At 37.8% G+C, this 120621-nt stretch overlaps 3 protein-coding genes across 6 annotated transcripts; 2 read left to right on the top strand and 1 right to left on the bottom strand.

The window, feature by feature from the left end:
- Positions 1-5705: 5705 nt before the first annotated feature.
- Positions 5706-43175, top strand: ACSBG1 (acyl-CoA synthetase bubblegum family member 1). 2 transcript variants are annotated; one of them, XM_075160367.1, is made up of 14 exons: positions 5706-5815; positions 15123-15205; positions 24294-24511; positions 25218-25306; positions 26098-26218; positions 27303-27383; positions 30226-30375; positions 32746-32922; positions 33440-33621; positions 34687-34920; positions 36023-36240; positions 38836-38975; positions 40029-40275; positions 40955-43175. In XM_075160367.1, exons 1-14 carry the CDS (start codon positions 5736-5738, stop codon positions 41029-41031), a joined length of 2097 nt encoding a protein of 698 aa, XP_075016468.1. In that variant the 5' UTR covers positions 5706-5735; the 3' UTR covers positions 41032-43175. The 2 variants fall into 2 exon arrangements, with proteins under 2 accessions (XP_075016468.1, XP_075016469.1); XM_075160368.1 differs by having other exon boundaries at positions 34690-34920; positions 40955-42018.
- On the bottom strand, positions 42191-54820 carry IDH3A (isocitrate dehydrogenase (NAD(+)) 3 catalytic subunit alpha). Of its 2 annotated transcripts, none has more exons than XM_075160373.1 (11): positions 54517-54820; positions 52183-52245; positions 50270-50353; positions 48783-48897; positions 48024-48211; positions 47632-47765; positions 46853-46955; positions 46710-46774; positions 46419-46503; positions 45768-45920; positions 42191-43844 (listed from the first exon to the last, which is right to left on the bottom strand). In XM_075160373.1, the coding sequence occupies exons 1-11, from the start codon at positions 54541-54543 to the stop codon at positions 43761-43763; spliced, it is 1101 nt and encodes a 366-aa protein (XP_075016474.1). In that variant the 5' UTR covers positions 54544-54820; the 3' UTR covers positions 42191-43760. The 2 variants fall into 2 exon arrangements, with proteins under 2 accessions (XP_075016474.1, XP_075016475.1); XM_075160374.1 differs by having other exon boundaries at positions 52207-52245; positions 54517-54598.
- Positions 54821-59672: 4852 nt separating this feature from the next.
- CIB2 (calcium and integrin binding family member 2) lies at positions 59673-107676 on the top strand. Of its 2 annotated transcripts, XM_075160379.1 has the most exons (7): positions 59673-59799; positions 60440-60570; positions 72338-72372; positions 88133-88244; positions 99595-99742; positions 99839-100034; positions 106557-107676. In XM_075160379.1, the coding sequence occupies exons 1-7, from the start codon at positions 59751-59753 to the stop codon at positions 106576-106578; spliced, it is 693 nt and encodes a 230-aa protein (XP_075016480.1). In that variant the 5' UTR covers positions 59673-59750; the 3' UTR covers positions 106579-107676. The 2 variants fall into 2 exon arrangements, with proteins under 2 accessions (XP_075016480.1, XP_075016481.1); XM_075160380.1 differs by lacking the exons at positions 59673-59799; positions 60440-60570 and adding an exon at positions 71403-71721 and having other exon boundaries at positions 106557-107674.
- Positions 107677-120621: the final 12945 nt, after the last annotated feature.

Genomic DNA, 120621 nt, shown 5'->3' with positions numbered 1-120621 from the left:
ATTTATTCAAAGAATTAGTGGGAAAAGTGGTAAGGGCTGGTGTTTTGGATTAGAAATCCAAAGATACCAGTCCATCCATATTTTTCGCATCATCATCTGCACCTCCTGTATCGCTCTAGTCTGAGAATTGCAGTCATCCCGATACCTGAGGGGAATGCAGTACTTCTCTAGCTGTCAGAAGCAGAACATTTCCTATTTATCAATACAGTATTTATGGAACAGAGTTGGAATCCTCAGCAGCTGATTTTACTCATCTAATTTGTCATAATTAGTCATAAATGTAATACAGCCTTTAGCTGTGCAGACATATTTCTCAGCAATTACAGTGGTGATCCCTTTACTCAACCAACTTGGTGATCGAGTGCGTATATGCTCAGTTCTGTTTCTTTTGCTATGCACCTTACCTCCTTAAGTCTGTGGTTGTTCCTAACCTGCAGTTGCTAACCCGTTTCCCAGATGAACAGCTGATCTCTTTAACTATTCTTTCCCTCCTGCCGCACGTAATATTATGAATCACCTTGTCACTTTTTACTTGCACAGCATCAAATTTGCATGTAGGTGTAAACAGGAAAACAAGCGAAGAATTTCCCTTCTCTGCAAGTAGGCAGGACTGGACTGGGAGTGGGGAATAATTAGATCCTACTGCCCATTCCATTTAACCACCAGAGGACTCTGCCTTCGGTTCTGAAATAGGTATTCCCACTGTTAGCAGAAAACAAGAGTCAAAACACTGCCTCCCGCCTGGCCTTGGGAGCATACAGCATCCTTATATGCTACAAGAATTATACATTTATCTTTTAATCTCTGCTATAGATCACAGAATCTCCTTGTTTGTATTTCCATCTTTTATCTGGCCATATTACCATTTCTCATTAATCATGCCTTCTAAACTGTGAAGCTGTTGTTGGAAGCGGCATCCGGGAGACACAGGTAAGAGTACAATCTGCTGAATTGCAGCTGCAGTTTCTTGCAGCACCCTTGATTTTTGTAAAGAAGTTCCAAGAATAACTTTCATTACAAACACCTGCAAAAAAATCAGGAATCCAAGTGCTTGAAACTTCTATCTGTTTTCAATCACACTAAATTTGCGTAAAGAGCTTCAGTAGTCCCTCCGGAAGGTGAAATCAGAATCACAACAGGCTTTCCTTGGTGTTGAGCTGGATTCTTTCAGCATCCAATCCAGGTATCTCAATTTCTACAAAGCTGTTAGGAAAATACCTTTAAATAAGACTTTTAACCTATGATTTTTAGTCTTATTTAAAATATACTTCAATGTATAACAGTTTCATGTAATGGACCTTTAATGGTACTGGAACTTTTTCCCCATAATTAGTATCTGAAAAGGATGTTTTGTACAGAAGCAAGCTCTTAGGAAAATCTTTTTGTCTGTGATGGAAAAAGTATCTGCAAGAAAATTTAAATGATGGCATTTGTTTTGAGCTATTTTAGGGCAGTATATAGTGAGTGACTAGCATCTTTAGAGGATTTTTCTGAAGCAAGTTTTAATTAAAATGTGCAACAATCTGTAGTAATTAATTTTAATTGCTAGTAATACAGAAGGAGTAAGACCTGTTTTCATAGTACAGTTTTGATTGGTTAAAGGCTGGGCATCTCTAAGTGATTTGGACTTGTAAAAAAGTTGAATGCAATTATGATGGAATAAATGAACACCTATAGGTAAATGTGAAAATGCAAGCTACTTTGAGTCTAAAACAATCTGTTCCTTAGAAAGAAGCGGCAAAATTGTTTCTAGATGTGCCTGTCCTCAGACCAACTGTTGTTTTGTCCTGACAGGATGTTCTGCCTCTCTCCGGTTGCTCAGAAACAGCTGCCTCTTTCTCCAGATGTGCATTCGCAGCTACTATTTTTTTTCCCCTTATGGTTCTCTTCCTTAGTTAGTACAAACTGGTAGTTACAGGAAAATCTAAGATGCTTTTGTTATTGGCACTCAGACTCCAGAAGCTTTGCAGAATCTAATCTGTGTTTTTCTATTGTTGTGGAACAATTCCCTAGAAAGCAGAATGGATTGTTCAGAGAAGCGAAATGAAGTTCCTGTTGCTGTGGCATGGGCAATGAGAGAAAACATTTTTACAGAGATATTGCTACTGGAAATTTCATGAAAAATTAGTACATGCAGCTGGTTATGCTTGTGGATAGCAAAGTGTTTTGTGGGATAAACTGCTTCACCTGACGAATATACATGAGGTAGTCTTGTTGTTTTGGCCTAGAGATGCTCATTTGAGTATGGATAAATTCTCTTCAATTCTGTAAGTATGGGGAGACACAGCTGGGGGTAAAAGTTGTCCTTTTTCTAATCTGAATTCCTTCATTAGAAGTGAATTAGTATAAAAAGTGTATGCGAGTTTAAAAGGATGTTGCTTGCCTGGGGCTTTTCATTATGGAATCTGCCCTCAGCATCTTCTCCTAGCATAAATTTGTTGATCTTTAAGGTATGTGTTGAGACTCATTTGTTTACTAAGACTTAATGGAGGCTTAGCCACAGTAATGTTCGAAGACATGTTTGGATTTAGAATTTTGCTTAAACCCTGAAACTTACTCTCGTTTAAGAGTAACTGTGGAGTTGATTATGTTTTGATTTTAGCTAAAATGTTTTAGAGGCCAAAATTAAATCTTTAATTTTATGAGAAACTGGAAAAAAAAAAAGATGTATGAATGTATTGTGTGTGAAAGCTGTATATAATCAGTAAATGCAGTTAACGACCATTCAGGAACATAGCAGACAGAGGGCTGCAATTAGTAGCAAGTTGAAAAACTGTCAGGCTTTAAGAGGACTGATTTGAAATAATGAAAAAAAGATTAGAAGTGGTGCGATTTTTGTAAATAAATGTAACAAAGCCTTTGAAATAGAAACTGTAAGGGTTATTAGATGTTTTGCTTGTGGTTGTTGTGGGGTGTGCGGTTTTTTTTGTTTTAGACTCGGTGCTGGAAGTCTGGAATAACAATAGGACTACCAGTTTAACATCATGCTTGTACCAAAAAGCATTGCTTTACACCAAGATGTTTGTTACCAGTTACATGATTTAAAAAAAAAAAAAAACCAATCACACAGAGTTGTTTTCTTACATGAGTCAACAACCTGCTTAAACTAGTTGGGATGAACAGCAAGGACCATCCAGAATTGGTATATGCCTCTATTCGTTTTAAATAAATACAAGTTTTACAGTGAAACATAAACATTCTTGCCTTACAAGTAAAGAAATGGGGGAGTACACAGCTATGGGCAGTGTCATGTTGCCGTAGTGGCATTGTGAATTAAACCTGAAACATCCTGTCCCAAACACGAAGGGCTGCCATACACTCCTCCCACGCTGAGGCTGATCTGCGCATTGCGGTTCTGTTGGTTACTGGCCTTAGTAACAACGACGCTTTGTTTTGGCCTCTGTAATATTTCTGTTTGGGATCTTGTGACAGTGCAAGTTTGTAGTGACAGTGTCTTCAACTCTGTCATTCACTAATTCCTGAAAGATACCAATCATAATTGTAGAGCAAAGGACATGAACAGTATGTGAGCTTTATTTGCCTCTTAATTTCCTTCACAGCTTTGTGAGCCTGTCAACGCCCAGAAATCTTAACCTGTAGCTGGAAAAAGCAGCCCATCCCACTGCAAAAATTCAGTCTGAGTCTAGTGCAGTCTTACGCAAGTTGCGTGCAGGTGGCTATAGGCATAAAAGAAAAGGACCATAGCATCATGTAAACTGCAGCATGTAAAAATCATTTGAAGATGAATATCATTCCTCACTGAACTCTACATAAGTTGCTAGCCTCATTTGTTAGGAGTTATTACTTGAAACTTGAAGAATACCTAGAAATGTTGTAACAAAACTACAAAGGCAAATTCTGTGTAGAACTATTTCTTACAACACGATGTTCGTAAGCCTATTGTTAAAATGATAGGACTCTTTGTAGCTGACAATTGCAGGAAACTTACAGTTTAGCACAATCATGTGAGTTTTCTATTACAGTCAAACAATACACAGTCCAAAAGCAACTCTTCTCCACCAGTTCACCCAGATAAATTCCCCTTGCTTTACAGCCTGGCTGCCCTGCAGCTACTTTTGTTACTAAGGGGGTGATTTAGCATCAGAGAATCCTTGATTGCATCAAAATAATTTTCTAACCATCAGTTAGTTTAATGTGAAAAACAAACAAAAAAATCCTTTCTAAACACTATGTATAGAAGAGACGTATATTTGAGATTTTCTGTTTATTTGCTGAAAGTACAAGTTTCAGAGAATTAACAGCCACTTTCTTTCCATGAGACAAGCCTGTCACCTAGCCACTCAACATGCAAGATGCAACCCAAGCAAGGTAATTAGTGGTTGTCTAATTGGATTCCTTCATATAACATAGCATGTAAAACATTTTAGATGACCAGAGGAAGAAAAAACCAACGAGATTTCTTGCAACAGAGTTTAATCCTGTTTTTTCTTTATGATATTTCTGGAAAGCTAGTTGCAAGCCCATGGAAGATACCTAGTGGCTTTCTGCAAGGAATCTTTGGAACAAAGTGGGAATTTGGAGAATTATCCCAAAATGAAGGAACTAAATCAATCCTGACACAAATTAATTTTCGCTACATAAGATGACACATTTTTACCATTGAAATATCCCCTGTTCTGTGTTCAAATATTTTCAAAGCAAGTTTCTGGTGTGAGAATAGACCCCTTAGAATTTCTGCGAAGTTTTCTTTCTTTCCCTTTCATTTCAAATTGCGTTATCTACAATTAGGCATTTGGATATGGTCCGAGATACTCTGGAATAAAAGTCACATCTTTCTATTAAGTTAGATGTTTACTAGCCTTACATTTTCCTAATCGCTATAGCTGTCTTTGTACCACTAAATAAAACATTCTAGATCATGTTCTCTGGCTCTGAAGGCAAATGGCATGGCACAGCTTGCATTCCTCTCTTCCTCCACCGGACAGGGTAGTCATTAACATCGTCTCCCAGTAACAGCCCCTGGCCTGGGTTATCCCCTGGTGTAGGGAAATGCCAGTTTACACAGAACAAAACCATCCCAGGGAAGGTGCTCACAGTGGGTGGCTTGAGCCCTTCCCTGGATCTTTTTTGTTTACTAGTATAGAAGTAGCCCAAGTAGCTAAACTAGACTTTCTTACATCCTGGGAAGTAATTTGTTTAGTCACGTGTAGAAACTTCTACAGTATATGGTAGGCCTGGTTTGGTGAAGTCGATGAAGTGCTGGTGTAGTTGTGATGCTAGAGGAGGTGCTTGGCTGTTGCAGTACTGGGTTTCATAGGTACAATTGACTTGAAGGCATTTCCTAATGTAATTAATCTGCGTTTTCTTTAAGCAAATAACTTCATTGAATGTTCTTTTTTGAAACTGGAGTTAATAAAATTAGAATTGCTTCAACTTCTGTGAACGAATTTGTTGGAAATCTTGGCAAAAGAAAAGATTTGCATCTTAAAGCATTGTAGACTCATTAAAATTCTTCTCATGGATAATTAAAGAAAACTGAATTAAAAGGAAAGTTTAACAGTAAGCAGCTCACAGGCACTGCGACATTTCAAGCATGTTAAAATCAGAAAGAAATAGCTTTTGTAGCTCTAGTCTCCTCCTCTTGTATTACGTGTTGTTTTTTTTAACAAATAACCAGTTACTGTTGGTTTCTTCAGTTGTCCAAGAAGCTTATTTATGCCTGACCCGCACAGTTCTTTAGCATATTTGTGACCAGCTTTAGAGGGTTTGTCAGCATGCCTAACAATGAAGAGACTCTTACGAAAAAATTACCAGATGAAAATGCAATGAATATTTCAGAAAGCTATGAAAATGGGTAAAGTAGCTTGAGTATTTATTTTAACAAACTGATTTACCAATTTTTCACAACTTAAGTTTGTCTTCTGCTACTGCGCAGATCCACAAGAACCTTGTCTGCCTAATGGTGTCTCTGCTATCTAATGCAGAATAAGGTATATCTTCTGAGGCTAGAATGAGAGAAAATTGTAATGAAAATTCTAAATGGATTTATTCTCCTATGCTAACTTCTAGTTTGGCGTTAAACTTAATAGCATCATTCAGTATGGACTATGTTGCTTATATCCTGTTTGCATATATCTAGTTGTATAGTGTTCATTTTACAGCACAGAGGCTCTTAGCCCCAGAAGTGGGCTCAGCAGAAGTTTGTGCATAGCAGTTCCAGCAAGAGGTATGCTTAGCTCCCATCGCTCAGCTGCTCACAGCTTAGCAAAAACATGGAATGCTAGCGAAAATACTGGTAGACTGCTAGACTCTTATGCTTCAGTAAATGAAACGATTAATGGCTTTTCAACCATGTGGTGAGATTATAGGCAAAATAGCAAATTTCAAATAGTCAAGAAAAAAAACACTCAGTGCTCCTGTACCATCCCTTCACGTGTCTCTGATGGTAAGAGCAGCACTGAAGACTGTAGAAGTTCAATACCAGTTGCTCTGTACATATTATAATGCGTATAATCTACTTTGAATGGACTCTCAAAAATACCCTAACTGCAGGTATGGAAGTAGGTCTCTCTTCCCTCCTGAATTTGGGGGAATAATCCTCGGATGATAATTTGCCTTTGTGGTTGAGCATCTTCTTCCCATCAAAGGCAACAGAGCTTAACCAGGTAACCCATATCTTAGAGCACGGACTGGGAAACTTCATTTTACAAGAGTTTGCTTTAGGGTCTATATTACCTTTTTATGTGTATGAGAACCCTGCTGTCTTTCTGTCCTAGGCAGCACAAAAGGGAAAAAATACTTGCTTTTTCCTGTTACTCTGTCACTGGAATAGTATCTTCTGTTAGAGAAAGCTCCCCATCTCTAGAGTTTGTGGAAATACCTATTTTAAGAATAGAACAACACATCTCACAGGAAATATTTTATCTTCTGATTATTGTAAGTTTGTCAGTATTGCTGAGTACTAATTATCCATTCCCAGAGACTGAACTGTTCTGTCAGGTAGATACTTACTTTTCTGTTAAGTTAAATCTAACTTCACATTTGTTTAGGTAACAACTTGCATGTTATGTCTCTTGGAAGATTTGCTTGACCCTTTCAGGTAAATGGTTGGTTGGGATCATTTTTATCATAATGGTTTCTTCTGTTCTGGGCTTTGTAATCCTGGATAAGCATCATTAAGAGCAGACTGTAGACTTAATGTTTTTAGAAAGGAAAAAAGTTTTTAAGAAATCTTGGAAGGCTTTTGAATGTTTTGTGGTGGCTTCTGGAGTCCTAATGCAGTTAATACTAGAATTGTCATTTTTTTGTTTAATCTGTCCAAAGATCATAAAACAGTATTTGACTTGTGATCAGTATAGGTGTATGTACGCACTGACTCATGAAAGTTAGGATTTTGCTAAATTAGTAATAGTGCCTCTGTTTTAGTCCATGCATGCTGCTATTTGTGACATGGTTAAGCAAAAAAAAGTATTCACATTTTCTTTATTTAAAAAAAAAAAAAGCTAAAAGAGAATTTAAAAATACAGAGTGGTTTGCACCCACTGCAAACAGGAAATTTAAGCTTCCTGCATTAGAAATATGTTTAGCATTTGGTTTGTTTCTGAATTTCTATTGAAAGAATATCACAGAGACTAAAACTCCAAATACTTTTGATGCATTCAAAGTCCTTGGCATAAATACTTCTTTGTTAGTTTTTTGAAGAAGTTAGTGCATGTTGTCCTGTTAAATAGTGTTGTTTACCTGGTGTGGTTTGAAGTTAGGTGGCAAACTTTATACCTTTTTTGCATGCTGGAAATAGGATTCCACGTAGAAAGGACTAGACAAAGAAAATAAAATTCTAGCAAAATGGAAAGAGGAAAAAAAAGACCTTTTATAAGGCTGAAATTGAATCAGTGTGACCTAAAAAATGAGGAAGAGATGAAATAATGAGTTCTGTGTGACCTAACTTTGCTGCACTCCCTGCAAATAGCCATACAGAGGCAGCTACTGGAAGATTTCAGCTTCAGGTCTGGGTTTTTGCTGTGCAGGAAAGAACAGAGCCAGAAAATCTGTACCAAGGTCAGTGAAGGGTTGTAGTACACTCCCAACTGCTGAATAGAGCCTTTTTTGGGGCAGAATAAAAAAAGGCTGGATACATTGTTCATTCCTTCCTATTCACCCACATAGTTCTCAGCTATTTCTAAAACTGGTCTGCTCGCCAAAATAAATGGCCTGATTTTTGAGGATGTTTAGTCCTAACAAAAGAAAAAAAATACTTTGACTGGAAGGTGTGTGCCAGTTGTGTTATATGACAAAATAGCTCTCAGCTGTTAACTTTATCTTTAGTACTTTGTTCTTTATTAAGTGTTTGTGTTGCTTTTAAATATACCTTTGTGTGGGAAGAAGTTATATGAGTAAATTGAGAAAGACTGATTTCTTGTGCACTATGAAAAGCAAACTGATTGTTGAATCAGCTGACCCTTTTTGCAAGAGTAGGAACATATCTGGGCTGATTTGTGGCCCCCTTTTTAAGTCTCGTGAGGGCATGAAAACCAATTAAAACCAAAATCTAACCTGTTCTTCGAGGACAAAGGGAAATTTTAAATAGAATGAATAAGGAATGTGTTACAATATTGCCCTAATTTGAATAGAGGAGTAATTAGTAAATAAGACGACCAGTCATAATAGACAGCAATGTCCCTGTAAAGGACCACAAGGACTTCTTGTGACTCTTTACTTTGCTCCTTAATACAGGAAGAATTTTACATGTAATACAAAATTAGGGTTTAAAGAACTAATGTTGTGTGTCATTACTGTGGTTTTTTTTCCTTATGCTGTAGAAAATGAGAAGACATCTTTAAAATGTCTTAGGTAACAATTCACAGCTCTTCAGAGTCTGGAGATGTAGTATTTGCTACTTGGCTATGTATGTGCTGGTCACAGATTTCTATTTAGCTGCTGAGCTATCAAAGCTTTGGTACTATGTTGATTTAAGTCGGAGAGACTTTATTGTCTTTGTCTGGCACTCTAGGACAGATCTGTGACTCTGAATTTATTGTCTTGTGCTGCCTCCTACAACCTCCCCTCAGAGCTCTGTTTTAAAATATTGGATTCAGCACTTGCAGGATGCATGGGGAATCAGGAAAGGATTACTCATGAATGGGATCCAGATGAAGATATTTAGTTTCTGAAGTTTCTAGGCAAAGTGCCAGAATCATTGAAGTTTTCAGAGGTACCTACAGGTAATTTAAGCCATCGCTTTTTGCTGCCAGAAGAATTGTCAGATGATTACTTAATGATTCCATCTTGAATTCAAATGCCCCAGTGAGCTCTTGAAAATGCCTAACACCCAATGAAAAGTACTTTGGAATGTGCAGATGTAGACCCAAGACATAATACCAAAAGCAGCTCTAATGTAGATTAAGACTGGTGGGATGTATATAGCTGGGTTGTCCTGGAGAACATGTAACAAAAGCTTAGGAAAAAAAAAATGATTTCCCATTGTTAGAACAGAGATAAATATTTAGGGCACTTGTCAGAAAGAATGAAGCAGCAAAAGATGCACACTGATTTGGAAGAAGGATTTTTTTCATCTGCTTTACTATGGATTGCTTAAATAATCAAACCACCAAGCTGTAGGAGTTTAGAGATGAAATTCACCAAGTCATCCTCAGGAGAAGAAAGCAGGGAAAAATTAAAACAAAATTTATGAAGAAGTTCTGCCTTGGCAAAAATGTGTCTTTTCCAGTTCAGCCTATTTTTTGTGTATGAAGTAAGATTTATATTTAATAGTTAGGAAAGCCAATTGAACAAAAGTGGTTGATAAAGAAGTACTTGTACAAATGGGGATTTGCACACCTTGCTCCCTAAGATAAACACCTGCATATTACAAAATATTTCTTTGGGCAAGGCAAGCAGAGAAAGGAGTTTAATTACAAGATGGAGACTGTGTTGTAAGAAATATGTAGTAACATGCTTACTGCCACTTGAAAGTAGCCTGGTGGGTGAGCTTGTAAATGATATGCTCAGAGGAACAGCGAAGCAGATGAGGGAGCTGCACTGGTTTGGATCATCACAGTGCGGGCAAAACACAACTGAGCCTTCCTGAGAACCATTGAGTCTGGAAACAGTGCTATGAGAGCGTTCCCAGGAGAAGCTAAACGGATTGCTTTTTGGAAAAAGCATGTAAGTGGCAGAAATTGTATGCACTCAGCAGACACTGTAACTGAGCATTCCCTCATTATTGGCTATGTTCTTTGTTGTAGACAATCCGCAGGCTAATTTATTTTTAAGGATTGGAAGAACAAAATCATGCAGTAGTTTATAATAAAGTTTTGGAAGTTAAGCAGACAGGAACTGCAGTAACATGGTTGACCATAGCCATAGTTTTGCACCTTGAACATATTGTTCTTCTAAAATTAGGCATCACATTAATCTCAACTTACTTGGTAATATATGAATGGAGTATCTTGAACAGTGAACACTTCCCATATATTGAACCAGAAAAAAAATTAATTAATAAAAATATGTTCACCATATGGTGAGCCCACACATATGGTACAACCTTATCCAGGAACAAGGTGAGAGTGGAGAAGCTGTGTAATGGGAGAAGTCTCTGAGTTAGAAATACCAGGAAAGGGAGGAGGAGATGGTAGCTTCATCGTGAATCCAGACAGCATGGTCTGGAAGCTAAGGTAGGGTACTCTGGATGAGTGCATAGCCTGAACCACTGACTGCTTTCTTTAAGTCTTTTTTGTGAGCAGTTGTGAATGTGATTTCCAGACTTTAAGTACTTTGACTTGCTATACATATATAAAGGGTTATGAGTAAATATCCTGAAGTCTAAAGGAATACCTTGGACTGAATAATGTATTAACAATATACATATGTAGTTATTTGATAAACTGCTTATTTTTGCAAGTTTATAGAAAGCTGGTTTATTTTTAAAACTCTAATAACCCTTGTAGAGAGCCAACTGGTAAAAATTTAACATTGACAAGGCTACAGGAGTTGAATGATAGTGATAAGGAATAGGAATACAAAAAGAATGAGAGATGTCTTTTTATTTGCCACTATACATAATCTGTTTAACGAATAGCTTCCCCTTAAATCTCATGATAATATGACTGCTGCGTAACAGTGTTCATATTCCATTGGTGCAGTTTGTGATCTTAGCAATCACTCTGCAGAATTAAGGCCAAAGTATGTTGAACCCTACAACATAAAATTCATAGTTTTTAAATTTGAGAGAAAAGATTCTAACCTAGTTATACAGGACAATCAGTGTATTCTGTGAGGCTTATTAAAGTGAGAATTTCTGTAAAACGTTTTCTCCATAGAAATCATTGGTTCATTATCATATTAAAGACTGACTTTGTAGATTCTTTTCAGTTTTATTCTTAGTACTTTCACAAGATTTTACTATGAGGAGAGAATTTGGAGGACAGCAAATATCTGATTGTGTTTGACCTAGAATATGAGATGTAAGCAGAAATTCCAATTACCAGAGAACGAAACATAAAACCTGTGGAAAGAAAAGGCCAATTCCAAAGTCCCTTGAAACTAAAAAATTATGGAAATTAGTATCACAGTAAGTAGTGCCATTAATCAGACACTCGGTATCATTATGGTACAGAAAAAACAGTTTTTCTAATGTGTAACTTCATCAAAAGAGCACTGCCATTTCATAGTGATAAAAGTGGAGAGACTTAGCTGTTACATTTAGTTTCTGTAGTTACGATAAGAAATGCTACTGTATTCATTGGTTTCCATCAAATACTCTTAGTTAAAAAAAGTAATTGCTGTGCCAGCAAATTCAAATTGGATGCTTTGCTTCTGGTGAATCATCAGCAGCGGTAAGGACTGTCAGTTACAACAGTCATTATTGTACCATGTTAATATCAGTCACACATGCATTACTTCCACTGGTTTGCAAAGATAAATCTCACTAGAGCTGTTACAATCTTGGAAACAAAGAAGGAAAGGAAACTTCCCCTTTGTTAATCCAATATAGAGAATGTTCAAATTCTTGCTTTTTAGGTTGGCCTGATGTGTGAGAACAGCTTCAGTATGACATAACGTCCAACGGGCACAGAGCAGTGGTGGTAGCTGCGAGCGAGCTGTGCTGTGTTAGGATTTGCCCCAAACCTCTGGATGAGCCAGTCAGCCTGAGCACGCTGTGCCTCCGTCTCGGGTGAAGGGGGTGTGTGCGCGCATTGAATTCGGGCAGCAGATGAGGTCGTGTTTGGTAGAATGGTACCTTGAAATTAAATCCCAAATTACATCAGGAAATACTGTCATTCAAAAACCACTCCTGCTAATGGAGTTATAGTGAAGTATGCTTTGTTTAGTTCTAGCTGGTCAGCGTTGTGTAACATTAACTCAATTTGTTCTAATTGACTTGCTAAAGTGGCCTCTACTGTTAAATACTGTGTGTGTGCTTTGTAAAGGTTTTTGCGTATTACCTTTGGAATCATAAATGTTTTTATTTAACGAAAAAATCAGATGTAGAAAATCCCCTTTTAAACTGGTAGTTGGATTTTGGAACATGCTGTCCCTGCACTAATAACGCTAAATAATTTATGCAGAACCTCAGCTTTAATAACAAATTTAGCAGCCAAAGTCCAGATTTCCAAAGCATTTTGGTTTTGCTGGAGCACCTCACCACCAAACCGTAATTCTGCAGTGCATTTTCTCCTTGCTGCAGTATGCCCAGTAAGCTCTTGATCAAGCAGTCCCACCGAATTCTGCTCGATTCAGTCTTACTTGAACAATTCCAGATAACATAACCATTCGTGGATCTTTACTTAATTTTTAAAGGAATAACTCCTAACAAAAGCTAAAAGTAACAACATGAAAAACATATTCTTTCACTCAGAAGGATGGTTCTGAGTATAGACATAAATTGTAGATGGAAGAGAAAATTTCTTACTTGTACTTTCAGGGCAAAAACCACCCAACTCTCAGTTGACTGCTTAGTCCGTGGAGGCAGGTAACAACGACTTTGCACGCAGCTTTTACTAACTTTAACACTCCTGAAGGTATTAGTGCATAGAGCTCCTCATATGACATTTGCATGTTGAAGCATTACCAGAGCAAATCCAGAAGTTCAGGCTTGTTAGTTGATTATTTTTCTAGTAAGGGAACATAATATAAACTGAACCGGTATCTTATAACAGTCAGATGAGAATAAAGTAAACTAAAGAGATTTTCATTGGGGAAAGTCATTAATGATGACTATTAAAAGTTTTGAGTAGCCTCACAGGAGACTCTTCTGATATATTACTAATCAGATCTGTTTTCTTTTGAGGGCTTTTTTGCTGTTCATTTTCGGCAAGAGTAATGTTCAGTTATCTTTTGACTAAGACTTTGTTTTATTTGTTTTGTAAAATAATAAAAAATTGAAAAGCTGTAGTATTCAAAAGATATTTAAAGGAAAAGATTACACTAGGTTTCTAAACATCAAATGCCGTTTTTCTTTAAAATAGGAAGAATTTAAAGAACTATTAAGTGTTTTGATATGGCAGACAAACACATGTTTTTAAATTATTTCAGATGTTTTGTTTTGGTTTTATTCCCAAATATGTCTTCCTGGTCTGTCATTCTGTCCTTGCAATCCCACTTCGTTAAGTCACCATTTTCCCATCTATCAAACGACAGACTTACCTTTCAAAATGCAGTATAATCCCCCTCTATATTTAAATTACTCAGTTTCTCATCAACATCTGCCTTCACCAAGCCAGTGACTATTTTCAGAGCCTAACTCTCTGCTTATCAGACAAGCCCTTTCATGTTTTGTCCCACTATGCCATTAACAAGAGAAGAAATATCCTCGCAGGCAAGGTTAGTGATGACTCCTCACTTTCTTCAGCTGCTTTTGCGACCTGTACCTCTGCTCTGGGACACGGAGATCTGCAGCATAGTAGTAGCAAGGGAGGAAATGAACTGCGATTGTCACTTCTAATGGGTGAAGAATTATGAAATCTGCTACATTCTTGTAAAAGGGATCCAGCTTAAGGCTTTCTTTAAAGTATGGTTTCATTGTGAATAACAGCAATAAATTCTAGGAGTGTCCCACATATAGGTATTCTACAAAATGTAGTTGTTAATATGAGATAGGAAGTAATGTCTGACGTAGTGTTTGGTCCTACTGTTTGCTACTTGATACTGCTGTGTAAAAAACATCTTTTGAATTTGTTATTTATTTGAAAGCTGGGGAGGGCATTGTTTGGACTTTCTTTTTCTACTTTTTGAGTTAGTTTATTACACTGTGGAGGGGAAGGACTTCCTGAGCTTCACTCAGGACTCTTCTGTTGTACCTGGTGAGAGGGAATGAAGGTAGTCCAAACTTGTTCTTGGCCTCTGAAGGCTGCTGATTCCCACCGCTTGTTCTATTAAATGAAGTCAGTTAAATTAAAAAATCTGCATGCTTCTATTCATGAATAATCCGCAGTGCATTGCTTTATGCAGCCAATCATTTCTAAATGCTTAGTTATTGTTTAGATTTTTTTTCTCATATAATCCTTTGTGGTCTGTTACCTTACAGACTTTCTGGTTTTGAGTTTGTATTATCTGTGCTTTAAACTTCATCTCGTTAATTTAAGCCAAGAAAGATTAATTTTATCCATGAGATAATGATAGTTTGTTGCTTTGGTGAAGTTTTTGAGAAACTTTATTATTATTATTTGGAACTAAACCTCCTTCTTTTCCTAGCCTTAAAAAAACCAAACCACCACCAACAAAAAAAAACCCTAACCTCAGAGCTTCAGCAGATATCAACAGTGACAATTTACAAGGTACTGTGATATTAGTACAGCAGCAGTATGATCAAGGTTAAGGTTGATAATTCGTTCTTTATACTTGCACGGTTCATGGCCTCTGTCGAGATTCAAAATTAGTGTCTCCGTCTGGTATATATCATGATGCTGAAACCAAAAGTCCACTGTATGAAATAAGAATGTCATCCTTAGAGTGAAGGCATTTCCCTGTTTACCCTGATTGTAGTGGAGTTTGCAACAGAGACAAAATGTTCTTTGTTCCTCTGAGCTTTCTATTTTCTCCTGTTTGTATTTCTAAGTGCTTGCAAGCTGTGTTTTTGTTTTCCCTTAGATATATTGTATGTTGATTGTAGTGGCTCCTACTAGCACTCCTGAATAACTCTTTAATAGGTGTATTTCTTTTAGAACCTTCACAGATGCACAGACTGTCTGCAGAGATTCGCTGCCTTGTTTGGAGGAGACCCAAGATGAAGGCATAGAGCCAACGGGTAAGCGTGTAAAAGATGATCCTTGGAAATTTGAGCTCTTCTTAGAATTTTTTTAATGTGATTTTTGTGTCTTTTCTAGCAAGTTATGACTGACAATTTTTCAGGGCTGGGATAACGAGAGGCAGGCAAAAATAAAATTAAACTTGAAGTGAATCAGGGCAACTGAAAAATTTTCAGGAGCTTTCTGTAAACTTGCATGAATATAGTAGTTTCTCCCAGTTTTCGTCTGTATTTGAGACGATTACTAGATAAAAGTAAAAAATAGCCTAATCCCATGGAAAATCATACCAACTCTTGTATTACCTTTGGCATCACAGTCTGCTTACCAGCTGTCAACTATTGAGTATTTGGCATATTGTGTAATAACTGGAGGCTCTAAAGGAATATCTATACTCTGGTCAGTTCTGTATTGCATTATAGCATATACATACTACTGTATTTTTAAACCGATTGCAGTGGTAAATAAACCTAGTTGTGCTACCATGTGGCTTAAAGGAGGTTTACTAGCAGAACTTTCCGAGATTCTCTGGAAGATTTACAGCCCTGAGGGAGCTCCCTATTGCCTTGGTGAGGCTGCTACTGATATCTAAATTTGCTCATTTAAACAGGGAATATTTGTTCTATGAGATAATTGAGGCAATGACTGTAAGTGGATTTTGAAGAAATAACAGATCTATGTAGGAATCTCACATGCAGACTTTATACATATATATAAAAATATATACCTGTGTGCATATATACTTATTTTTAAAAAGGTAATTCTTTGATATGCAATAGGTTTCTTTCCAAGAATTGAACTGCTAGCCATTTTCTTTTTGTTTTTCAGTAAGCAGGAAATAAATTTGGATGGATAAAGGTGATAACTAACTTCTGTTTTCAAATTCAGGGTATTTTATTGAACTATTTGAGATGCACATTGTATACGTAGATTATTACTGAGGCTGTGATTCTGCAGAGTACTTGCTTGTGTACTCGTGAAGGCTCTGACCTATTTTTCTAAGAATTTATCTGGGACGCTGGTTACTGCTGTCAGCTATCTACCCTGCTTCTCTCCCAGAGGTTGCCGCTGGCTGCAGCTTAGAGTAATATGTTGGGCTGTAAACCACAGTGCTTGGGAAGGAATGCACATGCCATTCAGCCACTCCTGCAGAGGTGACCACAGCCTCTGGAAGAAAGGTGAGGTGAACAACTGAGGATAGAAGCCGTTCCAGCTGTTCCATCGTAATTTTCCTGCAAACACAAGTCACACCCCATCCATTTAATTAAGCAGTTCCTTTATTTGAGTTTAGGTATGTTTCTAAGTTGATGAATCAGGAGCTTACAATTTAAGTTAGCCCTCGTCTTTTATTTGACTTTGGGAATCTGTGGCACTACTTGTTATCCATTTAAATGAGAAGCAGTGTTTGACTTGGACACATCACACAGCTATGCAGATGCTGAGTGGTAAAGTAAGGCCTGAATGTCAAAAACTTCTCCCAAAAATCTTTCGGGAGAAGGAAGCTCAGTGTCTAGTTGCAGTGGGTCTGTTTTGTATATCAAGAGAAAAGAAGATTCTGGTGTTTTCTAGTTGTGCAGAACTGTCTTTCTCATTTTATAATTGATATGTTCTGCAACCTCAGGAGTAAATTTGCCTAATGAGGACCCCGGGTTGTTCTGGAATTTTTTTCCCCATTCTTTTCCACCAATATATAGAAGCTCATTCCTGTGGAATCAGGCCAAATTTTGGTTTTTCTAATGCATACGTAAATCCAAAGTAACCTTACTGTTGGCAGCAAGCATTATATTGGCTTAAAACCGGTGTAAAGTTAAGAGAGAACTCATTCATGCTGGTTTTATACTGATGGAATCGCAAAATAATTTTTGTTGGAAAAGACCACTGGAGAACAACTAGTCCAGCTTTCCCCTCCCAGGAGGGCTCGTGGCTTTGTTCAGCTGAGTTTTGAAAACCTCCAAGGATGGAGATTCCGCAGCTTCTCAGTCTCTCTTCTGATGCTGAGTCACCTGCATTGTGAAATTTATTTTTCTTTATCTAGCAAAAATTTTCCTTGCTGCAGCTCATGTCCATTGCCTCTTGTTCTTTTGCCGTGTGCTGCTGAGAAGAATGTCTTCTTTATAGCACCCCCCTTCCAGTTTGTGGCAGACTGCATTTAGATTCATTCTTTGTCTTCTCTTCTCCAGATTGAAGAAACCCAGCTCCTTTAAAGGCTTCTCATACACAGAAGCTCCAGGTGTGCTTCTCATCCATGGTGTGCTCCAGGCCCCTGACCATCTGGGAGTCCCTATTCTGGGCTTGCTTCAATTTGTTAGGACCTCTCTCTTGCACTGGGACTTCCAAAGCTGCACGCTGCTTCAGGTGCACCCTCATTAGTCCTGAGTAGGGGGAAATAATCAGTTTCCTTGGTCTTCTGGCTATCATCTTGCTAATGCAGCCCAGGATGTAGTTAGCCTTTATCTCTACTGCGACGTAATACTGACTCACATTCAACTTGTCCACCAGGAACCACAGGGGTTTTTCTGCTGAGCCAGCCGGCATTTAGTCTGTGCTGTTGCATGGGGTTATCCTACCCCAAGTGCAAGACTTACGTTCATTCTTGTCAAAGTTTATGTCAGCCCATTCCTCCAGCTTGCTGAGGTCCATCTGAATGGTAGCCCTGCCTTTTGGCATGTTGGCCAATTCCCCAAGTTTGGTGTCATCTTCGAAGCTGGTGACGGTGCATTTTATTGTCCAAGACAATAATAGAGTCATTAAACAGTATCATTCTCAGGACTAACCCCTGAAGAATGTCACTTGTAATTGACTGCTAGCTAGACTTAGAAATGTTGACCACTGTTCTCAAAGACTAATTATCCTGCCAATTTTTTATCCACCTGTTACTCCAACTCCATCCGGTCCGAACCTTCCAAGGATGCTGGGGGAGACCTTGTTAAAAACATTGTTAAAGGAAAGGAAACAACATGCCACTGCTCTCTCCATCTCAGAGCCAGTCATCCCATCATGGAAGACAGTTGGGTTGGATTTACCAAGGCCAAATCAAGTCTGCCCATTCTGGCTGGTCTCAGTCACCATTTTATAGCTCAAAATGATTTCTAGGAAAGTTTGTTCTATAGCATTTCCATGGACAGAGGTGAGTCTGATTGGCCTTTAGTTATTTGAATCCTATTTCTTTCCCTTTCTCCTTGTCAAACCAAGACAGGTTTGACATTTGCCTTTTTCCTGTCATGGGGACCTCACCAGATTGCCATGCTTTTTCAAAGATGACGGGGAGCAGCCTTGCGATGACTTTGGCCTGGTCTGTCAGTGTATACTCTGAAGCATCCTGTCTGGGCCCGTTGACATTTTTGTATGTGTCCAGTTTGCGTAAGTGGTCCCCTCTTTGATCTTCCTCTGCTGTTGTAGGTAAAACTTCTCACCTGACACGAGGCACTGAAACCCAGGAAGCCTGGTCTTGCCAGTAAAGGTCAAGGTGAAGAAGGCACCGAGTACATCAGCCCTTTTCATGTCCTATGTCAGTAAGTTGCCCATAATATCCTTGGTTCTCCTTTTGGCTGCCAGTGTACCTGTAGAAGCCCTTTTTGTGGCTCTTCACGTCACTCACCAATTTCAATTCCAACTGAGTTTTGACTTTCCATTTGTGCATGCCTGGGCAATGTTTCTGTAGTGATGTTTCCTCCTGATTACACCCTCCACACGCTTCCATTTTGGTGCATCGTAATCAGTTTTAGAAGCGTCAGTATTGTTATGAAGCTTATTTTGTACTCATCCTGATGCACCACTCCCACCACGTCAGTTTGTAGAAGCATTCTTTGGAAGATATCTCATTTCTCTGATCCACATTGGTAGTAGTTTACTGATGTGAAGAAGAGTATATTTTATTGCAATTCATAAATGTTCTCTTTTCCTCCGATGGAAAAGGTACAAGTTTCCATGAACTGAAACATTTATGTGTGTTTTGGCTAATTTAAAAAGACTTCTGCTATTTATTCAGTCTTTTCTGTTCGAGATTTTAAAGTTACATATTTATTGTGGAAAATTGACAACATAGCAGAAAACCCTCCTCCTCCCCCAGCTGTGGCAAGGCAAGCAACAAGAAGCTGGTTTCTGTATTTTTTTTTTTTTAAAAGAATCACTATGGCTGATACATTGAGGTTCACTTGAAATTCAGAAGTTCTGTGCTTCTGTTTAAACTGTTCATTGGCATAAGGGAAAGTTTGACACCGTTGCCAAGCTCTCAGACTCCAACGTGTGTACTCAGCTCCAGCTTTTATTAAAAAGAAGTTAAGCTTTCAGGGCCACAGGCATCTTGAAGAAAACTAAAAATAATGGGCGAGAACAGGAATGATGTATTTGTGTTGTCAGCAGAATGTGATGGCATCATAGCTGTGGAATCTGGGATGATGACTGTCCGTCAGAAACGCCTCCAGCAAAGAGCTGAATACCTTCTCTCGTCATTAGAGCAGGGTAATGTTTTGCAGGAACTGGCATATAATCAAGACTGTTTTGTGAGTTAAATCTGAATCAGTTTCAAGCAGAAGTTAAATTGCTGGTTTAGTTCTTGCTTGCCAGGGCACATCTATGGAATATCACTTGGAGTTACTCAGGTCATGCAGCAGGGCCATTCCACAATCCACCTGTCTGTTTGTTTACCTGTCTGAAAGGTAAACTTGGTTCTTTTGCATTTTATATGGCTCTCAGAGTTGTTCTTCCATAAACATCAGAATTCATTTACATTCCCAAATCCATTCTGGCAGTCACCAGGATACTTGCAGTTCAGGTAGTGAACAAAGAGAAGGTTTCATTCATATATTAGCTTTAAACTGTAGGATTAGTGCATTTCTTTTTTTTTCTTTTTTTATTTTTTTAACTAGTACACAGTTTCCTTCATACATCCCAGAGGACCAGCAGTTTCAGCCAGACTGATTTTTCATGCAAAAAAAATATACAGACTTGCTATTTGTTTGTCTGTTTAAAATATTTTTTGGTATCTGGGCTGGTAGAGACAGCTTGTACCATGTCACAACTGTTCAGTCATACATGGTGGGAAGGAATAACAATTTGCTGATAAAAATACAAAAATTGTAATGTGTTTATGTTGTGTATTATTTCAGACTTGGTAGAAAATATTTGAATAACAAGTGTACTTTTATAAATCAGTATTCACATGTAAATTTTTTTTTACATGTGTTTACATGGGTTTACAAGTCTAGGATTGTATTGTAAAAGATCAGCTGAAAACTTTCAAAATGTTTTTTAAGTGGTAAACAAAATTTTGAACTATTTTTTTTCCTCCTGTAAAGTTTCTTGTTGAAAATTTACACTTTAGTGGAAAAACTGCACACCTAAAATCCAAAATATTTAGAACAGCTGTCCTTAGAGTAATTCCTAAGAGAAACTGCAGTACAGTCATCCTGTTATACACTGTATGTATGAGACTACTCTGAGCCATCTCTTCCTTCAGCATCAAAGAGATGAATCGTGGAAAATTTAGTCTGGTCATGGAATTTGGCCTTGGAGGAGCATGACTTGGGGGGAAAAACACTTGTCAAAGAGTGACAGTCAAGAATAGCTATCTGAATAAAATCTCTGCCGTTTTTTGTTTTATCTCACAAAATAGTCGTCTTTAGGAGTAAATCTTTTCTCACCATCTCTGACCTTCAGTGAATTCATATGAAGGACATAAGCCAAGGTGACATATTGGTGAATGAAAAAGCATTTTGGGTACAATGTATAAAGTAGGTAGCAGGAGTTATTGGCAGAAAGAGGAAAGGAACAAATATTCCTCTTTGCTTGCATATAGGGAACTTTCAGTGACATTTAGTACTTTGAGCTGGAATGCTGTTTTATTTTTTCTTATGCTCTCTGTAAACCTAAGGGTGTATAATGTACCAACGCTAGTAGTGTATTTAAAGGATCTTTATTCTGATTTCCACTTTGGTTTCAGGTGGTACTGAGTTCATTTCCAGCCTGGACATCGCAGTTTAACTTTCAGATGCTAGTGAGGCAGAGCACCTATTTTGCTTTTCCCAAAGCTTATAATCAATTCATTCAGTATTTAGCCAGGCATTCCTTCCCAGGCTCTTAGAAGAACGAGCCTTCTGCTCAAAATCCCTCTGCAAACTGACAGCAGAAGATACTGTTCATGTTTTGCTGTTTTTACAAATTCTGTGGTTCAGAATAGTTAGATCTTTAGAATTATTTGGCTTATTATCTAGATTCAGGAGCTGTTTTTAGATTTAAGTTCTATCTGCAAATACATGCAAGAACAGACACTGAATTGGCGTTCAAGTTTATATTCCTTTGCGATATATATTTTGTATTATTAGGTGATTTGCTGAGTCTCTGTGAACTGATTCTGTTCTTAGTCTTTGGTATGAATCAGATGCCTTTTTGACACCAGGAAAAACTGCGTAAGGAAAAGCAAAAGGAGACCCAGTTTCAAAGTACACTTTTGGTTTCTGTGTATAGATATTGCAATGATTTGATTGATTTTCACTCTTCTCTGTGAAAACTGTTCTGTTATCTACTGTACTTCTGCAGTGAAATTTTGGTTTCTGTGTATAGATATTGCAATGATTTGATTGATTTTCACTCTTCTCTGTGAAAACTGTTCTGTTATCTACTGTACTTCTGCAGTGAAAAGGTAGTAGTTGCGCAACTTTTGTAATGTTACGGTAGGAATGTTGTTAATATTTCCAGTTCCTTTGAAGAGAGATACTCTTTGTTCAAGAGTGTTTTAGAATGTTGTATTTTAGCTCTATATGGTATGATTTTGTTTTCAACAGAGCAGTCAGCCACCTGTGCCCAACCACGCCTGCCATCCCTGCCATCTTTGTTGGTTTAGAAGCTAGAACATCGTATAGAGTTTTTCGGCTTTGGTCTGTCACTGCAGAAAATAAGCATTTGGATTAACACTAGCTTCTGTCTCTGACAGGTCTTATCGCTCATCCCTTTCACACCAGGATTGGGGTTAAGTGCAGAAACACCTTCTTTGCCTTCACTACTCATAAAATATTTGTGGGGTACCACTGTTTATACTTTAATAAAGTCCGTCTATTACCTAGAATCCTTCATGGCTACTTGTTTTCTAAACTGTCTGGATTTATGATGCCCTTCCTCCACTGACCTAAGCAAAGCTCCACACCTATGTTTTGAAAATCATTATATGCAATTTACACATGAGAAAATGAAGGCACATGGAGATTAAGCAGCTTTATTTGTATTTATTGCTGGCATTATTACTTTCTGTTTATCAAGAGAAAAAATGCAAGACTGTGAGTCAGGAACATGAATGGAACATAATGTGAGTCAGGAACATTAATCCTGGATTGAAACACATCACAGCTTTGACTGCTCAGTTCACTTTCTGCACCAGGATGTTTATCTCCTTACCTGAGAGGCGGTAGAAAGATGAATTTTAAAAATTTTTTTCAAAAAGCTCTGCACATGCTAAGATATAGCATGGGGCAGTGAAATCTTCAGAAATAGTTTCGCAGAATACTGACAGCAAACTAGACTGGTTTTGGTATTTCTCAGTTTAGTAGTTGTACTTTATCAGCTGATTATGAATGAGCTTTTCTACACAGCTAAGTAATGAAACTTTTTTTGCTGCAAGAGCAAGTTGGTTTTGTTTTTTTGTTTTTATGTACATTTGTGAGCTTACAATAGATTGCAAGCCTGACTAGAGGGAGGCTGCAAGTGTGTTCTAAAGCACTCATGTGGATCCAGCTATGGTTGTTGTATTCATATATTGCCAGAAATGCTCAGAGAGGTAGTTTCCAGGCCCTCTGTGAAGCAACTAGGGGAATAGCATTTGAGGGATGTGGAGCACGTTGTAGTTTTGAACACTCCAGAACTACTTTTTTCAGCCACTGAGGTACCAGGAAACAGTATAGATACTAGCTGAGTGTTCTTTACAGTTTTTGTTTTCCGTAAGTGTAGTAAAAGACAATCGTGCTTCTTAACTTGTATCAGAAACTTCAAAAAGTCATATTTTCTGTTACTTTTAATTCTGACAAACCTAAGCGCTTTGGTCTGAAATTTTCCACCAGCTCTCTGTAGAATATATTTTTTTTTATGTTTATGCTAAAAATATTTCTTCATTTATGAAAGTAAATCTAAGGGAATAAAAGTTGTTCTTCAAAAGTTCTTGTACTATTTTGTTCAGAAGTATGGGAACTAACTGTTTGATAGGGGAGTCGTGAGTGGTTTTTTCTTCCTTGTGAGAATTCATCTAAATTTTGCCAACTTACTAACCCCTAGATTCTCTAAGGAGTGTATTTATACTCAGCCGCCTTCTTGCTGGGTTTGCAAGAGCCAAGCAGAATCTTTGAGACAGTCATTGCTTGTGAATGCCAGGGACTGCCCCCAGTCCTTGGCACCAGTGGTGAGAGCCAAGTGACATTAGCTGGTGCTCTGTGTCCTGTCCAGGAAGGGGGGGAAAAATACAGGGGGGGAAAAAGTGGATGGTAGAAAGACAGGGTGAGGAAGGCAAGAGCAGAAGAAGGTGAAAGATGACGTGGAAATAGGGCAAGACAGGACTGAGCGGACTGGATATACATACTAGAACACAGGGCAGATGACCAAGGGAAAAAACTGTGGGAAGTGGTGGGGAACAGGGGCAGGATGAAGAAGAGTAGCTGGAGGGGAAGGAGGGAGGAAAGAGCTATGACAAACAAAAGGAGCTTGGGTGCTGAACAGGGACAGAGGTTTCAGATCTTTCAGATCTTTGTAGCTTTCTGATTCACCAGTTACTCCATTAGCTCAAGGGATAGTGGGTTGTGCAGGGCTGAGCATGGGCAAACAGATTCTTCTGGAACTGGTGGTGTGCCTGTAACGCACAGATCATCAACATAATTCTATATGGTGGCACTTTTTTCGAGACGCAGAACAAAGTGTAAGAAATAAAGATTTCTCCTTCTACATGGCATATTTGATAGCTATAAAATTGGAAAGCCCTTCTCTCAAAAGGTGGGAAGGGCCAGAGTTGTGCTTAGTCCTGCAGTCTTTATTCAATCCTCTTGTCTTTTGGTACACAGTCACATCGCATTTTTCAATGATAGAATACCTTGATGATAATACTTTACTTTCCAGAGTCTCTGTGGACTTCCTTTGCTGATGGCAGAGTCAGACTGAGAATAGATAACTCATGTCCGCAGACTCCCATAACAGTTCATCAGATGTTCAAGGAGAGCCTAGAAAAATATGGATCCCTTAATGCTTTGGCCAGCAAAAAGAATGGAAAGTGGGAGAAGATAACTTTTTCAGAGTATTATTGCCTCTCCAGGAAAGCGGCCAAGAGCTTCTTGAAGGTGGGTACAAGAAACAAAACCAATTCCTTTTTCTCCTTTTGTTTCCTTAAAAAACAAACAAACAAACAAAAACCCAAAAAACAAAACAAAAAACCCCACACCAAACAGAACCGCCCCCCTCCCCAAAACACAATATAAGAGGCTTTTCCCATTAATTGAAGATGAGCAGTCATATTCTTAATTGAAATAATAATGATGAAAATTGGTTTTGGTCAAAGAGAGAACACTGCTGTCAAGGGAACTTGACTGCAAGTGAAGAGCTGCTGTGTTACACTGTCTCACTGGGGCATGGGTACAAAGCTCAGCATAAGGCCTTAAGATTAAAAATAAGAAAAATAGGTGAAAGCGGTACTGTCATGAATTTGGTGAGATAAAGACAAATTTTAAAACATTCTAAACATAGGGTAAGATTAGTACTCATTATGCTCTTGTTCATATTGAAAAGTTCTGGGTTTTGGGCCTTTCTGGACAGCAGACCTCAACCAGACAGGAGAAGGTAGTGGAAAGTTTAGATCATGTTAATTGCTGATAAATGCTGATTTTGCTATGGATGTCAACAGAAAGATGTGCATGGATGTGTCTCATCAATACCGAAACAATAAATAAATCAAAACTTTCCATGGTTTTTATTTGTATGTATGTTTCATGCTCTATGTTTCTCTCCAGTGTGCCTATATTATATAACCTTATGCTTATTATTTTTAAGCTTGGTCTTGAACAATTCCACAGTGTAGCAATCCTTGGATTTAATTCTCCAGAATGGTTCATCTCAGCTGTTGGAGCTGTTTTTGCCGGGTAAGATTTTTTTGGTTGGTTTTGTGGGGGATTTGGGGATTTTTGTTTTGCTAGGTCTGGAAATGTACCAAATCAGTATTTGGTATCGTATCCTGGAAGTTGTGCTGCAGCTGCTTAGCATGTTCAGTGACCTACTGGAGTCTCATAGCTTTCAGTATATCTGCAATAGTCCAGACACTCATAAATTGATCCTGTTTGCTATGGGCTTAACTGTGTCAGTCACACAGAAGCTATTGTACAGTATCTAATCACTGGAAGATGTGGGAAACAGATGAGACTCCCAGTTTTATATTAATGTTATCTTACAGGAAGATATGTTCAAGTAGGTGAAGTGACAGATAATACTAACTAGCCTGATTCCTTCTGTCCTGATACCTGTTTATACAATTTGATTTTGCCTCTTAAGCTGTTTCTGTGCCAGTGAAATTCAAATTGGTATCTCTGTGCAGCTTGAACAGAAACAGGACATAGTGGTTTTTTTACCACTTCCCGAGCTAAGTCTCATGCAGCCTTAAGTGGGTTGAAATGCTGAATCCTAGCCTACAGCATCTTCTACTGAATAGAGTTCGGAGATTAGTTTTTGCAATGTGCCTATATCAGAGATATTCATGTATATCTAAATACTTGAAACAAACATGACTGCTGTGCTGCTGTTTACTTCCACATCTTCATACTCTTTCAGCTTTCATCTGATCTTTGATTATTATTCTCTTTTTGATACTAAGTGCATCTATATGTGTGTATGTATATAAATATATGTTCTTATATATATATCTACATTTTTGATACAGAGGAATTGTCACAGGAATATACACAACCAATTCTCCAGAGGCCTGCCACTACATTGCTCATGACAGCAAAACCAATATCATGGTTGTGGAAAATCGGAAACAATTGGACAAAATAATGCAGGTACAAGGTGTCTGAATGGTTACTTAATACTGTATTGGTCCCAAATACCATATTCACGTTAATTGCTTTGTATTTTGTAGTTTTGTTTTATATGCAATTTGGAGGAAGAGAGATTTTTCTAAGTATTCTGGAAATACATACAGTCAGACAAGCTTTGCAGTGCCATTGACTAAATACCAGGCTATGCTGTCATGAACGTGGAGAGAAGAATATAAATTGAAGAACTCGAGGGATTTGATTCATACACATTTCTATCTAGTAAAAGAAAAGACAGCTCTGGCCAACACTGCTTTTTCCAACTGAGGGTTTTTTGAAACTTTTTTTTTCTGGAAGAACCCAAGACTGAAATAATAATGTAACGTTTCAATTGTTATCCTTCTAATAATATATACATGATGGCTACCGTCAAGCCACTGCTGTTGTATTAGTGCAGATTGATCAAATCAGTTCAGAATGTGATTAATTCAAAGGCATCTATGAGGCACTGGGTCCCACGAAGTTCAGTGAAATAAATACTCTCTGCAGGCCATGCAAAGCAGAGAAAGAGCTACTGAAAGCAGCAGCCATTGCTCTCTGCCTGTAAGCCTGCAGCTTTATATTTTTATTTATCCTTAAAATATGCATATGGCTTTCTCTCCTTTTTTTCTTTAAGAAGGTAGAATGCTTTTTTAGCAGTTTAACAACAGTTTTTGCTGAGGGACTTCCTCTATCTTTATTGGTAACCACAGCAGCTAGAGTCAGCTTCTAGCTTGACCTAGACTGTTCCTTGATGTGCCCTTTGGTACATTATGAGAAAGGATGCTGAGGAGCCATTTCTGATGTAATTTTTAAAAATCTTTTGACTGAAAACAAATTTCCTAGAGCAGACTGTGTGGTGTCTTCTTTTTTTTTTTTTCCCTTCCCTTCCCCTCTTGTTGAGCTAGTTGATTGTGAGTTTAGGGGAGAATATTTGAGGGTGGAGGGAAACAGGAAGTTTCCTGTGACTGCCTAGCCATTACAGTTTTGGCAGTATTTTACTGGAAAAAAACCCACACAAGATATGAATAATAATAAATAATACATTTGTTTTAAAACAATCCAACAGATCTGGAATCGCTTGCCACACTTGAAAGCTGTTGTGTTATATAAGGACTCCATTCCAGAGAGACATCCAAATTTGTATACGGTATGTGAATGTTAGAATAGAATTATAATTCATGGGCTATTATTTATTTGATGAATTTCTACTATGTTTAATCTGTGGAATGTCTATCATTTAGAATGCATGGCTGTGTTCCAGCAAACACATTCAAAAGCTTCATCAGCTTTTTCCGTTTAATTTACCTGTAACTTCATGTTTGATACTTGACATTTAAAATTAGAGCTACCTCGCTTAATTGTCTGTTTTGTGTCTTCCTGGCTTTTTACTTGACTGGATTAACAAAACACCTATAGGCTTCAGGTGGGAACGTGTACTCTCAAACTGTTAAAAATAAAAGTTGTCCACTGGTCCTAGTGAAGACTGAATTGTGGTTACTTAGACTGGATCCAAGAACATGAAGATGCTTGTACTTTTACAGATGATAGTTGCATTTTGTTTGCACCAAATATTTCCGGTGATAGGCAGCAAGTGGACTATGGACGACACAGAGGAGCACATTTTCTTAGGATATATAGAATCTTTGTATCTCTTCGTATCACATGGTAAAAATAAAGCAGAAAAAGGGACAAAGCCAGGATCAGAAATTTCTGAGTGGTAAAAGTCCAGCCTTTAATTTAAGAGGACTTTAAGCAGAACAGATTTTTGTGAACATGTTATTCAATATATTTTGAAAATATAATTGAAAATAATTAAGTAGTAAGAATACAAAAATCAGCATTTTAAGTGGACTACAGATTATGAGATTTTGGGCTGAAATAATTCAACTGGGGAAAAAAGATATTAATGAAGAATGGACAGTGTAGAAATATTTTAAAATATTTGCAATTTCGATAATCTGAGGGGTTACTAGGTACAAAAGAAAAAATCTTCTGCACTTGTTTTAATCATATTGTCTTTTGCTATGTTGAATAGCATATAACTTAGTAATAAACAGTTACTGTTACAATACTGTATGTACTGGTATAGAGTATGCCTTGCATCTCAGTACAATTAAAAAATTAATACAAAGGTGATATTACTATTTATATTTCTTAGCAAAAGGACTAAGTGCTAGCAACTAATTCTGGAACATTCAGTTGCTGAAGCCTAAATGCCTGAGAATTGATATATTTGGAAACACCTCTGTTCAGGTATCATGTTGGACACACTTTCTCGATGGAGAAGGGTAGCTGTGAGAGTGTCTTGACAGTTGCCATAGTTTGTCATCTAAAGGAGAAATTACACATCAAATCACCAAAGGCAGAAATGATTGTTTATTAGGTTTGATGTAAAGCAAACCACTGGAACCACATGGCATTTGATAAAAGGGATTTGTGTTGCAAGTTGACAGCTAATGTGTAGTGAGCAATTGTTGCAGTAAGGACAGAGCCCTAATTCATGGATCAGTGCATGTTTCCAGAAGGCAAATGCAACGTCGGTAGTGTGTGTGGCTGTTTGTTTGTACCTTTCACACTTTGTGGAATGGGAACACTCTCTGTTGCAGGTGCTGTTCAGTAAACAAAGCCTAGGCAACAGATTCGCAGTGATTAACGCATTCTAGTATGAGAAGACAGTAAGGTCAGGAAAATAGGAACAGCTGCTAAGTCACATAGAAACAATTGCATCCTTGACACCTCCAGACTTCCCAGGAGCCAGGGAAATTGATGCAGCCACATTCTGTGGGAGGGGATAGCATGTGACAAATCCTCTACTTGCTACAGAGCTGTGCATTGTACAGCCTTTCTTTTCAGAGATGTGGTTTGTTTGAAGAAAGTATAAAACTGATGACTGCTAATTAGAAGAATCCTTAGGACAGCCTTGCCACCCAAGAAAAGGACGTCTAGGTGCCACAGAGGCTAGCTATTTTAACCTTAGTAGCACACTGGCAATGACAGAGGCACACTGGCAATGAACTCCCCCTCACGCACAGATTCTCCTTTTTTACCTCTGCTGTCCTTCGCATCATTCCTTTTACTGCTATGTGGTCCTAGATATATCTCCAAGAAATCATTGAAGAATGGAGGTGCTGCATCTAGCATTTGAATAACACAGTTCTGTAGCACAGTACGAATCATCTGATTCCAATGGGAAACTGTCAGTTTGGTTATTGACTTTCTTAAAAAAACGTTGTTATACCCTAGTTTTCAGTTAGCATTGAAATCAATGGTACCCTTAGCAGCTTATCAGGTGCATGCAATAGAAGTATCTGGGAGCAACCAATATAATGTAGAGGATCAGGTTCAGCATTCTTCTGGGCCAATTTGTGTGGCACAAAAGTCCAGCATCATAAAAGGTTTAGCTCATTCTAGATTGAGCCAGATTTGAATGGGAGTTATGACCAGCATCTGTTTGCTATAAAATAGCAGATAATTTGGGCAAACATTCACACATCTAGGTGATGATGCTTTTGCAAAGAAGCTTTCATCCAATTGCTTTATATTTATATTTGTGTTTATATAGCGGAGAGGGAATTATAGATGGAATGTCACAAGTATACTCTTACTTAAAAACAGTACATCCAGATTCCTTGAAACGTGACCCAGAATCATTTTAGCAGTATGAGACAGGAACAGAATTTTAGCCTCTATGACTTGTCCATAGTATCCATCTCGGAGGAGGAATAGTATTACTATACCCTCTTCTTAGGCACTGAAAAGACTCATGGCAGCACAATATTAGATAGTCTATTTGCAATTTGCACATAAAGTTCTCAGCTAGTCTTATCATACTTCTTACATAGGCAAGACCTGGCGAAACTTGCCTTGGAAACAGGTTCAGAGCAAGGCACTGAAGTTTTCTACCATTTTTGAGACTGATAAGGTACTGCATCTTTCCCACTTGTAAGAAGCCATTTGCTATATCCTGTATTTTCTGTTACATGTTCTAGATGGAAGAGTTTCTGGAGTTGGGAGATGACGTATCTGATACTACTTTGGATGATATTATTAACTCCCAAAAGCCAAATCAGTGCTGTGTACTAATATACACATCCGGAACAACTGGGAAGCCAAAAGGAGCCATGCTGAGTCATGACAACGTATGTACTTTAGGCTCTTCCTTTAGCATAAAAATAGCAAAGTATGGGGCTGTTTACTCCTGTGTTTTGAAATGATTGGTACATACTAGAGCCTTGAAATCCTTTTGCTTTTGCAACATGGATAGCGTACCACAAAGCAATATTCAAAATGCAGTCAGCTGTTTCTGGTAAAGCATAAGCATGGTAAAGAATGAAGCTCCATTCAAACTAGCACTTCACAAGGTTGAACAGTTTGTTATGAATATCGGTTTTTTATTCACTGGTTTTCTTGTGACATATAATGTATATTTTCATAAATATAATTCACAGATTGCCATAAAGTCTCTCAGGTGATGTCACAGATCATCTTAAAACAACATATACATCAGCCAGCCGCTATCAAAACAGCTTGATAGACTGCTTTTGCAAATTTTATTAAAATTGGGGGTCGATGTGTGCTTTTTTTACTTTGGCATTGTGTTCCTAGACTTGGGTTTCTACATCTGTCACTGGAGGATAATACAACTCTAGTGCATAGTCCTGGTACTTAAAATAGCCCTACCTGCATTGTTGCGAATAGAAAATTTTCCAGCGATAGAGAAAAGCAAAGTTGTTTGCAAAAAAGACTTTCCTCAGAGGTCTGCTAGCAAAGATCTGTTTTGGGTTTTTATACATTTAATTTTTTTAAGGTGGCTGAGTGGGAGTGGGAAATGGTAGGGAGCCTTTCTGAACACATAGGCAATCTGTGAAAGGGGTGGTCTAAGTTGTGGCCTCTTCTCTTAAAATAATGCAGAAACTATTGCAGACATGCACACTGTGAGGAGCAATTCACCTAAATGTAGGGAATCAGTAAAGTAGTATCTGGAAGCAGAACGTAGTGAACTTGGTAGACAAAAAGAGTGATCTGATGTTGCAAATCCTATGCTCTTCCATCTCAAAGGAGTCTGGTGTCATTTCCATGTTAGCTGCCAAACTATTCCTGGCTGCTGATCACAAACAGACTATTTTTATGTTGGCGAACGGTGGAAAACATGCCTTGCCTGTAACTGTGCTGCTGCCTTCTTTAGTCAAAAGATGTTTGCCACTGTCCATGTGCAAAACCAATGCTGAGTCAGTCACATATGCACCCGCATAGGTCTGCTGTGAGTGTGCCTGTGTGCTGTGAGGCTTGGAGGATAAGCAATCAATATAGCTACATCTCAAAGACATCCCATTCTGCCTGCTGTGTAAGTCTCCCATAGCCACTTGTCCAATGCCACCATCTAAACTTGGAGTGGCCTGGCCTGACAGGATGCTGCTCCTTGAAAACCTCTCTTGAGAATCTGTATTTCCTTAGACCAAACGTACACTTGTACCTTCTAATTTATTACAAAGAAAAGGAGCTGGCAGGAGCATACTGTGATTGTATCTCTTCCCTGCCATCTTGAATAATGTCATTTCTGTGTCCTGCCCTACCCATTTTAGATTACAGACTCCTCTGAGAAACAGCTGTTTCTTTTTGTTTCGTTTTGTGGTGGGTTTTTTTTGCTGTGCACATAGATCTTCCCTGCCCCCCCATACCATCAGATATATTTGTGGGTCTTCCATATGCTATATTCTGATAATGAAGATATGCATATTTAGCATCCTTGAACTGCATCTTCTGAGATAAAGGGGGAATTAGGAAGAAGGGGGGAAGCATCATACAGTCAGGCAGCACATCTTCAAAAATATTTACGCATGCAGTGCTGCTCATGGCGCGGGGTGTGCGTGTGTGGGAGTGTCACTTGTGAACCACCGTGGTGAATATCCCAGAGGCTTCCAGAGGAGCAGTATACAGCTGCTGTCTTCCTCATTAGTGCTTAGCCAGGTGATCAATACAAGACAATGAGCTCGTTGTTGTTACTAAACTGTCCTGTGAACTCACTGATCACTGACTACCTATTGTTCTTTTTCAGGTAAACACAGAGACATAGCAGTGGTGAAAAGTGCCAGCTTGATAGAAAGTATGCGCAGCAGGAGAGTTGCAAAAGAAAGGGCAGATCAATTTACTCCTTGTCTATCCAGCCCATAGCTGCCCTGCCCAGTGTGTCACTGGGGCGTGGGGAGTTGGTAGTGTTCAGGCAGCAGAAGGACTGCATTTACTTATGTTATCTGCAAGTCTCTGTTGCTGCTAAATTCATCTTGCTTTTGACTGAGTGTCCCCCAGGGAATTGACAGTCTGGTGTGTTGTCAAAGATTGCAATGTCTTCAGCAATTTCTGTGAGCACAGATTCTTCATAGTTACATTAGCATAGCATGGGGATCCTTAATTTGTGTTAAAAACAAACAAACAAACAAAACCCAAACAAACAAAAACCAAAACAAACAAACCACACCATACCTAATGTGTTTTATTATTTATTTAAACAGATAACTTGGACATCAGCACATTGCAGCAGAGCAGGAGATATGCAACCTGCAGAGGTCCACCAGGAGTCTATAGTCAGTTATCTCCCACTCAGCCACATAGCTGCGCAGATATATGACCTGTGGACTGGAATCAAATGGGGAGAGCAAGTTTACTTTGCTGAGCCAGATGCTCTGAAGGTATCTGTCTTGTATTGCACCTAATTAAGCTTGCACTTCTTTCTCTTAGAAAACATCCCAAGGAGAGAATGTGATCATTGAAGAGGTGCAGAAGATAAAGATTGAGAATCCATTGTTGTAAGAATTATGGAAAAATAAAATCCATTAGACTTGTGATCCAGTGCTCTAGACTCCAATTAAAATGTATAATCCAGATCCATAAGCTTCTATTAAGGCAGAAAAATATGCATCTAAAGCAAAAGCAGTATAGGCAATTTTTGGAGGAAAGGGAGGCAGAAGGAACTAAACCACTGGTGCGTTTTCCTTCTTGTATACATACTTCCTCCGATGTGTCAGAGCTGGCACGTGTTAGCGCGTATGTCTGACTGAAGTAGGTTCAGCAGTCCTCCTTTATATCCTATGTGTTTAGTGATGTTCTACATGTTAGCATTGCAGGATGCAGACTGCATCACCAAACCTCTTTATCACTGCTGTGGACCTTTTGCAATGTTTTGAAATGATCTAATGATTTTAACAGGGCAGCTTGATCAACACGCTAAAAGAAGTGCAGCCAACATCTCACATGGGAGTTCCTCGAGTATGGGAGAAAATCATGGAGAAATTAAAGGATGCTTCTGCTCAGTCAGGATTTATGAAGAAGAAGATCCTGTCATGGGCTATGTCACTTAGCTTAGAGAGAAACCTAAACTGCTCAAGCAGGTATGTATTATAATGAGTGAGATTTCCCTCAACCTGAAAGTAGCTATCTGCTTGTAATAAACTATGAAGCATCAGTGAGACTCTAAGTGTAAATGGGTAAAATTTGGCCTGGCAACGCAGCAAATATAATGCAAGAGGGAGAGTATAGTTATTGATTACAGTAGGCTGATCTTAAACACAGGTGACTGTTAAAAGTGTCCTTCCATCCTCCCACTGACACGTCTCCCAACTCTGTGTCTTCTGTGAATTGAACAGTTAGTTTTCAGCTGGGAGAGCTCGCTGATGCAGTGCACCTTGTGACTGTGCAAGTGCTAGTTACTGGTGCGAGGAAAGGGCAGGAATTTGTAGGAGGTGTATGAGAGGGGGGAAATTCTGGGGGACAGCCCAGACAGACTGGCTCATGAGAGTTTGGGGTATGCACCATGAGAGTAAGAACATCTCATCTCCACACAGAAACTCAGGGACACTCCCTGCGAATTCTCTGAGCTCTAAGTACATTATCTCTGTTCTGAATAACATTGATGTTTTTACCCATAAGATTTCCCAGATAAAGAATGTTGTATAGATTCAAATATTAACTTAATTCACAATTCTTTCCTGTTTCAAAGTTCTTTAAAGTGTGACACAATGAAGTGTGAAATTGCTTACAGAAAGTGGTATTCCAAAAGATCATGCAGTGATACTGCTTTGCTTGTCTCATCATTCAGCTTCTCAGATAGGTCCTGCAAATTTCAGATTTTAGTGGTATAAGTTCTCAGAGACACATTTAACTGATGAAGAATTGGGAATACAAAAGCCTTGTTTTATACAATACGTTTTTATAGATTCTTCATGTATTTTCAGTATTCAGACATCTCAAGAGTTAGAGTTCACTAGCAAGGAAAGACACTGAATAAATGAAAAAAGGACAAATATGTAACCTGTTCTTACTGATGTAACTTCTGTGAACACCCAAAACCAAACGGCAAATATATCTCTAAACAAAATTTGTGTCTGATTTTGTTTTGGAAATTTCATAGGTTGCTCTGACTTACTGTCATCTTCTCTTGTGTGTTTTGTACTCAGCAGTGATTTAAAGCAGTTCTGGACAAGGTTAGCAGACTACTTAGTGCTTGCAAAAATACGCAATGCACTGGGTTTTTCTTCCTGTCAGAAGCACTTTTCTGGCGCTGCTCCTCTCAATACAGAAACACTGTATTTCTTCTTGGGTCTGAACATCACCCTGTATGAGGCGTATGGGATGAGTGAGACCACAGGCCCACATTGCCTCTCTGGGCCCTATATTTACAGGCAGCACAGGTAACTCTACTATTTTTTTTTTTTTTAAAAATAATGTGGTACGTTTCATTATGTCTATGAGAAGAGTATTTACTAAGTTCAACAAAGATCTTATTGGTTATTTTATTTTCTCTCAATGCATTGCCACTCTATTGTGGCTTTGGGAGGCAAAATAACTTCTAGGTCAGAAGCTGAACACATGGCCTCCGTAGCATGCCCCGCCAAGAGCACCGAGTGATCTACAGCATTATATGCAGAACACAGTTACTAAATCTGACGTATATCCTTGCCCTGGCCCAGAGTAGGATAGCTTTCAAATGCAAGACCTCAAATACAAAAGTGTTTTTACACCTGAAGATACAGAGGGAAAAAAACCAGGAAGCACAGGGCAAGACAGACAGCCAAAAAGTGCTTAGATACCCTAACATATCTGCCCTAGTGAATTAATATTTGTCCTGGTTTCGGCTGGGATTGGGTTAAATTTCTTCCTAGTGCTGTGTTTTGGATTTAGTATGAGGAGAATGTTGATAACACACTGATGTTTTCAGTTGTTGCTAAGTGCCCTCCTAGTCCAAGGACAGCTCCCGTGCCTACTGACTGAGCTAGGTACACAAGGTGGGAGGGAACATAATCAGGACAGCCAGCCCAGCTGGCTAATGGGGTATTCCATACCATGTGACGTCATGCTCAGTATATGAAGGGTAGGCGTGATCCAGGAAGTACCGATCGCTATTTGGTTATCGGTCAGCGCGGGTGGTGAGCAATTGCATTGTGCATCACTCATTTTGTATATTTTATCATTATCATTATTATTTTCCCTTTTTTTCCCTGTTCTATTAAACTGTATTTATCTCAACCCACGAGTTTTTCTCACTCTTACCCTTCCGATTCTCTCCCCGTCCCGCTGGGGGTGGGGGGAGTGAGTGAGCGGCTGCGTGGTATTTGGCTGCCTGCCAGGTTAAACCACAACAATATTCCATAGCTTTCAAACAGTTACAGCAGGGTGTTATTTACAGTCACTAATATTTTGATAGGTTTAGGGATTTGGTGTGTTAGACGTCTTATCAGTATTATGTTTAATATTTCTGTGCTCCGTGTGTTTTTTTCTGCTCTTCTCTGATAGCTGTGGTAAACCAGTACCTGGCTGCAGAGTGAAATTAGTGGACAAAGATACAGAAGGCAATGGAGAAATCTGTTTCTGGGGAAGGACTGTTTTCATGGGTTATTTAAATATGGAAGACAAAACAAAAGAAGCCTTTGATGAGGATGGGTGGCTGCATTCTGGAGATTTAGGAAAACTGGACAAGGATGGCTTTCTCTATGTCACTGGAAGAATTAAAGGTAATAAGCAAAATCTTGCTCCGTGTTTATGGTAACTGTTCTGTCACATGTCAGATGTGGCCCATTTAATTAAGTGTCTTTCCTCTAATGCCAGCAGCGTTGACCTAATGGGAAGGTAAAATAAAGTTTCTGTGAGGAAACCATGGTGTGCCCTTTGCCTAGAGGAAAGGTTTCCCTCTAGTCTGTAATAGGTGGACATGATTCAGTTCCTACAGTGAGGCTTTTTATTTCCCAGACTTCTATTCAGTATTAATTACAATTAGTAATATAAAATAATAATGCAGGTTTAATGTGTTTTCTTCGATTCTAGTGATCCATTAAGCTGTCCAGTCTCCCTTTGGATCTTGGTAAATTGTCTTAATTGCACATTAGAATGTTTAGACAGAGTCGAGAGACACCCTCTGTTATATAAAAGTTGTGGCTGTAGGTCAGAGCTAGGTTCCTCTGATGCCTTAGGCGATGTCTTTGCAGAGACTAGTATTGAAGCCTGAGAGCAGAAGGGAAAGTTAAAGCTAAAGCAATAAACGTAGGTATTATTACAGTACATAGCTTGAAGTCTCACATGAGTAAGACTGGTCACTTCCTTACTTGGAAGCTTTTTTTCACAATACATATTCAGAGAGTGGGATTGGTCACAGTCGAGATGTAACTGAAGAAGATTTAAAAATTAAGTAACTATCATCTTAGAATATATGATGAATCACTAGGGAGATAACACCAATGAGTGAATTTGTCATAGGGTGACATAGTGTCCTGTTAGGAATTAGGACTTAAGTATGTACTATGAATAGTCTGCACCAAGTGCAGCTACCTTGACTTTAACTTGCTTTCTTGTCTGATTCATTTTCCTTTAGCATAGCAGTTAGCAACTCCTAGTCTCATTCTGTCATAACATTTGTGTTTCACTTACATCTTCCTTGATTGCTGAACTAATAACAATTTCTCTAAGTTACAGGACAGGTGCACCATCTGGGATAAAATAAGTGTCTGTCCAGTTTCATTAAAGTTTTAAATCCAAGTCCAAATAAGATAAAATCTAATAGAAGGTAGTAAAGAAGCTTTTCTTTTAGTGACTGAAACAGGACTTCTTCCTTGGTTTTCAGGGTCTTAGGAGTTCTAGCACTCATTAGCTGCAAAGCACAAAGATGTAGCTAGAGAAGCGCATTCAAGGTGAGTATTTGTAGAGGTGTGGAAAAAGTTGTTACAGTTATTACAGTTGTCTGGATCAGCTGGGAAAAAGCTGACGTCTTGCACAACAGAAAAATAAGTGCCAGAGAGATTGGTAGAGGATCTAAGACAAAAACAGGACTATGGCAAAAGGAGGGGGGGATTAAAGGAAAAAATAGACCTAGAGAAGTTTGGATACACAACTAACTTTGCTATGTAACTGTGGCTTGACAGAAGTCTCTCATTCTATAAAGAGTACTTGTGCTTCCTCAGATGTGTGCAGTGTGCTGACTAGAGAGAGAAATAACTTCTATAGTTATGAGATCAATGCCTATTCTATACCAGAAGATTGAGTATAGACGGGAAGTTATTTCTCATCATGGAGCGGTAGAGATGGTAGGGCCCAAACCTGTGAATGCTGGAAGGGTGCTATATTCCCTTGATTGCATCTAAGTTCTTCAAGTTTATCACTGTTATCGCTGACAGAGAATCAGGTACCAAACCTGATCCTGAATACATACAATCAGCTGCGTTATTACACAAAGGACTGGTATACCATTTGTCTGCATTATTTGTTGAAGCATGTTCTGAAATGCTGCAAAGACTATTATTTGAGGACAGTGAGAAGTCACCAGTGTAATAAAAGCAAAGAGTTGGAATTTACTTAGATAATACTCAAATTTGTAATAATTCCAATGAATATATGTGTTATATTTCAGAATGAATGCATTTAAATAAAAATGCACATTCCTTTATCACTTGAATATATATTACTTATCTAGAATAAGGTATCACTACCATTGTTTACAAACCTTAAAAATATTAAGATTTCAGTCTGTCATTATATTCCCCTCATGTCAAAAGTAGGGCAGGAATCACTACTTGCACTGCAGACTTCTTCTCTTAAGATCTTGACTTCTCCCTCCTCACACTCCTCTCTCCCTTCTTTCCATGTTGCTTTTATAGAGCCTTCCTGCAGTAGTAACTTGTTTCTGTCTGACCCCTCTTGGTGGCTTTAAGAATTGGTTTTAATCATGATGTTAACAATGAACTTGCTTTTTGTTGAGGGAGCAACAGTAAAATAGAGAGTGAATCCGATGCTAATTTGGAAGAGATGATTGCTCACAGAAAAATTCCAGATGGTGCAAGAGTGCCTTGAGAATTAACTTGTTTCTGGGTTACGTAAAAATTATCTGGAGCAAATATGTTATACTGAGGGAGAACTGAGAACTTGAGCACGTATTTGAAAAACATTAGCATTTTTATTTTGAAGATAATTAGTTAATAGGCTTTGTTCTCTTTGAAAACATTATCTTTGGAAAAAATCTCTCTTATTCTTTATGTCAGAATAAAAATGGGTCGATCCAGCATTAACCTGATCTTTGGAATTTATTTGAATTCAACTAATAGCCTTTCTTTTTTGCCTAGATTTGATTATTACAGCTGGAGGTGAAAACGTGCCTCCAATTCCAATTGAAGATGCTGTTAAAAAAGAACTCCCAATTGTTAGTAATGCTATGGTGATTGGAGATAAAAAGAAGTTTTTGTCAATGTTGCTGACCCTAAAGGTACACCAGTTTTAATACTGCTTTCAGTGAAATTGTACAACTGCACCTACCCAAACCAGAAGAATTTTGACCCGTTTGTAAAAAGACCCAAAATTAGATAGGAGGACATTAGTGGGGAAAAAAAAATATATAGCAACTACAGAACAAATCCTGATGGTCTAAACTTCTTATGATTACATGACCTGCTAAACACCTATGTGTTTACTGCTGTTTCTCCTATAATATAATAAGACCTATTTTTTTATTTAAATGCAAATTTTTAATTAAGAAATGTTGAAAGAATGAGAAGTCTCTGTAACAGAGCACAATAATAGCTTTTATTCTTACAGACAAGCAAAGACAACAGATGTTTCTGTTACGGGCAAAAAACAGTTTCTAACAGAAACTTTCCAACAGAAGCAGACTTTCCAACAGAAACATTTCTCTACCATTTGTTCTGTTCATATAGCACAAGAAGGATGACTGTAGAAAAAAATAATTAATAGCTTTGCTGTGGCATATGCTTCAATTAAGAAATCACTTTTTTCTAAAACATTTGCACTTCATGTTCTGTGTACATACATAGTGAATGACCCTTTAGTTTTTCTCAAGTTGTTTATCTCTATGACTGATATGTCTTATCTACAGGTACGATAGAAATACTAATTTAAGAAGTCTAACTTCAAAGAATGCTTCTATTTCAAGCTTTTTACATAACACCACCATAATTCAATTCAATGATGAGCTAAACGTTCCCCTGTAACAATGGAGTAATTTGGAAAATATGGTAGAAATTCAAGGTCTATAGATGGACTTTATTGCCTGATTCATTGACATGTTTTAAGTCTGTTCATGTCATCTGCATATAAGCCAAAAATATTTGCATTTGGTAGCCAAGTGGAAAGAAAAGCTACTATCATCTGTAGGTGTTTCTGCTTTTTAAGGCTTACAGAATGTTTGGGTGTTGATGCTGAGCCTTTTTGATTCTTATGAGTTGGGGAGGTCCTGATCGGAGAAACATTTAATGCCTTGTAAGAGTGAGCATTTGATGATTCACTTAATTTGATGTTTTAGAGCGTGCTGGACCCAGATACGTCTGATCCCACTGACATTCTCACTGAGCAAGCTAGAGACTTCTGCCAGAAGACTGGTAGTAAAGCCACGAAAGTATCGGAGATTGTAGCTACAAGAGACCAGGCAATCTACCAGGCCATTCAGGAGGGAATCGACAAAGTCAACATGAATGCTACTAATAGAGTTCATTGTATTCAAAAATGGATAGTCCTGCCAAGAGATTTTTCCATTTCTGGGGGAGAACTAGGTAAGACTTACTGATTTATATTGAGGTATTCACACAGTAAAGAGGCTGCTGATCGAAGAGTATTCAAATAGTTTTGTATGCCAAATTCTGGGTACAGCCACTAGAGGGAAAGGAAAAAAATGTTATGCAGCATGTGTTAAAGAATACATAAATTGGAGTTTTTGCTGCATACATATATATCTATCTGTGCTCATTTATAAGTACAGCTCTATAGTTAAATTTCAGGTTGCTTTGGGCAATTAAACAATCAATTCTGGTTAATTCCTTGTGCATTACAGAATTAATAACTTCCAGTAATAATACTGAAAATTTTTCATTAAAAAAAAGAGAGAAGCAAGCCTGACAACAGAGCCCCAAACACATTACCAGGCTCTTTGAGTAAACTGGGAATTGTTTAAAAGCTTTCAAAAACATCATCCTTTTAGTTATTTTTAATGAAAAAAGTAGTACTAGTCAGTCATCACCCTCTTATCTGCAGCTCCCTTTGAAGTCCTCGTGCTTATGTGGAGGCAACCTTAGATACCACGCTTGCTTCTCACTTTTAGCAGGTATCTACACTTAGAGGGGGAGATGTTCTTCCGAACAGGCTCTTCAATAGAAGATGTTAGGAACCAAAGCTCAAACTGAGTAGGAATTTTTGTTCCTATTTCTGCTATTGTGACTAACACCCTCTTTTAAGGTCCAACAATGAAGTTAAAACGGCTCACCGTGCTTGAGAAATACAGAAATGAAGTAAACTCCTTCTATGAAGAATAAGAACTCTTTCACCCAAGCATTAAGAAGATCTGTGAGCTAAAGAAAGTATTTCTTAATCAAAAGCATTAACGAAGATTATGCTTGTTTCGGTATTGAAATGAACCACTAGAAAACTGCTGTCAATTTAGTTCTTCCTGATAGTTTGTCCTCTTTTTACAGAAGCATCTACACAGTGTCTCTTTTCTAATACTGTTTTTACTTTATGCCCTAATTGATTAAGATTAAAAACATCCTCTTGTGTTGTATAAAGTGGGTATAACTAATTAATTCCACTAGACTGAAACAGAAGGAAAATTTTTTATACAGTGATCTTCCCCTTTTTTTTTTTTTTTTTTCCTCCTACAGGAGGTTGCCTGTAGCTCATGATACATTTTGGTAGATCAGTAGTTAGCAGGACTGCTTAGTGAGACTTCTAACACTTCAATGATAAAGATAATTATTAAAAAAAAAATCAAAAGGGCTGTTTTTTTCCCTCCCAGAGATGAGTTTATTTTTGTTCACTAACACAACATTTCCAAACCTTAAGACACTCCTCTTTCATATTTACAGTGGCTAGAATTCAGACTCTTGTGAAAGCAGCAGCTTGTCATTTCTTAAATTCATGTTGAAATAAGCATTACTATTTCTCCTAAAAGCAAGTAATCAAAAAAGTTGGGGGAATAGTCCCCTAAGATTGAAAGACACAAAGTAGCAAATACAGGAGCTCTCACATTAAAGTGCTATGTAAAACAGAAACTTCTTTAAAATTTTTTACAGCACTTTTTTTTAAGCAGAAGTGTTTAGAAGCAAACAACACCATCTGCATGTTTCAATATTGACATTGTACTAATTCTGACAAATGTGAGCTGCATTTCTTCTTCCCCTTATAAAAAATAAATCATGTTGTCTGAACATAACATACTTGACAGAAAGTTGTCTAAAGGGTTTGCTGTTAGTAAGTGATCTTTGGCAGAGAGTTATAATAGCTAACACAAGCAGGCAGGTTACAGCCACTGTTCTTGATCAAAAAAATCATGCAGAATAGGGTATTGTTTCCATAAAAGTTCCATTACCAGTCTTACACATCTTATAGACTTAAGATTTGTTGCAAGTACCAACAATCAGCTCAACACATAAGACAAGATAACAGCCTAGGATTATAAAAACAAAACAAGCAACAGGACTTTGAAAAGTTTATTTTTTCCCATTTTGTGCGTAATGGTAATTCAGAAGTTCTTTAACAATATTAATCTAAAGGAAACAAGGAAGCAGCAGCTTGTAAAACACAGAAAGAAATGTTGCCCTATTCAGCAAAAGCAGAGTGCATGAGGAACAAAGCTCATTGTCTCTCCTCCAACATGTTGTTAGACTGTATTAAAAAAGCTGGGATGCTTACTTCATAGAGTAACACTACAAGTAGTTACTCAAAATTTGTTTTACTTCTGAAACAACCAGTCTAAACGGTCTTAATAGAGAGTAACTAAGTGGAGTAATATCTATTAATAGAACTAAGTTTTAAGAAGCCTGGTTCTGGCAGTAGGGATAATCCTGTGCTATAGTCAGGAGTTTTAAAATAGACATTTTCTTGTAGAGTGTACTAATGGAAGCATACCTTAAGACATACAGATCAGAATGACTCATATGACAATCTGTATGCGATGAAGAAGGGAGGGAAGAGAGTTGCTTTTGCGCCCGTTAAGCTTAGTAAGCAGGGAAAAAATAGTCTCAGATCCCCTTGAATAGGGATGAAATGTATTTCTGGAACATAGGCACCAGAGCCAAACCTTCGATCTGTCATAATCCATTTAGGACTAGTCCCTTACATTCAGAGATTCTAGAATAAAATTACTAGTCAATACAGTAAGACACACTGAACAGACTATGCATAAAAGTACAACACAAAAAGCATTCTAGCAGAAGTCATGAAATATTTAGTATAAATTTGCAAAGTTAATACTTTCCTCTCACAATATATGGCAGAAATAATTTTGTATAATTTACTCTCATCAGAACTCTGTTGTAAAGCGTGCTTCAGACAGGAAAATTTGTAAGAATTATTTTGGCATGTAAATTTGAAAAATAATTTTACTTCAACATTAATTCTCACCCCTTGCTGGTTAATGGTTGTGGGTTTTTTAAAATACACAAATAGATTAAATCTCTAGAATTTTGTTTTTCTTTATTCATACCCTTGGAGGGCAAGGCTATATTTCATGAATGATCAGAGTATCTAAAGTGTTGTTTTCATTGCTTTTAACATGAAATCGCTATTTTAAGTTATTTTATACCCGTTTCTGTTTATGAAGGTCATCTTGTGCTATTGTTAGGCTGAAAACCTATCTTTTAAATTTCAGTAAGATTAATAAAGTAGGTTTTAACCATTAAGGTGCTTTTACATTTTCACTAATTCTGTTACTGGTTTATTTGCATAATTTTTCTTTGTGGAAAGTAAAAACCTCTAGTTGAAATGGAAAACGGTAGACAGTTACAGTGGCAATAAAAGAATTTACTTACATAAAAATGTTCACCAGATAGAAAAAAATAAATAAGACAAAGCACTTAGAAAAGTCCACTGAAAGCAGGCACAAGCATCGTTTGTAGCCATTTGGACTAGATTTATTAATGGAGAGGCCCTAACTAAAAAGTTTGCTCTCTTAAGAGACAAGCAAACTATATGGATATCAGGTTACATATAATGTACTTTGCGTGATGTGTCCTTTCAGAGTTATTACAAGTACTATGAGAAAAGTTTAGTCTGTGTCCCGTACTCTGCGGCAGATCTCCTCTGTGAATTCCGAACACTTGGCGTTACCTCCCAAGTCTTTTGTCAAGACCTGAAAGAAAGAAAAAATAGTATTACTAAAATGTTTTATGGGGCTAGTCTTGTCTCTAAACAGCTCTATATGTTCTTCTTATATGTTGTGTATAGGTACTAAATAGGGGTGAGAAGGAATACATCAAGTTTTGAGTTTTTCTGCATCCCATATAGCCTTCATCAATAAGGACTATGCAGACTGAAGCAGGTAGAGAAAACTCGAGTATGAACATCAAGCATTATGTTTTCAGATTTCAACATGATTTTATCTTAACTACAGGAAGAAAGTGCGTTTGGCCAAAGCTCTCCGAAGTCCCTTAGCCACATAATAGTGTAATTAATTGTTAAGTATTTAAGTTTTCAATAAGAAGTTTGTCCTTTGGAAATAAAGTTCATATATGAAGGCTCAGTGCGAAAGCAACTAAAGAGAGTCATTCAGTTAAGGTTTGGGGTTGTTTTTTTTTTTTAAAGGAAACCCACACAGAAAAAGCACGCATAGCGCTTAATGCTGCATGTTAACAGTTCTGTAAGTTTGCTTAGTTTAGTTAAGAGATGGAAAAATGCAGTTAAAAGAAACTTTTTCATCAAGTACAACTCCTGTCTGGCAACATGAAGATAGTAAAATCAAATAAAAATGGGACAACACCGCTTGTCCAACCTAGCTAGATTAAAGCAGGCTAGGAGATAATTTAAAATCATTAGTTTTCCCTTTAGATGACACACAGAGAGATCTTAATTAAATGGCTGGGGGGGAAGGGAGGAAAGGGAGAAGTAGCAAGCATGAGAGGCAATAAAGGTTACTATTTTAGGATCTTGTAATTTTAACTGCATTATGCTTTTTTGAATTTAAAAAGATTCTCTCCATTGTGAGCGTATAACCATAACATTGTAAGTAACTAGTAAACAAGTAGCCATTTCACAAAACTTGCACTGTGTTATCTTCCATAGAATTACTGACCTGCAGATGGAGGATTTCATTTCCAGAGCAGTAAATGGGAACTTTACAGGAGCACCTCTTTATTCACTTGTAAGTTTTGTTTTTTTTTTTTAACTGGCTCCTACACACAGTAAGATAGCTGCAAACAGACCACTTATGAAATGATGACAGCTTTTTGTTTAAGAATGCTTGTTACTTTTAGTTACAAAGCAGCTTCTTATGCTCCTGCCCAAGATAATTGAACCAGCATGGCTAACTGTTAATCCTCTTTAACTGCAATCTTCAGGACCTTTCCAGCTATGTTTTGAAAAGGTGGACTCAGAGTAGATGAGTGAACCAATAACGTTAAGAGCACAAATTCAAGTCAGGTGTCAGAGCGTAAGCCCCCCCAGAATATCCCATTTGAGTCTTGAATCTGGAGACACTTATTGCCAAAGGGAAAATGTAAATACTGGATAAAAACGGTTCTTTTGTAGTCCAAAAAGGAGTGAAAGCAGTTAGGAGGAAAAAAGAAAATAATTGACCTGAAAAAATTGGAGCAGAATTATTACAGTCAGGACTGAAATGCTATAAATGAAGTGGATGATTAAGCCTGTGAAAGGCAAATGAATGTCCTTCACTTCAGGATCCAGATTTAAATATGTATGCTTTGTATGCATTATAAACTTCACAAGTGAAATACCACTAGTTATTTAAACCTCTAATCCCCTTCATGAAAAACAGACATCCAGTTCTAGCTTTTAGAGTTAACAAAGCTGTGGAAATGTAGAATGAGCATTACTGAGACACAAGGAATGCTACAGCCTGTCCTTATTACTGAGCTGGCCAGATTTAATACCACCTAAGATAATATAACTACTATCAGAGAAGGATAGCGGCACTGCTCATGCGTCAGGCCAGCACAGCAGGTCATCCACTGTTCTGGTGTTAATGTTCTAAGTTAATTTTTGCTGTGATAAAGTATGATTTTAATTCACTGCATTTATTTGCACATCCTCATATTACCTTTCCATCTTTAATTGTATCAAAGCAAGCCGTCTCAATTTTTGTGGCATGTTTGTGTAGTCCCATGTGACGCAACATCATTACAGCACTCAGAAGAAGGGCAGTTGGGTTTGCCAAGTCTTTTCCTGCAATGTCTGGTGCTGTTCCATGAACCTAGAAATAAAAGTGAACCTATCTGTTATGATGTCAATATGCTGATTAAAATGTCCTAGGCAATTCAAGTGTATGCAAGCAACCTGAAACATAGTCCTCATGTGCAAGCATGTTAAAACAGGACTTACTTCACTGTGACACAGTTAGTGGAAAGGAGATAGGAAACACCAGAACAATTCAGTTCAAAGGCATCAGAAAGGGGGAACTAGGTCACCTAATATCTCCCAGTTGTGCCCCTCAAGTTCTATTTCACAGAGGGTATTTATCTTATGAAAAAAGGGGAAAACAAAGTGTCAGTAAAAGGACATGCAAAAAACCTGTGTGTAATACATACTTTAGCTACTCTTTCTGGGTGAAGTTTCAGCATCTTCACAGTAAAAAAATAGTTTGACGGAGAACTTAGTTAAGTGACAGACACATTTTGTCATGGAGAAGTTTTAGATTCTCAAGTTGAGACAAAGTAGTTATTACTATTATACCCTGCATAAGAAGACTTACCGATTCAAAAATCGCAACTCCATTAGCACCAATGTTTCCACTTGGTGTTACTCCAAGACCCCCAATCAGTCCAGCGCACAAGTCACTGAAAAAAAAACAGAAAAACCCACAAGTTTTTCCATGTACAGTTGCCTCTCTGCAAGGTATTAAAATATTTTTGTTTCTCACTTTATTGCAACAATAACTTACTTTATATACCCACACTGTCTGAGAATAATAGTGGGAAAGAATAGATGTTTTTAGCCACTGTTTGGCTGCCTGCTGGGTTAGTTTAAATTAAAATCTCCATACCTGAGGATGTCACCATACAAGTTTGGCATAACAAGCACATCAAATTGTGATGGATCCTGAACCATCTAGAAAGAAGTATATTTTCATTAAGGTTAAGAATTTAAACTAAAAAATAACCACAATTAAAACATACAAATACTCACATTCAGACACACAGTATCCAGATACATTTCGTTAAATTTAATATCTTTACAGTTTTCTGCAGCCTCCCTGCATTTTCTCAAGAAAAGCCCATCGGACATTCTCCTGCAATTTAATAAGCAAGAGAATATTGCAGTTATTTTAAGTAAGCAATAATGAACATAAAGAAAACTGCATGCAAGAGAGGATTAAATAAAAATATTAGAGTGCAGAAACTTAATTTGTGACTAATTATACCTTATGTTAAATATAAATAATATTTTAAATATCTTACAATCAGAGAAGTTATGCCTCTTTTATTTCCTCGTAAAATATTTTTGTATCAGTAGTTTAACATCAATTCTTAGAATTACTCATATTCATTTACTAAAAGCTTACTGAGTTTGTAAAGGTGGTGTCACATAATATCACACATGTTGTGACTCAGTTCAGTACAAAGTGGCTTGGAAACTGTAAAAGACATTAGCCATTTTCATCCTCAGTTTTTAAACTCATTTTCCTAGTTTAAGACTATTTTTAAAATAAGAGCTTTGCAAGGGACATCACAGGATTACTACAAACTGACTAATAAAAACATTAGTACATAATTATTACAGCCCTATGAATACTGAGTCAGTATTGCCCATTTTACTTAGGAGGCATTTACTTTACTTATTGCCCATTTTACTTAGTCCCACTAGCATCAACAGACGTTATACATTTGAGGAAGATTTTTTAAATTATTTATAATTAAATGCATATTACTATTTGTTGTTCTTCTCAAAAAAAAGTATCAACATACATAATATTTGCCTTGTGCACAGCAGTAACATGGCTTCTCTGATTATTTCTGGCATACTCAAAAGCAAATTCTGCAATACGCTTGCTAGCTTCTTCTGTGATCAGCTTGATGCTTTGCACAACACCTTCAACAATCTGAAAGACAGCAGTTGCATTGATAGTAAAAGTGTGAGCTCATTTTTCAAGTTACTAGTATCAATGTTTGGAACGAAGTAGTAGGATTCTGAGTGAGGCAGTCTCGACAATGCATTTCACAATAAAATAACTTTTTTATGGGTAGCAAACTTGAAAAACACCACCCAACCTCTTAGTACTAGGCCACTGAGATGGGCAAAGTTATCATTCATGAAACACAGAAAACCCGCCAGAAACGCAACACTTTCAGCAACATACCACATGCTCAATTCCACTGTATTCGCCTTCTGTGTTCTCTCGAATTGTGACAATGTTCACATCTGTATATGGGGTTTTGTACCCTTCAATTGAGACACAGGGACGTACATTTGCATAAAGGTCAAAGGTTTTACGCAGAAGCAGATTCATTGATGGGTGCCCTGCAGCAATTGGGGTCTTTAAAGGCCCTGAGGAAAAAAAAAAGAAAAAAAAATACAAGAATGAATGAGAAGATAAACCCCTCCATGAATTTCAGAGGTGAAACTCTAGATAAAGTGGTACTCTTATGGAGGATCTCCAAATTCCTATTTAACACTTATGCTGAAATGCCGTGGGAATTCTCTGTGCTCTCAAGAGTACTACACAGTGATATTAATTAGCTTTTTAAAGGCCAAATTGCGACCCTTACATTGAATAGTTTTTACAAAAAGTTTTCACTGAAAACAACATAAAAAGATATTATTCATTAGGAGTATAGTTATCACATACTATTGTATATCAGCTGCATTAGGAATGCATTCTGCATAGAGTCCAAAGGTGGGTATGTAATAGTACCTGCCTTTAACATATTTCCTAGAAGATCTATGAAAGTTATGGCTTTGAAATGAAGGACAGTTTTAAGATTACAGAAGACTACCTAACAGGCTGTTCCCTATAATTAGCCATTTTATTGTGCTACAGATGAAGGACTTTGGCTTTAAATCAGACTCACAACAAAAACAACAGCATTTAATATCTTTATATTAACCCCTAAAGTACCTTTTAATCCCATTTTGTTTTTATCCATGGATTCTTTGGCATCTGGAGGTATCATCCACTTCCCTCCTGGTCCTTGGATAGCTGTAACATTCCTCTCTTCCCACTGAATAGGAGCCTAAACACATTTACTCTATGTTAACTTAAATATCATGGCTTTTGCTTCAAGCTTTAACTTCCCTTTCACAACAAGGTGCATAAGGAATTTTGTCCAGGCCTTCCTAAAAAATTTTTCTCTGGTGAGTGACAGCAAGTATGAGATGTTTGAGCTAAAAAATAAACAATTTTTAAAAAATGTAATTAAGTAAGTGAAAACGAAATAGTATGAGCAACATATCATCATAAACTTGAATACCACAAGATACCTCCCTAGGTATCATATACACAGAAATTGTTAGAATTGCAATATATACACTACTTCTTTCAAGCTCTTAGAGCTGTTGAGTTCCGTGTATACAAGACACAAGACATTTGAAAACTGAATTCATTGAGAACTCATCATCCATACTGCCTGGAAGACAGTACATAACATAGATATATATCGGTTTTCTAACTGAAAATCTGCAAATGTTCCACAATGCTTTCTGAATTTGCATTCACCACAGGAATCTTCTAAGTGGAGACAGGCTGCCACCCATTCATTTCATCAGGAAGGACCATAAAGGAAAAGATACAAGGGCTTTCATAAGCAAAGAGAACAATCTAAGCATAACATTCCAGAGAATCCCCTTTAAAACAAACAAATCTGATTAAGTATTGCAAACATGCACTTACACACAAACTTAGGTTTTACTCCTCCACACCTCCTGCTTGATTCCCCAGAAACAACCACAACTATTATAAGGTTTTCGTATATAATTAAAGAGAACTTCATTTTTTCCAAATCTAAGTCATATAGTTGGAATAGAAAGGGAGTATGCCTTGGTGCTGTTACTAATGTGGAACAATTTAACAGGCATCTTTCCTGAGGAGCTGTATTTCCTTTCAAGGAAACTGCACAAATTCTGGTGAAGTTCCTCAGATAGGTAGTAAAACATTTCTTGGATATACGTAGTTTTCATATCACTTAAGTGAATGTGTTTGGCAGTGCAGCAGTTTGATTTCTAAGAATAAGCCAGTCCTTTCACACACACTTTCATCTGCACTGGAAGTCACAATGAACAAAAGAACATCCTCTATCAGTTGCTCAGGATTGCTACATCAACAAGATGATTTCACATGATATATTGAGTTTATATTTCCAAAAATTAAACACAGCATTTGCTCTCGACTCTCTGCTCCTCTGCCAGCTAGCAGTTTCAAACCCTGCCTTGATATTGCAGTCCTATCTTTTATTAGCTGAAGCTTCAGACTCTTTCTATTGTCAAGAAGTTTTAATAGCTTAAACATGACTTGATCTTTTGGAAGCTAAAGAGAAAACATTTTTAATATGCCTAGTTAATACTTGTAGGTAAACTTACAATGCTTACAGCGAGACAAATATGACTTACTTTGGCAGCATCAAAGATCTTCATGACGGCAGCAGAAATCTCAGGTCCTATGCCATCTCCTGGGATTAAAGTTACTGTTTGTACCTAGATAAAGAGATATCAGTAGTACAACAAATGAATGCTTGTTTTCTACATAGAAAACATTTTCATGTGTTGTAGGAACCAAGTAACTACTAGAAAAGAAAATAAAGTTTCAGTTACCAAATATTCACTATGAAGAATAGCAGTATTGGACAGGAGCGAGAATGACTAGCTTGCTTTTAAAGGGAGTGCGCACACTTTTTTGAGAGAATTGTTTAAAAATCTGCCTACTATCTATTCCTATTTCAAAACACAGAGGTTTAACCTGAAAGACAGGTTCCTGCTCAGTACTCCTTGAAATGCATGATCTCAGCATGCTTTCTTCTTGAAATTTGGAGAGGAGATAATATTACCTAGTTATGGCTCTGTTACCCATATGTCTCCAATTTTATCAACAAGCTGCATAATACTGACACATGCTAGAAAAGATTAAATTTATGAAAAGCTACATTCACCTTAAAAAAAAAAATCTCATGCATATCTAAACTTCTCAAGTGACTTCCTAAAGATCTCAGACCCATTTTTAACAATACCAAGTTATTTTCCTCCCATAATGTTCTCAGTCTTGTTTCTTTTTTCATCATCAAACAGATGCAATATATTGCACAGCCCAGGCTCACTGAATAACAGGGGAAGAAAAGTACTCTGCTTTGATAAAATAAATAAATTATGATCACTATTCTAATCATACGTGTCTCAGCTCTTTTTGTTTTATTTAAAGATTTCCAACAGTTTTATAAGGGCTCATTATTACCTACAAAAAAGGCAGCTCAGATACCAGCATTATTTGCCAAACCCCAATTAGAATCAACTCACAAGATATGTTTCCATCCTTCTCCACACAAAATATTCAGAATTGCAATATATATTGACTGATTTTTTAACTAATTTGAGCCAAAGAAATTCATTATGCACAACAAAAGCAGCAGAGCTTCAGATAAAAGAAGGCTGCTGTTGAGCAAGCACATAACTGATGGAATGCCTCAAGATTAGTTTTGTGCTGTCTTGCGTTGTTGCTTCACAGCACAGCAGGACTCCACCTGAGCCACACAACATTTCTTCTGAAACAGTAATGTGGTACAAACAGAACTGCAGGTGCCTCACCTTCTAAATCTTTTTATCCTTTATAAGATATGAGCAACCCTTCAGTTTCTTTTCTAGCTGTTCTACCTGCTGTCCTACAAAACTTATAATTAAAAGCCACAGTTCCTCTTTAAAATTAAGTCCCGCTTAAGGGTGCATGCAGTGGTGCAGAGCCCTGCTTCTGCCTGAGCAGTTTTCAAGGCCGTCTTCACAAAAAAAAAAGGCTCGTGGGCACTTGAAACACATACACATACAGAGATAAAACATCTACAAGGAAATACACAACTAGTGTCTAAAATACTTTAAAGAGGGCCTTGAAAAGGCAGAACTTTAGATGCAAGGTATTCTAAAAGCAGCAGTAAAGTAAATCTAGTGCTTAGAGGAAAGTTTGCAAAATAAAGAAAATGAGAAGCTTCTCAACAATCTTTCTACCTTGCCCAATATTTGCCCATTTCCAGATGAGTTTCAGAAGACTGGCTTATGTCCGTATTTTGTGAAAAGTCTTCATGCCACTTCTATCTTTTGCTAGAGCCTTTTGTATTATCACTTATGCTTTAATATGCAATTGCCAAAGACAGTAATTAACCAATATAAATCCAGCATGGCATTAAGAGCATATATGTTCACTTATTGAGGTCTTAGTATTTTGAGAACGTAAAAATAACGACAGCAATCTTACAAAAGTAAATTTCTGAACCCCTTTTTTGAGAAACTTCTTAAAAGAAAAAAAATGGTACTATCATACTCACAGCACTACCAAAACTTCTGGTCACCTGTTTTTGGTTTTTGAAAGCACCTAGCAATCGAGAAACCTGGAAGAATATAAAACAAAAAGATGCTATTTTACTACATAAACAGAATTTTTAAAAGTTAACAATTTTGCAGCAAATCTGCATTTTAAAATCCTAGTGCTTTAAATTTCCTATCTCAAACTAGTATAAAAATCCAAATGAAACAAGAGTAACTAACGCTTTGCCAAGTTGCTCTCTAACATTCTGTGCACTAACACCACCTCATGTGGGTATTCTTAGCGCAAGGTAAACCCGGGACAGCCGCTTTGCAGTGCGCCATACTCTTATCTCGCCTGGGGGCGAGGGAGGTTACTGCACAATAACCTGAGTCCTTACACACTACATATCTGAAATAAGGTTGCAGTAACTAACTAAATAGATGACATGCTAAGGATTAAGATTTGTGGAAAGCAAAGTGAAAAATCAAACACTTTTACTAAAGTTGGGTGGACAGTATCTTTACACATTTTAAGTAATGTTTCCAAAACTACTTTTGCATTAGTGTCACTTCTTCCATTGAAACTGTGGTGGATTTTGTTCTTCCACCTTTTACATGTGTAGGTTTTGTACTGTTGCCTTCTGCATGCCTGACAGTTTTTAAAAAGCATAATTGAAATGCACATTAAAGACAAAATTCACCATAGCAACGAGTCTACACAGCATAGTCACAGAATTACACTTCTAACATCTGAATATTCCGAACTGGCATTAAGCTTCAAAACTGGGATGATATCTCAGCTTGAGCTCTTGCTTAGCTGAGCACCACGGACAAAATCCCCAATCGTACCACTATCGATAACTTAACTGCAGAAAAATCACCACCTCCCAATCTTACCCTCCTTTTTAGGATCTTTCATGCCTCTGTGACTTAAGAGTCAGAAGACTTCTAAGTGTCAGCAGACTTACGCTTCTTCAGTTCTACCATCCTCACATATGCAGTCTGTCTGCAGCTCTCAGGCCAGGCAGGAATGTATTTGACAATTTGTATTCCTCTCCTGTCCAATTTGTATTTGTTCTCTCCTATCTTTACTGACATGTATGCTTAAAGGTAGCTGTATGGCAAAAGGGACAAACTACCTTGGCGCTAACAGAACAACTAGAAACAATGTAATCCTCGTGTATATTGTAATGAGTGCTGTGGGAGAAGTAATTTAAGCTTGAATTTATTTTTACTTGCCACCCAACCTGAGATGTACAAGGTCATTGCAACAGGCAAGCACTGTTTACCATAGCAAGCCATATATTTGAGGCAACAGCTGGAGCAATAAATGAAAAGGTGAATTGACTGCACAAGCGTGAGTGCCCTCACGGCACAGTTCCTGCATACAGAGACAGGATTCACGTTCCAGAGCAGCTCTGGAAAGGGAACAGTCTGTCTTGCCAGAAATCACGGGCCTGGCACGTTATACTTAAGTTCAACATCTGTAACACTAGCAGAGAATCAGGCTGAACAAAATTGATCCATTCTAACCTTAAAATCATGTGTCGTGATTAACTCTTGACAGTTCTTCCATATTTTAGCAGATACGTGAAGTGGGGCTTCCTCGATGACTAAGCCTCCAACAGGCTATTATTAAAAGGTGCAAAACAAATTTCATTTACCCAAAGCAAAAAGCAGCAGCGTCTCCAGGAATAACGGCTGCGCTTCAGAGTAGTTGAGAGCCAGTGCATCCCACAGGACAGGTAGCGGGCCAGAAGGCAACCGGGCCAAACCCAGTAACGCGCCTCTTCCCGGGAGGGCTCCGCAACGGCTGGTACCGCGGGCTCTCTTCGGGAAGGACGTTTTTCACCTTTGCTGTCCGTTAGCAGCGCACCACAGCCCCCACGGGGGGAGCTCCCCGCGGCGCGCAGCCGTAGGCGCACCGGTTGCTGCGCCGAGCCGATGCGGTGACCTCTACGCCGCGACCTCTCCGCCAGGCCGCCGCGGGGCCGCGCCGAGAGGGATGGCGCGGCGCTCCCCCCGCCCCGGCCGGCCCCCCCCCCCCGCGGGCAGCAGCGGCCGTTTGAGTAACGGCCCGCCACGCACCCTTCCCGCCGCCGCCCCGGGGGTCCGGCCCGGGGAGGGCGGGAAGAGAGCCCGCCGCTGCGGAGCTGCCATTCCGCTGCGAGCCCTGCGGCCCTCCGCCCCTCGGGAGCGCTGCCAGGGCCCGGCGGCACCGCGACCTTGCGGGCGGGCCCCCGCGGCGGCACCGCCTCAGGCGCCACCGAGCCGCGGCCAAGGTCACGCTGGCGCCCCGGGCGGCCGCCCGCCCCAAGGCGGCGCGGGGAAGGGGCTTGTCCCCCCTCGCTTACCGTAGGCATCCAGGCAGCTGCAGCCATGATGCTCCCAGGCACCGCGGCACGCTCAGGCCCGAGAACACCCGCGCCCGCCTCGAGACCGGAACCGGCGCGCGGAGAGCAGCACGCCCCGCCCCCGCGGCCATAAGGCCCCGCCTCAGCGGCAGCGCTGAGGAGGTGGCGGTGGCGGCGGCGGCGGCTCTCCCCCCCGGTTCCCGCCCGCCACTACCCCGGGCTGAGCATCCTTCCTCATCCTGCCCCCGGTAGCGGGCATGCCCCCGTCCTTCTGCGCCCCGGCGGCGCTGCCCCGGCCCTGTGTGGCGGGAAACATTCCGCCTCCTCCCCTCCCCCCCCGGCGGCCCGCTGAGGGCGGTGCGCTCGCTCCCGCGCCGCGCTGAGGTACCGCGGGGAGCGCCCGGCAACTGCGTGCCACCGGCCCGGCCAGACCCCGCCCGGCTGTCCGGGGCGACCCGGCGGAGATGCTGCTGGAGAGCCATCGCTCTTAGCGGTGCGTGAGGTGCTGGGGTGGACTCAGCCCGGTGCCGCCGGAGGACGAAGTCCGGCGGAGAGCCGCAGGGAGCCCCGGGTGTGGTGTCTGAGGAGGTACCGGTATGGCATCTACATAGCCACAAACAAAAGCAGTTTTGCAAGTGGCCTCCAGTTTTGAAGCATTCGATACTTTTATAAAATCTCAGCTTCTAGAATTGGGTCGTTTAGAGGAAAAAATAGTGATTAACAAAGAAGAGTGTCAGGTATTTGTGCAGCAGAGAAAAAACCCGTGCACTTCAAAGTGTCAAAAACCAAAGTTGTTGAAATAGGGGCAGTTTAAAATTTGTACTTGCCTTAACTTTTGAGGTACTTGTCTCATTATTTTTAAAAATGATCCTGTATGTCTCTTTTGGGAGTCGGCTTAGGCTGTGGCTGTGGGAGGCCCCAGGCTGTGGAGTGTCCTTTCCTGAGCAGCATACAGCAAGGGAGACAACACTGCCGTGACAATGATAAATAAGAATTGAGACAGCTAGCTTAAAGTCCCAGCTAAAGCAGTTAAGAAATGCTTATTCTTCTCTATGCTTAGCAGTGGTAAGGTAGCTTGGGATGTTCTTGAGAGTAAAGCACCAAGCTAGAACTAAGGCAGTTTGAGCTCAGACCTCTGGGAATGACTGCTTCACCTGACTTTTAAAAGTTTTTCCTACCTGTGAAATGGTGATAATACTTCCACCTTCTGTTTGACCTGCTTAGGCAAGCAGTGATGCAGAGACTCTCTCTTATGATATGGTAGGCTCTGCTGTCTAAATAAGAGTGTGGCCATTGCTTGCAATTTTGTTCAGTCAATTTATGTCAACTCTTTTGTTGTTGATTCAAAAAATTAGTTATAGGAATAAATGAGACTCTCATCTTTAATTTAAAATCAGGACCAAATTTCTAAACTCAGTGGTTGCAGAGAGGGACATAAAATATGAGTCTAATATATCCTGAAAGTTTAAACTTGAAAGACAATTTAAAAGAAAACCAAAACTACCTTTGGTTTCTTACACTTTTTTGGCAACATAAAGCTTTGGGTTCTATCTCCATATAATTTGGTGCCAGTTTTTGGTGATGGAGTTATCAAAGTATTTGCAGCCTTTCCATTTACTTATCTCTGTCCTGTATGTGCTTGAAAACTTAGGACTAAGACTGTGTGTTCAGTTTGCTCTTGTCTTGAAAGTGTGAGTAGGTAGAAATCCCCAGAATTGCACAGCATAGTAGCCACTATTTTCTGGGGTTTGCTTGCTTTTTTTTTTTTTTCCCCTCTCCCTTTTCTTTTCTTTTCTTCCCAGGACAGGGCACCAGAGGGTACTCACAATCTTTGAAACAGCCTACTGCGTGTACGTTTTATTTTATTTTTGATAATGCTTTGAATTGAGAATAGTCTCTCATATGTTGTCTGTAATGGCAAGTGTGCAGAATTCTCTTGATACTGATTTTCTTCTGCTAATTACTGCTGTTTTTTCATTTTAGTCTTAAAATCCAAATGGCCCTGCAGATACCTGTTCTAAATGTTTCCGTAAAATAATTTTTTATTTGTTCAAAGCTTGATCATACTTCGCACATATTGGCTCTTTTGTTGTGCCATCTTTACTTTCCACAGCTTACATGTCCTATTCACTGCTTTTTTTTTCCCTTTTGTAAATTGAGGCCTGCTCCCATCTCAGATTGACCTATGTTTCTAGGACATACTAGCTGCATTTTTAATGTTTTTACTGTACTGCTTCCCATGAGATGTATACATCTATTTTATTCCTACTCCTTTCTTTATATTTGTTGTTTCTTTTGACATGATGCTTACCAAAGGACTCCATAAATGTTAAGTTGATTATGTGCTGATCAGTATATTCACATTGTTTTCTTGTGTTTTCTGCTTGTATCTGCATGTACTTTCTCGGTTTACACTTCGATTGTAAATTGAGAGGAGGGGAGAAGTTGAGGAGAAATTATTTTTTGCATATATTCTCAACAGCTATTGCAACAGATTTCTCATCTGTGTCTTATAGGTGCTACCATAATAATACTACAATAACAAGCCATTAACAGTGGCTGGTTTGGATCTGTTCTGAGAAGGACTAAACAACACACTAATAAAACCATCAGTAGTTATTTTGCCTAGAAAAAAAAGATGCCTATATAGAGATAGCAGTAGTTTCTTTCCCCTAGTGATCATTGTATTGAGACTCCCTATGAGGAAATTCATGATATTAAAGATAGTCTGCCTAGGAAACCATTAATTTTTTTAATATTATTTTGTCCTTGAGGCAAAGCATTGTCTTGTATAAAGCATCTTAAAAAAAAGTCATTTTTACTTGATTTATTATGGATAAATAAGGCTTAATGAAATGCAGTCAGAAACCTGCATCTTCCAACGTAGTGTATTTTATTAAGCTCGATGAATAAGATCATAAAGCCAACAAATTTGGCAAAAGGTTTTCTTTCTGTTTATTTTCTTTAGCATTAAAAACTCTTCACAGAAAGTTCCTGCTCCTCATAACAAGTGCATTTAGTCAGATAGTCAGCATCTCTCATTGGTTTGAGGGCCGTGAGTTTTGCATCTTTCTCAAGTTCTGTTTATTCATTCGTGAGACAGGGCTCAGTCCCATGAAACATTCTCTTATAGGCTAGCACTTCCAGACAAATTTAGTGGGGTGTAAGCATCCTGTGGGTCATGTGTTGGAAAATCAACTTTTCTATCTACTGCAGTAGCATCAAACTGTCATTTTCCCTCATTTTAGGATTTCTGTTCTGTAACTGTGTATTTACAGTTCATCTTTTATTTATAGTTTCCAATAACTATTAAATAAGAGGCAAGTTGTGACAGTTGGTGAAGCATATCACAATGGTAATGTTTTGTAGCTCTGTAGCGTTTTTCATTTAAGGGACTCGCAAGCATTTTAATTATTTTATCTCCGCAGCACCTGTTGTAGGTGAACATTATTATTCCTCATTGACCTGTGAGCAAACACAATTGTGAATAGGGTTCAAGTAAGTAAAACAAGCCCCAAAGACTCAGGGTGAATTTCCACAGCTTCGGTGGAGGATAGAACTCTTCCCATGTAATTATTGCAAGTAGTGATCATTGTTGCTTACTTGCACTAAAGGGGGGGCCTACCTTAACTTACAGAAAGCAGCAACAGAATAAATGTACAGGCAGCCCTTCTAGATCAAAACTGTTCTTTTTGCTAACAGAGTGAATCTTTAAGAAGAGCTAATCTGCAAGGAGGCATCTGTGTGGGAGAGAAATTGCTTGAATATTTGGTGTAATGGGCATGAAATCTCGCAGGTTCTTTTCTCCTCAATTAAAAGGATAACTTTTAATTATGTCTATATATGAAAACTCAGAAAAAGTTGTAGCAAACCAGCTTGAGCAGTGAAAGCAGTAGATATGCAACTTGATTGTTAAAACTCTGTGTGGATCTTCTCATTAACAGGTAAAGTGATCTCTGTTCATAGTATCTTGATCTTCCTTTGATGAGGAATAAGAGCTTTCATACTTAAACCACAGGCAAATTCTCACTGCATAATTTACAGAGGCAACTTAAGGTAGTATGACCTGTCTGTTGGAGGTTATTAAACTTACACCTCTACTAATAAATCAGAGCAAAGTCACCTGGTGTAGCAGCCATGGCTAGCAACAGTTCGGAGCAGGCGACTTCGCGCTGAAGGCGATCAGGAGCGCTAGCATGGTTTGGCCCACTCCCTCAGCTCTGGCTGTGGAAACGTATCCCTGCAGCTGGGGTCGGGTTGCAGGCTTAGGTGGGTGTTAAGCTATTGCGCTGACAGCCATCTTGCTATAAAATACTGAATCTGGTCTACATGGTTGATAGTATATTTTCTGCTCCATGAATTAAACTTTTAAAGCAGATGAACAGTGGCTGCTTAACCGTGTTCTCTGGTGTAATGGCCAGTGTAATGTCAAGACTATTGCATATATACTTATACTACTTAGTAAACTTTATTTGCAACTGATTGGAAGATATATGCTATGTGTTGCTAAATAACTTAAAATCACTAGCTTTGGCAAACAGTTTAGAGAAATTGAAATACAGTAAAGTGTGATGAAAGGCTGGTACTGATAACATTAAGGTCAGATCTTGCTGCGTACATAGAAAAGTATTGATTTGTTGCAGTAACTTATGCTGGGAGTAAGTATTGCTTAACACCCAACTGGCAAATTAAACTAATCTTTGATAAATACAAACAGATAGAAGAAGTGAGAAAGAGCAAACTGGAAAATTATTTGATCTTTGATGCATACAAACAGATAGAAGGAGTCAAAAAGAGTTTGTGCATTATATCGTCTTTCAATTTTACCCAGTTAGTATAGCAAGATGAAATATAGGAACCGCTATAGCATGCTTGAGAAGAACTAGCTAGTATAGTGGAACCCTCAACAATCAGTGTTTGAATCCTCTTTTTAAAATTCTGTGCATTTTAATTTTATTTAGTAATTGAAAATACTCTTCAGAGTATGGAAAGAAGAATTGAAGAAACAGTTTATTTTCTGTCCATATACTCAGTGGGTGCCATTCCCTTGGTAAGTTGAGTCTTTCTTTTAAAGAAAGAACTTCTAACTCTTTTAAAGCAATCAACTCTTTTAGCCATACCAGTTTTCCTACATAATTTCTCTACATTAGCATGAAACCAAAGCATTTCTAATACGCAAGAGAAAAGTGGAGGGGGTAAAGTGGAAAGCCAGGCCCAAAGGCGTAAAAAGGAATATGTCTGTGACCTCAGGAGCTCTACCTCTGGCCTACTTTGTAACCACAAGTAAGTCTTATCTAGTTGGTGCTTTCCATTTAGCCTTTCTGCTTTTTATTGTTACTATTTTGATTCTAAAGGTGGAGGCTAGCTGATACGTGTGTCATCTAGGATACAGTGGGACCAAACAGCCAGGAATAAAAAGCAGGTAAAAAATGAAGAAACGAGATATCAGTCTTTTCACTGTAGTAATACTGCTAAGTATACAGAATCACAAGATTAAAAGATAAGGGAGCCCAATGCACCCCTGGTGTCAGTTCACTTCTGTATAATGATATTAAAGATAATTTGGCCATTTATATTTAATCTGATTTGCATAGACAGGCAGCTTGAATTCCTTGTGAAAGGAGTGCTATTTCATGCAAATCACTTGACTATGTATTGGTCTGGTCTGAGTGAGAATAGCTCCTAGCTGTGGCATTTCAGTAGCTCCAGATCATAGATATGAAACATGCTTAATTAGATGCATAACCACTAAAGCCAATGATGAAGCTCATTCAGAGTTGAGGATGTGTAAGAACTTTCAGAACTGTGAAACTTCTTAATTTCAAGGGGCCCTTATGGACTGTTGTTTTCTGATTTGAAAAAAGTGTGTTAGAAGAAAAGTTTAACTTTTTTCTTTAGTAAAAAGAAATACTGTATTTTGCAGGTTTGGGGTTTTTTCTTCTTTACATTCTGACTTGCTTGTGGAGAATCTTTTTGAACATAACAAGAATCCAGTGCCACTGTACCTTGGGGAAAAGAAAAAAACCCACAACACTACTGGCTACAAAAACAGAGGTCAGTTTGGCCATGTAACAAACAGTCGATTCAACTGTCTGATATTTGAATAGATGCTTGCTGCGCTCTTGATCTGATGGTAGGTCATTCAGAGTTTGTATTGTCCTTATTATTGTAGCTTCTTCCTTCTTATTTTGAAACTGTGCTATTCTGTTGGAAGAATCCATTTCTTTCACTGTTAAAATTCTGATGTTTGCTTATCGCTAATAAGGCTTGTTGAATGCATTCTCATCCCAAGCCATTTATTTTGTATATATGGTAATATCTTGTGGTTTTGTAGCTCAAGGCAGTGCTGGTTTGCAGTTAATCAAATCTGCATTGCTAAATATTACAATCTAAGTCAGTCATCTTTTAGAACAGTCTACTGTTCAGCACTAAATAAAATGTTTTTACCACATATCCAACACACTTCACAGGATATTTTTACTATGTATACAATACATTTACTTTGTTGTTATATGCCAAGGTAAATTGAACTCTTATTATCCAATGCTGTTATCAGGTCAGGGTCATTAGAAGCTATAGGAAAAAGCACAAGATAATTCTCCAGGTGTTTTTATTAAACGTGCTAACTTGCTGGGGAAATAATGACCATTGGCAGAGCTGTAGGCAAAGAAGGTAGGAATTTTATTAAGTATTTATAAACCCTCTCCTGTTCCTGTGTGCACAAGTGGGAAGTGAGCAGTCCAAAGAAACTTACTCATAACAGGTCTTTCCTCCCTGTTCCCATTCTTTCTCACTCAGCCTTCTTCCTACTGTTGTTATAAGAGCTTATCCTTCTTCAGATGTTAGATAATATAATTTTGTTTGAGTTTATTCATTTTGTCTGTGTGCATCTCTTAAATGCTCTTCTATTTTTTATTTTATCAAATTTTCCCGGAAATATGGAGATAGGGTTATATTACTTTAAAATACACTGTGAGCCCTCTAGTGGTACTTTCTACCTTTGCTTTAGGCTGTGGTAACTTTTTTCTTTACAGCTGTGCTTGCTTGAGCTGAAGGAGTCAGATTAATGTCTGTTTAAGCTACTTTAATCTTCCTGATTTTTTAAAAAATCTATTTAATGTGAGAACGAATACTTGCATTCACTGGTATACCTGGGAGTTTGGCACCTCTGGTAGTGAACTCGCACCCTTGATAGCCAGGGCTGGTTTTAGCCACAGGGTAGACATAATCATTTACTGTGGAGCCCTCGCCGCACCTGGTGACGTTGTGGAGACGCTCTGGACACTTTGAGCCTCCATCCAGCTGTATTTAACATTGGCAGCATGGTACAGGTCAGATCCAAGCACTGACTGGGATCTGTGGGGAGACCAGCTGCAAAAACGTTTACTCTGCTAATCCATTTTTCTAGTTACTACATGTGCTCTGTGTGTGTGCAATACGACTGCGCTACCGAGCGCCATCGGGTGACGCAAAGCTGCTCTAAAACGTGAAGGTGCTGACCAAGAGCGCGCTGAAGTCGCGGAGTGAACAAGCGAGTGAGACACCGGGGCAGTAGAGAGCTGATTTCTTCTAGTACTGGCTACTCGGTTTTTACGTTATAAAAGCTCTGTATGCCTCTTAGAAAAGCATCTGGAAAAGGGGGAGAATGGCATCACTGTTTTTGGGCGACACCTGCCTGTGATTTTAACACTTTCCTTCCTGGCACACTCAAGTCAAGCCTTTGTAAAGATTTCCCAATACTGCGTCCTTCCTCATTGGACAGGTACCGTCAAAACCAGTTCAATGCAGGCTTTGGGATTTTTTCAGCACATTCACGGAGTATACGTGCTCTAAATGCCTACAATACAGAGGAATCCAGCTACTTCTAATGGGATGCATTTGCATAGAGGAAGAATTCCTCATTTAAGATGGGTAATAAGCAAACGATATTTACTGATGAACAGCTAGATGCCTACCAGGTAAGATATCTTAGTCTGCATTAGGGGAAGGAAAAGAGTAATCTTAATATGTTTGTGGGTTTTTTTGTGGGGGGCGGGAGTGTTTTTTCAGAATATAAACAAAAACTTCATTTGTAGCCTGCATGCATACATTTTACCATTGCTTCCCAGCAATCGTTAGTAGTATTGTAAGGATGGGTTGTTGAATACACTCAGTTTAATCCCCTTCTCTGTGTACAAGGAAAGGAGTCAAATCCTCAGTGTCCGGACTAGGAAGCAGGATAAAGACAGTGACTAGCTTGACAATGGGAATTTTTAGTAGAATCTTTCTATTGAGTGTTTTGTAAAGAAGAAAGTGTAGCAATAACATCTTTTTCTTTCCCTGATACTTTGCTGTCAATAGGCAGGGGGGAAGGTCTTATCTAACTTCACTTTTCCTAAGGATAAGTCATAGAAATATGCTTAGTGTAATTCCAGAAAAGGTATCCTTATGCTTGCATCCACTCCTGGATAGGAGTTTCTTACCTTGACAGAAGTAGTATGCATTTTATGTCCAGGGGCAGCTTATTGGTACTTCTTTATTTACTTCACATTGCATCAACTGAATTTTTAATAGGGTAAAAAAAAAAAAAAATTCCCAGTTTTCGGTCATGTTTCAGCACACTGCAAATCTTATTGAAATGGATTGCGGGAAGCTATCTGCACAGTGGGCATCTTGAACAAGTTTCTGAAAATACAGTGGGGCAATATATCAAATAGAAATGTGCTGAAGGAGGAGGCAGCTGACTACTTATTATGAGATGCAGACAGGGCTGGCTGCATTGCTTTGTTCTCTTACATGAAGTGATAAACATAGACAGAATTAACAGCGCAGGAAATTAACATTCAGTTTCTCTCATGATAACCAAGGGACAGATCCAGTGCACACAAAAGTAAATAACTTTCTTTTTACCTTCAGGATCTTTGACTCAAGCCCTTGAAGTAGAAACGATGAATTTAAATGCTAATTTTCTTTGGAGTTACTGCTAACATGGACTTTTCACAGGTGTAGATACTTAACCACAGAGAGTCAGGCTAGGGATATATGCTTTAAAATGTTACCTCATGCTGAAAATAAGGCATAAATTAAACGCTCTTACTAAATTCCTAGCCTTTTTCTTGCCATTGTAGGCAATGTGAAAATGGAGCTTCTTTAATTTCCACTTTGTCACACATCTCGCCCTCACCAGCAGTCTATCACTGTAATATATTAGTCTAAGTTAGTGGTCTTAGACTTAGTAGTCTAAGATTCAAAAAGGCTTTTTTACATCCCTGCTGCATAGACAAGAGGGAAATCAAAGATCTGTGAAACACCAGTGTCTGTCTTCCTACTACCAATAAAAGTGAACACAGAACAGAGACAACTGCAGTGAAACAAAACAAAATCCAAATGTAATTAATGTTATCTTCTTGACATAAACTGGCAAATGCAAGAGCTGAAATGTCATCCCTAATTCACTACTCTTCATGTAGAAATTGCCTTTCTCTAATGGCTTTTGCAGCCCCTGCCTTACATAATGCTGGGTAATTGATCTCAAAGCCTGGCAGTAGTTAGGCCCAGTGGATTGAGTCAGCTTATGGGATTTCTCTGTTACAGGCGGACTTGTAGTTCATTAGTATGGTGCTAGATAATTTTTGACTAGTAATAGCACTTGATATATATCGTAAGTACAATAAAATAGTAAGTTTCAGGACAATAACTAACATCTAGACTTTGTCAGGGAAGGAATATTAGCCTCATGCTGTGAACAATCATATAAAGTCCTTATTTTGATGGTGATTTGCCTCTGATCCATTAGTTGTTGCATACCTCTTGGATCTTTTAAACATGGAAATCCTGGGGTTACTGCTGTGGCCATCCACACAGAGAGCTCTTGCCTCTCCACTGCATTCTGGGGGGGTATGCAGTTGCTGCAATACAAACAGAGCTGTTTGACTTGGAGTTTGCTGTCTTATCTGTCTTTTTTTCATTTGTGGAATTCCGTCGGAACAGAAAAGGGGAGGATGAGGTAATGGTTCCACAAGTTTTTAAATGCAGGTTTTTCATTTCTTGGTACAGCAGTTGGGTTGCCAGGTCCTCTGAACACTGGACTAAAGTAAAACACTGTGTACCAGGGTCCACTTCGCAACAGTCTGTTGTGCACATCTGTACCCCATGTACAGCCAGGCATCTACATATAAATTACTTTTAAAATGGATCATTGATTAATCCTTTTTTTTTTTGCAAAGGAGAACTAGGCAAATTCTTGTGGATTTGTATGCCTATGAGTTGGTACTGTGCTCCTTACAATAATACCCAGGGTTACAGAGTCCGAGGTATCAGTATGGTAGAAGCAAAAGAGTCAACTTAATCCTTTTTGTAAAATAGATTTTTTTTTTTTTTTAATTCCCTGCAGTTCCTATTAGAAGAGTATTCAAAACCTCACTCCCTTCACGGTTAGACATATAATTTCTTTATTTGAATATATTTCTGGCCATTGTATTATGTGGTTGTAACTTCCACCATTTTTGTCTTTTGTGGTTGTAACTTCCACCATTTTTGTCTTTAACACAAATTGCTCTGAGCTTATAGCACCTGAATGCTACTTTAGTAGTGAAATCTTTTTTTTTCTTTGTTTTTAATGCATTATGTTTTAAGCACTTGTTCCACATGAGACACTATGAGATGGAAAAGTGAGAAGTTTATGTGCTTGAAGTATGGTAAAACCATATGTAAGTGGCTTTAGTTTTCAGGAGTAAAGATTAAGCTGCAGAAAAATCACCTGCTTGAAGAGCTAGCATACATCAATCTCAGAGCATTAACGTGATATTAATGAAATAAAATAACCTTATTTGATTTGCCTAAAACTTTCTGAAATGCCCATGTATAAACTTTTTTTGTATATAAGCTATCACATTGAAGAGTCACTTTTTAGCAGAACCTTTACTTTTACATGAAATTGTAAATCTGGTCACCCACAAGATGACCTCAGTGTTTTTAATAGAAGAGTGTTTTAAATACTCTTCATTAAGACTGGTGATGGGTGGCCAGTTGAAACTGATTGTAAAAGAGATGCATAATAGGACTTGGTAGTATTAAACCTCTCATAGCTGCTTTTTTTTTTTATTTGGAATAGATAGAGGCAAATTATCTAAAGAAAGACTGGAAAGCTGCAGATCTCCTAACACCTTGTCACATCACCTGTTATTAAGATAGTGTTCTAGCTGGCAGCTCTTTAAATTTTCATAAGCTTAGTGAAATGTTTTGGAAATCAGGCTTTTGCAAACATTGGTTTCCTCACTGAGATTCACCTCATTTAAAAAGTTAGCCTTCAAAGAACATGAATTTTACTGGGGATTTCTGCTTCTTATGCCCTTAGAGTACTTGACTGTTTTGGGGTTTCTTTTTGTCTGAGGTTTGGGGTTTTTTTTACATAAAATGCAAAATCTAACCAAGGTCTTAGGGAAAAGATAAGTATTAATCAGCAAGAAAGATGTATTTCATTGCAGTCAAAGAACATTTTAAAATTAAGCTTATAAAAGTTGTCTACAGATTTTAGAGGTCAAGTCTCATAATGAGAAAAGAAAATGAATGGGAATTTTAGGGTTTTTTCTTGAGTGATGCTGTATAAAGATGCTTGGAGCAATAGAAAATAAAGGTATACAATAAAGCGACATCAGAGCCATATATTGGCCTCAATGCACTGCATTCCTGACAGAGAAACAATTATATTGAGTAGGAAATGCATAGAAGCTGTGCTTGGGGTATGGACAAACTACTCCACTGTTCAATCAATCTCATTGCCTTTTCTGGGGTTACTCGAATAAGTGGTCTGAATTTGATATGAATTTGATTCTAATTTTTTTCTTAATAGATAGAACCTAGAGAATATAGGGCACAAATATTTTATATCAGATATTACTGTTTTTATTGCAAGGCGTTTCTTTTTGTATTTGTTCATTAATGGGATTATTTACTCTACATTATTTAATGCAGCCTCAAAATAAACTGATGTTTATCCTGGCCGTCGTCTTGGCAATATTGTAATAAAAGATAGTAATATGAAATAATGACTTGCTTCTTTTACACAAGAATTTGTCTATTACAGAACTAACTTTTTTCCTTTTATTAGAATTCTAGTCAAAGTGGGATTCAATTATATTTCATGAGAATTATGCAAAACCAGATGAAACAAGTTACGTTATGATCTGTCAAGAAATGCCATTTATAAAGTGAAACTAGGTCATCAACCTATCTTTTCATTTAAAAAGCTATGCTTGACTTAATCAGGATCTCGGATGAAAATGAACCCTTTGCAAGAATACAGGAAGTGTATTCATCACAGGTTCTCCAGGATCTTCTGTAAAAAGTACTTTTCAGTTTGATAGAGTATTGCTGTTAATGTGCAAATTTTAAGTAGCGTAATAATGGAACAAGGTTTTTGTGAAATTATCCTTTAGTCAGATTCTGGTTTCATTTTACCATTTGGTGCATATATAGATTGAGTAAAATTACATTTTTGACAGTTTTTCTTCCTCAGTCCTTGCTAATGTCTAACTGTTTTTACTCCCGTGTTGCAGTATAAATATATAAACTGGTTCTTATAGCTGCAAATTTTTCGTCCTGAAACTCAGTGGCTGTTTTAGTTGTTCTGGCTGTAGTTCTAAAAGATACATGATTATAAATAAAGATAGACTGGATGTTAAAATCTCCGTTGGTGTTCTGATGCAACCAGCATTTTTTAAGATAAAAGTACATCTACCGATACTATTACTAATGCAGATACTAACTGACAGGATTTTTTTAGTGTTTAAATCTGGATTCACTAAAGTACTTGCACAGCTGTGCAACTTAAAGACTGGTGCTAATCTCATTGACTTCCAGTAACTCTTTATATATACGTACAGTGATGAAAATACATAAGTATCTTGCTGACTCAGTCTTGCACAACTCTATACCAGTTGTATGGCAACTAAAATAAAAGTATTGTATTTGTAAAATGTTACCAGAACAGAGTTAATAGTAGATCTTATATGAAAGTTCATTTGCTTCTATCCAGCACCTTTTTGATTACTTCATAGGATGATGTTTGTATGGTGTTTTGATTAAATGTTGTTATACACATTGTGTACTTTTGGCACAGTACAAAACAACATTTGTGATTTTAAAAATGAAACCTCTGAAATAATTTGTTTGAAATATTAACATTTAAAATGTTGCAGCATTCAGTACTTTGCATTTATTAAAAGCTGCTCGGTAAGATAGCTATATGAATCTAGTCTGTCTTGCCTTGAGGATATTGTCAAAATTCCTGTTAGTCATTGGTTTACTTTGTCTGTGGCTTGCTGGCTTTTGTTGGAGACTGCTTGTCTAATTTGGAGTGATTTTGTATTGCTAAGACTGTTTTATATTATTTCCTTATTTATAAAACTTTCCAGTGGTGCTGTTGCAGGATCAGAATAAACCTGCCCTTATGACACTATACATATAAAAGGCAGAATTATATATGTATTGTCTTAGAGGAGAAATATGCATATAATGGGTTTAAGAAATATTATTTCACAGTAGCTTTGCATACTTGAGCATTGCTATTTTCATTCTATTGTTCCTTTCTCCAGTTTTTCTCCTCTTCTTTTCTGTAGAGAAGTGTTTTGCTTATCTATGTGAAATTAGTTTTATTTGAAAACTGTGCTTTATGCATAATGATATTTGCTTCTAAAAGTGGTAAGCGATAATCTTTCCTTCAGTGGACTCTGCTGCCATTCATAAACTGCATGCTGCGCTTTGATATTGGCAATAGATCCAACAGAACAAATGACATGTGATCTGATTCTGGAGCCATACCTCATGTTACACTGCGTATGCACACTTTACGTAAAGTTAAGTATCAGCATTCTCAGCACAGTTATCTCCATTCCTATTTTTCGTTCAAATCCCTGTAGAACTAAACATAAAGCAGAACCACTCTAGGAGTTTGCAGTAAAGTCTTACAGACTAGTGGAAAAGGTAGTGGACCACCATGTTTCAGTCTGTTCCCGTTTTGTCCTAAACCTGCATTCACCTGACATAGGAAATCAGAGAATAAAACTCTAACAGCGTGTACATTCTGCTCTTTTATAAAGTAAATTTTAAGAGCAGAGACCATTAATCCTACTTTACAAGCAATGTTGTGTGACTTGCAGAAAGTCACACTATGAGCCAAGAGCAAAGCCACCCATGGAACCTAAATACATCAGCTATCTGACTCTTTTCTTTGTAAAATATTTTAACCAGTTAAGCCACCTAAATGCCAAATTTGAGAACCAAGTCCCATCATACAAGCTAATGATCTCATTTAAATCAATGGGAAATTTTCTGTTTGCTTTGTTTTATTCACTTTGCTAGACATAAGGAAGTTAAACAAATCTGCAATTATCCACTTAAGTGGTATCTTACCTCCAAAAAACCAGCAGTGATCCTTCGTCAGACTTCTGATTAACTTGATTATTAAGGGCACAAGCACAGACCTAGTGGGACAGTTGATCTTAGAAAAGGAGCACATATTTTCTCAGGGGCTGGAGCAGGTGACCTTTCAAGGCAAAGCCTCTGTTCTAAATAACCTAAGACCCACAAAGGGCCTCCTGTTAGCAGAAGTTTTTCAGGCCATTGTGTAGCATTAGAAATAAAAGCAGCAATTCTCAGGATAAATTCTTAGCAGAAATCCTGAACTGATAAGAATTATGAAAACTCTGATAACATTTATTTCAGTATTTAGTTTGTGCTTTTCTAGCAGGACTACCAGTGGCTTTAGTGTCCAGACAGGATAGACAGGTTGCTTTTTAAGTTCATAATAAACTCAAATACAGTTCACATAATAGCAAATGTATTCCATGATATCTCTGGCTTGAAGGAAGATGAATGCCATCATGCATAAATCACAAATGCTTTTCAGGACCCACTTTACCTTTCCTTATGAGGGAGTTAATTTAACATGTTAGTTTACTATTTATTGTCCATCATTGTGTATTTTCTGTATGACTGAAATAGCCAGAAGAAAATAGGATGATTCACCTCAGTCTTTCTTTGGCCAAAAGTCTTTAATTAAATTGCTGGAGCTCCAGCAACTAGAAAATGTAATTATGTTATTTAGACCCTTGTTCCATCGTGACTTTAATCTAACTTAGGGCTGTGCTTTCAAAAAAAAAAAAAAAAAGGGCAGTCCTGCACCTCTTTCCTACCATCGATAGATACTTGTTTTAGCTTCATCTCTTGTACCAGCACTACTGACGCTATATTCTAAGCCACTAAAAGGAAATGATCCAAGCTGGAAGTGAATCCATTTTTGCTAGGTTAGTTTCCAAACACGTTAGTTCCTTCCTTCAGAGGTCTCTGATGCAGTTATACTACTCATCGGTGTGAAGTCCGCATAAAGGAAGAGGCAGAAATAAGAAGCTGAGAGAAAAGAGATGGCTGGACTTCCCTTTCAGAGATAGCTTGGAGCTATGGCTTTTACATTTGCCATTTGAGACCAGACAGGCTTCTTAATGGTAAAGCATTTCTTAAGTGGTGTGTATGATCTTGCTGTGGATCAAAAGTATAGGCCAGGTCACAATTAATTTGTGGTGCTCTGACCCTGAGTATCTTTAAGATCTCTGCAAGTGGTCTGTGAAACCACTGTAAATTTTTTTGACACCCCTCATCCCTGACACACAATTCCATGTAATTGGCAGGCATAATTGAATACTGCAGTCAGTCAGTAACAGTGGTCAGGAAGATACTTGCAACTACGGTTCCAGTATCAGTGTTTTTTAGATTATATTAGTAAAAATTTTGTTTGATTAAAAAAAAAAAAAAGGCAGACAATAGTGTTTGTTGTCAAAGATGTGAGGTGGCCCAGATTAAAAAAGAAAAATATTAGATGGCCCTTCAGCAAAGAAGGTTTATGATCTGACCTCTTAATGTGTCTTCCAGTGGCGTTTTTGCATGATTTCTGGAAGGTAAAGGGTAACTTTTCTTTTTCATCTTTATCTCCATTTGCATATCAATCCCCTGACAGCTTTCTAGTTAAGTAACAGTGTCTGCTGTTTTCTCAAGCCTATATAATTACAGGATGATTGCTGCTGAGGGCATTACAATTATTTGTGAGATTGCACCTGCCTTTCGTTAGTAAATGAAGCATCCTTAAGTGACAGTTTGACCATAAGTGTTGAATGTGCTGGAATTAATGAAGACTTATCCAGCTGGCTCCTATTTCACTTTGTGCAGTTCCAGACAATGTGACATCAGTGTCAGCAGCTCGCAAGGTGCTTCCTATTGTGCCTTGTAACACTATTCTGCTACACAATACACTAAAGGAAGAGCTGCTTCTCCTGCCACTTTATATGGAGGAGAGCAAGCAAACTCAATAATTGATACCCTGCAGGACTGATAGCATGCCTGGATACCTGGACAAGCTGTTTGACTGCTTCAGCTAACTGTCATCATTTGCTTTTCCCCTCCTTGGAAGAAGCAGGCATTTAGCCAGAATGAGTCTCAGCTTAGGAAAGAAATGCTTTTTCACTGGTTGACTGAAGAGCAGGACTGGGGGAGTCATACTAGTTGTATGTACTCCTAAGTATGACTTACCAAGTCTGATGTTGTTATCTTGTCACTAGCTGATTTAAAAATATGATATACTTTAAATATGTTTACATTGAAGGAGGAATACCACTAAGAGCCGAATTCTTAGGCAAATACCTTGCCACATCACATGGGCCTGTGAGAGAGGTGGATAATAAGGAAGAATTTTGTGGTTTGGTTGTTGTTCCCTATATATACACCCTCATCAGCCACTAGCTGTAACACAAGAAGATGCATATTCTCTGAATTTTTGACCTGAACAGTGTTCTAAACTGATCATCCAATATTTCATTGCCACCAGTGTTCCTGGTTTTGGATGCAGGGCAGAATTTGCCCTAAATACTAGATAAGATAGTGGGCATTAGGGGATATTTCTGTCAATGGGATGGGACTGATTATTATGATTCCTCACAGCACCTGAAAATATAACATGTTTTGTGACTGATGTAGAAAGACATGAAGTGCAAACTATTTCACTGCTCATATTATGGTTCTTTCGTGAAGTGTGTGAATTCTTCTAGCAAAACACAGATCTTCATGAAGAGTGAATTAAACCAGTGTAAATGCAGTCCCACCACAGAGCCATTCAGAATGCAAGCGAATGCTTGTAAGCTCTTCTTCCATGTTCAGCCAGCTCTACTTTACATTCTAGTAAGTTATTTCAAATTCTGTGATACCACAGGGAAAGCTGAATAGTTTGCCTGCTGTTCGGAGAAGGGGCTGTCCTTTTATCCATGTTCCTAACATACAGGAGTTTGCAGGCTTTGAACTGGCTACAATGCAAAATAATTGTTAGCCAGAAGAGTTAATAACGAATAAATAAGTACATGACTCTTATTATTAAATCAGTTGTCTCTAATAGAGGAATACTTCAAGTTAGAAGATAGTTTTCTTCATCTATTTGTTATTTATAGCTTTCTAAATCCATTTATTGAATGTTTTTGGCCTATACCTTACTTTCTTGATTTAATTTTGTTTCTGGTCTGGTTATTCCACAGCGGAGAAGTATTTCAGCAAGCTGTTTTTTTTTCTCCTGAAGTTTCACATTAACAATATTTTTTTTTTTTACTGATAGCCCTGTCCTTAGGATATTTCAGTTATTTTATAACATATATTGCTTTCTGAGTCAAAAGCAGATGGTACACAAATGGCATCTTTAACGTTTTTCTGCCAGATCTGAGTTTCCTTCCAAAAGGTTGAAAAATAATTCTTTGCAGTTGTTTTCAATATTTCTGTAGTACAATAACACATTCTGGTTTTTTAACAGGATTGCACGTTCTTCACTCGGAAAGAAATCCTTCGGTAAGTAAATTGTATTAAGTTTTTCCTTCATGATTCGTATGGAAGGGACTAAGTCTTTCTTCTGACTTGTGAGGAAACCAAGTAAAGCCAGTAATTTTGCATGAATGAATGAATGTAGGATTGGACTCAAGATAAGCTTATAATATGTAAATGTGTATAAGGAGACAGATGGTGATTAGCTTAATGTCAATACCATAGACTTTTCTAGGGATAAGCCATTGAACAGTTGAGAGTCAGTGACTTTTTATGAAAGGAGTTTGCTGCTTTTCTGTTCAGTTATACCAATGAGGGCACATCCTTCAGTCAGTACAGGTTTTGGTACGGACTTAAGTGTGGGGAAAACTGGTGGAACTTAAACTGCAGAGCACTGAGGATGTTTGTTTCTGTACAAACTTTCCCTACGGAAAGTCACAAAGATTGGGATCACTGTTTGCAATAGAAGGGACTTGGTTTTTTTCAGTAGTGATGGATTAAGCCAAACTGAATTAATTTCTGCCTACGTATATGCTGACTTCTTGCTATGGATTCTTGGTCTTGTAACCATTCAGATTAAGGATCTGTAAAAGTATGACATAGATCCTGTCCTGTCAATACACCTGTTGTTTTTCCTGAGGATTTTTGCCCCATTAGGGAGTGAGAATAAATCTGTGGTATGTATCTAGACCTAGGAGCTCATAATGCTTCAGGATTCTCAAATTTTAATAGCTTCTCAGACATAAGAAGCCTTGGTTTTCATAAACATTGGGAACTGCCTTGAGATCAAAAATAGACTTGGTCTCTAGAGAAATGTTCTTTGCCTTGGCTCTGTTGCTGTAAACCTCACTAAGACTGATGTTCAGTGACTCTGTCAAGGCAAAAACTAATGGCATGGCTTTGAGTGGGGTGCTTTATTTTTTGCTGGAAAAACAGGGATTGTATTTCAGCTAATTTATTGCATACCTTTTTCTCATTACTCACAGAGGAATGGTGCGCTCGCTCCTCAGCAGTGCACAACATCTCTGAGACCACTGTGCAGTAAGAACATTGCAATACCACCATCCAAGCCAGGATTTAATTTGGTCCAGGTCCCTCTTATATAATTGTTACGGTTTAAAAATTAGTCACATTGTTGGAGTACATTTTCATGATACATGATGGTGTGAATGAGTCAGAATATGTGTGCAGTGGGTGGGTGATAGCTGGCCCAAAGATAAGCTAAGCTTAATGCAGGCTGGCTCCAACTTAGAAACTGGTGTCCTCAAAGCGAGTCAAGGCTTCACAAAAGTGAATTACCATAGCATGGATGTAACTTCTTCAGCAAAGCATTCCTCACCTGCCAACCTCTAGGAATGACGCATAATTGTTAGCTATAAAGAGGTGTCATTCTGTGTTTGTGGTACCCTACAAAAAATCGTGCAGCTTAAATAAAAATGAATGGTCATTGTATGTTCTGTCAGGGCTGCAACGTTGTTGGTTCTGCTTGAGAATACTGACTTTGGCAATAACAGAATTTGTCATCGCAATTTGTTCAGAAAAGCAGCTGTGAGTCCAAATAACAGAGACTTTGTGGTTTAGACATCAGAAGTGATTCGGTGATATTCCTGTACTGTCATTAGTTCCAGCAGTTGAATAAGGAATAAAAGATGTCCCTGTGTAGCCACCAAATCTCAGATACATGCATTATAGAGCCAGAAAAAAAAATCCCCAAGGATTTAGTGTAATTTCCTGTATAGAACAGACCTTTAGCCACCTTCTAAGTCTTTTAAAAATCAACGAATACTGTTCTTCCGTTTCACAGGGCTACCTTGATATATAACTTGTGAAATAAGTTTGTTTGGATTGGATAAACTGAAAAAAATTGCTTTATATTTCTAAAATCCCCTTTAAACTCAAAATTGTTAAAAGCTTTATAAACAGTGAATTACTTGTGTTTGTACTGTGTTCCTATGAGGGAAATAATTATGAATTAAGGATTTTACATTTTACGTAAGTTAAGGTTCTCTTTGTTGCTTTGAATACCCAATCTAATCGGAGAATTTGGACCCTTCCAGGGGAAGTGATTTGTAAACTGTGATACTATGTCATCTTACTCTTAGGAGTAATTTCTTTTTCTCCTTTGGGATAATCTCTAAGGAAATATTGGAATTAGCTTGAAAGAATCATTGATTTCCACTGCAAGAAGAAAAGTGACTGATTTTGGTACTTGTACACCTAAAATACATTTAGAGAAAAATTTATGGACAAATAGGAAGCCTAAAACGTGTGCAGTACAGGCTCAATTTAAAGAATATGACATAAAATGTGACCAATTTTATAGCAAGACTGTAGCATTGGTGGGGGGAGAATGGACTCAGAACTGTAAAATGCTGATGAAAGAAAGGAAATAAGGAATAAAAAATCTCCACGGAAGTTGTAATTAGGAAACTGCTGAATCTGAATAGGTAAATTTTTTTTTAATCTGGAAAACAACATTTCCAAACTGTGAATTGAACCATCATGTGCAATTCAGAAAATACAGAAAGTGTACTTTGAAAAATACACTGCAGCTTTGAAGAAAAGATACTCTAAAGTAATGAAATCAGAAAATGTCATTATATGGTAGGCAAACAGGAATTTACAGTATTGCGAAATCTGGCTTTGAAATGAAGAGTCAGCAAGTTCTGTTCTCTTTTTCTGTGTTGCAGTGGATAAAAAAATACTTGTATGTAGAGAACGAGTTTGCGATGTGCAGCTTCGATAGGCAGATAAAAACTGGCTGAAACGAAGAGAGATTCCTGTTTGGAATTGTCATAAAACTTTCACATGCATTCTTCAGTTTTTCTTGACATGTGAGATTGAGATAAAACTTATGTTGAAGTTTGATGCCAGGGCACTGAAGACAAGGTTTCAGAACATTCTAAAAATGACAACAACAAATGATCTGGATTTGCGAATATTTTTTATATAACAGTATCCTGGGGTTGATTTTTGGTGTGTGCTGTATCCAAAACCTGAGACTGTATTGCACACAGGACCTTTGGTAATGGTAAAAACAGGTCACAATTTATTTCAGTAAGAGCACTCCATTGTCCTGCAGGACTATTGGCAGCATAAAGGAATATCTGAGTAGAAATGGATCTTTATTTCCTCTTTGATTTAGGCAGATTGCACAGTACTACAAATTCCGCAGTGCTAGACAGAACACTACCTGTATCTCTTTCAAAACTGTGTAATTTGAAACTACATTTGCAGATGGATGATTTGTAATCCTTTTTTCTCTTGCATGGCAAGTGTGATACAGAGTAGAGAAGGTTGCTGTAATTCATAGGACTTGATGATAAAAGAAGCAGCATTGAATTGTGGAAAAGATTCTCCTGCTATTCAAGAACAAGTGGATGCTTTTCTATCTAAGTTTGACATGGGGACTATGGGTGGGATAGGGACTGAGGAATTGGAAGCTCCTGTTTGCTTTCTTACTCTGTCACTAGTCTATGTAAGCCACAGAACACCTTTGACAAATTGCCACTGTAATTTGTCTCTGTTACCTACACTTAATATTTTTGTGCCTTTTAGGTATGAGGATAATGCTGCTTTTGTCTTGTCTGTTTAGATTGCAAGCTCTGCCTGGCAAGGATAATTTGAACTATTTTTACATGCAGCGTGTTAAAAGTGAACTTAGTTGTAGCTTTTGCATTTTACGGTAGTGAAAAAGCTGTTCTGAATTTTTTTTTTTAGGCTTATGGGATCTCTGAGAGGTGTTATTGTCACCTGGTAGACCTGGTCATTTAAACAGAACAATTAAAGAACAGTGAAATGTTGAATGTGGCAAATAGTATTTAAGTTAAAACAACTCTGATATAGATTTTTTTTTTTAATTTTTTTTCTTTTTTAGTAAGTGCTGTTTCTCTAAAAAGCATAAAAATGTAAATAAAGAATTTTGTCTTGGTTTGCTTTTTCCCTTCAGTAACATAAAAGGGCATGAGTGATGTTAATGATAACACCCAAAGTTGTTATAATTTATTGTGAAAGAGAAGTGTAGCTTCTTCCAATAAGAAACATGTAATGGACCTCAGCTTAAGTACTGTGGAAGCCTAATAATACGTTTTGTATTTCATAACTGAAGTTGTAAGGAAACAATCTATTTCCTGAGAAGAGAACAAAGCGTGCACTTAGACACAATTACATTATTTATGTTAGGCTAAAGAAAACTTTTCTGCTTATGGGCTGTGTATGGGAGATAAGGGAGCCATTGCCTGCATGACTTTGCACCCTATCTATATCAAAAAGAGCAAAACCTAAAATATTTATGAGAAACAGTGCAACCTTAGAATAGGATCGTGAAAAATAGATATTCTTGGGTAAGAGAGTAGGTTAACGGAGGTGAAAAACAGATGCTCTGTTTGAAAAGTAGCTATACAAAGCTGAATATTAATGTCTGATTGTAAAACGCTTAGAAGAATAAAATCATGGGAGTAGTTCTGTAAAGGCCTAAAATCAGAGAAGGAATAGTCACTCGGAATCATTGTATTTCCTCTTCTGCCTTATCCTCACAGTGTGATGTTTCTGCTTATTGGGAACCTCTATCCATAATCAGTTTATGATATGGCAGATAGTAATACAATCAATAGCTTTTATTTACTGTGTATAAACTGTTGAATACAAATTGCTATCTAATGAATAGCGTAGAATCAAGAGGTATTTCTGCATGTCTGAGGTGAAGTTTTACTTGAGTGGGAATAAAATGGGTTATGACCTCCTCGTTAATTAGCACTTACTGATTTAGCATGTCCCCACCTCAGTTAAGAGGGAAGTAAGTACTATTGTGCATTTCTTTATGCACTGCAAAATGTTCTCAGCTGTGATATGAAGGAGGTTCAGGTCCAGTTCTGTTTAGGCTGAACTGAATGTCTTGTGCAGCTGCAAAGTTCAGTGAGACAATCCAGCAAGGAGTAACCTTACCAAAAAAAAAGTGAATAGGTTTTTTTTCCCACCCTGGCTGGCACACCATCCATTTGCATGAGTGTTGGTGAGGACACAAGGAAGGGGCACATTGTGGAGGTGGGGATGAAGGGATGAATATGGCAGCTCCAATTTAGATCGATTTAAACTGATGTAAACCAGCATGAGATTGCAATTAGGTGAAATGGGCTAAGTGTTTTTATCTGTCCCTACAGAAAAACTAGCCCATCAAAAAGCCCAAACAACAAAAAATCTATTTTCTGCTGGTTTAATGAGCTGAATCAGCTCTCCAAGGGATCAAATGAATGCTAAAGCTGGCACAAGATCCAGAGCGAGCAAATGCAACTGAAAATGAGGAAAGGAGAGGAGAGCAAGACTTAGCATTTCAGTACCAGTAAGGTGTTAGATTGGCTTAGTCTAACTTCAGTGTGTAAGACTTTGGTACCAGCATCAACTTAAGTCAACGTAAACGCAGGCTGTGGTCAAAGGGTTGAGGACACATTCTCTTGATTGATCATCTGAGTCTAAATTTGCAAATTATCAGGAAATAGTAGAATTCATGAATTTAAGGTGAAGAAGAACACAGAATAATGAAAATGGATCTAGGAAAAAAAGAAAGTAAGTTAGACTGCAGCAGCGGCAAGCATGCCTGGTGAAAGAGAAAAATAGAAACCGTAGGTCATTATCAGTGTTTGATAGCTATTTATCACCAGAAAACCTAAATACACTCTTAAGTCTTTATTAAAGATGGTTAATTTTGAGAAGTACTTAACACAACTGAGAAGATTCACTCATGGGCCCGGGACAAGAACATGTTAAAGAATGTTGGGTAATGTAGACATATTTATGTTATTGCTGACTCAAAACATTATCTAAAATACTTATAGGACAGCTGACAAATTATTACAGTTGTTAGTGATTTCGTTGGTAGGTATGTGTTAGAGCTTTGAAAACATGCCCCACTTTTCTTAAGGAGAATGTGGAAATTAGACCAGTGTGTATAACTTCAGGACACAACTTTGGTGTATGGAAAGATGCCAGAGCACACTGGTAGACAACCAGTTTGTAAGTGCCTAGAACATAATACGTGCTTAGAGACCGCCACTGTGGACTTGTTAAAAGCAAATCTCTTCCTCTGAGTGGCTGCGCTTGTGGATAAGAGAAAAGAAACGTATCTTTATTTTGATAAAGCCTTTTATATATTCCTGTATGTGTTAGTCCTTTTCTACCTGTGTAAGTGCGCTGACCTCTTGGCTGAGGTACCATTGAACATACTTGGAAAATTTGTAAGAATGGTAAGAAACATTGAGGTGAAGAGGGTTGCAGACACTATGAAGATCAAGATTAGCTTTTTCAACAGTGCTCAATATATTAGAGAAATTGCTAGATCCAAAATGAGCAACAGGAAATTCACACAGTCAAGTACAAAGAACTGAGGAAAATTTGCAAGCGCAGAATGCAATGTAGCAAAAAAAAACGGGGCAGGGGATTAGCTGATCTAAGCAAAGTGAGCATAATTTTAACAAACAAACAAAACCCACAAAACCCCCCGATGCTCTTGCAAAAAAAGGGAAATGTAGTTCTAGGATGCATTAATCTCAGCATTGTATATAAAATGGGAGAATTCCCATTGGGAATGTTGGGACCTCAGTAGGAATACACTGTCCAGTTTGGGCATCACCATTTAAAAAAGATTTGTTGTACTGGAAAATGTCCAGTAGGGAGAAACAATAAGAGGAAAAAATGGCATATGGACAAAGGTGAAAAAACACTTTATTCATAGCAGTGAATCTGTTTATATAACGTGCCTCTCTTGTGATTGTAAATGGGAACAAATGGTTGAGTTATCTCTTATAAGGCAGTATTTCTCTCTCAGTTTTGTCTGATTTTCTAGCAGACAAGCTTTTACTCCAGTAATAATGCTTATCTGCTAGCCAACCCATCTGTTTCTATTTCTCCCTGTAGACTAGTACAATTTGGCAAACACCCAAGCATTCAAACACAGGTGTTCTTGGATGTCTGTCCTAGCCAAAAAGCACAAAATCTGTAAAGTTGTATAGCTTGAGACTGACTTAACCCAGCTAGACAACTGCTGGGGGAATATGGCACTAAATTACCAAGCTGGGCACCATCTGGACAGTCAACAAACCTTTGAACCATTTTGTAGAAGAAAATTAGTAATTCTATTGCCTTCTCTGCCTGTTTCTTGGCATGTTTTTGACAGGTGAAAGGTGAGGTGCCAAGGAACCCTTCTAGCCAATCCAGCTATATGCTGGATTTTAAATCTGAAACCTGCCTGAGAGTTAAGTTGGGGAGATAAGCAGCGGTTTCCTCCAAGTGTCTGGAAAGCCTTCCTTATAAGGGAGCAAATGCAGCAAACTGCTTGAGATGCATCTCCCCGTGGAGCAAGTTGCTATGCAGATGGAGGGAAGGGTTAGAACACAGCTTCTGTTTTTCTAACACATCCCATCTTTCAAAAAGTTTGGGGTTCGTATGTGGAAAGGGGAAATGCCCATATTATCAGCTTTGGGGGGAAAAAAGTGTCTGCCAAGAGAATAAGTTTTGGGGGAACTCTATACCCTTGGGAATCTTCTTGAATTTTGTGCAAGAAACTATATACAGGCAGAACATATATCCTGAAACTGCTATTGATCTTGTTAATTATGTTTCTATTCTTGTTGTTAATAATGTTTCTGTATCCTCTAGGAATGAAAAAAAAAAAGAGCTTCTAGACAATTCCTGCATCTCCTGTACCATAAAGCTTTCCTTTATTGTATTTTAGTCAGGTTGCACCTGTTTTGCTAGGCTATCATTTTGGTTTCAGCTTCATATAGTAGACCCTTTTCTCTAAGAGACTGTTCTAAACTGTTGCAGTCCTTGGAGGCGATAATTCACTGAGGAATTGTTGCAGCATAGAGATTTATGCCTTAGTTGCCGTGTGCAACATTTAACTGTCATTGCAAAAGCAGTTTGTGAATGTATGGTATAAATCTGAGACCGAAAAGTACTTTCCTTAACAGTTGCAGACAGCCCTGAAGGCCCCACCTTCCTCAGTTTCTTATCCCTAGATTGAAGAACCTCCTTCTCTTTGAGCTATGGCAACTTTTTCTCTGTGTCTGGCAGACTTATGGATATAGGTCTGCCTGGACCTGTTCCCCAGCTCTCAGATCACACATTTGTCCATCTGCAATAATAGCACTATAGGACAAGAGAGTATGTGCACCTCAACACATACTCTCAATACATGTGTATTTTCATACACCTCAATTTGCATCAGTAGGGAGCTAAGCTTCTGTAGCATCAGTTGTAAATCTGTTCCCATCATTGCCTTTGCATCAGCATGATGCATTCTTTCCTGCAGTCTGTGCAATCCCATCTTGAACCCTGTTGCTTCTTTTGCTTCCAGCCATCTATGTCCCCAGGGGCTCAGAAGGGCTGATTGCTCAGATCTGTCCATTTCCAGGGCTATGGGTAGACTTGTCAATGCTCTTGCTCGTCTCTGGAGTGGTGAATTCTTCTCTGCATATTACAAGAAGTCCTTCTCCAGCTCTTCAACTGTTTCCAACTCTGGCATATGGACAAAAGCCTATAGCTTTGATTGTGGTGAATAACTGAAAGTGCAACTGCACAGCAACAGAGCGCTTCTCTGGACCTGCTGCTGTCGTAGTTTATTCCATTCTGTATAGTCAGTCTCTGGGCAGGTCATGCCACGACTCCTATGGACTCCATGTGGGACTGTCCATCAGCACTCACTGCTTTGCTTCATTGTTCCAGTTAAGCCATTTCGCTATTTATTTTCTGTGAATATGCAGAGCAATCTAGAATTTACTCTTTGAGATGGTCTTGATTGTAATGGTAAAGTCTTTGAATGCATTCCTGTTATTTAGGAATAAATAGGATATATATTGCTGAATAAAAATGTTTTTCCTTTACAACATAAATCGAGTGACTGGTGCTATGAAGGCAAGACCAGAGTTGGTGAGATGTTTACTAGGTTGTAAAGGCCACTTTAAAGCCTCTACTTATTTCTAATCAATGAGCCATTACAAGCTTTTATCTCTTGTTTTCAGCACTCCTTTAGTGCTGAGTTCTTATTACAAGGCAGCCCAGCCAGCTGCAATGTGTAGTCACTACATTTAATGGTGGTGATTCATGTCTATCAAGCCAAGGAAGAACTGCTCTGTGTTTTAACACACCCGGTGGTGACCTTGGGTACAATCTGACTTTCTCTCAAAGCTTAATAGCAAATTAAAACAATCGCTGCAGGGTGTAAGCTTGGAAAACTCTTTTTTCAGGTCTACACAGTTATAGCTGGAGGCTCCTTATGAGTTTGGAGACATTCCAGTCAAGCAGTGTCCAGCAAATACCCACAAAGTGTCACCCTTGCTGACTCCAGGGCGTTACTTGCCAAGTGGGGGCAGAATCTGACCCACATTTTTTACCATGTAAAATACTCCCAAGCGGAAGAATGAAAGTTAGCATAAACAAAAAGTAGGCTGTGGAGGCAATACTGTGGTGTTTGTTTGGTTTTTTTTTTCTGAACACAGCTTTTTTGGTTTTCAGTGGTTAATGGACAGCTGAGCTGAGTTGATTTAAAAACTGCCTAGAGGGGTAAGTCTTATTCTGCCCTTATTTAATTGATTAATTCAATAGAAAAAGTATACCTCCATTTACCTGCACAGACAGTGCTGCTGTTGCAACTGCATCAGTTACCTCAAGGAGCTGACTGTGAAAACTTTTGTATTTTCAAACACATCAGTTCCCTGAACCCACTGCAGTTTCTTAAGTGTTAGTGCTTATGCAAGGGAAGTGAGTGGGCTTGAAATTTCTGGAAGGGCAGATTAGCAGTTTGGGTTTAGACTGGATTAAACTGATACAGAATCACAGCCTTAATCCTTGGATATAGTACATTAAGCTTAAACATATACCAAAATCTGCGGGGACAGGGCATCATCAATAAATTAAATTCGTCATTAAATTTGCCACTACATTCCCTCGCACACTCTCATCTGTGGGAAGGAAGATAATTAGTAAAGACCACCAGCTTTTCCTCTCCTTCTTCCATGCAGAGTAAATAAGGCATCCTGGCAACAAAGAGAGGGAAAATGCTTCTGCATGCATCCAGAAGAATTTTTTGAAGCAAATATCACTGCAGGATCTGTAGTGACTACTGCAAAGACAGGAGGCTGGTTGCAGGTCTTGGGCTTCTAAATATACATAATGGTCTGTATGTGGTAATGCCAGCCTTTCCAAATCTATATGTGTTCAGACAGCACTGCAAAACCTTACGTTGCTCCCCTGACAAGACATAAATGTTTCTGTGACTAGGGCAGATAGCTAAAGCAGCTTTAGGTTATTTACAGATATGCCTCTTGTTTTGAGGGGCATGCTGAGTAAAAGGACAAAAAGCCTTTCCTCTCTAGGTCACAACTGCTCCTGATGTGTTCAAGTCATCTGAAGTGCCTTCTACTTCTATAAGAACAGGAGAAATACTAGAGCCTTTACCATAGAGGTTTGTTTCTTTTCTATTTACAGTTAGTAATTAATGTTATTGAGACATGTCAGAACAGTCAGTAATCTGTACAGTGCCAAGTGGTGCAGCATTTGGGAGATGATTACTGAGTCTGACTCACAGTATTGGTCATAGGACTTGGTCCAAGTATGGCAGTGGTATGACAAATTGATGTAGTGACGTATTGCATAAAGGCAGGAGGATTATGGGTGTAAATAACTCTCATGTCTACTGATCTTTACATTGTGTTATAGAATAATTGATCAGAAATGCATCCAGTTTCCTCACCAAAAAGTAAATATTCACCCAGTGCAACGTAGGTTATTCAAGTAAACAGAAGTGTTGCTGAAACTCATGCCAAAGGGCGTGTGTTTCACTGTGATATGTGGCTTTCTCAGAATCCTGTAAGAGGCTGAGGCAGCTCTCTTACTTTTTTACCTGTTTTCTACAAAACCTGGTCATTTGAGAGACTGGCAATCCAGTGCTTAGTTTGTCATAAATCAGTGCATGGTGTCCCTGAAGAACTTTCCAGCATAAAGAACTTTCAGTGGGAAAAGGTGTTACTATTTTCTGTTGTTGTTCGGTTGGTTGGGGTTTTTTTTTGTTTTATTACGAAGGATAACGGAGCTTGTGCAACATAGCGTATGTTGGTTTTGGAACCTAAGCTAGAGAAATCTTTTGGCCTTTTTCATTGTAATATTGGTTAATCATGCTATGTAATAAGGCTATCACAAATAGAGTTGTAGGATCCTTGCAGATAAAAGCATGTGAAAGATTATTTTATTGCTGTAATTTAGTTTGCAGGAGTTGGATCACAGCCACTTCCTACAGACTCATTTGGATGCTTTAGTGTGAAATCCACTCAGGTGGAAGGCTCTTATACCTACAGATCTTTGAGCAATTTGGTGAATTAATGGAATAGTTAGTGGGAGGAGAACAGGATATCAGAGCTGCCCTCAAATCTGCTGTTAATTACTTGCACATTTCTGTGTCCATCCTCTGCCTTCCAGCTAATTCTAGCAGGCTCCTGCTGAGCCTGAGGCACTGCTGGAAGGCTGGTTGCTAGAGCCTGGCAGCTCCTTTCTGCTCACCTTCAGAGATAAAAGAAAGACTTTACTTTAAATGGACAGACTGGGAACATATCATCTTAACAGATTTCTGTAAAAATAAATATTGTCTGCATTGTGGGTGTTTCTGAATAAAACACAGGTGTGTTTTAAAAAATAAATAAAACTGCATGTATTAACATGTATAGGTAGGGACATACATATGTTACAGTAAAGATATTTGGCAGGGGGAGTTGTTTTCTTGCTTTGGTTTTTTCCCCACCTCCTGTCCCTGGGCATGCATTTCCCTTTCTGAATCTAAAAATTAAGTGAGTTCTGTCAACAACTGTAGTGTTCAACAATGTTTCTGGCTGTAACTCTTTGTAGAAAGGAAAGAGGAATTAGTTTTATTGTAATCTGTGGCAGCACTCCAAAGGAATGTGTTTTTATTCTGTGTCCTTTGGCAATGTTTTTAGTTAAAACCTACTCACTTCAGAGGGATGCTTTGAATGTTTTCTTAGAGGTGCTTTCTGAAATTAGTGTATTTATATTGCATGGAGGTGTAAGTGTGCTAGGGTAGTATCATTTTTCTTGAAGGAATTGCAAAAACTCTTATGTCTGAAGTAGTAATAAAAACACAGTAAGAGAGAATGCATCAGTCTTGGGTAGTTGTACTTACCACGGTGCCATCAGGTGGACACACTATATTCTTTACAGTTAATGTAGGTGCCTTCTCCACAGTAAGGTAGGAGTGCTTTTGTTGGGCTTATACTTATAGAAGGCACAAATTAGTTGATATCTGGGGGACAAGAAAAGCAGTTCTAAGATCTAATACAAAACCTAACTGCTCCTGCTAAGTGCCTTGCAATTAACACAATATCTTCCAGTTGAAAAATCAGATCCTTCTTTCAGCTACTGATTTGGATTAATTTCAGTATAAATAGGTTGTGTTAATTTCTGTGGACAAGATGGTGAATTCTGTCAGCAAGAAATGATGGATTTAATTTGCATTGATACTGCATGTTATAAAGAGACTAAACCTTTGTCCTGAGAAAAGGAATGTCAGGAAGCAGCTGGTAAGAGCTGTGACTGTGCCCTCTCTTTGATCTCTGTCCCTCTAAGCCTCCGTCACTGAAATGAGATTGTTGCTTCACAGCAAATGGCATCTGGGACACAGCATTGCAACCTGTTGTGTGACTTACAAGGGTATTTCTTGTGTTAGAATAATATTGCTTGCTCTGTAGATATCGTTTCAAAATTTCTTACTTAATTTGGTGAGCATCATAAGAAGCTTTAATATTTCTAACAAAATAGTACTGAGTACCAGATCACTGTGAGTCACAGTGGTGACAATGAAGTGCTTCTTTATGCACCTGTAATAAGTACCTTTTATTTGTCATCTTAGTATTCAGTCTCTATTGTAGCACTGTGTTATTCCCAGTACTAAAGTAACTTTAAATTCAGACTGTTGTGGCTGTTTCGTTACCATTAACAGGTGTTTATTTATTCTTGTGATATGATTGTATTTCAGTAACAATACTTTCCCACATTTTCTGTCACGTCTGTTCCCAGTAGAAATTGACTCAGCTAATTTTTTTTACGAACAAGAGGTTTGTTCAGAGTTTTTTTTATTGAAAACTAAGAGAAATTCCATACCTTGCGTTTTAGATTAATATGACAAACTTAGTAAACTACAAAACACAGATCACTTTGTTCCAATCCCTTCCATGTCTTCTGAAAGACATTGTGGAGAACTCCTTTAAGATGCCCAACTCAATGTCTGTAATCATAGTCCAGTTGGAGGAGGCAGAGCAAAGACAGAAAAGTCTAATATTAAAGTAGAGAAGAAAATCTTGGCAGTTAAAATAAGCAGGCATTGCCAGCTAGTGTGTTTTGAAATGTTGTCCACAATGGTCAAGTTATTCCAATGATGAATGCTTTATTTTTGTGAAGACTAGATCACCATTTCAGTATTCTAGCTTTAAAAAAAAAAATCTTTAGATGGATATTTGATTTGAAAGGTTTGCTTTCCTTAAGTGCTTTTAAGCTGTTCTTTCTGTTGTATTTAGGGGCATCTTTGTAGCTGCTGTTTTACAACAGAGAAATCAGTTGCTGGAGTGAGAAATGGCTATTGCATCTTGAATTACACAGTATTTATGAAATGTCGGGGTGAGCTGTGGTAAGCAGCTGAAATATGCTTAGATCAGTGGATATTTAATTTCCTGTATGGCACAATATATTGCTGCACACTGTAAAGACATTAGTTTCCTAAGAGCCAGACAAAACATGTTTCTATGTTCCATTTCTGTGTTCTTCGTGACACATCATAATCATGACCAAAGAGGTGCTGAGAAGAGAGATGCCTGTAGATTATTCTTTCCTTGAAATTCATTACCCACATAAATCTGAAATAGCTCAGTTTCTCGTGGGGCTGCTGAGGGGTTGCTGAAGCTAAAGCTGGAACGTTGAAGGGGTTGGTGAGGCATTACTTCCTGTATTAATGGTTTGTTTATGTTCTGCTGTTTAAAGCATGTTAATCTCCATTTGTAATTGTTAGTATACCTAGTGAGCCGGCAGGATTTTTTTATTAAAATGAAAATAAGTCACAAAATAATAAATATAGCTTTTTAATATATATAAGTAGTACATGTGACCTAATGAGAGACCAGAATACTCTGTGTTAGTACATAAGACATGGCAAAATGACGACTTTCTGCCCTATGCAGTTTATTAATTAGGTGTAAGACAATTTTCACATGTGATAAAAATTATGTTTTATAGTACATGACATTTTCTAAGTTTTCTGTGAACAGCAACTACCTACTCTTCCTTCCTATTCTTTTTACACATGTGGTATTTCATAAAGGACTGGCAAGTCATACATTCATGCTAAATATATTGATCTCTGACTAATCTTTGAGCACTAGGATATATGTGTTCCCTCTCCAACCTTTTTGTGCTGTTATTTGACAGAATCTTGGATTCTAGATACTTGTCCACTAGAATGAGGTATCACTGGAATCCAATAAAATCAGAAAATCAGTAGAATTAATATCTCTAACATATGAATTGCTTCTAGAAAGGTAATATTTTACTTACCAGGCAATTTCTGTCTGTAGTTTGTTTGAGAGCTCAAAATTTGAGATCCATTGGTGAGTTTGAATTGGATAGCCATTTTACTTCAAATGTTTCTATTCCTAGTTTGAGTGAGCATCCCAGTGAGAATAAATGTGCTAAGATAGTTTTAAAATTTGCATCCCGCTTAATTTGATGTTTTCTTTACACATGGCTGTTTTCTCTTGGCTTTTGGGCCATGCTTTTGAACTCATTCACTGGAATATTTGGAGACAGCAAATAAAGGGTGGGATTAACACTTGTTAAGTTAATTCAATTAAGAGTTGGAAGTAACGTCTTAGAAACATTTGTGCAGTCTTTGCCCAGGTTGTACGTGAGACTGAGACAGTTTTTATAATTTACTGGTATTCAGCTTCTAAGCCTTTAGAAACATCGATGTGTTTCATGGCCTTTGACTCTTCCTTTCCCAGCTCCCTTACCAAAACTGTAACAATACTGTTAGCATGAAAAGCAAGCTTTAGAGAGTGAAACTAGGTTTATGAACGTTTGACTTGCATCTCTCAGGAAAAACACTGTTTGTTGCCTTTAAAATATACTGGTTTGATGAATAAGCTGAGCCAAGAATGAAACAAAACTATGTGAAATGGAATGAAGTGGAAATGGTCTGTGGGCTGGTGTCAGCCAGTGCTAGGATTGCAAGACTAAATCTGCTATGTTAGTGAGGCACAGATAGGAAAACGGCCTTTTTAATTCAGAAGTAAGGTCTCCCAGGGATACTGTTGTCTGTAGCATCATAGTTGCATATTGTTTGGCTTTTAAATTCTTTGAGCTGTTAAACAACTTCTTCTTGCATAGTGCAGATCCACCAATATTCTGCACTGAGATGTGATCCCTGGATTATACTCACAGTGTTAGTACATTGGTCCAGGCCTACTTCTGTGCATGTACCTATACAGTGCTTAAATGTTATATACACCTAGTGTGTAACACCTCAAGTTACTCATGGGTGTTAGTAGCAGTTATGCTGGATACTGCATCAAAGCCCTCTTTTTTTTTTTTTCCCCCAAAAAAGATGGGAATTTGGTGGGCTCAGATTTGTGCACTAAAAATAATAATTAGAGCTGCAAGACAAATTTGTGTCTGATTACTGTATGAATGGAATTGGTTATTTAAAATTGGTTATTGGCTGTTTTTTTCTGCTTGTTTACAGGTTGCATGGCCGATACCATGAAATGGCACCAAACGTTGTGCCCATGGACTATACAAAGGACCCAGATGTTAAACTACCTATGCAGCTTATAATAAACATGCCTGAGCTAAAGGTATCACTTCTGACTGCTTACAAACTGTATCTTCTTAAGTTATGTAGTGCATCTGCCAGAGGTTTTGCCAAGTGAGTTTGATATCCTGAAGCAATGTGGCATGCTGAGGTCTTCCCCTTCCTGTTTCTGCTCAAGGGCAAAACCAGCCCCAGAAACTGGAAAATATTTAGGTAGATGTCTTTCGTCCAGAGATAGTTGTGATAGATGTTAAAGGAAATGAGTAGGAAATAAAACTAAATCTAGCAAACTTTGTACGTACCGATCCCTTAGAAGCCAGTGGGATTTCTGTGTGAAGAGCTGGTTAGCAATCAGAAGTTCTTATCTCAGTGTGTTGATAGGAAATTTGCCAGAGGTGTGCAGAACATTGCTGATCAAAAGTAAAGATTTTCCCTTTTTTCCTCAGCTGCAAAAGCACACAATGAATATTATTTTTCTTAATTACCAGGAGTTTTCTTTTTTCATGACGTCATTACATGATAGGAAATAGAGAGACAGTCCATGTAACTACAAATGAGAGAAGCAGTAGGCATAAAGCAATCAGTGCGAAATTGAGACAGTATTTGGTTTTATTATTTTGTCAGTTCAACAATGGAATATGGTTTTAACAGGACAAACATGGATTTTTAGCATTTATTTTTTAAACAGTTCATTGAATTATGTTGTCTTTGGTCTTGCGGTCTATTTTTCTTTTTCAGATATGCAAATTAGTTGACATCTTTAAATTACTATCATGTAGAAACAACTGTATGTTCGCTATAGTTGCATGAAGTATTATTAAACGTTTTAAGAGCAATGCCGTAAAAAAACTTGTAATTGATGGCCTTCCATTTCATTTTAATGATTTAGAAATTCTTCCTTAATGTTGTAAGATATCGAATATTTGGGGGGGAAAAAAGTACAAGCATAAAGCTGTGCTTTAGAAATTCAGTTGGGGAGGCGGTTAAGTCAACATAAAGTGAAAGATGTTTGAATTAGATTTCAAGTTCACAGAACTCCTTGTTCCTTTAGCACCACACTTACTGCATGTTTGATTCTGGGACAATACCATTTATTGAACAAGAAGTACATTTCACTCTAAAGAATGTTTGTTAAAAAGTGTTTGACCAGCATTTCATATAAATGGAAACATTTGAGATTAAATGCATATAAGTGTTTAGTTCAATAGAAGACCTTTGAAAAATTTTCATCCTTCAGTTATGACTGTGATTTACCAGACATCTATGTACAGCTTAGAAATTTGGGTTTCTGAAGAAACTGAGAAATAATTTAGTATTCTTTTTCACACTAAGCATGGGATTCTTCAGCAAAATCCTAGTATATGTTTATACTCTTTCTGATGATGAGTTGGCCCCGTAATAAAGTAGATGAAGATGTAGCTAATTACACTTAATTTAAAGAATTTATAAATTTTAAGATTTTATAAATAAAAAAATGGAAGTAAAACTTTAGATGTCATTAATTCTATCATAAAAGCCATAAATGTCATCAACATAACACATCTACGCGGACTTATTAAACATTAATAGACAAGGATTTTGGTAGGGCTGTTCTGCTAATGACCTTGCTTAACAATATTGCATAGTACAGGAATAAAATTGGTGTATACCTCACTATTCTTTAAATAGTTATAGAATTGAAACCTGTGATATGCTATGAGTTGTTCCTAGAACTTACAAAATAGTTCTTTCATCAGCTGGTTGAACGCTATTCAGCCTTTTAACTCCTAAAGCTGCATAACCCAACCCTAACTAGAATCCAGCTCCAGGTTGGTTTCGTATCAGCTGTGTGCATGTTCCAAGTATGTGTCCTTGGCTGCCACGGGTGAAAGTGTAATTCTCTCCTCTGCAGCTTTCAAAGTTGACCCTTCCTAGCTCACCTCAAATAAAATGAATGATGTTTAACAAATCATGCAGGTACTGTAGTTTAAAAAAAAATTCTTCTCATCTTTGCCCATTATGTTACACAGTGTGAAGTAGGAACAGGATACGAAAGTAGTGTAATTCAAGGTTTCTTTATATATGAACTTCTAGTATCAGCAGCATTCAAGAAAACATCATTTTTCAACAATATTATGTGTTTAAATGTATCAAAATGTCTATGAAAGAGCCTAAATTATGTGCCTGTGTACTTAATGATGAAAAAAGCATATCTAGAGAAGTATTCATGGAACTTTAAAATAGGGGGTATAAAGATCTTGCTGAAAAGTTCTTTTAAATTCATTCAATTGCATAAGATATAAGATATCTGAATGGTTAACATATAATAAATATTTTGTAAGTTTTGTGTAACATAAATGTTTGTATCATTTTTTCTTATTATACAAATAAGGAAATCGGGCAACAGGCAAAATTAACAATACTTTGCAAAAATGTCCTGTGTTTTAGTTAACTCAAATTGAGTCCGATTTGGAGATAGCAACAAAGATTTCAAACTTGATTATCTAAAATTAGATTTAAGACCTAATTAGGCATCAAAATCAGTAGCCTGCAAGAAGTTGCTAGCACAAGCAAACCTAATTAGGCCCTTAGGCTGTATTCTGAAGTGTAGTGTTAAATTACTCAGTGGAGCTAAAAGTTAGGAATTGGAATGCTTGCTCTAAGTCGTCTTTGTCCTACCTACGAGATCATGGGATCGGATGAGTAATACCAACAGGTGAATAGAGAAAAATTATGCACTACTTTTCCCAAGGACAAGGAAGTATTGCATGAAATTACAGACAGACAGGCAGCTGACATAACATGTGAATATGTCGAGGCACTCATTGCCACAAGACATTTCGGCAAAGACAGCGTTAGTCTTCAAAAATCATTTAAGTGCTTGTATAGAGCAGAATTCCACAGATTGCTATTAAGTTTTATGATCTGGATGTAATATCTAACTCATGATGTCCCTGAAATGCTCATTGCACTAGTCTCAGAATATACTATGGGAAGGATCACTGCATATATATCGCCCTCTTTTTTTAAATTCTTGCCTTATCTGCTACTGGTTCCAGTTAGAGTTAGGCTGGTGGGCTGGATGGACTCACAATTATGACAGTTCCCATATATTTGTTTTTTTCCCCTTAGAAGCAATCCCTAGATCCGTTGGATTTATTCTTAATGCCCCAGTGAGATTTGTCTGAGATTATTTAATTAAAGGACCTGCTCTTAACAGTTACCTGGAACTAGTCATTTGAAGCTCAGCAGCTAGTACAAAAGGAAGACGATTCTTCATCTTGAAATACTCCTATTTGCCTGACTTACTGAAGTAATGTCATGTTGGATGGACAGCTGTATATAAAAATGCAAATTAGTGTTGTATGGAATACAATACAACAAAAATTATTAATGGTCTTACCTACGTGAATATAAAATAATTAGTTTTTTTAGTAGCTGGCAGGATGAAATAGCCTGGGCTTCACAAAGGCTAAATATGTGGGAGCATCTTGAAGCGTTCTGATTGTTTTCAGCCATCTGTTATTTTGTTTATGCATAAATATTGAATTCTTATCTTCGTGATAAAATGTATCATCCTTAAGGGCTTTTGATTCATTCATCCATTTATTGCAAGTAGTTTTATATCTCTGTAACATGTCTGCAACTCATTCATAACTGTAGTGTCTTAGGTGCTTGTACTGGCACTTCTGGTATGAACAATCAGTATTCCTTAAGTTTTATGTTACTATCTCTAGGATCTTGATAGCACAATATGAAATTCTCTGGCTCAGTTATGTGACTCTGAAGAGTTTAACTGCCAGATGGCTGATAGTTGCTTTGTGAAAAATCCAGGCTAAGGTCAGAAAAGAAAGCAAGAAACGATAATCATACACATTCTTTTTTGCTTCAGTGATACAGGATTGAACACTTAAGGAACAGCTCATTCTATGAAAACCTTAGAGATGGGAGACTACTATATTTACAAGACATCCTGGTACTTAAGCTGAGATAAAAACCAGAAATTTTATACTGGACCATGATTAGATTTTGAGATACAGGAGCACATCATGCTACCTTAGCAAACTTAGGTGGTAATGATAATAGACTTCCTGATAGACTTCCGTAAGTAAAGTGGATCATAATCTATCTTCTTGTACCACATCAAGTCTGTGAGGCTTTCTGACCCTGCTTTAGAAGATGTCTTCAGGGTAATGAAACTTGATTTTATGAAAATAGCAGGACAAAATTCAGTGTCAAATTTTAAAATAATTCTCTCCCAAGTCTCATAAGCCTGTGGAAGAATCTTAGAAATATTGCTGTCAAAGCACTCATTTTATTTCAGTAATTCTAGCAGTTCGTAGAGAAAGTGCTTTCAATAACTAGTGAGCTTGTTTCCAGTAAAATATCAGTTAGAGGAGACTAGATCTTCCTTCATGACTCTTTCAAAACATTAACACTAAAAGATATTAAAATGCCACCTAGGATCCCAGTTATAAACCAGGGTCAATCTTGGTCATGAAGCATTTTGCAATTTCCTGTGCAGATGGTGGGGAGGGGGAGAGAGTCTTTCCCCTAGAGTTCATTTTCCAAGCAATCTAGGTAGTAACTCCAGCTCATACATTAAGAAAAAAATATCTTTAGCCTTTGCAACTTGACCAGACTGCTAAGTAAATCGTTAAGGTATTTTCTTTCTTCAGTAAATTTTCATCAAGGTGAAGACAAAGCCAATATTTAAATCTTAAAATAGAAATAAATGAACTAAATGTCTATTGAATTTTAATGAAATTACTGATAATTTCAATGCACCTGGCTTTTTTCATATACACATTACATTTCTAGTTACTGGCAATGTTGAGCTCAATACCACTGCAGATTCTGACAAATGGATAGAATCAATAATGCACTTTTCTAAATTAGATTCTGCTACTATAAAGAAAGATCTTTATCTCACGCATTAATGTTTTGAGCCAGGATTTTTGTGTTCAAAGGAAAAAAAAATGCTGATGATCACTCACTTTAATTGGTAATGAATTATTCACTAACTCATGATTCTTAAAAGTTGAAAGTCAGGACAAGAAATAAATAAATAAAGAAGTGGCAGATACTTAAGTTTATTAGGTCTACCATTACACTGAATTGAACACCGCTAGTTTACTCCATCTCTTTCGTTGCAGTCTCTGTTCTCTAATTTTGACAATCTTGGTTACATAAGCAGCAATCTAATAAATTAACTTAAGGGCATATGGGCACCTGTGAGATTGCAGTAACTAATATTGCGGAAGTGTAGCAATGATATGGGCTGTTCAGTATGAGACCGTGTAGAAAGCAAAAGTGATTTTATTTCAAAACAAAACTGATTTCACTCACATTATCCCTGTCATTTCCACAGAGCTAGATGTGGGAATGTAACCTGATGATAGAGATCACGTATGATCTGTCGAAGTGGGTGGGTGGCCACCTTTGTGACACATACGTCCCTAATTGTCAGAATCTTCAAATTGGTGTATCGCCTGTCTCTGGTTATTGTAGTGTAGAGCAATCCTGCTGAGAGGAGTTGGTCATAAAAGGACTTCCTGGAGGGGAACCATTTTTGTTTCATTCACTTTACAGTCTGTTGCCTTCTCTTTTTGGCGCACGCAGTAGCTTCATTGATCCTCGCAGGCCTTGTCATTAGCTGCAGTGGTGAGTAAGGTAGTTCATAAATCGACACACTACTGAAACAGAATGACCAGCAGGCACAGGAATCAGTCAGGAGAAAGGAAGGACACACAGGGAACAGTGAATCGATCACACATTTCAGAACCAATGTTAGCACCCTATTTTTGGTAAGTTTAAACATGAATGCATGCGAGTTGCTTCAAAATAAAATGAAAATACTTCCTACAATTTTAAAAGGATGGAATTTTAGAAGTCATTTCAATGAGTCCTCAGTTTCAAAGCTTTCCATGTAACGGGCAATGACAGCTAAGAGAGCAGGTTGATACTCTTCCCAAGCCTCCACCCCTGCTCTGGCCAATCTTCGCCTGCAGTTCATCCCAACTTCCTTGTCTTTGCATCCTGTTAGTTGTTTCTAGTTACGATGGGGTGTTTTACCCCTTTCAGACCACTCTTCTTGCTTCTCTGAAGCCCCTTTTTAACTGTGTGTCTCAATCCACTGTACGTCCTCCAAGTGTAGTAAGTGAGGGCCATTTTCTCTCCACTGAACTCCAGATCTGTACCTGCTTGATGGTCTTTACCAGTATTGTCTGCAGTTTCCTGCTATAGTTAGTGAATCAGTTTTTGTTAAAATGCCTTGTATTCCCATGATATACTATTATGTTCTGTAATATTTAAGCAATTCCATATGTAACCAGAATCTTTGGTTATTTGGCTGTTGTGACCATAGTACAGCCTTCAGTAAAGAGGTAAGCTCATCGCTGAACTGTCTCACATTTCTGCTTTCTGACAGAATGACACGATAATTTCTTTTAGATGTAAACATATCAATTTAGCTGTATGGTAGCCTTGGTTTGCAGTACCCTGTAGGCACTGCAGAGAAGTTTGACATGAATATAATCATCTATACATGAAAAAAAATATTCCTGATTTTGAGGAAGAAGAAAAGGAAAAAAAAAAACAACAAAGACGTGCTTTTATCTGCTCCAGGGATGATTTGCTGTTGCACTTATTATGCTTCCCTTCCAAAGCATCAGCCTCTCCTATGAAGATCTGGTAATGAACAATTTAGCCATTTTTATATTAATGTTTGATGGATAAGAGTTCATTTCTATTTTTCTAGGAATAACTCCTGAAATTTGAGAAAGGTTTGCTTCTGATCAGTTCTGAACAAGTCCTGATTAAAGCATTCAAAGGGATTCTGGCTTTCACTAGTCTGCAAAGCAGACTGCTTTGTGCATTTAAATATCTTCCCTAATGTCAGTGGGGACTTATGTCCAAACACAAAAGAGAAAATGATCATCATGTTTCTGTGGATATAAAACTGAGAAGCGTTTTGTAATGACTGTCCAGCCTCTCCAGCTTAGTTATCTTGACCTATCCTACAGCTTTACTTGCAACCTCTTATTTCCAAAATGCAGTCAGCTTGTGAAAATAGGATACAGTGCTTCAAATTAATTCATCAAGCTACAAAACGGATAAGGCAAAAGGACAACGCAGTGCTTTCCTAGAGCCTGTAATGGAAACTGGAGGACAGGGGAAAATAACAAGTGACTTGGTAAGATTTAGCTGCAATCTCAGGAATAAACCCTATAATAGTTTCTTAGGAAACTGATGGTTATGTTTTATTGTCAGGTGTTCTACATCTCTATGTTGGAATAGATGCAACATTACATTAAAAAATGTATAGAAACACAATTATCTGAGTAGAAAAAGTGATCATTAAAAAGATGGATGGCACATTTAGGAGGATTGTCTCAAGCCACTACAGCAGCATCAATCTGCAAAACAGCAGAGTTTTAGCTGTAACAATTCTCTATTGTTTCTGTGTCCCCTCTCATTTTTATTGTGAGAGGACAGAAAAAGCTTTTCAACAAGACAAGTGTAAGTTTCTAGTCTTAAAAGGATTCTTTTTTCAAACAATTAGTGCTTAAGGGAGAACGATCTAGGAAGGAACAGTATCGTTTTCCCCTTTACTCCCTTCCCCCATGGCTTTTCCTTTAAATATGATGGAACCCTAATCTGTGCTGTTTAGAGTAGAGGTAATGAAATTACAGAAAGGATGTGAAAAGTATCTGTGAAGGTAAGCTAATACTTTCCATTGTGTAAACCACAGATATACTGCCTGAAGACACATAATATGAGAAAGTTAAAGGAAAGAAATCAATATGAGGAAAGATTTTATTTTTCATTTAGGTTTTAGAGATCCATTTGGCAAAGAGTTACTTCAGAAGTATGCTTAGGTCCATTTAATTCATTGTTAATTCATCTGTATTTTCAAGATCTCTGACATGCCAAACAGATAATTCCTCTTACGCAACTGCAATATACTTACTCAGTCAGAGAGATCATGCCTAGGATTTCTAATGCAGAAAGTCCTGGGTTTGATATTCACTGCTGATAGGGATATTTGCATCTGTGTGCTCCCTGTTTGTTACCCAATGCTGCCTCTGAGATGTCAGTTTAGAACTGTCACCATGACATTTAGTTCTGATGAGGTTTGTTCCAAAGAAAGCAATATAGTATTTTAGAAATAAACCAGATAATTTTCCTAACGTGTTTTCTCCTCCACTCTGATATTTAGCATTCTCTAATATTAAACGTTTAACAGATACACCAATTTTTTTATGTGCTTTTTAGGATGAAAGTGGGCCTTTTTCATGTATTTCAGCCCAACTGAATCTTTCTTTGCCTTATTAATAAACTGACAATTTGAAACAATAGAATCAATGGTTTTCCACTGAGTGCCTGTATGTATATTCATGTCACAAGCAGGCATATTTCCAAGCACTCAGGTCAGATACTTTAGCCTTAGTACCCACAGATGCACGTCGCTATACCTCCTCTACACATCATGCACATGATATGAGTGATCATTACGTATCCTTTTACAATGACTTTCTCTCAGCCATCTGGCTAATTCTGGAGTGTTGTTTTTCATTCTGAAACTCTTGAGAGATATGACTCTTCTGCTTTTTTGAGCCTGTTGTCTTTTTATTTTCAGGAATCCCTCTTTTCTACTCTACTTAATTTCTTCTTTATTTTTATTTGGCCTGGTTTTGTCTTCATCTGAACAGTGAGCTCAGCCTTACATATTCAGCTCAGAGCACAATGAGCTCATTAATCTCGTACCCTTTGAAATCTGTAGGCATGCTCCATATTGTGGAATTACTTCAGTCATCGAACGCTGCAGGAGAATTTGAATTTAGTATTGACTACCTTAATGAGCTGTTATTTGAGCCTGTGGCTTTGTGGTTCCTACTTCACCTATCCATTAAAACAGCCTTATTCCTGGCCATTATCTCAGCCAGAAAGACTTGAGACGTCTTGGCATGTAGTAGTGCTAAGATCTCTGGTCAAGGTTACTTTTTGAATTTTGAATCTTGATTGTCTCAGGGAATTACGTTTCCAATGTCTCTTCTCAGATCTCACCCATCCTCAGAAGATTGACACACACACCTACATGGTTTGTCATTAGATGGATATTTGCATTTTGGCAGACTCCAACTAATTTCTACCATGGAAGTAGTCCTGGAGTGCAAAACTGCAAGACCCAAAGACATCTCACTGGATAGTTGATGTATCCTGAGTGCTTTGTTATTGTTAAATAGAAACCTCCTGATAGAATCAGATATGCTCTCTGAGGATGTGAATGGCCAGTAGAGCTTCTATGAAAAAGTATCTCAAAGTTCCAGCTGGGATGGCCACTGAAATCCGTTCTTAAATTTGCCGGGTGACATGACTTGCCAAATGTATGTAGGTGAGGTATAGCCTTGATCAATCCATGCCTTGTATTCAAATGTCTGACCGTTTCTCTGTACCTGCATCCTGGAACTAGACACTGCAAAGGGTCATCCCATAGTGTGAATCTACACATTGACCAATCACCTGAAGTAAAAAGGAATGCTGCTTTCCAGGAACTGGGTGTTCTTTGAAATGTCCATCTGCACAGTCACACCTCATGTTCCTCTTAGACAAATTAAGCTTTTGTATGTTATGCTTGTCTTTTAACAAGAATCCTTAAAACCTTTTCATTATTTTGAAGCTATAACAAAATGTATCTTAAATGTTAGCTCTGTGTGAGTGACAAATTTCATTATGCTTCCAAGTTCCCCCTGAGATTTTAGTTGAACATCTTTATCTTCAGCTCTTGTTGTAAGCTGCTGCACACCATTTAACAGTTGTTGAATTTCACTTCAGAGGCAGCTGCGTATTAGTGGTAAGTAGCCCAATTCTTGTAAGGTACTTTATGTTCCTTTAAGATGAAGGATACTATATAAATATAAAACATCAATCTGTTCACGTAACTCTGCTTTGTACGTGCTGCTTGTATTTTTTTAGTCTCCACAGGTACGCAGAAAATACGTTCTATAGATGCATATGTTGTGTGTGAATTATCAAGAAAGAATTCAAGTAAACTGAAAAATATAATTTTCTGGTGATTTATCTCTTAAATATAGCTGTTTTATGAAATTTCATTTTAAATAATTGGATGGCTTATGAATACCTGTTAGCTAATTAAACTTACAGAAAAAAAGAAATTAAATGGATATATGTTTGAGCTCTGAGCTTTCACAATACTGCTTCTTTTAAAGTCAAATAAAATACTGCATGCATATTAAAAATAATGAACATGATATGCCACCACCGAATCTTTTTACATTTATAGGAGATCGATATGTTAACCAGTGTCTTGGCTTCAGATAAGATCTGTAGAACAGCTTTGAGATGCTGCTCACAGCCCAAATGATGTTTGTGTGTTTTATTCATATTCAACTGAATTGAATTGGTTTTCCCAGTTTTATAGACGTAGCTAAAAGTTCATCTTGGGTTTTTATATAGCTGTGAGAAAGATGATGTTTTGTTACTATAAAAACCATTTATTTTTGACTTCAGAGTACTAAAGCAGCTTTTCTTATGCTTGCTTGTGTGTTTATGGCTTTAGAATATTGTCTTATTTGAAGTAGCCTTGGCACCAGCTGAGTTCGTAGGGTGCTAGAAAAGGATCTTAGGATCATCTCCTGCGGAGATGAAATTTCGTTTAAAACTCTGAAATTTGTAGTCAGTTCAACCAGAGGTTGGACATTGACATGTATCAGAGTGAAAATGAAAGACTTTTCTATAAGATTCTACTGGGATGTAACTCTGCATCCTTAATGAACAGACATGGCTTGGTTGATGATTGATTGATGGTTCCACGTCAGTCAGGTATGGAATGCAGATATTTACTTTTTAAGCTGGTTTCATAAATAATATTTGTTCCTCCAGCCTTCAGTCAGGTGCCACCAGAAGGCATAAAGACCCTGTTTGTTTCATTGGCTTTCCACCTTGGTGTCTCTGTTTCCTTCCCCTCCTGCCATCCCCTGTTCGTATGTGCTAGCTTCTTAATGTAGGAGCTGTAACCCTCCTCACAGCATCAGCCTGACACCCTGTCAGGAACCTGTTACGTGCAAATGATCTTCACACTCTTAATACCTTCAGCCTAACATTTATAAAGCATGTGTTCCACACAGGAGAAAGGAGATGAGCACCAGTTTAGAGAGAATGAATAATGATGGAGCTGAGAAAATCTGGGCGATATGTGGGACTATGCAGCAGGAGGTTCTGCTGACACTTTCTGCTAAAGCATGCAAATGTAAATTTTTATATGCATTTTGGAAGAAAAAGGTTGTCTTCAAAGAGCCAACTATGGAATTAAATACTCATTAACAGGGAGTCTGCAGGGGTTTTGATCTTCCAAATACTAAAAAATATATATATATATCTGTTTTTCACAGGAGAATCCCTTCAAGGAAAGGATTGTGGAATCTTTCTCAGAAGATGGAGAGGGGAGCCTCAGCTTCAATGATTTTGTGGATATGTTCTCTGTGCTCAGTGAAATGGCTCCCAGAGAGCTTAAAGCAATCTATGCCTTTAAGATTTATGGTACTGTATTGGGATGCTTTTGTATGCCTTTTTTGTTTGAAGTAAATGAGTATGAGAGTTGTAGGTGATCTTTTCTTTGGTTCTTTTATTGTTTAGATTTTAACACAGATAACTTCATTTGTAAATCAGACTTGGAAAAAACCCTCAATAAGCTGACCCGAGAAGAGCTAACAGCAGAAGAAATCACTCTAGTTTGTGAGAAGGTGATAGAAGAAGCTGACATGGATGGTGATGGGAAACTAGGATTTGCAGATTTTGAAAACATGATTTCCAAAGCACCAGATTTTCTCAGGTATTGTTTTAAGAGTTCTTGCATATTTTCAGGTATTTTTTTAGGATATCACTGTGTAGTATAATACAAGAAATGTCAGACGTAAGTACTTGACCAGAGAGCTGACTAGAGGAGGACTTCTTACCCTGACTCAGTGTACTTTTCTAGAGTATATTCCAGTTCTCTCCTAACTTGAAGACTAAGAGCTCAATGACTTTTAATTATCTCCTTTTTTTTTTCCTGTTTGTTTGTGTGGTTTCTTCAGGAAAATATAAGCTCAAATTCATATTGTTCTCAAGCCTATAGCAAGGATCCATACTGTCTGAATAGGAATGTGTGTGAATATTGTGTATGTTACAAATATACATGGAAACACATTGATATTTTGTGCTGAGAAGGTGAGAGCTAAAGGACATTATAGTGCTGCAGTTCATGCTGGTAGAAGAAAATCAATTCAAATGATTACCTACTTGCAGTCTTTCTTCGATCCACTGTTAACCAGGGTTTTTTTTTATAACTGATATTTTTTATTTTTGTTGCTGAGTTTTTTCCTAATCTGTAGATAAAATCCAGCTATCTTAAGACAGTTTTTCTTGCATGTTTCATATTTAAAGAGAACTTTTGAAAAGGGCAATGACTTTTTATTTTTACACATTAATAAACCATTCTACAGAAACTTATACTTAAGGCTATTACTTAAGTAATACAAGGATAGACCTTCTTTAAGAAATTACAGTGAACCAGCCAGCAAAATAAGATACTCCCAGATTGGGAAGAATTCACATTTGAATCTTGAATCCACTGGCAGAGTAGGCTGAAGCTAAAACCTAGGTCTAATTTCTCCCCAAATTTCAGTGGTCTGGGTTAACTATGTCTAATAGTAAATGCTTGAAACCTGAAAAAGTTTTTTTCATAATCTTTGTTCATACACATTGTTGTTAAGTTGGTAGTGTTGCTGTTTGTCTGGTGATAATTGATAATAACAGATAAGTTCTAACATTTGGGAAGATAAATAATCCAACAATTGTCTGGACCGCAAGCAGGTGTACAGAATGATTGTAAGTTGTTTTGGGAATGTTGGAATTAGTAAATTCTAGTTTCTGCAGAGTTGTGTCTCGTGATTAGTTGGCTGATATCTGAGAAGGAGTTTAGTTTTTTTTTTTTTGCTGCAGTTAAGGGGCGAAGACTGGTTCATCTATGTAGATTTTCTGATGTCTGGAAAGGTGCAGAATTATTCTGCATCTTTCTATGAAGTGGAACACTTAGAGACTCTTTTTTTACACAGCTGCCTGTTTGCAGGAAATTGGCAGAATCTTAAGCATCTTTCAGTCACACGTTGTTGAATTCTGCCAAAGGATTCAGAAGTTACTGGGGAAGTTACTAAAAAAGCTCACAGTTAGACTTATTGAATAAACTGTATTTTCATAGGAAATAAGGCTAAACATTAGGATAGAATTAAGATAGATCAAAATTTGGACTGCTAATCTTAATGCTAATGGTGTTTAAGAACTTTTAAATGTCCTGCAGAACACAGAACAGTTTACTTCTTTCGTAAATGAAATTTCTAAGGAAAGACGTTATAACAAAATGACTCTACAATAAAGCATGAGGACATGACCCCTATGAACCCTGAGAAGCATCAGCATCTCAAGAGGATATGCTACAAAGTCAATGTGAATGTCTTTTATACATTAGAAACATATCAGGCATTCCTTGACTAATCAAGTCTATCAACAGAAACTCTTTCAGAACAAGATACGTATCATCATTATGGTGAGGCTCAGCTGAGTAGGTATTGTAATATTTTGTTTGCATATATTTCTAGCTAAGAAAATGTTTTCTTTATCCTGTTACTCATATAGAAGCTGCTGGGGTCAGGTAGAGTTTCCTTTAATCAATGAAAAGGCTGTACTGTACCTAAAAATCTGGTAGAGACCAGAGATCAAGTGTGAAGAATTGAAGGCAGATCTGAAGACTCAGCAGAAGCTGTCGTTTCAAAGTTTCCTCTGCCATGACTGACTTTACTGCCGTGTTGTAGAGGCTCACAAACTGCTGACTGAGAATTCCAAGCTGAGGATGCTGTGCAACCCAGTCATTTCCTGAGAAAGTAGCAGAGAGGAATATTTGCCACTGTAGCTATTGGAATGACTGTCATAATTATTTTTCTTCTCCAAGTTTGTGATGTTTTGGGAAGCTGAGGAAATGAGTGGAAAGACCTGAGTGCGGGGTACTCAACAGGGCAAGAAGATGAGTAAAAAGAGGGATGAAGTGAAAAGTACAGAGCTTGTTATAGATTAGGTAAAGAGAAAATAGAGAGGGAGGGATCACTGACAACACTGATAATCTCAAAGGACCAGGCTACCAAGTATTGGAAGGCTGATAATCCAGTTGCTCAGTCGGTATCTGTGACATGGTGAACTCGTGTTATCAAGATGTCTCCTTGATGTTCAAGGCAGCGATGTATATATTTACGGCAGATTTTTTCCATCCTTGGTTTCAAGGGAAATGGTAACTTCCGTCTCCTTTCAGGTCAGGAGATTAGCTGGGTCACAGGATTCAGCTCTGAAATCCTCAGGCTTAGGAGCTCCTGATGTGACATGACCTAAAGAAGGGTTTCCTTCCACCTTTTAGCTGAAACAGTGGTTTAGAGCCTCTGACTGTTAACTCAGCAACATGTTTTTTAACCTTTGAAGTTATATTGCAAAATGAGGGTGTAAATGGAAAAAGTCTCAAAGCCGAGAAGAGAATGTGTAGTTTCTCTGATTTGGTTTCTGTTTCAGCTGCAGGAAAAGAAAGTGACAAAGTCATGAGACCACTTTTGTCCAAACCAATCTGTATGAAAGACTTGATACCTCTCCCTTATTGCGGTTTACTAGTCCTTTTGCCTGTAAAGGTATTTTAGTTTTTGAGGACATTCTTAGTCATATTTTTGCTGTATGCAGTGCATCATAGACTGACATATTTGTTAATACTGAACTTCCTGACCTGAGCCGCTTACTGTCATGTTTTAAATACTGTGTAAATGTTGCATTCTGAAGGGAGACAGTGATTTGACTTTTGGAATGGGATCCATTGAATTTTAATGCCACAATAGGTACACCACGGTCTGACTGGGGACTGAAACTTAACCAGTGCTCTCTGATAGTACCCAATGCATGCTAGCATGTGACAGAACATGTGACATGGGACAAGAGTGCAATTCCTGTAGCTGATCTCTTGCCACATAAGACCCAGTTCCTATTCACTGAGTTTCATTATACCGTAACAGTCTTGGACACATTACCTATTCATTTAATGAAACAAGGCTTGCTTTTATCTTTCTGAATTTGTCTCCAGCTCGATTCATGGCCTCTCATTTTCCTCTCTTCTGTGTCTTCAGCTGTAACGGTCCTCTTCAGTGATAACCATAGGCTGTGTGCAGCCAAACTGAAAACAGGGCTGTGCAGTTTCGCCATGTAATATAATACAGAACATGCAAAGCACAGGAAGTGTCTTCATAGTGGATCAAGAACCAGTGGTACACCTATGCCTGAACTGTCTTCCTAATATTGTAAAAAGATACGAAAACATGTTTTCATCTAAATAAAATTGTCCCTTTTGAAATCTTCAGCAGACACATGGAAGAAATACCAACCCATCAATGTCCAGAGACAGTCATAATTTCATTTGGTTTTGCGTATCTCCAATTTTTATGCACAATTGAATGCATTCCAACTTTAAATTCAAGGAAGCCTAGGTGTGCCTCTTGATTTATACTTTCAACTGCTCAGTAGCTGTGAAAATAAAACACCTAGGAACCAAAGCAATAGCCATTTTTGGATATGATTGCCAGTGAGCAATTGGAGATGCTAGGTAACTGCAGTTTTCGGAGACTTCACTGTGAAGCTATGGGCAATCAACATTTCTGAATATCTGATCATAGAATACCATACTGGCGCCTGGTATGTGATCCTTTTGAAAATGTTGACTAACTTACCAGACTCCAGGTGATTTTTATTTGTAGTGAAGGATTTCTGATGCTTTTCTTTGCCTTTTCCCCCCACCAAAAGCTACTTCACATCGTAAGAGTAGGAAATTTAGGATGCAAAGCAGTTAGGTTTTATCCCTGGCTCTGCCATTGCTTGAGCATAGATCGTTTTGTTCTCTCTGCTCTGTTACATGGGACCAATGCTTACCTGACTTCTGACAAACATTGAGAACTCGTATAATATGAACTATCCAGCTGTAAAATCTCATTGTCATTAAAATGAGGTATGAAATTACTGAGGAGGAATACTTTCTTTACCCTGTTTGTGGAAAACCTTTGAAGGCCAGATTCCTATAACAATGTACACTCCGTTTTTGAAGCACTTTTTTCACACAACTCAATATGTTGGGTTTTTTAAACTGTCATATTATCATGCATACTTAATATATAGAGCAGGCATTAATTTTGGCACCGTGATCCAGGCTTTGACCTGGTATGAGCTAAAGTTCATCCACTGTATGTTGACTGATTTTTCTTATCTCATCACTCGTTTCTCAAACCTTTACTTAATGACCCTGTGTGGGTTTAATCTCCTACAGACAGCCTTTGCAAGCTTTGTACTGCTGTCAAGCAAATGAAGATGCAGTAAAGTCTGCTGCTTGATTTGCACTGCTGTGGTTGAGGAATTTTTTTAAGACTAGAAGAAAACACTGCTAATCGTTGACCGGGGAAGAAGATATATACCTTTTTGGCTGTTATCCCAGAAGCTTGAGTAAGCTGTAAATGATAATGGCAGTCGCTAGTTCAGAAAATTTGATCCCAGTAGGTTTATTTCACTCAAAATTGCTATCATTAAGAAGCTGCTTGTAGTTTAATGGAAGTATTAGCACTCTGAACTGGCACTGGCTAAGTGTTCTGTTCTACAAGACTGGTTACGTTTTCCACAGGAAATTGTTTTATAAATCATCCTGGAAGTTTGAGCTTATTTGAATGCCTGAGGGTGAAAAATACTATAAAGATTTGAAATGGAGTTTGAGAGGAATATGGCATTAGTAACACCTGGGAGCTGCCAGAACTAGACAGAGAAACAACAGATTAAACAAAAAGATGTCATTGGAAATGCAGTATTTCTGAAACCCTTGTGGGCCTTTACCCATATAACAGTTGATGTCCTGACTCCAGTCCTGCCTAAAGCTGAAGTAACAGAAGCTCCCTGATAGGAAATGTGCATCTCATAAGACCTGTCCCAAAATGCAGAGTATCTAGTTCTTAAGGACTAAAATTAGAGCTAGTGACAAACTGGCAAGAGATGCTTAGCAAAAAACAGTGGAAGGGAATAATTTTGTCAGTATTTTTCACAGAATATTTCAGCTGCTTCTTAATAAAAAGCTTAATCTCCAAATGCCAAAATGACAGTCTGATAGAAATACAAAAAATTTCCAATAAATAGATTTCCAGTGAAGTGGATTTGGATGGTTTTCTTAAGGGGTCATGCCTAAAATGTTTTCATATACAATGCTGTGGATTTTTTAGTTCCTAGATATTGCCTATGTGGGGTTTAAATTTTCAAGAGTTTGGATTAATATGGGGCTCTAGACATTTCTTGAGTTGTGAACAAGATGTTTATAATTTTTTTTTCTAAAACCTTAGTGCCAGTAAGCTCTTTGCATCACTGTATGCTTGCTTTCACAATACTTAGGCTATGCCAGACTGCTATACATCATATCTTTTCAGTGTCACCCAGATTGAATAAATTCCTAGGTATGAAGTTCCTAGGGACCACTGCGAACATAAAATTTTATCTCCTCCAAATACATACCACAGAGCTTCCTTCAGTGAATTTCTGATTCAAGTCAAATAGCTATGATTAAGTTAGAGCATTCTTTTTGAAAAACAAAATCCAAAAACTGTACATCCAGAACTCTTCAGCCTCTCAAATACTCCAAACCTTTGAAGTTTTCTTTTGGTGTAGGCACCAGAATTATAGTATTTACATACAAAAATACATAATAATCACTTCTGATTTCAGTCAAGAAAGAAAGAAACATATGGTTTACGCTGTCGTGACATTGAACAGAGATTACTACCTAGAGAAAGTGAGACCGTTTTTAAATGGTCTTTTACTGTCCTGCTAAGATGCTCGGGAGTTTTTCTGAAAACTGATGGCAGTAGGAAGGCATGCTGCTTGCCTGTATCATAGTCCAAATAGAAAGAAGATAACAATCAGGATCTCTTGGTCCTAGCAAGAGAAACAACAAATTTATCTGCCTAGTTTGACTTGTTAGGAACGCAAATGCTGTGCCATAGCAAAAGTGCAATTGGGAAACATTTAGCTCTGCTGTATATCCAATACATAGGTCAATTTATACTTGATGGAATCCAGTGCTGAGCTTCGCCCCCTGAGCTAACATTTTCAGAAGATGGAAATTTCTCCCAGAATGTTTAAATCTTCCTGGGAGCATGAGAGAAGAGATTCAGATTCATTACACAGCACCTTCCTTTTTGTACTTTAAGGAAAATGTTGTGCATAATGACAAATGTGTTTATATCTCCTAATCTTTTTCTTTCCTTTGCAGTACTTTCCACATAAGAATCTGAAGATGTTTCTGTGAGCCAGTGTTATAAGAAATGACTTGCCAGTCCAGCCTTTCTGAATCTCAGGCACTTTGGGGGCGTTTGTCCTCTAATTATGGCTTCTTAGAACTCAGCAGAAAGTACTGAAATAATTCTCGTCCACAAAGAGACAGAAGCATCATGTGATCTACAGGATATTTGGAACAGTCACATTTTTATCTTCACTGCTGGCCAAGCACTCTGGCAAAGATGGTTGGTTGTTGGGTTGTGGTTTTTCTTTTTTCTTTTTTTTCTTCTTTTTTTTAAACAGGCAGAATCAGAATATTATTAAAGGTATTTCCACATAGGTTTTATATTTATGAATATTTAATACTACTCTTAAAAGCGCAAAAAAAAAAAGATTGACAGAAAGATTAGCTTTGGTGACTTTTCCAAAAGTATTTGAAAGAAAGCACGGGCCTTAAATAATGAGATGCCTCTATCACTGTGTTGTAGAGCTGGGGATCTTGCATGGAGATTATCTTAGGTGAAAGAACTGCAGTCAAGATCAAGCTCCCAGTGTTGAAGACAACCACAACCCAGGTTTGCCTTTCAGTCACTGAAATGGCAGTTGCTGGGTTTGGTGCTTACCTTCAACCAATATTTTATGGATTGTCCTGTCCTTATGAAACTTGAAATATTTGCCTTTTGTATATGATAACTGCATACATGATTCATTTCTTCCCAAGATAAAGGTTAAAACTATGTCCGTATTCTCAAAGGGGGTCTTGTCTTGCATTTTACTCATTCTATGGGCTGATAACGTCGATTGGAAGAATATAATCATCTGTAACTCATGAAGAAGTTAAAGAAGCACAGAACTACTACTAAGGACATGAAAAGACATTTTCTTTCTAAACCAGCTATGCAATCTTTCCCATAAAATGCATGAATGCAGCTCTATATTTCTCTTCTCTCTCCAGCTGGAAATCAGCTAGATTTTTTTTTTAATTCCAGTATTGTTTAGGTACTGGGGCCTGAAGACAATCATATGTATATTACTGTTCTAACAGTCAATAGAAGGGCTCTGTCACTTACATGGCTTCTGTATCAAAGTCATCACAATTAAAACTTTTGACGCATTCTGTTGTGCTTTGAGAATTTTTGGGCTAAGCACATACTAATTTCCTTTCTGGTCATTATTCCAATTAATATAAAGTTAAATCTGTCATAGGATGCAATGTGTTATTCTTATTGAAAAAGTTAAAGTAGAGAAATGAATCTTTTTACCACTTTGGTAGGGTTGATAATGCTTATCTACCTTGGAACCTTTTATGTATGGTGAGCTTGCAATGTAGCTTGCTGTTCAAATTTACACAGTATGCATCAAGAAGAAATATTTATCTAGTAGTATGGTTATATATTAAAAGTGTCAATGGGAATTTTGGATATTCAAGGTATACAGGATAAGATAGCACAGTGAAAATGAAACTTGTATGTTACTAATAGCATTTATTTTAAAAATATTTTTTAGAATGATTATATTCAGTGATGTTTATAGCATTTTAATACTTCCTCCTACTGGTTTCTGTTTAGATAAAGGAATTAGAGCCTGAATTCCCTCTGATTTACTTACCCAAGCTAAAATTAGCATAAATCAATCCTGATATTTAGTTCTGATTGAGTAAGAAGGGATTCAAGCCTCAATCTTTTTCATTTCAAGCAGATTAAGTTAGATGTATTGGTTGATTCAAAAATTTGCAAGACTTTGGCATTAAGAGAGATTATGTTGAAATTGCTTCCTATTCATTGAAATGTCAGCCTGGTAGTTTTTTATTGCCTTCAAGACACACATTTAATCTTGAAATGCTCCTGAGGTGTGTGTTTCTGTCACGATTAGTATGTATTGTAAAATACCAGGTTGCAAGATTCTGGATCAGATTATTCAGACAAAAAGGATCTGGTGCTGATGACACAGGTCAGTTCCCTTTGACATCAGTGTTCTTCTTCTATGTTTTAAAATTTCTGTTAGCTAAAATTCTTTCCTTCCTGACACCGTGTGTCATTCCACAATTAGATCATCCTCCCCACTTAAAGGAAGACCTCAGTTGCCTTGGAATGTGCTCGGTGTGTTGTGTGTTGTTTCCCTCTGGCCTCCCTGAGCTGAATGTCACAAAGCAGCTGAAGAGACACTTGGCCTTGCAGTCAGATGTTTAACCCTGGAGTCATCCATCTGAGCTGGGAAACAAAGAGGAAAAGAAATCAGGAGCACACTGTGAAGGAGTGCTTCTGTCCGCAGCTAACGGAGAGTTCTTGCAGAATATTGCAGATACAAATGTATGCAGTTTTCCTAACTCCCTTTATTTCTTTGACTTACGTTCAGTTCCTGTAAGAAAAACCCTAGAAACATAGTATGTTCCTGGAGTTTGAAAGAGATGCCTGATCTAAATGCTTCTGGAGCCAAATAATCCTACCTAGTAGTAGGTAAGTTGTTATACCACCTGATGGCAAAGGTAAGGGGTAGATTTCTAAAGAAGCTTTGTATTTGCAGTTTCTTAGGTTGTCTGTAGTTGATGTCTTACCACTGAAACTTTTGTTGTGGCAAGAGTGTTGAGTTAATAGGAGTGCAGCACGACGCACTGCAAATTTAAATAATGTTATGAGGTAAAAAAAAGCTCTATTTCTGCAACAGCATTATTGGCAGAATCTTACAAATTCACTAGCAAGTGTTTGTTCAGCCAGGCTTACTTATTCAAAAGGAACTATCAGGCAATTTAGAAAAAAGCTGAAACAGGAAAAGAGATTTAGATTTAAAACAATTTTGGATTTGGCCTTAAAAGCAAGAGGACATACATTTCGTATTGCAAAAAAGGTCTTAAATACAAATGGACATTTCTATATTTGCCTTCAAAAATGGAGAAAGAAAAAGGAAAACTATTACTTAAAACCTCTATTAAAATAGCTAAGTGCGTATTATCTCTAGTTTATATACACTCAGAGCATCTTGGAGACAAAAAGGAGCTAGTGGAAGTGAATAAAACAGTGTCAAAAAGCAAGTAATAACCAAGTTATTTATTAACACACTTGAGTTTGTCATTTTTTTAAGGGAATACTGTAAGCTGAGATTTAGAACAGCCTGCAAGCCAAAATCTAATCTTCATTACTTCCATACTAATCTTCAGTAACTCTGCTGACTCAGTGGAATTAACTCATATGTCTGTAATTGGATCTGTATTGAGGAAAGCAGTTGTTCTTTTGCTGCAGTTCTTTGTGCTCTTTCATGTCCTTTTAATGTAATCTTAAAATGCTGAATGTTCTTTTGTTGGTCGATAACCACATGCTCCTCTTTGTCAACAGACTCAGTGTTGGAATCTCTTGCAATTTCTCGCAATCGCATGGGAACAGTCTCCTTTCCTTTTTCCCCCAGGGCTAATTTTTGTCTCCTTGTACATGTTGGAGGCACTTCTGATGCAACATCACAAGGTGGCACCATAACATCATATCAGGTCATGACTTCATTTAACTGTCTAAATTTCCCTGAAATATAGGATACTATATAGCGTCTATGATGCTACAAACAAAAAGATGAAAACTGTGGTTAATTACCACAGTAAAACTGTAGATAATTACACAGAAAGTTTCATATTTGATCAAATTCATGAAGTTAAATCTTTCAAGGGGCAGAACTAAATACTTTTGAAACAGGTACGTGAAAACTTAATGATTTTATAGAATAATTTCTGTCCATGAGAATTTTTTTCTTAATACACACACTAGTTGGATTGTGACCCAGTATAATGACAATACTCCTTTACAGTATTTTCAGCTCTGTTTCAAATGCAGATATTGTAATTTTCCATACAATTACTCATTTCCTTTTTGTGTGATGTTGATCTCAGTAATATCTGATATTGGTCAGTATAATGGGTTAATTTTTTTCCCTTTCTTCAGTTAATATGCTTTTAATTCCATCTTTTCAGTTTTGCTGTCTTTCAGTATCATTGGATATTCTTTTCATTTTTTTCATTATGCAACAGTGCCTCATGGTTTTTTGTTTGTAAAAATCATTATTTCATATAATCTGTCATGTGTTCTCTGGAAATATGGTGGTCACAACTGTTGTGGATAATAGCAAACTGTTGATTTATGGAAAGTTTTCTGGATTTTCTGTCTTATCCTTTGTAAGTTATGCTAGCTTGTTTGCCTTAGAACACTAAGTTGAAGTCTTTCTACGTGATCTGTGGTTTTTATAGCTTTTTCTTGGTATGAGAAAACACAAGAGTGGATTCATTCAACTTTTATTACTTTAGATGTGCATTATCTGATGCATTGAAGTTTATCTACCGTAATGTTTTCTGTTAACAATTTTTATATTTGATTGCTGTGAAACATCTCCGTCTGAGATGACCCATGTATTTCATCTTCAGTGGGGCTTAGGCATATGCCTAATGTTCAACATGTGGCAAATGTACAGTTCTGAGTAGAAGTGTTTCTTTGAATTAAGATCAAACTGAAATAAGGTACCATACATGACATTATCTCTCTTCTTACAGAGATGGAATCTGTTCCAGCGTTTGTTGTTTTTTATGAAAAGAGCATATTAATAAAAAAGTTTTTTATTAAAATCCCTGAAAATCGAAATGTACATTAAAAATCAAACAAACAGGGATTTTTTTGCAGAAACTATAAAAACTCATATTCTAGAGACCTGAATAGATTGAGATTGTATTCTGAAATGACAGAATATAAAGTAAGCTAAAGACAGAGTTTTTGGTAACAATACATTTGTGGAATGGGAAATATTACACTTGTCAGCTCAGGATCCGTAATAAATCAATTTGGGCTGAAATAACAGCAGGATTAAAAAGAGCTTATAATGTTATTGCCCAATACACCTCAGCTGGGACAGACAATGGAATGAAATTTGATGAGGAAGACATTAAAGCTAATAAAATTATAATTGTTTGTGTCCTTAGAAAGACGTGTGTCTGAGACAAAAGTGAAGGACATAGTGAACAGATGTTCTGCTTTTTTCTCTGTATCATTCTGCAGTTATGGGTATCTTGTAGAGATGTTAATGACACCGAGTGACTATCAAATTCTCCTTGGTGGGGAAAAGGAAGAGGCTGTTCTTGGTAGAATTAAAAGAGCATCAGCATTACAGATGAAAGTGCCTTTATTTAACTGGAAGTTCTGCCATTCTTGTCTGTAAAAGACCTTTTACAATCTGAACTCCAAATGAAATTCCCTACTGCTCTTTTCTTTTGACTGTCTCTCATTTGCAAGACCAATGACAAGCCAAGTGTGTCAGGCTTGTGTGCTTTGCTGCTGCAATGTAGATTACTCGTTCCCTCTGTTCTTTTGCGGTTAAGATTTGCTCAGATCCAAGTATTTTTATACATAAATTCATGACCCTTGTTCTATCTATTTTGCAGATGCACGATTAATCTGGTATGCATGCTGTTGAGTGCATGCTCACAAGCCCAGCAATACAAACCCTGATTTGTACACTATTCTCCAGTTCTGTGCACATATAGGTTGAGGCTGTATGTGCCTGAAAATGTAGGCCAAAGTGTTTTAACTCTGCTAACGAGGGTTATGGGCACCAATCCAGCCTCCTCCTTTTGTACTGTAACTTTTCTCAAGTGAAATCAGTGGATGTGGCAGCCTGCCAGGAGCAAGGCAACTCGTTGCTGTGGGCTTAATCACAGCTTGGGCAATTCAACATGGATAAAGCTTGCTATCTGTTCCGTATGCTAACAAGCTATATGAAACGGTAGGCGACTGTTGAAAGGGTGATAGTGGAAGACTTTGGTCTGGTCCCTCATGTGAAGCTCTGTGAGAAAGCAGGTACAAGGTGTCTCTGTTTACTTGATGGAAATGATTCTCAGTTCAGTCTGAGAAAGTATTCATCTGTCCAGTTCCTGCTGTGGGGTCAGATCCAGCTTTTTAACAGGCCTGTCGTCCCCAGTGGTCATGGGCTGCTCCTCACATCACCCCGGAGGCAGTACTAATAGTGAACTCACGCAGATCAGTAGTAATCTTTTTTTAGCAACCTAATATTCAGGGTTACTTCAATGGCACTTAGAAATAAATTGATATTCACCGGATTTCGCCCACCATAACCCCCCGCCCCTCACCCCCTTAAGAGGAATCTGTTCAACTTTGTCATTATGGCCTAGTAGACCATGAGAGGAAAAAGAATATCGGGATTTTAATCAAAATGTTCTTTTTAGTTTCAGAAAATGGTCATGCAACTTTTTTGGGCAGACATAAGATTCCATTGTAGGTTCAGAGCAAATTCCCTCTAGGAGTAACTTGAAACTGAAAAACTGCATTTGCTCTGCCTAAACAAATAGGTTAATTAATGTGTGTATTTGCAGAAATAAATTAAATTCCAAGAAATTCAGTGAGGCTTTTCATATGTTTAAAAGTTTTAATCTCTTTTATGGTGATTTTAGTGACGATTATTCTTCTAATGATATAACCAAATATGATAAGGAAATATAGATAAATTCCCTATTGTAATTTCACACATCCTAATAATAACAGTAGCACTAGAATTTACAGTTTCACAAGTCACTCTTACTATGCATCTTTAAACTTCCTGCAGAATTTGCTGGGAAGTGTTCCTGATGGAATGACTTAGTCCCAGTGACTCATTCTCAATATTTTCCTATTTCCAGTTATCTCCTGTAGCTGAAAAAGCAGAGGGAATAATTGGCATCCAGAGAAGTTTGTGTATTTTGAGGTCTTTTCCTTCCAGGAAGTTCACAAAATTAAATACTGGGTTATTAATGCAGTAAGTCCAGCCTGATTTGCTTACAGGAGTTTCTTTTTCTCACTGTGATAATTCTGTAGTAGCCAGATATCCGTGAGGGCCTGATCTCAACAACAGGAAGACTCCTACTCACTTCAGTAGGCAGGCTTCAGATCAGGTCCTTAAATAATATTTGCTTTGTTCAAATGTGGAATGCCTAAGCAACAAATCAAAGACTGCAGATAATAAATTATTCTATTTCTGAAGAAATACTAATAAGCAGGCACTATGAGAGATGGAAAACAGATTTACTTCAAGTATTTTTGTCTCATTCCTTATGAGAGAACATGTAAAATGAAGGACAATATTCTACCTTCATATGACAGATAAGTTAAGGGGAATGTTTGCTAATAGGGGCCAGGAGAACTAAAGTACAGCTCTCTAACAAACTGTGTAATCAGCAAACATTCTTCAGCTTGGTGAAATTTGTAATGGATTTGAAAATCTGTTAAAGTTCACAAGTCTGGCCATATCTGGATAACGCCAAAGGTGAATCTTCTGTGACTCGGATTCCACGCCTGCAGACTGGGATTTTCAGGTTCAGCTGAAATGGTACTCAGCAATTTCTAGCAAGTTCCCTTTGACACAAAGCACCTTGGTGGGGAAGAAAAAAGTCAAAGCAGATCTTGTGCACAGCAAGCCTTTCGTTGTAAAATAAAAAGTGGGAAGGGAAGAATTTCTGAGCAGCTTGTGAAACTAAACTTCACTCTTGCCATGTTCTGCAGGACCACTGTACTAGGTATTTAGAATTTAATGTGAGTGTCTTATTTATGACCAGTTCAACCTTAATTGTGTTCCCTTCTGGAGAAGAAATTACCTTTTGTTATGAAATTCTTCTCTAATTTGTTGTGTAATTATGAATTCAAGCATATTATTTTAATAGGTTGTGAAGTGAATTTTTGAATCGTCTTTGTCAAAACCTCTGGACTGCAGGCCACAGTTCTTCCTTCGGACCTGCATTCATATACTCCGCCAATAAACAGGCAGAAATCATGGAGCACAGAGAGAGGAACCTTTTCCGTCACACAGTGACCCGACGCCAGTAGTGTGCCTGTCTGAGGCACGGGAACAGCAGGCAGAAGGGGCACTTTGGGATAACAAAGAATGGGTATGTTTGTGCATTTTTAGTGAACAGCCTTCATCCACTCCCTTCCTCAGAACTGAATTCATGTCTCAATAAAGGTATAGTTTTTTATATATCCTCACCTTCCTCTTTAAGTGTGCAGTTAGCTAAATCATGCCGGCTTAAATTGCTGTTTTGAGGCAGGCACCAGACCATCTAGTTCTTTGAACTGAGGATCCAGTACCATACCGGTTGTGCTCAACAGCACCATTATCTCTAGTATATCCCTTTGATTTCAGTGAGTTTATTAAAACATGAGTAGTTAATCTGAGACTACTGAAAAATGCAAAAAATCTTCCTTAGCCATTTCATGTGTGCCTTACACATTTTGTTTGAATGTTCTTGCTTTACTCATCTAAACAAAGAATATTTGAGGTCTCATAAAGAACACAGGCATCTGAGTGTTGTTATTTCCTATAAAACTGTACAGTGAACTCAGCTAACATTCCCTCTCATTTGCTTCCTTGAAATGAGTACATTTTGTACACGAAGAGGCTGTCGGCTTACCACTAAATACCACTGCCCTCCACTTTCTGAGTAAGCATTTGATAAAACAAATTCTGGTAAAGCCAGAGTAAATATTTTAAACAGTATCTTCATACTTTGACGAAACTCCTCCTGGGAAGAAACCTGAGATTTGTTACATCCCTTTGAAAATGTCAGTGTGTCATTTAAAGGTTCACTCGGGAATCTCTCTTGTGTATTATATGCTAGTCATAGGACTAACGCAGTGCAGTAGGTTTGGCTTCAGGTCTCTCAGGTTTGCCAAGAAGTTTGGGGCTTACTCTGATCACAGAGCTGTAGAAATAAAGTCTACTGCACTCATATTGAGAAGTATAGCTTTCTAAGAGAAGCATACCAATTAGTGACCTATTTATGGTATATTCTCATTAGTTCTTATTTTTTGCTGGTTTTCAGCAGAGAACTGGTAGAACACGGTATTTCTACAGTTCATCTGTTGTATTAACCTTAAGAAAAGGTAGGGTGAGTTGGAAAATTAAGCCTATTATGTGAGAAGAGCCTAAAAAAATCTTGACTTAGTAAAATGAAGCTGAGGGAGTTATGAATCCTGTGGTGAAACCCGGGAAGCTTGATTCAGTGACCTGGGTTTTGAAACCTACAAAACCTCCCACTCGTCCCTATCCTATTTACCTTAAGATATAAAGCAGGTGGAATTTTTTAATTGATAGCTAATCTACTGCTGTTGAATCTAATAACTTACAAATAAGTGTGATTCTTCATGGCCTTTGACTCTAATTGATCTCCTTTTTATGTCCCACTAAAAAAGGGGAAAATGCAGAAGTGTATGCAGAAGGAAAGAGAGTCAAGGACACTTCCCTGGTCATTTACTGATTTATTCTGCCCCCAAGTAGGACCTTCAATCACCTCTATGACTGCTGAGGCAGCCAATTTCTAAACTCTTTTTTAGCTTAGAAATCCATTATAGGGACAGGAAGAAAAGACAATTGTGGTGATAATTTTTAATCAAGATTCATAGGTGATTTCTTTTTTGTGAGTGGGATTTGATTTCTTTTTAATATTTGTACTAATAGTGACACTCTGGTAGTGTTGCTGGCTGCATATTTCTTCTTTTTCTTCTTGAATTCATGAAATAATTTTTTGTTTTAGTTTAATGATTTTTGTTGGCTCACAATAGAAGTTTGGGGTTTTGTTGTTGTCAGCTTTGGTTTATAATTGTCTGTGATGTATGGCAGGGATTAATGATTTGACTGTTTTGCACCTTTCATCTATATATGCTTAATGAGCTGTTGAAAAGAATTTGTTTAATACCAGAAAAAGTTGTAATCAAATGTTAGTAACTACTGAGAACGGAATTTTGGCCTGATGCTTCTTTGAATGCACATGGTCAGTGAAAGCGAACTGAACAGAATGGAAATAGCTAGAAGCACTTCTGGAATACTCCCACTACTTTGGGATCTGGAGAATAGAAATGTCTCTTCATTGTATTTCTGTCTTCAATCCAGTTGAATTGCAAAAGTGCAGAGCACTATTAGATTTTTTTTGTTTGTTTGTTTTTTAAATAGAGCTTTCCCAACGTTCACAAGAAGATGTAAGATATTTTGGTCAAAATTATGGATAGATTCTTATGGAAGATGAGCCCAAACTTCTGTGTCACCAACTTTTTTTTAATGAGCATGAGGTTGCAGAGGTCTTTATTATGAAGGGCTGTATTTTGTCCATTATTGAACAAGAAACAAGACGTATAGTTTGTATTCAGAGTCTTCCAAAAACCACAGGAGAGTGTCTAGACACTATGAGAGTCTTTTCTTGATTAAAAAAGCAATTCCACTTTAAGTACTGGCATTGTCTGCTGTAAGATTGCTGTAATTAAGAGGAGAATGAGCCAGAGGGTTTGAGTTTGTCCCCAAAATTGGTCTTTTTTTTCTTTTATTTCTTTTCTTCTTTTACTTAAACTTGTTTATTCACCTGCAAGTGTCTTTAATAATACCTTGAGGATGTCTGAACAGAGAAATAACAATTAACAAATCATACCTTGGAGTAAAATATTACTAAAAAGCCTCAGCAAATTTCTCAGTTCTGCTTTCTCTTCTAAGAGTTTCTATCCTGTTTTACACCAAGGAAAATCAGGGAACCCTGGAGGGTATGTGTTAGTGGTTTTACATTCCCATTGTGTACTAGGGACCTCACATTTAAATGACCTCTGTGCAATGCCCGGTTCTCACATACAGACAGGAAGAATCAGCTGAGCCAAGGTCTGTCACTGCACGCAGGAGAAGCAGGTTGTTTCATCTCTCCATTGATCTCTGCAGTCCAGGTACACCTTTTTCATTCGTGGCTCTCTCTATGAAAGGCTGGAGGCTGAGGAGCATCAGCAGTACTGCTCCTCCTTACCAGTTACTTACTCCAAGATTAGTAGTACCCAGTGGATGCCTCCAACAGGGTTGTTTATCCTCTGCACTTCCCTGTGACCATTTCTTTCCAGCAGGTGTTTGCCTCCCGCTTTTTTCTGTGTATTCCCATGCTCTCTTTGCTCTCCTGCTGTGAACTAGGAAGCAGCATCCAAGTAAAGACTGAATTTTGCAATGGTGTTCTCAGAAGACGAATCTGCTGAACCTGGTAGATGGTAAATAAATCTGGTATACAGACTTAATGACACTGTTTACATTTCTTATAAACTAAATGTATAAGCTAAATTCTCAGCCTGTTTTCATGTGCAAAATTTCACATTTGCCGTCAAACAGATGCATGAATGTACGTTGTGGGTACAGGTAGAAGGCCAGTTGAAGCGTTGAATGAGATGCATGACTTGCTGTTTTGAATTGAAATCCTACCAGCAAAACTCAAAACACAGGAAATACTAGAGCAGAAAATGTTGAGGATAAATCCTTATTGCTCTGGATTTATTTTGCAAGTTGAGAATAGCTTTTACATTGTGCATTAGAATTTCCATATAATGCAATTGGAAAAGAGGCGGGAATGTGTGACATGATACTTTTAGCTGTCTTTATAATGTATTATAGCTTTGTGAAGTTAGGTCAGCTGGTCCTTTGGCAAAAATCGTAGAATTACTTTAACCTGTACTTCCAGTATCTATATGTTATCACTGAAGACCAGTGAGACTTACTGACACCTATGTACACCTTTTTTCTACAGGTCATGCCTGGTAGTGGCTACAGGGAGTTGCTGAGTACCAGCGCTAGCTCTGGCATTCTGCCATTTGGAGATCTCTCTAACTGGGAGAAATCTTTCTGTGATCACCTGTTCTGGTTTCCATAACGCTAAGATTGTGCAGGTACAGGTTACTCTTTGTTTTCCACAAATAGTTCTGCAAGTGATCTTGATAAAACTTTTCTTGACGTGGTCCCTGACAATAAGCTCAGAGCAAGAATGAATGTCATGTTAAACAGAAAATTTTAAAATCTCAGTGAAGAGTCACAAAATTTATGCTGCAGCATGTGCAGCTGTAAAAACTCTTCAGAAGGCTGAGTATATTAAAAAAAAACCCCACTGCTGGCAAAAATTCCTGCTGCTTCAATTCAAAGCCAATTCCACCTTCTTAGAAAACATTGATTGTTACACTTTTCCCAGTAATACCAGGGCTTGGAGGGCTTGGAGGTTATGAATTCTAACCGATATAATAAATAAAAACTAAACAACATTTTTTTAAAACTCATTGTGATTGGTATATATGGGAAATAAAAGACAAGGAACATGATCAATTTTAATGCCTAAGAAAAAATTCCATAGGAACAGTCATACCATATCCTGGATATTACTATTTGTATTTTTTGCAGAAAACAATCTCTGGATCTATACAAGAAAAAGAATACATTACAAAGTTAAAAATAGAATTAGAATTTATTTCTCATATAAATCATACATTTGTTACTAAGCTGATAAAAACTATGAATATTGTTCTCCAGACATTCGAATGAAGATTTCAAATAAATATCCAAATAAAACTTAAGTTCAAAGAGCTTGATTCTTCTTTGATTCTCACAAGGTTATTTCAGAATTAAAAGCAGTTAGTTGAGTTTATCTGTGCAAATTTTAAGAAAGATTAGAATCAAACGAAATGTTTTGCTTATAGTGAAAAATACAGTATTTGATATCTTGATGATAATCAACTAGCAGTGTTGCACACTGCATATAAATGCCACTTTACCTGTGTATAAATATTACTTTAATGTAATTAAGTACTTAAGTGTACAATTTATTACATAAATGCTGATGGTATTCTAAGCCACCCATCAGGATTTCATTTTGTTAGGTCCTGTACGAAGACAGAACAAAATCCCAATTCCTGCCACAGAGGAGTTTACATCCTAAGAATATAAAGAACATCACAAGGTCAGTCAGACTTTTGGAGGAATACAAATTCACATATTCCACAGAGCTGAAATTTTTCATTAGTTAAGATCTGTTGTATCATCCATAAGTTTTCTAGTATGGAAGTGTTAACAACTTTATAAATCTTGCAACAACTACTACATCCTCTCTCAGTTTAAATGCACACTAAGTCTTTGGGGGTTGTGGTTTGATTGATAATGGGGCACCTAAGATTATCAAAACAATTCAGGATAGGTAGTTCATTCATGTTAGAGAATACGGATAGGAAAGCTGTTGGCTCTATTTTTAAAATGCCTATAACAAGGCTGATGGCAAGGAGTCAGTTCTCCACATCTGAAATGGAACAAGTGCTTTGAAAGTTGGGTTTGTGCTGGGCTTTATCAGCAGATTTGTAGTGGATTTTGGATATAACCAGTGAAAACAGACATTATATAGAACTGTAGAAAAAAATATTGTAGCCTTGATCAGGAATCACCAGATCCTGTGGAAAGACTAAATCTAAGCAGCACAAGATTTTAAAGGACAGTTTTTCAGTGACAAATCACGTTGTAAACTAATTGGCATTGTGTTCGCAATCATTGCTAGGTCCTTTCGAGTCTCTGAAGTTTTAATTTCTTCCTCAGCAGTGTTAGAGTAAGGCCTGTGTACTTCTGGATAGCTGACAGCAAGCTGAGTTTACAGAGCACTTCACAGACATTAGCTTGTCCTCAGAGGAGCTCTGGCAATTAGGCCACTAAGAGTGTTGATATTCCCACTTTGCAGATGGAGGGGTTTGAGACAGCCGGTTAAGCAAAGCTATGCCAAAGCTAACATGGAACTCAGCACAAGGTGGATTGTAAATTTAGCATGTTGCAGGGAAAGATTTTGTTCAATTACCAGACACCGTCTTTGCTAACAAGGATCCTATTGCCTTATTATTTGGTTTATACTGGTGATCTGTCCTGGTTTTGGCTGCGATAGAGTTAATTTTCTTCCTAGTAGCTGGTACAGTGCTGTGTTTTGGATTTAGTATGAGAATAATGTTGATAACACACTGATGTTTTAGTTGTTGCTCAGTAGCGCTTACCCTAGTCAAGGACTTTCCAGCTTCCCATGCTCTGCCAGGTGCACAAGAAGCTGGGAGGGAGCACGGCCAGGAGAGCTGACCCCAACTGGCCAACGGGGTATTCCATACCATATGACGTCATGCTCAGTATATAAACTGGGGGGGTGGTCCAGGAAGCAGCGATCGCTGCTTGGGTACTGGCTGGGCATTGGTCGGCAGGTGGTGAGCAATTGCATAGTGCATCACTCATTTTGTATATTCTATCAT

Source organism: Calonectris borealis, chromosome 11 (genome assembly GCF_964195595.1).
Source record: "Calonectris borealis chromosome 11, bCalBor7.hap1.2, whole genome shotgun sequence".
Classification (NCBI taxonomy): domain Eukaryota; kingdom Metazoa; phylum Chordata; class Aves; order Procellariiformes; family Procellariidae; genus Calonectris; species Calonectris borealis.
The sequence above is the reverse complement of the archived record's forward strand: the minus strand, read 5'-3'. Positions and strand labels throughout refer to the sequence as shown.

Excerpts from the sequence above, each read along its gene's own strand:
- ACSBG1 (XM_075160367.1), top strand. The coding sequence starts at position 5,736 with ATGCCTAACAATGAAGAGACTCTTACGAAAAAATTACCAGATGAAAAT. Across the intron at positions 5,816-15,122 it reads TCAGAAAGCTATGAAAATGG|AACCTTCACAGATGCACAGA; the intron begins GTAAAGTAGCTT and ends TATTTCTTTTAG. Across the intron at positions 38,976-40,028 it reads CAATGTTGCTGACCCTAAAG|AGCGTGCTGGACCCAGATAC; the intron begins GTACACCAGTTT and ends TTGATGTTTTAG.
- IDH3A (XM_075160373.1), bottom strand. The coding sequence starts at position 54,543 with ATGGCTGCAGCTGCCTGGATGCCTACG. Across the intron at positions 50,354-52,182 it reads CCAGAAGTTTTGGTAGTGCT|GTACAAACAGTAACTTTAAT; the intron begins GTGAGTATGATA and ends CTCTTTATCTAG. Across the intron at positions 48,898-50,269 it reads AGATCTTTGATGCTGCCAAA|GCTCCTATTCAGTGGGAAGA; the intron begins GTAAGTCATATT and ends AAATGTGTTTAG.
- CIB2 (XM_075160380.1), top strand. The coding sequence starts at position 71,527 with ATGAAGTGCAAACTATTTCACTGCTCATATTATGGTTCTTTCGTGAAG. Across the intron at positions 88,245-99,594 it reads TAAACATGCCTGAGCTAAAG|GAGAATCCCTTCAAGGAAAG; the intron begins GTATCACTTCTG and ends TGTTTTTCACAG. Across the intron at positions 100,035-106,556 it reads AAAGCACCAGATTTTCTCAG|TACTTTCCACATAAGAATCT; the intron begins GTATTGTTTTAA and ends TTTCCTTTGCAG.